The sequence below is a fragment of the Trichosurus vulpecula genome, chromosome 5 (assembly GCF_011100635.1).
Source record: "Trichosurus vulpecula isolate mTriVul1 chromosome 5, mTriVul1.pri, whole genome shotgun sequence".
Classification (NCBI taxonomy): Eukaryota; Metazoa; Chordata; class Mammalia; order Diprotodontia; family Phalangeridae; genus Trichosurus; species Trichosurus vulpecula.
In genome coordinates this window covers 190,816,899-190,961,077 of record NC_050577.1, presented here as the reverse complement: position 1 = coordinate 190,961,077, position 144,179 = coordinate 190,816,899, and the positions used below count along the sequence as shown (strand labels likewise).

The 144,179-nt window shown below is 38.2% G+C and overlaps 2 protein-coding genes, 1 long non-coding RNA gene and 1 pseudogene across 3 annotated transcripts; all 4 read left to right on the top strand.

The window, feature by feature from the left end:
- Window positions 1-13,469: 13,469 nt before the first annotated feature.
- Window positions 13,470-13,570, top strand: LOC118852452 (annotated as a pseudogene).
- A 20,935-nt stretch (window positions 13,571-34,505) lies between these two features.
- Window positions 34,506-100,924, top strand: RIMKLB (ribosomal modification protein rimK like family member B). Its single transcript, XM_036760425.1, has 5 exons — window positions 34,506-34,680; window positions 80,945-81,175; window positions 87,821-87,907; window positions 93,356-93,559; window positions 100,436-100,924. The coding sequence occupies exons 1-5, from the start codon at window positions 34,506-34,508 to the stop codon at window positions 100,897-100,899; spliced, it is 1,161 nt and encodes a 386-aa protein (XP_036616320.1). The 3' UTR covers window positions 100,900-100,924.
- A 4,069-nt stretch (window positions 100,925-104,993) lies between these two features.
- Window positions 104,994-116,581, top strand: LOC118850781. The gene is made up of 3 exons (XR_005010488.1): window positions 104,994-105,180; window positions 107,974-108,143; window positions 116,427-116,581. It is a non-coding gene; the product is annotated as an uncharacterized LOC118850781 (long non-coding RNA).
- A 17,228-nt stretch (window positions 116,582-133,809) lies between these two features.
- On the top strand, window positions 133,810-134,139 carry LOC118849988 (40S ribosomal protein S26-like). The gene has a single exon (XM_036759136.1). The coding sequence runs from the start codon at window positions 133,810-133,812 to the stop codon at window positions 134,137-134,139; it is 330 nt and encodes a 109-aa protein (XP_036615031.1).
- The last annotated feature ends 10,040 nt before the right edge of the window (window positions 134,140-144,179 follow it).

Below are 144,179 nucleotides of genomic sequence, written 5' to 3'. Positions count from 1 at the left end.
ATTTTAAACCTTGCCCTATCTGCTTCTATAATTATATTTCCACTAGTATAAAATGTTAGGCTTAAGTCCAAAAGAAAGAGACTGTGAGAAAACTTTATGGCATTGTTTGAACCCAGCTCTACATAGCCAAGAAACCAGATCTGTTGCTTAGAAACCAGATTTGTTTAAAGCTTAACTCAGGACCTAGGTTATGCTGACCAGAAACCCAATTAGATCCAAGATTAATGTGAGGACTTTTCTCCCATTATACATCTCAAGCAAACCAGATGTCCTATCTGAAAACTGCCCCTCTCCTGGCCAATCATCTATTGTTTCCTTGCTCCTTTGTTTGAATCCTATATGATATGTAACTTGGGGGAAGTGGTCCATCCTTTTTTCAGCTCTCCCCTCTGCTGGATGACTTAATAAACTTCTTCCTAAATTATTTCAGTCGAGGGTTTTGTTCTCAGCTAACAGTTAAACAAAACAGGATCTCACCATGGCAAGACAGTATTTTTATACTTCTCTAATTGACTCATTCTCCTACTCACCAGAGCAGCTTTTTCAAACATTTTCATCTATCTTCAAACCTCCCATATTTCCTCGTTCCTCGTCCTTTCAACTGAGAATCTTGCCTCATTTTTCATTGAAAAAAATTGAGGATTTCCACCAAGGCCATTCACTTCTCCACTTTTCCTCAGCTCACATCATTCAGTCAGTGTTTCCTATTAAAAGAAAGCTAAGTTAGGGCATTGGCAGCTATGTGGTACAATGGTAAGAGCATTGGGCCCGGAGTCAGGAAGACTTGAGTTCAAATTTGACTTCCTAGCTGTGTGAACCTGGACAAGTCCCTTAACCTAAGTCTCAGTTTCCCCAACTATAAAATGGGTATCATACTAGCACCTATCTCCCAGGGTTGTTGTGAGGATCAAATGAGGTGTTATCTATGAAGCGTTCAGCACAGTGTTTGGCACATAGTAGGCACTTAATAAAAGTTTGTTTTCATCAGCTGTCCTTCATACTTGGAGTCCTCTCCTTCCTCCTTTCTGCCTCCTGGCACCTCTGGCTTCCTTCAAATCTCAGGTAAAGTTCCAGTTTCTATCAGAAGCCTTTTCTGATCTCCCTTAATACTAATGCCTGCCTCTGTGGATTATCACCAATATATCCTATATATTATTTGTACATGGTGGTTTTCATGTTGTTTCCTCCTTAGAATCTGAGGTCTTTGAGAATACAAATTTCTGTCTTTTGCCTTTCTTTGTATCCTCAGTGTTTGGCACACATTAGTCGCTTAATAAATACTTGCTGACTAACAATACAGAGATGAAATGTGAAGTAGCTCATCAAAGGCCTTGTAAAAATGTTTCTATATCCCATTGAGCTGGAGTTTTCACTATGTCTTCCCCATTAGAATGTGAGCTCCTTGAGGACAGGGAGCATATTTTTCCCTTTCTTTGTACCCCTAGTTTTTAGCACAGTGCCTGGAACATAATAAATTGCTTGTTGACTGACTAAATATTGGCTTTCCAATTGACTATGCTAATAGTAGTATATGAGCACTGAATCTTATTCTAATCATTTTGTAATACGTGCTATTGTCTTATGCTTATCAAGGTCTCATTTCAGCGTTATCCAAAAAGGCCTGTCAGCTTCAGCCTTCTGATCTTTGACTTATCTCCTACATCTTCTTGTAACCAACAATGTTGCCAGCAGCTGTTGTGGAGGTGTAAGACCAACAACACTGGCGCACAGGAGGGCTGCTAGCACTAGTTCTTTGATCTGCTTTTCTAAGGAAAGCAACTTTTTAAGGGGTTTACAATCTCACTTTAATTAAACATACATATATCATTCACTTAGTTCAGGGGAAAAAGTCAGTACCCTGGACGTCAGAGAAAACATAAACAGAAATTACAAGCAGAAATTATATAAACAGAGCAAATAAAACAAATCAGCAGACAGGACTTCTCTCTGTCTATAGCAATACATACATAGTTACCAGAAAGAGAAGCACCAACATCTAGGTTTTCAAAGCTGGGGGGCTCCTTAACGGCTACCCAGAGTCTCATCTGGTGAAATCACAGGAACACTCTTCCAATGAGTGAGCCCCCAAAGCAAAATGCTAACTTTAGAGTATATATGCACTTCTTCAGGGTCAGTGCATAGAGGGCATCACAACCATGTGACTCGAACTCATGTGACTTAGGTTTTCTTATGACGTAAGCAGGTCATCAAAGACTCTTGATTAATCAAAGACTCTTGATTCAAACAAAGGCAAGTCTCAATCAAAGGTATTTGATTACCTTAGTACTGAGAAGAACTAGAAGTCAAAAAGAACAAAACAAAAAGTCTCACTTTGCTTGCCATTACACTTCTGTAGCCCATCAAAGAACCCCTCATCTTCACATGATGGTAATTGAATGAGTTAAGGAATATCCATGCATTCTCCAGTCTCTCCAAGGCACATCCCTTACACATCATCATGACTGCCAGAAGTTAGGTCCCTAGTATCCTCCTCATGGCAAGATACTATCTGAGGTAGTCTGTCCATATGCCAGACTATAGTTATATGAATATAAGATAATTTACAGAAGAAAGCTTTAACAACTTGGGGCAGGGGTAATTAAGGAAGGTTTCACAAAGGAGCTGACATCCCAAAGAGATCATAAAAAAGAGAAAAGGACCTACACATGCAATTATATTTATAGCAGTCCTTTTTTCATGCTGGCAAAGTATTGGAAATTGAACGGATGCCCATCATTTGGGGGATGGTTGAACAAGCTATGGTATATGAATGTAATGAATACTGTTGTGTAATGAGAAATGATGAACAGGAAGATTTCAGAAAAACCTGGAAAGATTTGTACAAACTGATGCAAAGTGAAATGAGTAGAATCAGGGAAACACTGTACACAGAATCGGCAACATTGTGTGATGATCAATTATGAATGACTCAACTCCTTTCAGCAACACAATGATCTAAGACAAGTACAAAGGACTCACAAAGGGAAATGCTCTCCACATCCAGATAAAGAACTGATGATTCTGAACGTAGGTAGAAGCATATTTTTTCACTTACTTTATTCTTTTTCATGGTTTTTTCCTTTTGATCTGTTTCTTCTTTCACAATTGTGACTTATATGGAAAAATGTTTTACATAATAGCACAAATATAACCTATATCAAATTGCCTGCCATTTTAGGAAGGGGGAAGGACAAAAATTTAGAACTCAAAATCTTGTAAAAATGAATGCTAAAAATTATCTTGATGTGTAATTAGGGGAAAAAATAAAGTACTATTAAAAAAAGAGAAAGAAACAAAAGGAATGATGTCCCCCCCCCAAAAAAAAGCCCCCAAAGGAACTGACATCTAACCTGATCCTAGGAGAAAGAAAAACACGGATGGTACTAGGTTTGGAGAATTTCTATATGTCTGTCTGGCACTGACTTCTATCATTATTTAAATTGGGCCCTGGGTACAAGCCCAGGAGTTAATTTGTGTGTCTCCGATGGAGGGTAGAGGCTGATGGAGTAGGAGTACTGAGTCCTTTAAGTATCAGAGTTCTCTGGTGTTAAATCATAAGACCTCCCTTCTTTGTTTTGCAGATTCAGCTGTAATTGTTTATCTGGCACATAATTCCTCTTTTTTAGAGGCTTCCACAGTGAGTTCTGGAAAAAGTATCCATGTTGTTTGTCTTATGACCCAGAAGTCCCTCAAATAGGTTTTATATTTGTAAAGGCTAAAAGAGTATTGGACAAGTATCCTAAGACTGGATTCCCAGTGCGTAGAGACTAAGTTCTGAACACTGGCAGTTGTAGTTTTAAAAACTGGAAGAGACTAGATGATTAAGGAGTGGAGGGCAGGATGGGGAGAAGAGGAACTTCTGCAGTAGTGAGAGCTTTGAACTGTTCTCTAACAGAGCAGAACAAGTCATCCTGCATCCATTTGTGACCATGGAAAGAGAAAACTGGTCTGGGGGCTGAGTTGTGCCAGGGAAAAACAGCAACGATGCTACTGCCCTGGAATCTCTGAGGACGACTTGAAGTATGTGCTCTGGGATTGGGAGCTAAGAATAGAAAGCTGACTTCAGCAGCCAGCCTCTGCTTTGTGGAACAAAGCACTCTGAGACTCTCTTTAAGAACTAAACAGGCTGTAGAAAGCTTTTACTCTTTCCAACTTTCCTTTATCCCAAGTCTCTCTAGTAACAGGCACTCATAGGATTTTTTTTCTCACTACTCCATTGTAATTTTTTCTCTTGATTTTTGTTGTATATACAAATCAACAGTCAGTGCTTTTATCTTAAAACCTTTTCCTTTCTCCCTTCTTCCCTCTTCTGGCACACACTGAGACCTGGTTCCTTTGTGATGACAATGCATCACTGGCCACTATTTCCAATACTAGTTACACTCTTACTCATATGTCTCTATTCACTGGTCATAGTTGGGGAGTTGGAATGCTCCTTGCTCCTCACTGCCACTCTGCCACCATCATTAAGCAACCCTGCCTCCTGGAAAGTTCATGATATCCAAATTCATTACTTCATCCAGTTATGGTCATTATTATCTATAGAACACATTCGTCAATGAGTTTAGCATCTGATTCAGTCTTTCTCTCCACCTCAGCACCTGCCCTCCTACTAGGTGTTTCAACAATTCAGCCAGCAGCTGCTATGGGGGTAGAAGACCAACACAAGCCCAACAACAAGGATGCTGCCAGCACAGATTCTTTTGATCTGCTTTACTAAGGAAAGCAATGTTAAGCAGTTAACAATCTTATTTCTATCCAACATACAAATATCATTCACTTAGTTCAGGGGAAAAAGCCAGCACCCTGAACTTCAGAGCAAATACAAACAAATTACAAACAGACCCAATACAATTCATAGTTACCAAGAAAACATCTGGGTTGACAAGCTGGAGGGCTCAACTACAGCTGCCCAGAGTCTCCACATCAACACTCCTCCATGAGTGAGCCCCAACAAATAGCTCTGTTCTCTCTTTTTATACATTCTTTAGCCATCATCAAAAGTCATCTAAGCTACCAGAACTTAGGCGCATACTATTGGCTCTGGTCTTAGCAACTCCCCTTAGGACCCTGAGGGCTTCACGCCCACATAGGCTTAGCTCCTAGTAGATAAGGGTTTGAGGCTGGGGCTTTGCACCTAGTAAGGCTCAATCAGAGACACTTAATTAATTTATCATTCTAAAACAGTAAAAAAGAAGTCCCAACTTATTTGATATTACACTAGGGGACTTCAACATACATATTAATAAGCCTTCATATATTCTAATTTCCCAGTTCTTCAATCTACTCAATCTTCAATCTACTTCCTATGATCTACTCTTCTACACCACCCTCAGTTACACATAGAGATCTTGATCTTGCCATGACTCACAAGCACTCTGCTTCCTTGTCCATGAACTCTGAAATTGCTTCATCTATTCATAATCTTTTATCATTCCACTTTTCCCTTTGTCTTATGACCTCTGATCCTATTCTTCATTCTCACTGTGATCTCCAATCCTTCTACACTCAGTTCATTCCTAGGCCATTACCCCTGCATTAGATATATTCTCCTCCCTTCACTATATCAACCCCTAGTGAATCAATTCAACTCTTAACTTGAATCACTTGTCCTCTGGACCTTTTTCTAATCACGATTACTCCCACCATCCACTTCCTTCTTGAAACTCTGCTAAGTGGGACCACTACAAATTTGTGTTACATAATCTCAATGGAGCCCTCACTGCATCAAGGCAATACTTTTACACATCTTTAATTGATTCACTCCCTCACTCACCACAGTAGCTATTGAAATTCTTTTCACTCCTCCCATGACACTGCCTGTCCGTACTTTTTCACCTGAGGACTTCAACTTGTACTCCAATTGAAAAAATTGAGGGTATTCCTCTTTCACATAACTCTGATGTCTTCCTCGCCTACGTCCTTCTTCACCCCATCTCACATGAAGAGTTGACATTCTCCTTTACAATGCACCCTTAACACTAACCCATTACATCTTCCTTAGCTTCTAACATCTCCACTATCTCTCTAATCTTCACTCTCTCCCTATCCACAGTCTCCTTCCCAGCTGCCTACAAACAAAACTCCCTCATCTTTAAAAAATGCTGTCTAGATCCTACCAGCTATTGTCCTACCTAAATCTTTCCTCTTCTTTAGCGTAAAGTCCTGGAGAAACCATTTATATTCACTGCCTCCACTTCTTCTTCCCACTGGCTTCTAAATATCTTCTTCATTCTGGCCTCCAGTTTTATCATTAATTTGAAACTGATCTCTCCAAGTCACTAGTGATCTCTTAGTTGTCAAATCTTTTTCTTTTCTTAGTCCTCATCCTTCCTGACCTGTCTGTAGCCTTTTACACTGTCAATAATACTCTTCTGACCAATGGAATGAATCATGAGAAAGAAGCAAAGCTATATGTAGAAGATGTATTGGATTCCATGCTCTCTTGGGGGGCAGAGGGGAGGGAGGGGAAGAAAATCTGGAACTCAAAAGCGTGTGGAACTGAGTGTTGTAAACTAAAAACTAAAAAAAAAATCTTAATAAACAATGGAGATAATAAAAAATAATAATAATACTCTTCTGAATATTCTCTCCTCTCTAGGTTTTTGGAACTCTGCCTTCTCCAGGTACTCCTCCTACCTGTTCTGCCACTCCTCTCTACCATCTCCTTTGCTGGCCCTTCATCCAGGTCATTCCCCTTAACTGTGAATATCCCTTAAGAGGGATGTCCTGGGTCCTCTTCCTTCTCCATCTATACCATCTTCCCTGGTGACCTCATCTGCTGTCCTGGGTTTGATGGGGTGCTTGTGCTTGAACCCCAGCCTTAGGACCATATCCCCAGCCCAAATACCCTGTCTCTGGCAATAACTCATATATAACTACGTGGTAGGCTAAGGGTTTTCACCAACGTAGTATGCAACCACTGGGCAAGTTTAATGTCCCAACTCACACTTGCCAGTGCCTGCCAAACTCTCCTTGCATACTTCTCCACAGCAATTCACTGCAGCACAGGCTCATTGCAAACCTGTTCATTGGCTAGCCAAGCCAGTCAGTCAGACTGCAAGGCTTTGAGAACCTTGTTGAATAGTTTGTTCTGGGCAACTGTCCAACCAATCCTGTTGACATACTCCTCCCAGTCCCCAGGTGGGGGTGGAACATCCGCATCCCTCTGGGCAAAGATAACATGGTGTTCATACTCATACTTCATGCCTTCTGGTTGTCACAGAGTAGCAGTGGGGTAGACGTGACAGTCTCCACATAGATAGGGATGTCTCTCTCAATGATATTGTCCTGGTGACACCTGGGGGTGACAAAGAACATGCAGGTTGGGCAGGCATCTCGGTGAGCACTCCATGACTTAGCACAGCTATGATCCAAAAACACCCAATCCAGCTCCCATTCATGTACTAAAAGCTAGAAAAGCAGAGAGGTGCCCATGCTGAAGTCTGGAAGTCTTGCTCACCACCCTGGTGTGACATCTCTATAGAAGCCGTAAGTGTCTCGGAGCCTAGGAGTCAGCATGCTGTCAGTCTCCCAGAGGTACTACTCAGGCTGGTCCCCGGCACTTCCCAGGTCCCTCAGACACCAGCCCACAGTGTCATCCCCACCCACTAGATGGTGATGTGGTTTAGGAGTACAGGGACCCCAAAACTGTGCCATTTCCTTCTCTAACCCATTTTACAGATGAGGAAATGAGGGAAACAGGGTTAAGTGATTTGGCCAGGGTCACACAACTAGTAAGTGTCTGAACCCAGACTTGAACTCAGGAAGATGAAGCTGACATTCTATCTACTGCACCATACCACCTAGGTACCTTGTCACTTCACATCTCTATTGTCAAATCTTACCATTTTGACCTTCATAATATCTCTCATATATGTTCCTTTCTCTCCATTTACATAGCTGATACACTGTTGTAAGCTCTAATCCCCTCATACCTGGACTACTGCTATAATCTTCTTTCTCTCTTCCCCTTTCATCACCAATCCTCTATTCAGCTGCCAAAGTTATTTTTCTAAAATGCAGGCCAGCCCCCTGACTCAACCACAGCGATACCCTATTAACTCCAAGATCAAACATAAAATCCTTTGTTTGGCATTTAAAGCCCTTTTCTACCTGGCCCCTTCCTAACTTTCCAGGCTTTTGACCTTTTAAATCCCCTTGACCCACTCTATATGCCAACAATACTGGACTTCCTTCTGTTCTTTTCACATGATATGCCACCTCCCAATTCCCCTATTCCTGGAATGCTCTCTCTCACCCAGTTTGCCTCCTGGCTTCCCTGGTTTCTTTTAAGACAGCTCAATTTCTACTTTCTGCAGGCTGGTCTTTTCCTGGTTGCTCCTCCTCCCAACCCTTTCCTCTGAGATTACCTTCCACTTGCACCTATATTCCTTACTCTATATGAGAGTAAGAATGGATTGGATCTGCATAGCCTTCTGAGATTCTGACTTTTTTGTTCAGCTTCGGAGGCAAGGAAATATTGCATGGTTTGAGACTTGGATGGTTCTAAAAGCAGAAGGGGAGACACACCAAGATGAGAAGATGACAACGTTTTCCTTCCTAGCCATGTGAAAAAGCCACAGGCCCACTTGCTCAAATATCTGGAGCACTGAGGGGGAGAAAAAAGATACACATCCTATTTCTCTGCTTTACTTTTAGATGAATATTACTGGAACTGGTTTTAAAGCATGTTCTTTTATTCTGTTAACATATCAGACTGATCTCATCTTACTTCTCATAAACACCTATGGCTAACTCTGTTCTTTGCATTTCTTTGAGTCTCTCTCATGGGAGCTACACAGAGAAGTGGGACATTTCCTGGTCTAGGGCTATGATCCCAATTCCTCAGCCCATTTTAGAGAGTTTTCTCTAACTATAACCACAAGCTATTTATATGCTTTGTAACTAAACTGCTAAGGGCTAAGAATTACTAAGAATTTGGGCTTTTAAGCCTGCCCCATCACACCAAAAACCTGACAATGACTCCTAGGGTTACACATTGTACATATTTTGTACAGTTATTAATTTCTTGAAAACAGGAACTGTTTTTTGTATCCCCAGTGTTTTGCACATTACCTAACACACAGTAAGTATTTAATAAAAGCTTACATACTGACACCTACCCTCTGTTTTTCTATTGGTAGCATATGGAAGGAGCCAATGGAAGATGAAAGTAGCTATCTGGGAATACTCAAAACTAAAAATTAGGCCAGGGAACTAAGCTCTCTAACTAGGCTAAAAAGTATTCTGATTGGGCATTTGTCAGCTATGAATGTAAAAAGATTGTATGGTGATGGTTAACTTGTATCTATAAGCTTCCTTAAAGAACAGAGAGATCCAGGTAGATGCAAGCCAGTTTGCCCGTAGGCAAAAGCCTCTGGAGTCATTTGTAGTAACCAGAGTCAGGTTGCTAGGATCTCGGGCAACAAGCCAGCCTCATAACCATTGAGGATGGAAGAGTTAGAACTGGGAATCAGAAGGAAGGTCACCCCACACACTCCAGTAGGAGGAAAAAGATGTAGTTTAAGATGTATTGAGCTCCTCCCTTTTTCTAAGGGAGAGGGTAGTAAAATCAGTAAGTACCAGTCCAAAACTTTGCCTCCACAGCAACATCTGCTGGCTACAAAAATACATGCAACATATCAAACGTAGGCTTTCTGTGGTTCTGTATGGTTTCTGTAGTGTAGCTGTATTTACTTTTCTGTGTCTCAGATACCAAATCTGTGCATCTATCCCTTGGCAGAATAGCCAAACAAATGTCAAATGCTTCCTCTCCTTACAGGATAATAATATTTCCTGAGAATGATAGCAGTAGCTCCCCAGACTAAAAGTGCTTTCTCTTGATTTGTGCATTCACTGCAGTGCAGCAGCTCTCTAACAACTGAGAAGTCATTTCTGCAGCTCAGCCTTATACCACAATGCATAGTAGTACAATGCCCACCAGACTTTAGTATTTGAAGAGGTATTATAGAGGCTCAGTTAATTGTCAATGTAGAATACATGTGATTCATCAGATAATCCTGATTGAATCCCCAAAATGCAACCCCTGTGTTATTCTCTAATGACCTGAAGCATCTGGGTACATTCAGGGGATTTTCTCATTCTCTTAGCTCATGGTCCCCATCCATGGAATCTGAGTCAATGTACGCATGATATTCCCCAGTAAATTAAACCAACTTGACTGGTGGAAGTGTGAGGGAATTCCTGAACTCAGACAGAAGTCCTAAGAATCTCCTGGAGAAATTCCTCCTACCTAGGTCCATTTGACTGGAGATCAATAAATCAAGAGACAAGGCTAGAAGATGAAAAGTTTAATTAGCATCAGCTAGAGGGCAGTTGCCAAATGGATAGCAATTCTAAGGTACAAAGGGAGATATACACACACACGCACGCACGCGCGCACACACACACACACACACACGTATGATTTTACACAGGTTTAGGGTTGCATTACTGGTGGCAAAAGAAGACCATCAGATGAGGCCACTCAGCCACTTCCCTTATTTGGGAAGTTGAGTAATAGCAACAGGGTATCAAGTGATTTGGAAGAGAATGGGTTAATTTTGGGTCTCAGGAGTTGCCAAAGATCAGGTTTGTTCCATTGTGGATGGTTTCTCTACAGTTAATTCTATGAGAACCTCCAGGTGGAGCTTGAGGTTTCTATTTATCCCATCAGAATATCCTGGTGGGCTCCTGGTAGAACTCCTCTCTAAGATATCTCCTTCAAGACAGGATCAGTAGGCTTATCCTTTATCGAATAAAATATAGACCAAAGTTTTTTCTCTATTTAAACGACCCTGTAGCTCTGTTTCTTCTTCCAAGGTTACTTTTTTCCTAGATGGAAAAACATTTTCCCCTAATCACAGTATTTCTTCCACAGAAGCATCTGGGTTTTTATATTGCAGAATATATTTATTTTTTCAGAAGAAAGAAAACAAACCAGAAACCTTAAATGAGCAACCATTATATATGTGTATGAGTGTCTCTGTGTGTATGTCTGTATGTATATATAAATGCACAATCATTTACAATCCCAACTATGATAACTTCTCTAGTGACAGTAAGTCAGGTGAAAATTGAATTGGAGACATCAGAGGGAAGAGTAGTTCAAGGAACAGATGTCACCTTAGTCTGGGCACTCCCTATGTTCTGTAGGCTAAAAGCCATTGGCTGAGAGAACTCCTTGAGAGCTTTAGCCTTCCCCTTCATGGAATAGATTTAATAATGATACCCTCCCCACTCCCCTTTCTTGGCCCCCAATGGACAAAGTATCAGGGTACATTGAAAATAGATAACTAAATACCAATTGAAGCTGAGATGTGACAACCATCAAGAAGCAGCAGAGACATGATGACATTACATAAGAAGTCTGAGCAGATAGAAATACATCATCACCAAAAGACATAGGCGATTTTCCAGCATCAGAGGCATGAGTTTTACTTCAATATGTGTGCCTTAACCATACATGGTCCTTGTATGTATGCTCCTCCATGTAGGTGACCTGGCCCTATGTATTTTCTACATGTAATCTCCTATTTACTCTTTACATAGTAGTGTTATGTAGGATCATAGGATTAGAGTATCATAGATCTAGAGCTGGAAGGGTCTTAAGAACCATCCCGTCCAACCCCCTAGTTTTATAGATGAGGAAACTGAGGAACAAGGAGATTAAATTACTTGCACAAGGACACACAGGTAATGAATGTTAGAGGCAGGATTTCAACTCTGGTCTATATGAGTCTAGAATTGATACTCTTTCTACTTGTGGGAGAGTGAGCTCAAGATTTACAAGGCAGAATGCTCTGTTATTACTTTATATTACTATGCTATTTTATCAAATATTCCACTAAGTCCTACTCTATTGTCTCTTCATAGTATGGAAACGATCTTGGGTTCTCCAAGCCTTTACCAGTGAACACAATAGGTTGTACCATGCAGGGAAAGCTTTGAATATGGTCACTAAATACAGAAAGGCTAATCACCAGTAGGCTGGCCACTAGGAGACAAATTCTCTGGCCATGGCAAGCCATAAAAGAAAACAGAATAAAAAATGATATTCAGTCCTTCGAGACCTCCTTGTACTTCTGTAGTGAAGGAGTCAGAGTGGCAAAAAATTAGTATAGAGGGTAGAAAAAAAAGTAGAGAGAGGGTACTAAAAAGACAATTTTTTAGATTGTCTATGAACTTAACTTGGCTCTAAATGCAAGATCCTCATCCAGTGACTAATAGATACACTACTGGAAGAGCTAAATCTTATTATGACTCTTGATATTCTTGCTATAACCCAAACCAAATGAATAAAAGAGGAAGTTGCAACTAAATGGAAGGATGGCTCATAGTTTCTCCACAGAGAAGCAAATAAAGGAATTGGCAAAATTGATTTTATCATGTGCCCAAAGGCAACAAGAAATGTTATTTCATGGGACATTTGGTCATCTTTCATTTCTGTGCTCATGATAGGCATTTGCAAAAAGACAAACACACACGCACAATGAAAAATATGTGGTTTATGAGAACAGGTGGAAAAATTCTACAAAGAACTTGACAAAGCCATTCAAATTAAATCAACAAATTCTTTGATACTTGGTGACATCAATATGAAGGTGTGAATAGGTGAGGGTGGTGAAATATACAGCAGAAAACATGGATCAGGAAAATAGGAATGAGAGGCCAAAGACTTATACATTACACAGAAATCTCATGGCTATACATTGTAAATATTTTCCTTAAAAAAAAATTGAGTAGAAGCTGAAAATGATGAGCAAAAATTAAAAACATAGTATTTTAACAGGTAGGATATAATTTGTTCCTGATGTAGATACCGATGATAAAAGATTAGGAATAGAATCACTTCTTAAAAGAGAGAAGTAGTGTAGAGTAAAATCAGTTTAAAGAAAGTTTGGCCAGGGATCCAATTAAGCAAAGTAATAAATATCAAGGCCATTTAAATATGAAAATGGAAGAACAAATAGAAGAAAAATGGAAGAGATCTATGGGGATTTGTATTAGAAACTTTCTCACCATCAAGGATATTAGAGCCTCCACATTCGAACTCAACATCACAGATTCAGATATGCTCAGATGATGGAGTGGAAATGGCATTAAAGAGATCAAAGACAGGAAAAGCAATTGGATTAAACCAAGTGCTTTGGCCAACACAATTGTGAATATGTGAAAGGATGAATTCATAAGGATTCTGAAAGAGGAAGATACCAAAGGTGTGAGAAAAAATCTTGGATCTTTCCAATAAAATAAATAAATAAATAAAGCCAGATAAGGGAATGTGTGTGTGTATGTGTGTATACATATATGTGTACATATATCAATACATATATCAATAACCACACTTACATACCTATTTTTCAATCTATGTAAAAATTTTATGAAGATCATCTATACATGCATCAAGGACTTTGTCAAAGAGGACTTTAGTAGAGAACACACAGCTTTTCAGAAGTGATATTTCAGTGCTCACTTTGGCAACATATATACTAAAATTGGAACTATCAGAATAGATTAGCATGGCCCCTGCAATGACATGCAAATTCATGAAGCATTCCACATTTTTATGGAACTTTCTTTAAAATGATAAGTAGTTTCTATGTGAAACCAAGAATAAGCATTAGGAATGGGAATAAGATGAAGCAGAAGCCTTTCCAGTAAGATAAAGGGTGAAACAAAGATCTCCATTATTCCTATTATTATTTCAATATTGTGCCAAAAATGTTAGCTATAGTAATCAGACAAGAAAAAGAAATTGAAGGAATAAGTAAAATAAGAAGCAAAATTATGATTTACAGAATACTAGAATCAATTTAAAAATTAATCAAAACAATTGACAACTTCAGCAAACAACTTCAGCAAAGCTGAAGGACATATAAAATAAATCTATACCAATCATCAACATTTCTGTATACTACAAAAAAAAAACAGCTGAAAAGAGAAAGAAAGAGAAATTCCATTTGAAATAACTATGGACGGTATAAAATACTTGGGAATTTGTTTGCCAAGACACACTCAGGAACTATATGAACACAATTACAAAAAAATTCTTCACACAAATAAAGACAGATATAAATAACTGGAGAAATATTAATTGCTCTTAAGTAGTCCAAAGCAATATAATAAAAATAATGATGTTACCTAAATTAATTTATTCAGTGCTACATCAATCAAACTGCCAAAGAACTACTTTATAGAACAAGAAAAAATAATAAAATGTATCTGGAGGAACAATGTCAAGAATATCAAGGAAATTAATAAAAAAAAAGGGGGAAAGAAAGGGGACCTGGAAGTATATACAGCAAAGACGTAATCATTGAGCAATTTGGGAGTGAATAAGAAATAGGTTGATCAGTGGAATAGATCAGGTACATAATATACAGAAGCAAACGAGCACAGTATAGATTAGGTACAAAACATACAAAAGAAAGTGAGCAAGCCAGCACAAGCCTAGTGTTTGATAAACCCTAAGAGCCTGGCTGTGTGGTACAGTGGAGATGAAGAGGTAAAATGTTGAGGGGTGCTCAGCACCCCGAAATATTGACGCACCGGGTCCTTGTGACGCCTGTTTCCACAAGCGGGCCAGATTCAACCTACTGAATTAGATTGAATCTGAGCCCCTTCATGGAGGCAAGATGGAGATTATATACACAAAGATTGTAGGAGGGATTGAGGGGTGGTCTGGGGTGACTAGAGGAGGGGTTTAGGGAGGGTCTTGAGGGGAAGTCCAAGGAGGGCAAGGTGAGGTAATGGGATTAAGGGTGGGAAGTAGCTGAACAACAAAGGGCGAGGCTAGGTAGAGATTTGGGCCTAATGATAATGTGAGGCTTGTGGCCTTAGGGGAAGGCCAGATCTAATTGGAAGATTCAAGGACAGTTCAAGGGGGCTCCCAGAGACTGTATTCCAGATTCAAGGGGGTTCCCAGAGACTGGGCCCTCATCATTACCCCCCTCAAACAAATAGGACCCAAATTCTTTTGGGGTCAGGGACGAAGATCTCAGCTTCTGAAACTGCTTCCTGCTGGCAAGGGGTGTAGATCTGTTCCCGGCTCGATGGGTCCAGTTCAAGGGGTGCACAGTCATCTGGAAGTTGATGGCTTGGAGCCTGGAGAAGACAAACCTGGCAAGGAGGTTAAGCAAACAACCAAACAGACAGTATAGGAGTATAGATAAAGGACAATTTCCCTGGAGGTTATTAAAGATGATTATTTCATACCTAGCTCCCCTAATCACTTGTTCTGTGTACCATACTGCTTCAGGGTTCAGGAGTGTGTAGCACATCCAAATTAGGTCGGGGGTATCTAAGAGCAAGGTTTGATATGTGGTGAGCCTGTGGTTAGCCAGCCACTGGTGGCCATCTGCTTCCAGGGTGCTTTGAACTTGATGGGGAGTCAGAGCTTCTAAGGGCTGGTCTGCTAGAGGTTTAGAAGCTTCCTCAATTACAGTGGCTGTAGCAGCTACGGTCCTGAGGCATGCAGGCCATCCAGTAGCCACAGAGTCTAACTGCTTTGAAAAATAGGCAACAGGTCTGAGGTCTGGTCCTAAAGCCTGGGTTAGGACTCCCAAGGCCTGTTCTCTCCTTTCATCAACATAGAGAGTGAAAGGTTTTTCTAGATTAGGTAGAGCTAATGCTGGAGTGATGGTCAGTTTAGTTTTCAAAGTCCCAGAAGCTTGTGCTGGGTAGGGGCCCCACTCTAGAGGGAGTGAGTCAGGGCCTTGAGTGCCAATTAATGGTTGCAGTCCCTCCCAAGCCTTGGGCTTAATTAGATATTGAAGGCTATGGAGGGGAACTATGGCTGGGGTGGCAGAAGTAGCTTGCCCAGGAATTCCCTCATCCCAAATAATTGGCTCAACCTTCTCCCACACCTCTGAGGGAACATGGGGAGGTCTGGTAAACGGAGGGAAAAGGGAGTTATGAGGTTTAACTAGAGAAAATTGGCTTCCCAATTTCACCATCAGGTCCCTTCCCAAGGGAGCAGGGCCAGAGAAGGAGTGTTCAGACAACAGATCCTTGATGCCCATGACCTGATGGGTCGAGGGGCATGTGGGGCCAGAGCCACTAGTTAAAACAAGAGAACAATCCAGAGGTCACACTACCACCACATCAGAACTATGTCCAAAAAACTATTAAACTGGGTATACTTTTTGACCCAGCAACACCACGAAAAGGTCTATAACCCAAAGAAATTTTTTTAAAAAGTACCCATATTTACAAAAATATAGCAATGTGGAAAATTTGTAAACAGACAGGACCCCCTCAATTGTGGTATGACTAAATAAGTTATGATATATGAATGTGATGGGATACTATTGTGCTGCTATTGTGCTATAAAAATGTGGAAAGTGATTTCTTATATACTACACACACACACACACACACACACACACACGAGACAATACAAATGTACAATGAAATCAGTCTAATAATAAATGGATAAGAATGTGTTGTATTTCCTTTGGGAAATTACAAGGCTCCTCAATACCCCCCAAACGTCTTACAGAAACAGAGGCCCTTCGTTTTAATACCAGTATTCTACCAGTGGTTTTGTATGGCATCAAGTTAAAGAAAACTACCATCTCAGAAGATTTAAAAATTATTCTCAGAGCATACCCACGGTTATGGTGAGTATGAGCGGACTGCAACATATAACATACAAGGAACTTGGAAGAATTGGAATAAAATTTTCAGGAGGGAAACATATCAGTGATAAAGGTGATTTGGTTTACATGGTAAGAGCAAGGGAGATTTCAGGATAAAAAGGCAAAAGATCTTAGTTTGCCATTGGTATCCTCACAATGTCAAGAGAAAGCAGAGAATATTCCTCATACCTGTGGCGAGTTTATCGGACATGGGCAAGAGTTGCAAAGGATGGTTAAGTACGAGTTGGTTGTGATTGGCATCACCAGTTCAGTTCTACTTTGTCATCTACTCTCAAATTCCTCTCCCTACTGTCCTAATCCTACTCATCCCTTGCCAAACCCCAGGCCTAGACAGTTCCAACTATCTGCTTTCTCCACTCCTACTCACAGATTGCCAAATATAGCTGGAGGAAACTAACTGGTGACATATATTCCCATTATCCGACTTCAACTGGGTCCGCATTGTAGTAAAACAATCCTTTTATTACTCCTTAATTCATATCCTATCTCATTCCTCACAGACACTGTTCCAAACCTCTTCTCTCCTCAGGCGTCCCACATGTCCTCCTCCCTGTACTCTCAGCTAAGGACCTCATTTTATACTTTGTTGAAAAAGCTGAAGCCATTTGCCATCTCCTCCCCTTTTTTTCTTCTCAAAACCCCCTTGACATCAACCCCCACCAAATTCTTTTCCCCTTCAATCTCTAATAGCCTTTCTACTTGCCAAAGTCAATCCTACATGTGTCCTTGATCACATTCCCTCCCATCTTCTCCAGCAAATTGCAACCTCAATCATTTAACCACCTCCTTTCTATCTTTAATTGCTCTTCATCTATTGATTAGGCAGCTAGGTGGTGAAGTGAACTCATCATCATGAGTTCAAATCTGTCCTCAAAACACTTCTTAGCTGTGTGACTCTGGGCAAGTCATTTCATTCTGCCTCAGTTTCCTTATCTATAAAATGATCTGGAGAAGGAAATGGCAAACCACTCTAGTATCTCTGCTATGAAAACCCCAAAGAGGGTCACTAAGATTTAAATGTGACTGAAAAACAACTGAACAAAAGCTGTCGATTTGTTTCTATTGTCTTCAAACGCACCCTGGATATCTCCCATGCTTGAGAAAAACCTTCACTAGACCCTGCTATCCTCTCAAGCTTTCATGCTGTATTTCTCTTCCCTTTCTCATCTAAACTAGAAAAAGTTGTTTTCTAATACTGATTACCTCCATTTCCTTTTCTTTCACTCATTCTTTTGAACTTTACAGTCTGGCTTCTGACCTTACCACTCAACTGAAACTACTGTCTCCAACTCTTAATTACTAAATCTGACACTTTTCTCAATCCTCATGTTTCTTGATGTGATGCATTGGACACCATTGACCACCTTTTTCTCTTGGACACTCTTTCTTCTCTCTGTTTTCATGGTGTTATTTCTCCTTCTACCTCATTACTCTTCAGTCACCATTTTTTTTGGGCTCATCATCCATATCATGCCCCCTAATTATGGGCATTCCCCAAAGCTCTGTCCTGGATCTTCTCTTTTTATCACTCCCTGTAATATCAATTACGTTGGGACTTCTTTTTTTACTGTTTTAGAATGATAAATTAATTAAGTGTCTTTGATCGAGCCTTACTGGGTTCAAAGCCCCAGGCCCAAACCCCTATCTACTAGGAGCTAAGCCTATGTGGGCTTGAAGCCCTCAGGGTCCTCAGGGGAGTTGCTAACACCAGAGCCAATAGTATGCACCTAAGTTCTAGTAGCTCAGATGACTTTTAATGATGGAGAGACAGTATAAAAAGAGAGAACAGAACTTTTTGATGGAGGCTCTCACTTACCGGAAGCCTATTGGCTTGGGACTCCGGACAGCCAGCCACTGTGAGAGCCTCAAGGCTTGTCAACCCAGATGTTTTCTTGGTAACTATGAATTGTATTTGGTCTGTTTATAATGTATGTTTGTAATTTGTTTGTATTTGCTCTGAAGTTCAAGGTGCTGGCTTTTTCCCCTGAACTAAGTGCATTCACCAAGTGCATACATTTGTATGTCAGATTGAAATAAGATTGTTAACCCCCTAACTCTACTTTCCTTAATAAAACAGATCAAAAGAATCTGTGCTGACAGCGTCCTCATTGTTAGACTTATGTTGGTCTTTCACCCCCACAGCAGCTGCTAGCCAAATTGTTGTAACACTCCCTCTCTTGATCTCTTCATCAGCTCCCATAAGTTTAGCTACCATCTCTATGTAGATAACTCGAAGATTATATACACAGCTCCAGTTTATCTCCTGATTTCCCGTTCTAAATTTTCAAATGCTTATTGAAGTTTTCACATTGCATCTCAAAGACATCTCAAACTCAACATTCCCCAAAATGGAACTTATTTTCCACCTAAATCCATCCTTACTACCCAGTTCCTTATTTCTCTGGAGGGTACCACCATTCCTCCCTATTCCTAGGTTTGTAACATCGGGTATTATCCTTGACTCTTCACTCTGCCTCACCTTAACTAGCCAGTCAGTTGTCAAACCTTGCTTTTTCTACCCCCACAGCATCACTTCTATCTGACTCTTTCCTTGTACTCACATTTCTTCCACTTCAGTTCAGGTCCTTGTTATCTTTTGCCTGAGATCACTACAATTGCCTCCTACCTCTCTCCCTACTTTAGTCCATAACCCTACACAGCTGGCTGCTGACATGATATTCATCAAATGCAGATCCGAGCATGTCATTCCCTGGCTCAATAAATTCCAATGGTTACCTACTGCCTCTAGGATAACATACAAACTTGTCCATTTAGCTTTCTAAAGCTCTTTTCAATCTGGGTCCAACCTGCCTAACTGCTTTGTACGTTACTCCCCTTCTCACACTCAGCAATCTAGTAAATTTAGACTTCTGGTTTTTTTTACACATTATTCCTCATTTGCTTGCATTTGCACTGGCCAACTCCTGTGCCTGAAATGCACTTCCTCTTTATATCCATTTCATAGAATTGCTCTCCTCATTCAAGACACAACTCAAACACTAACTTCTACATCAAGTCTTTCTTTATGCCCCCAAATACCAGTGTCTTCCATCCTTAACTACCTTATATTTATCTACATTGTATGTATTTTTATTTATCCTCTTTATATTTCTAAGTGATGTGGTGCCCACTCCCTTCTTCATCAAGAGGTTCCTCCTTTGCTCAGGTATTATGTAGGCAATCTGGACCAGGTTCAGAGCCTGTACTCTCATGAGAAGGGAGCTCATTGAATCCCATCCTGGGATCCTAAGGAAAAATATTTATAGCTTAGGTTATGGCTCAAATCTCAAGTTTTCCCCAAAAGAAGAGGTATCCAATGTACAATGTGAAGCAGGTATGGAATAGGTAATTTATTCCTACACACAAAAGAAATACTAAACCTAAAAGATTCACAAGTGCTTATGTGACAAAAACAAACTTAAAACAATTTAATAACTTGTAATTATAATTACAATCTGCTGGGAAGCTAAGCTTCTATGCAAGCATAAATTGATTTATTGCTTAAAAGTAATTTGTTAGATAAGAAAACTTTTAATTCAGTCAGGCTTTGAATCAAAACCACTGTTTAAGTGACAGAGGCAACTATAAAAGTAAACCAGTTCAAAACAGGACAGAGATTCTATGTGCTGGAAGCATCAAGGACCGAGCAAGCCTGGGGTTTCGGTACTCCTTTGGGAAGGCTGACTGAGCTGAAAAGCGAGCTATAGAAAGACTCACTGGTGGCACAAGCCTCAGCCTCTCCCATCCCCTGGCTGAGAGAAGAAAAAAAGTCAGTCAGCACTTTCCCCAACTTTTCTTCCTCATTCCTCTCCATCCCCAGATACTATGATGTGATCTGCTATTTTGTTATCCAAATGTTTCCGGTAAATTGAATTTTACCTCAACCACAAAGAGGCCGGGGATTTACTAGAAATAGATATAAATGTAGAGGTAGGCAGAAGGCCCAACTTCTGCCTGAATGTTAAATTTTTTTTTTTTTTTTTTTTGCTAAACAGGGCTCAGTGCTTTTGATTGAACATAGAACTTCTTTTAAAATCTAAAATAAACTTCTTAAACCCGAAGAGGAGGGACACCTCCTTTGGGGGCCATTACTGCTACCCCTAATACTTAAAATGAACTAACTATTGTAGGAGTGTGTTATAGTACATTGCACTTTTTAGATAATAAGCGGTTTGTTGCCTAGATTTGTATTTTTTTTTAATAAGGTCAAGAACTATACTTGCTTGGGATACTGCAGCATTAAAGATGAGAGCACTAGTTTTGTTTCTGTCTAGGCCTTTAATTTTTTCAATGGAGGGAGCTCTTTCCTGGGTGGACAGACTATCAGGAATTCAAATCTAGAGGTTTCTGGGGCGCTGATCACGAGTGACTGGCACAAATTTACACAACGATTAAGCTCTGGAGGCTGGTTTTGAACCCAGGTCATCTATTACGGGCAGCTGAGCTTCTCCAGGCAAGCCTTTCGGGTTATGTGAGGAACAAGGGGCTGCAGAACTTTAGGTGACTTGCCCAAGGTAAATACAGAGCTAGTAAAAAGGGGGCAGAATTTGAACCCAGATCTTTTCAAACCCCAAGGCCGGCCCTCGCTCCACGACACCACGCAGCCAGCCCCAAACCCCTTTTCTAGTGGGCAGGACCATGATGTCATGCTTTCTGCTTAGGGATAAAGATGGAGGGGAGTGGGAGGAAAACCATTCCGTAGGAGATGCACGAGTGTATTGTGGAGGTGTACGTGGAGATTCGGGACAGTGGGGCACTGGGGCGGCCAAGCTCTGTGTCTGCGTGGGGGGAGGGATGAAGAGGTGGAAGAGGGGGTGGGAGTGGTAGAGCAAGCAGAGGCCCTGGGTCTCTCCTGCGCCCCCTCCCACCCAGCTCCCCGGAGGGGGCGGCGGGCGCTTCCCCCCTTCCCTCGCTGCCTTTCTAGGGAGGACGGTTTGGGGGCGGAGAGAGATGCTCGCTCTCGGAGGACTCTCGAGCTCCCTTTCTCTCCCTCCCGGGGCGCGCGCTCCTTCCCTCCTCCTCCACTGGGGGCGGTGGGAGGGGGGCGGCGCGCGGAAGGCTCGACGCCGGCAGGGCAGAGACCGGAAGGAGGGGTCTCGAGGGCGCGGGGACGATCCTGTCTGCACCGCCCCCCTACCCGCTGGCCTCGGTTCGGTTTGCTAATCCTCCCGCCGCCTCTGGCCCTCCGAAACCCGTCCTCCCCGTACAGCACCGACACACACAAATACACACGCGGCGCGCGGGGGGTGGGGAGGTGTGGGGCGCGCAAAAACGAGCAGGCCTCCGCCAGCGTCGCGAGCTCCGCGTGTGAGGAAGGCTGCGCGCGCCTGTGTGCGAGTGTGTGTGTGTGTGTGTGTGTGTGTGTGTGTGTACGCGCGCGTGCGTGTCGGGGGGTTGTCAGGGAGGAGGGCGTGAGACAGAAGAATGCGCGGGTGTGAAAGGGGGAGGGACCGTGTGTGAAAGGGGGAGGGGATCTTGCGAGTGAAAGGAGGTGCTGGAGGCTGTGTGTGTGAAAGGGGGAGGGCGGAATTTCTGGTGTGTGAGTGTGTGAGTGTGAGGGACCTCGTGTGAGAGCCGGACCGACTGTGAGTGTGTGTGAGCGGGAGCGCGCGCGCGCGCGCAGCGCCGGAGTGTGTGTGAGAGGGCAGGGGACTGTGGCTGTCGGAGCCGCCGTTGCGGGAGGAGAAGGAGGCGGCTCCCCCTGCGTCCAGCATCCCAAGATCCCCCTCCTTCCTCCCTTCAGTTCCCTTCCCTCCTACTTCCCTTCCCTTTCCCCTTCCCTTTCCCGGTCCTTCCCCGACATACTGCCTGCCCGATCGTCCGCGCCCCTCGAAGTGCGGTGACCCCCCCAGGCCCGGCCCCGGCCCGGCCCCCGCTGGCTGGGAAGGGAGGGAGGAGCTGCCCGAGCCAGGTGGGTGATCCCCGCCACCCCATCCCACCCCCACCCCGAAAGGTGTGTAAGGGAGAGAGGGGGCACGAGCAAACAACTGCTGGCCCGGGTGAATGAAAGGGTGGGGGAGAAGATGCCGACCCCCCGTGTTCGTGGGCACATGTGAGGGGGTTTGATACGCCCGGCTCTGATAAAGAGGGGGCCGGCTGGTAACCTTGAGTGGGGAAGGCGACGGGTCACCATCCTCCCTTCCTGTATGTGTAAGGGGGTGTGGTAACGCGGTGTGTAAGGGAAGATGTGGATTTATCGCTGCCGCCCCTACGCGATGGTGGACCATTCTCAACTGCTCCCGGCCCCTTTTATAAAGTGTGGCTCCGGGATTCGGATAACGTGCCGGGCTCCCCGCGGTTACCTTCCAGACCCCGTGTTGGCCGTGGTTTTAGAATCTCTTCCTTGTCTAGCGATGAACTAACCCTTGTGAGCCCCTCTTCCCCTCCCCCCCCCCCAAACAGAAGTAAAGGGTGTTAGGAAACACTCCCTTTTCCAGCATTTTCCTGTAATTTCTCTCACTCTGCCCGTGTGTAAAATGCTTTGGTGTGGAGTAGTCGATATTTTCTTCCATTTGTGTATGTGAATACAAATGAGGTTATTTTCCCTTTGTAAGAGTATCTTTGGGGATATGCTCCTCTTCCTGCCGTGTTTATAACTTTGATGTGAATTCCTGTGCATTCTCTCTAAATTTCACAAAGTATTCCCACTTTTCGAGGAGTTGGGCTTTCCACGAGATTGTCCTCATTTGGAGGCTTGGATGGCTTTCTTGTGTTTCTGTTGGATTTTTATTGTAAAAACTGGCTCAAAGGATACATTTAAGACTTAAATCACACAGAAACACTGTGATGCTATATACATTGCTTTGTCATGACTTTAAAAGGCGCAAAGGCCTTCTGTTGGATTTAAACACGACTTGAGTCATTCAGTGGCATTCCATTTAATCGCTCTGGGCCCCAGTTTCCTTATCTACAAAATTATGAAGCAGCTGGACTAGACTTTGAGGTACTTTCCACCTTGAAATCTAAATCTGGTATCTTGCTTCGCATGTCACATATTTTGTAAACCTACAATTAAATAAATAGGCATAATTAACACCCTTGATCTCTAATGGGAGCTGCTTGTAAACGTATTAAATGGAAAATGACGAGTTGAGTTTTGGGGGTCACGTATATATGTTTATTTCTTTTACTTTGATTAGTTCAGTGAATATCTTCTTTCATTGATGCAGTAGTTGGTCTAAGCAACATGGCTGTTGATGTTTTTATCTTTCTCTGTTTCTTTCATCTTTTTTTTTTTGGCCCCCTCCCCATCAGGTATTGAACTCTGCTTGTTTTGGGAGGGGGCAGATTTGATTCCGAGGAGGGGACCAACAAGGGGAACTGCATAGTCAGCCCCTCACAAATGTGCACACACAATCTGTCCAGAACCTCATTTCCCTTTCAGCTGTTCCCCCTGCAGGAAGGGAGGAGCCGAGTCTGTAACTACTAGGTTGTGGGGTGCCTGGCTAGCATCCACGCATTTTAATTTCTAAGTGGACAGTATCATGTTTCTCTCCTGCCCGCTCTGGGGTACTTACCTCTGTGGGAACTTAAGGGTGTGAGCATGAAGAATCCATCCCTTTTTTTCTTTTCCTTTGCCAGTTTTTTTTTTCCTTTCCAGAGGGGATTTATCAGCTGACTCTCTCAGTTTTTTACACCTTCACAGTCTCATTGTAGAAAGAGACACAAGAGCTGGTTATTATCTTTTCCCTTGTCCTACGAACACCTAAAGCAAGGCACTAAGTTATGGGGTACTCTAGGAAATAATGGCCATTTAAAATTCTCTCCCTTCCCCCTTTTCTCTAGCTCACATCCCTCTGGAACTTGCTGCTGGGTTAAGTCACTAGATTCATTCATCTAAATATTTCCCCTCCCCCCTGAGCTGAAAGACCGAAAGACTGGCATACAAGAAAGGGATGGGGGAGGGGAACAGAATGGAACAGAACTGAGAGTTGTCACACCCTTTGGGAAGCTTGCGAGTAGATTATATCGTTTGCCCCTAGGGATCAAGCATAAAGATCTAATCTGTGAAAATAGGTGGAGGTGGAACTTCTGAATACACAATGTGAAGTGTGAGAAAGAAGCATAAAGTAAGGAGGGTATATTATATTCTTTGTTACTTACTGATAACTCTTCCTGGGAAACTTTAGTGATGAGAATTTAGAAAGGTACTTTGTCATTTTACAAAAAGATTTCGAAAGACCGTCGGAATACTAGAAGAGAATTGCTGAAATTGTATTATCATCTGAGATCTAATCAGAGGGGATTAATAGGAACAATTGTAGTATTTTGGGGTTTTTTTCTTAACAGGTGAACAGGAAGGCAAAGAACTGGTTTTAATCTATATATGGCTTTTTTACCCAATACATTAAAACAACTAAGTTTACTTCCTTCTTAGATTTAGAGTTGGCAGGGAGCTTAGAGCCCCATGGAGGTTAAGTGACTTGTCTAAAGTCATCTCTGTAGTAAGTAGCAGAGTTGGAATTTGAAGCCGAGTCCTCTGACTCCAAATACAGGGTTTTTTTCACTAATTATTTAAGAAAAATGGAGGAGACAGATTGGTTATGGGTTTTTGAGATTAGAGGCCTATTTTGTAATTGTGAATTTTCTTATTAAGATTATTAAAGAAAAAATATTTGTTAAATCGTTTTTCAGTCATGTCCAACTCTTTGTGACTCCATGTGGGTCTTTCTTGGCAAAAATACTGGAGTGGTTTCCCATTTTCTTCTCGGATCATTTTACAGATGAGGAACTGAGGCAAACAGGATTAACTGACTTGCCCTGGGTCACACAACTAGTAAGATTTGAATTCAAGAACACGAGTCTTCCAGACTCTGGCCTAGTACTCTATCAGCTGCAACACCTAGCTGCCCAAGAAAGAATATAGGACATCTCAAATATATATTACCCCTCTTAAACTTAATTTATAGGCCATAGCATTAGCCAGGTCTGCTCAGAACCTAATGTTTATATATATTTTTTCCTCACCAGAATTATGGCTATTTTCTTCTTTCATTTTATAGGATTGTCATTTGATGTAGTTTCCTCTGACCTTAAAAGAGAAATTAAGGGACAAAAAAAAAAAACCCTTAGATGCCAGTGATAATTGGCAAAGCCATATACAGACGTTAAGGGAATATACATTTATTTTCCTGGTTTCAAAATTTTGGGATAGCTTTTAAAAAAAAAAGATTGCTACTTATAATTAATGCATTTTTTTTTCTTAACTGATCCCATTACCCTGTACCTTTTATTCAACCAGAGTTGGAGAATTCTACCCCATTCTCATGTAACTTGTCACAATATGTGATTTGATGTCACAGTTGAGTACCCTATCCTTATTGACTCTTGTTCACAACATAAAGATCTATTAAAGTACGTGTTTATTTGTTAGACTATAGTACTTTTCTCCCCAAAATATCCCATATTTCACCTAGACATGTTGACAGAAATACAGTTTTAACCCAAAATTATCATCTTTGCAAAATTGTTAGTATTTTTCTTTTTCCTATATATTTTGTTCTTCAGTTTCATTCCTGAAATCTTCCTCCCTAAGAAGTAAATATCCGCTCATTTATTTTATGACTTAAACAATATTATCTTCAAAATAGCTATTAAGATATTATCTACAAGGCCCAGCTCAAGTGCTACTTCTCATTCCTCAAGTTATGGAAATTACTTTATATATACTTTGTATTTCCTTAGTTGGATACAGCCTTTTCTGTCCCCACCCCCAACACAAGCTTTTTGAGAGCATGGCCTTTAAATTTTTGTCTTTGTTATCTCCAGGGTTTAGCATATTGCCTTGCACGTTCTTCATGGGGGTAGAGTTTAGATCTGTGATTTCATTGGTGTCTTGAACTACAAATTAGGACACTCCTTTTACCTATCCAGAATGACAGCAACTCTTCTGAAGTTTATAGTCTTAGAGACATAGCTGGCTTGTTTAAAGTCAGAACTTGAACCTAGATCTTTCTACATATGAAGTTGGCTTTTTTATCCACTATGCAATACTACCTTTCTTATAATTTTTCTGTTAAAGATTCATTGGGATTGTTTAGAAAGAATATAGCACTTTATATTTGCATAATAAATTCGTGCTTATGAATTTTCTGTACCTGTGTATATTGCTGTATTACCTAGAGTCTCCATGTTGGCTGTCATTATTTAATATGTTGTTTAACATTTTTTTTAAAGTATTTTGAGCATAGTAGAATGTGTGGAATGGAATTGAAAATGGGGATGTGGGTGTTGCTACACCAAATCAAACTACATGTGTTTTTGTTACACTGGCATTTCACCTTTGGCAGCATTTCAGATTTTGATACTTTATTGGAAAGCCAAACTGTATTTTGCAGAATTGTTCATTTGCCCACAGCAGCCTTGGATTTCTTTCCTTGCGGTTCCTTAGTAGTCAGCTTATTTCTTTGACATGTGATTAAGTTAGTAGTATTCTATAAAGCCCTGGGCACCAGTAACAGAATAGCTATCCAGCTTAAAGGGTAGGGACATGTATAGTGTAATTTTTATGGTGCACTTCCAGTTAGGTATTTACAACTCTAGGAACATGTTTCCAACTTTACCATATACCAGTTCTTTGCACCAAACCTTCATCACTAAGTGGTTGAAAACATCTTAAATTTTAGTCAGTATGTAGAGGCAGAAAGTGCTTTAGTTGATTTGTTTTATGCAATCCTGCCCTTTGGGGGGATTTTCAGTTACTGAGTTCCTGCTTATTCCTCAAATGGGAATATGTAAGAAGTTTTTGGTCCATGAATGATGTTCTTGTATCCTTAGACCATTTCTTAATTTTCTATAATAATATCAAAAGTCTGCTCTGGGAGTGCAGAAATAAAAATAAATGAATGTCTATACTCAACAAACTTACATTATATTTCATTTTTCCCTTGCTTTTGTACTTCAAACTATTTTGAGGGTTAGTTGTCCTACATTCTTAGTCCTCTTTCTGTGAGTAGATTTGGACTTTGAAAATGCTGCTTGACCATCTATGTAAAGATCAAGTATTTGCTGTTGATCTTCCTAGGGGTTAATGGGTTGTGTTATGAAAGCAGTATATTGTAAAAAGCACCTATTAATAAATTATGCAGAAGAGGAGAACTCATGTTAATCAGTATTTCCTAAGTGTGTTGATATTCTTAATGTCAAAGTAGTTATAGTAATAATAAAAATATTGTTAAAGAGAATGTTTTTTTAAAAAAAACTTCTAAGATCCCTGTTGTAAAATCTCACTTCTCTACTTCTAGAACTTGTAAGCATGGGTGTCAGTAGTTTTCTCTGATTTGGCTTACCCTTGATGTTATCTTTGTCTTCCTGTTTTCTACCTTGGCCTCCTGTTGTGAACCTAGGCCTAGTTTTGTGAATTAAATTAAAGAACCTTTTTAAAAAATGTTATATTGATGCCATTGGTCCCACTTATTTCACACTTCCCTGAAGACCATAGAGATACACACACACACACACACCTTTTAGGAAAATCTGTTATTGGGCAATCATATATTCCAACCAGAATGCACCATAAAGATCTAGGCCAAGCTCTTCATTTTGGAATGTTAGGCCCCCAAAGGTTAACTGATTTAACACAAGGAATAAGCAAGCAGAGGCCATCTTTAAATCTGAGTTTTTGTCTTCAAATCTAGAACTCTTCCCATTGTTCACTGCTACTTGGGCTTGTTTCTGGCCTAGGAAACTGTACTCTCTGGCTTTCATGGTGCCAATTATGAAAAGAGAAAAAACATCTACAGCCATGTTGCTTAGACCATGGTGGTGTACACACACACACACAGAACTCCTTGAGACAAAGAAGAACAATTAAGCAGTACCATTCAATGTATCAACTGCCTTCTGACAAACAGTACATCATGGTCTATCCTAGTACTTTCCCACCTCTATCAAGGTGGAAGTGTGACAGTGTGATGTGGTTATTCTTTTGGTTCTGCTTATTTCTTCTGTTACCAGTTCATACACCTCTTACCATATTTCTCAGAGTTTCTTAATTCCTCAATTTGTCATTTCTTCCTCCCCAATAATGTTTCATTATATTCGTATATGTAACAACAATGTGGCTTGCAGCTGTTGCTGAGGTGTAAGACCCAACAAGACCAACGACAAGAGGTGCTACTTTAAGGGGTTAGCAGTCTCACTTTAATTAAACATACATATATCGTTCACTTATTTCAGGGGGAAAAGCCAGAACCCTGAACTTCAGAGCAAATACAAACAGACAATATAAACAGATCGAATTACAATACGTAGTTACCAAAAAGAGAAGCATCAACACCTGGGTTTTCTTCAAAGCCGAGGGGCTCCAGCCCTTACCCAGAGTCTCCACACCAACACTCTTCCAGTGAGTGAGAGCCCCAAAGGTAAAATGCCAACCTCTGAGTTTATATACCCTGTTCAGAGTCAAAGGGCACCCCAACACGAGACTCAAACCCATATGCCCTAAAAGCATGTCACAAACATGGGACTCAAACCCATGTAAACTAGGCTTTCCCTTGAAGTCAGCAAGTCATCAAAGACTGATTTAATCAAAGAAACAAAGGCTGGACTCATCAGGGCACTTGATTAAATAAGTGCTCCAAAAGAGAAAACAGTAAAAAAAAAAAGTTCCACCTTAATTACCGACACAACAAATTACTGGTTTTTAAAAACATTCCCCATTTGACAGACACTGTCATGTTTTTAGTTCTTTGTTACGTGTTATAGTGGTTCTATGGAGATTTTGGTATGTATGAAATCTGTTTTCATCTTTGATTTCCATGAGTTATATTCTCAATAATGGTATTGTCAGGTCAAAAGTGTGAATAAATTAATCACTTTTCTTGCATAATTTATATTAATATCAAGCGTCACTATTATAATCACTTAAAAGTTCCACCAGCAGGAACATATCAGCGTCTTTATTCCCACCATCCGTCCAACGTTTTTCATTTTTAATGGAATGAGGTAAAAACTCATTTGTAATGTGAATTTCTCAGACTGTTAGTGCTTTGGATCATGTTTTCATGTAGTCATTTAGAGTTTGCAGTTCTTTTAAAGACTGCTTTATATGCTTTGACCACTTATAAACCAGGAAGTAATTCTTGGTACCATGTATTTGTCACTTCCCTGTATATTTTGGATAGTAAACATCCATAATGTTCGATGCAAATATTTTATTACCATACTACTGTTTTTCTAATTCTGTTATAACTAGCCTTATTTTTAAAAAGATTTTCAAATTTTATGCAGTCTCAATTGTCATTTTCATCTTTTGTGATCTCACTGTTTTCTTGGAAGTCAAAATAGAAGGTATCAGATAGCAAGGTTGTGCTTGTAGTATAAGGTTCTTTTGTGAGGGTTGGGTTGGGTCTACTAGAGAAAAGTATCCCACAAGGAATTTTTTTTTAAAACATTAGCAATTTGACTCCTATCAGAATACCCAGAGGTTTGAGAAGAATTGAACTTCATGAAGCCCTCTTTGCACAGTAGCCCTCATCCCTACTCCTATGTCATCTTCTCACTCACAATTCTGAGACCATGTCTCAGAGGTTTAACTTTTTTTATTTCCTCAACTTCTGCCTTGGACGAGTTCCCCTTTTCCTTTCCCTGGTCTCTGATTTCAAAATCATGACCAAATCAACCTTTCTATTGCTGTGAGAGGACATTGTCAGTCTTTACTGGCTTATGCCCCCACTAACAACCCTTGTAACTCTCCAGACCAAAGTGCCCCTCACTGACCACTGCTCTCCTGTGTTTGTGATTTCTTGGTATTGAAATCTAATCTCTTTTAAGGTCATGGTCTGCCTTTACATTTGTATTTGTATTCCCAGAGCTTATGTTTGACAGATATCGAGACAAATGCTTTTTCATGCATTCATTCTTGTCCCTTAGCAAATATTTTTATTAAGTGCCTACTATGTCAGGCACCTTAGTAAGTGTAGGGAATACAAAGGAAAGCAAAAATAGTTACTGCCCTCAAGGAGCTTACATTTTAATGTGGAAATATACCCAAAGTTGTGTGAAGTAAATATGAGCTAACTTCTTGGAGAGCAGAGTACTAGCTATTGGAAAGACCTCATGTAGGAGATTGCATTTGAAGGAAGCTAAGCATTTTAAGAGGCATAAGTAACACTACAGGCATGGAGAAAGTTCAAAGGCATGGAGAGGGGGATAGAATTTGTATGAGGAACAACAAGAAAGCCAGTTTATCTAGACACATTGTATGAAAGGGACTAATGTGAGTTAAGGCTGGAAAGGTAGGCTAGAACTTTTAACTCCAAATAGAGGAGTTTGTATTTGTACAGAGACAATAAGGAGGCACTGAAGTTTATTGAGTAGTAGAGTGACAAGACCAGACCCCTGCTTTAGGGATATAATAACTTTGGCAGCTGTGTAGAGAGTGAATTGAAAAGGTGGGAACTTAAGGCAGAGGAACCAATTAAGAGGCTATTGTAATAATCTATGTGAGAGGTGATGAAGGCTTTAACTATGGTGGTAGTTGTGTGAGTGGAAGAAAAGGGACAGATGATAAAGATTTTGTTGAGGTAGAATTGACAAGACTTGGTTGCTCAGTGTTTGTGTGAGTTGAAAATTTAAGAATGACTAAAGTTGGAATGAATTTTGGGAAGATGATGACTTCTGTCTTGAACATGTTGAATTTGAGATGCCTATGAGATGTCTAGCTTGACATAACCAATAGACTTTTTGGTGGTGTGGAGCTCAGGAGAAAGACTAGACTTGGATATATAGATCTATGAGTCATCTGAATAGAGATAGTAATTGAATCCATGGCAACCAGTGAGGTCACTAAGAGAGTATATAGAGAGAAGAGGGCTCAGGACAGAGACTTCCCAATACATCCACAGTTAGGGGGTGGGATATGGATCATGATCCAGCAAAGGAACAGTGAGACAGGTAGGAGGAGAGCCAAGAGAGAGCAGTATCACAAAAACCCAGAGAGGAGAGGGTATTCAAGAGGAAAGGGTAGTCAACAGAGAGTTCATGAAGGATGAGGATTGAAAAAAAGAAAAAGCCATTGGTTTTTTCTGTGGTTAATTCTCCTTTTAGCCACAATTGTGAAAGGTACCTGATCTTGTTCTCTCCTAAAAATTTTATGGTATGAATTTTTATATTCAGGTCATATATCCATTTTAAACTTACTGTGGCATATTAAGATGATAGTCTAATCCTAATTTCTACCAAAGTGCTTTCCGGTTTTCCCAGCAGTTCTTGTCAGAAAGAGAGCATATCATATCATAAATCTAAAACAGGAAAGGATCTCTTTTACAATTGAAAAAAGTCCCAGGAAGAGTAAATGAGTTGACTAGGGACATCTACCACTAATTGTTAACTCTCAGTTTTCATTTATTTCTGTTTGTTTCTTGTTTATCCAGTCTGTTCAATTGATTTACTTTTGTATTTTTAAACAGTACCGAATAGTTTTGATGACTATTGCTTTATAATAAAATTTGAAATCTGGTAATCTGAAGTGTTTACCTTCTCTTCCTCATACTCCCTTAACCTCCAATAATCTGTTGATAGTATAGAGTATGTCTTCTCTTTTGTTCTAGCTTCTTTGGTATCTATCTGGTTAGACTTGTTGATTTCTTCCTTAAGAATGCTACCTTCTTTTATGTCTTCCCTAATTTCTTTGATTGTTCTGCACCATTCTAGAGATTCTTGGAGTTGCTTCTTTTTCATTTCAGGTGGTTTCACAGAATTTACAGAATGCTTTCTTAACTCTTCCCCAGGAGATTCTGATTAATTTTCCTTTGTTGCAAAGTAGCTGGCCACTGAGATGGATTTTTTTAAAAATGCTTTCTCATTTCTCCTCAGTAAGCTTTCGTTTGTCTTAGTCGTTCTGTTATATTTTTCTGTGGTAACTTTGATGAAAATATACTTATTGTCAATCTCTTTATCTCAGGATCACCCTAACTCTATTGATGTGTTGTGCTCTTCTCCCAAACTTTAAAGTCTATTTTGTGTTCTCCCTGGGATTGGCTGAATCTGTTTCCCTCAGAAGTAACATCCCACAGGGGTGGGATGGGATTGGGAATATTTCTTCTGAGCATCATGGATCATAGGATCACATATTTAGACCTAGAAGGGACCTCTGAGACATCTAGTTCAACCTTCTCATTTTATAGGTGAGGAAACTGACCTCTCCTTGGCTTTTCTTTCAGATTAGTTTTTTTAATATCAGATATTTTACATTTCTTTTTTTCATAATTTTGATTTTTTTTCCATTATTTCTTGCTGTCTCACAGGGTATTGATTTCTCTTTAGTCTATCATAATTTTCAGAGATTTCCTATTTGGGGTAAGGTTTAGCACTTTCTCTTCCAAACTATTTTTTCTCCTTTCACTAATTATCTCCTAATTTGTTACTTTATTTTTATCTCTTGCTTCATTTCTTAAGTATTCATCTAGTTTTCATCAAAACTATTTTTTACTTTTTGTTTCTGTTTGCAGTTACTGTGAAATTACTTTCCCCTTCTAGGCTGAATTTTTGAGTATCACTAGAGCAACATCTCTCCAACTTTAGTTCCTGAATTGGGGCTTTGTGCATCTAGGCACCACTTTGTGTTGCTCTTTTGGATGGGATGGTGCCTTTATTCACAAGAACCTGGGTTCCTGTGTTCACCTTCAGTTCCTGGAGTTAGTCCTTCTATGAGGTCCAGAGTAGGTTTTTAGGACCCTCTGTGACATCTCAGGCCAGAGCACTAGGGACCTTGGAGCCCTGTTACCTGGACTTTCCTGGTCAAGGATATATATTCTATTCTATAGATATTCTATACTGGTTGTTGTCATTCCTGATAGCTTTCAAAGGTTGCCATTGTGGGTTTCTGACCACCCTGGAATTTATTTAGGTGAATCCTCTGCTCTTGGTGCTTCCAAATATAGACCCTTACAGGCTTCACATCTCTAGCCTGACTGTTTTTACTGGGAGGCTGCTGACATATTTTCTGTCCTCATGTTGGCTATACTATTGTCCTTGGGCTTATAGCTAACTTTTTTTTTTTGGTAGTTCTGGGTGGAAGAGGTCACATACTACATTTTTTCCCATTGGATTTCAATATCATTATTTTGCCTAATGCCAATTCAGACTTTTTCTTATGAATATGTGGGATCTGGGCAGTTTATTTCTCTTCAGGAAGCCGTATTAGCCAGGATTTCTCATTTAATTCAATTTAGCAAATATTCTCCCTTTGATTTTCTAACTTTGCTTTTACTACTATTCCTCCTATTTGCCTGATTACTACTTTATTTGCTTTGATAGTTCATCACGCACCTTTGTCATTTTTTTGGTAGATATTTGTTATCTATTCTCTGTGGACCCTTGTTCACTTCCTTTTTTTTTATTGACTCTATCACATCCCTTTAGTAATTTAGTAAATTTAGTAATTTTTCCCCAAACTTCTCTTGAGGCTCTATCATTGACCTTTCATCTTTCTTGACTGAATAAATTCTGAGTTCTTTAATTTCATCAAATATATGCCTTAAAACCCTTTCACATCTTCACTTGATGTCCTTTCTTTTCTCTCATCCCTGATGATAAGGTGTGTCTTGTTTGTCAGTTACCCCTCTTATACTCTTGATGGGCCTCCCAGCCATGAATGAATAATTAGTAGTAGTTCTTAAGAAGACATTGCCAGTTGCTGTTAGTATTTCTCATCTTTCTGGTGATAGAAAAGTTTTCTTAACTATTTGTATAGCTGTGGTCATTAAAACACTATATATTTGTATATATAAAGAGAAACTCCCATTAAAGTTCTTGACTTGTTTATATATTTTTTTTCTTCCTTTAGGTAGAGCATAATTTAAAGAGAAAATAATTCAGAAGGAGGAAGACCAAATCAAGATGTGTAGCTCTGTTGCTGCCAGATTGTGGTTCTTGACAGATCGTCGAATCAGAGAAGATTACCCCCAACAGGAGATACTGCGAGCTCTAAAGGCCAAATGTTGTGAGGAGGAACTAGACTTTAGAGCTGTGGTGATGGATGAAGTTGTGTTAACAGTCGAACAAGGGAATTTGGGTAAGAATATGCCTAAGGCAAGGAAGTGATATGATTTTAGTTTCTTTGTGGTAGAGTAAGACTTCAGGATTATTCAACATTTTCAATAACTAATGGGACAGGAAAACTTTTAAAAAAAGACTTTAAAGTTTCAAGTCTCTTTGACATTTGAAACAGACCTTTAAAGGGATTAGTGAAAGTCTATTTAATGGAGATGTCAAAATTAAATACATCTGATAATTTCAGAGGGAAATCTAAAATAATATACTAGTTTCTTTTAATTTCTGCTGTGTTTTCCTTTAGTGAATATTCTGCAGGGTGTTTTTGATTATCTCCATTTGATAAAATTGTCAGATAGTTCCAGGGCTGAATAAAATCTGCTTGTGTGTTCATGTGTGGAGATATCTTTTAATACTGTCACATTTATTTCCATGAGTAGAAATGAATGCCTTGAGTTGACTCATAAGCATGCCTTGCTAGATAACCCTTATCTTTGCTCCACATAAGGAGAAGCCATACAGGACAGATTTCACACTCTTATGCTTTACCCCATAAGGCAATCCTTACCAATCTCTGCTTTACCAAGATGTGTCTTCTTCTTTGGCCTTATTACTAACTTGGAGGGTTTCACTTGGGGTAGGGAGTACTGTGTGGTGACCAAATGGATTTGGAATTTCTAATTGGTTTTTACAAAAACCCTAGTTTAGTGGCTAGGACATTGAATAAGGACTTAGGAGACAAGATATTTTCCAGGCCACTTATTTGCTTTATGATTTTAGACTCACAATGGGAATTTATGATTGATTTCCCACTTCTGTAAAATGGGAAGAGACACACTATTGAGAATTTAATGATATGCAAATGAACATTTTTCTATTTTTGAGAATACTTTTAAAACATAGGTGTTAATTTACTTTTCTTTGGAAACTTGCATTTAAATAACTCACTGTCATACAACAACACTGGTATTAGTATTAAAAAAGGTAGACTTTTGCTTCCATGGAAAGTTTATATCATCAAAAGAACTTTGCAGTTATCTTTCACAAGAGATATTCAACAATGGAACAAATGGTTACCATTTCACAATTAATTGAAAGATCTCAAGAATGCAAGATCCCACGGTGCTTATTGTATGTTGATTATGAAGAACTTTTGATTTGGTGTAGCAAAGAGCAACTTTACTGGCTCTTTTTCAACAATACCTCTTATTCATATAGAAATTATCTAGGATTCCTTAAAGAATATAAACAAGCTTTTCTCTAACTTAAAAAAAACCCTTTATTCTCACTGTCTTATGAAGTGCTCCTGCTCACAATTTTCTGTCATCCTCCTCATAAGATTTTGTAAGTTAGTTCTTTAAATGTTTTTATTTTTATTGATACATTTTAACATTGATTACATCCCAGTAAACAGTTCCTATGGTGCCTTGCCTTTAGAAAAAGTTAAGCAAAACCATTTGCTCTGTTGTGTATATGTGTTTGTTTATATTTTATGTATTGTGTATATGTGTATATACATATATATAATATGCATCTATATGTATGCATGTATTTATTACTTTCTGTCTTTATATAACTTACCATTTTTTAAATGAAAGGAAATGTGTTTTAAGCCCAGTCATTTGGAACCAACATCAACAATTTTATTTGACCTGTATTTTATTTTCTAGTGTTGTCTTCATTTATACCATTATAGCCATGTACTTTGTTTTTTTGGTCAGCTTTTTTTCCTTTCTGCATCAGATTATACAGGTCTTGGCCATATTTTTTATAACTCTTTGTATTTGTTATCTCATGGCACAAAAACCTATTAAATTCATCTAGCACAATTTGTTCAGCCATTTCCAAATTGATAAGCACATAATTGATTTCCAGTTTTTTGTTCTTGCAAATAGTACTGATAATCAATATTTTTGTGTATATAGGAATTTTAAGTCACTGACCTCCTTGGCGTATAAACTCAGACTTGGGATTGTAGGATCAAAGAGTATAAACCGTTCGTTAGCTTTTTTTAAAATAATTTCAGGTTGTTTTCCAAAAAGACTGGACGAGTAGCTAGCGTGCCCACTCTTATGTTCTCTTCAATGTCTATTTCTATCTTTAACAGGTTAGAGCACATATTACATTACATCAAGAATGATTTTTTTTATTAGTAATTTGGAGAATTTTTTCTTATGATTATTAATGGTTTGAATGTCTTTTTTTTTTTAAATGCAATTTATTTATTTAACATATTTGGTTTTCAGCATTGATTTTCACAACAGTTTGAATTACAGATTTTCTCCCCATTTCTACCCTCCCCCCCCACTCCAAGATGGCTTATATTCTGGTTGCCCTGTTCCCCAGTCAGCCCTCCCCTCTATCACCCCCTTCCCCTCTCATCCCCTTTTCCCTTCCTTTCTTGTAGGGCAAGATAAATTTCTACGCCCCATTGCCTGTGTATCTTATTTTTTAGTTGCATACAAAAACTTTTTGTTTTTGAACATCTGATTTTAAAACTTTGAGTTCCAAATTCCCTTCCCTCTTCCCTTCCCACCCACCCTCCCTAAGAAGTTGAGCAATTCAACCTAGGCCACACATGTATTATTATGTATAACCCTTCCACAATACTCATGTTGTGAAAGGCTAACTACATTTTGCTCCTTCCCAACCCATCCCGCTTTATTGAATTTTCTCCCTTGACCCTGTCCCCTTTCCAAAGTGTTTGTTTTGATTACCTCCACCCCCATCTGCCCTCCACTCCATCATCCCCCCCCCCCAGCCTTTTATTTTTTTTTTTTATCTTCCTCCCTCTTCTTTCCTGTGGGGTAAGATACCCAACTGACTATGTATGGTATTCCCCCTCAGGCCAAATCTGATGAGAGCAAGGTTCACTCATTCCCCCCTCACCTGCCCTCTCCCCTCCTCCCATAGAACTGCTTCCTCTTGCCACCTTTATGCGAGATAATCCACCCCATTCTATCTCTCCCTATCTCCCTCTCTCAGTATGTTCCTCTCTCATCCCTTAATTTCATTTTATTTCTTTTAGCTATCTTCCCTTCATCCTCAACTCACCCTGTGTCTGCTCTCTCTCTTTTACATATATATATATATACAAACACATATATATATATACACATACATACACATACATACATATACACATAGATATATACATACATACACATTCACATATATATACATAAACATATATATATATACATATATATACACATATATGCATATTCCCTTCAACTACCCTAATACTGAGGTCTCATGAATCATACTCATCATCTTTCCATGTAGGAATGTAAACAAAACAGTTCAACTTTAGTAAGTCCCTTGCAATTTCCGTTTCTTGATTACCTTTTCATGCTTCTCTTGATTCTTGTGTTTGAAAGTCAAATTTTCTATTCAGTTCTGGTCTTTTCACTGAGAAAGCTTGAAAGTCCTCTATTTTATTGAAACTCCATATTTTGCCTTGGAACATGATACTCAGTTTTGCTGGGTAGGTGATTCTAGGTTTTAATCCTAGCTCCATTGACCTCCGGAATATCACATTCCAAGCCCTTCGATCTCTTAATGTAGAAGCTGCCAGATCTTGGGTTATTCTGATTGGGTTTCCACAGTACTCAAATTGTTTCTTTCTGGCTGCTTGCAGTATTTTCTCCTTGATCTGGGAGCTCTGGAATTTGGCAACAATATTCCTAGGAGATTTCTTTTTGGGATCTATTTGAGGAGGCGATCGATGGATTCTTTCAATTTCTATTTTGCCCTGTGGCTTTAGAATATCAGGGCAGTTCTCCTTGATAATTTCCTGAAAGATGGTATCTAGGCTCTTTTTTTGATCATGGCTTTCAGGTAGTCCAATAATTTTTAAATTATCTCTCCTGGATCTATTTTCCAGGTCAGTGGTTTTTCCAAGGAGATATTTCACATTGTCTTCCATTTTTTCATTCCTCTGGTTGTGTTTTATAATATCCTGATTTCTCATAAAGTCACTAGCTTCCACTTGCTCCAATCTAATTTTTAAAGTAGTATTTTCTTCAGTGGTCTTTTGGACCTCCTTTTCCATTTGGCTAATTCTGCCTTTCAAAGCATTCTTCTCCTCATTGGCTTTTTGGAGCTCTTTTGCCATTTGAGTTAGTCTATTTTTTAAGGTGTTGTTTTCTTCAGTGTATTTTTCAGTATTTTTTTGGGTCTCCTTTAGCAAGTCATTGACTTGTTTTTCATGGTTTTCTCGCATCCTTCTCATTTCTCTTCCCAATTTTTCCTCTACTTCTCTAACTTGCTTTTCCAAATCCTTTTTGAGTTCTTCTATGGCCTGGGGCCAGTTCATGTTTTTCTTGGAAGCTTTTGTTGTAGGCTCTATGACTTTGTTGTCTTCTTTAGGCTGTATGTTTTGGTCTTCTTTGTCACCAAAGAAAGAATCCAAAGTCTGAGACTGAATCTGGGCGCGTTTTCGCTGCCTGGCCATATTCCCAACCAACTAACTTGACCCTTGAGTTTTTCGGTGGGGTATGACTGCTTGTAGACTAACGAGTTCTATGTTCTACGTTTGGGGGGGAGGTGCCAGCTCTGTCAGAGCCGCATTCCTCCTTCCCCAAGGACCCCCAGTCCAGACTGGGCTTAGATCTTCAGCAGGCTGTTGCACTCCTGCTGTGATCCGCCACTTAATTCCTCCCACCAGGTGGGCCTGGAGCCGGAAGTAACAACAGCTGTAGCTGCCCCACCTCCTCTGCCCCCGGGGCTGGAAGCCAAACCGTGAACTCCTTCCACTCCTGCAGCTTTTCCCACTAACCTTCTCCGCAGTCTTTGGTGTTTGTGGGTCGAGGGGTCTGGTAACTGCCACAGCTCACTGAATCAGGGCGCTAGGGCCCCCTCCGCCCGGCTTCTGGTCTGGATGGTCCACGCCGCTCAGGCTGGGCTCTGCTCCACTCCGTTCCCAGCTCCCAGCTCCGTGTGGAATAGACCTCACCCAGAGACCATCCAGGCTGTCCTGGGCTGGAGCCCTGCTTCCCTCTGCTGTTCTGTGGGTTCTGCCATTCTAGAATTGGTTCAGAGCCATTTTTATAGGTTTTTGGAGGGACTCGGGTACAGAGCTCACTCTAGTCCGTGCTTACCAGCCGCCATCTTGGCTCCGCCCCCCGGTTTGAATGTCTTTTAAAAATGGTTCATGTCCTTTTGCTAATTACTTGTTGAAGAATAACTTAGTCTTTTTAAATATATATCAATTCCTTATACAGATTTTAGATGTTTTGATGCAAAGTTTTTTTCCCTATTCATATTTATCTAGTTTCATTGATTCTATTTGTGTAAAAGTCTTTTAATTTTTTATAATGAAAATTGTATGTTATCTCTAGTTGTGGATTCTTATCCAACTATAGGAAACAACTTTTTTTTCCCCTAATTTTTTTAAATAATGTGGCCTATTATGTTTAATTCATTTAACAAATCAGTTTATGTTGTAAACCAGTGTTGCTATTGACTGCCATTGCATCCTTTGGCAAGGAGAGCACATGTTTGTTGACAGAAGTGGTTTCTTGATTCTTTTGTTCTCCTTTTTGTGGGGATTCATTTATGGTGATTAAACTTCTTAGGAAATGGTTGTAACCTGTCAGTATTTTAAAAAATCTATTTACCCCATTTTGGGTATTGACATATTGTTTAATTAGGTCAGAATGGAGTTGTCTCAAAATTAAGCAATATCTTTTTCTCAATTTTATTCTGGTTAGGTATTGGTTTTAATTTTTACTCAAAAAAGTTGATGATCGAACCACATGTGTACAACAAATTCAGAAATGGCTCCTGTACAAGTAACTATTTTTTTCTTCTCTGTTAGAATATAGATCATGATTCCTTTGTTGGTGACCTAAGTTTTCCTCTTTTGTTTATCCTATTGTTTCTAGAACTCTAGAGCTTGACAATCCTGTGCCTCTCTCCCCCCACCCCCCCCAACAAGTCTAATTTTTCTGCAAAATAGACATTCAGATATTTGAAATTGACTCTTTTGTCCAATTCTTCCCCCTGTACCCTCCATCATTACTTTTTTAGGCTAAACATCTCCAGTTTCTTTACTGATCCTTATGATGTAATCTCATCCTCCACGATCCTGATTTCACATCTCTAGATGCTTCCAGTTAATCAACATCCTTGCTAAAATGTGGTTCTACCTTCTCCCGTATTCTTCAGCAAATTGTTCCCATAAACATCCCTTCTTTCAATCTTTCCCCATCGAATGGTTCTTTCCTTTTGCCTACAAACATGTTCATCTCTCCGCTGTCTCTAAGAAACCCTTACTAAACCCTACCATCTGCCTCAGACTTTTGTTCCATATCTCTACTCTTTTTCATAGTGAACATCCAGAAGAAGCTTTTATGGTCAAATAAAAACTTCTCTAGCTTTTTATATCCTTTACAACATGGCCCCAATCTACTTTTTCAAGCTTATACATTACTTTTATTTTTGTACTTTGTGGTTCATTCATAGTGATCTTTTTGCTCTTCTTCACTCCACTTTTCATCTTATGCTATATACTTTGCACATTTGCTTTATGTTTTGTTCCCTGTACCTGTGATACACTTCCTCAGTTGTACCTTTAGAGCAAATACCTTGTTTCCTTCAAAACAAAGCTCTAGTTACCTTTACATGAAAACTTTGTTGATCCTCACAGCTGCCTCATGCCCTGTCCTCTAGTTACCTTTCATATTTTTTATGTACTTAATATAGTACATGTAGTCTTCCTTAGTAAAATGTAAGCTTCTTAGAGGCACTGACCGTTTTATTTTTTGTCTTTGTTTTTCCCTTGCTCCTACCACATAGTTGGTATTTGTTGACTGATTGATTTGATTCAGTGGTTCTTCCCATCTTTCTACTTTTTGTGACATTCTTCTATCCTTTATTCTTTTTGACACAAGTCAGGATTCTTCAGTCCCTTTTCAGATCTTTTTTTCTTTGTTTTTATCCTCATCTCTCCTCTTTTAAATAAACTCTTCATTTTCCAAATAAGCTAGAGATCAGGACATGTTCCTTTATTCTCTTTATCTTTCTTTCTAGGAGGGAGATTTCTAGGAGTTCTTTAAGCATTGATAAGATTTACTTAGCAGAGTCAGAAATCAAAACATGGTATATTCTTTTTTTTTTTTTGAGATGGATGTGCTTGTTTATTTTTGCGAAAAGAACTAAATCTTGATAAAACATTTGATACTGCAGGACACAGAAGATCTTCAACTTGACTGATGTTTTGGTTTTATTATCGTCAGTACTGAGGATGCCACTTCACATAAATATACAGCACAAAATGGTGGAAGTATGTTGAGGGCCATTTCAGAAATTGTTGGAAAATCTGTCCTAATCCCAAACCAAAATCCATTGAATGATTTTTTCTGTGCTGTAAAAAAGACTGCAGTTCCTAACATATAATAGACTGGATTGGGAGCCGAGGTGTTTCTGGCAGCATTCAGTGGCGTCGTGTAGTGTGACGGCACGTGCAGTGCAAAGTGGGCAAGCTGGGTGTTCAGAAGGAAGGCTGAAGCAAGGTTTCACGATGCAACTCGGGCAGTCGCTGCCAGAAACACCTTGGATTCATCACCTGTTTGATTTTTTTTCTTTTTTAAAATTTATTCATTTAACATATTTAGTTTTCAGCATTGATTTTCACAACAGTCAGAATTATAAATTTTCTCCCCATTTCTACCCCCACCCCGACTCCAAGATGGCATATACTCTGGTTGCCCTGTTCCCCAGTCAGCCCTCCCCTCTATCACCCCCCTCCCCTCTCATCCCCATTTCCCTTCCTTTCTTGTAGGGCAAGATAAATTTCTACGCCCCATTGCCTGTGTATCTTATTTTTCAGTTGCATGCAAAAACTTTTTTTTTTGTTTTTTGTTTTTGAACATCTGTTTTTAAAACCCTGAGTTCCAAATTCTCTCCCCTCTTCCCTTCCCACCCACCCTCCCTAAGAAGTCAAGCAATTCAACCTAGGCCACATGTGTATCATTATGTATAACCCTTCCACAGTACTCATGTTGTGAAAGACTAACTACATTTTGCTCCTTCCCAACCCATCCCGCTTTATTGAATTTTCTCCCTTGACCCTGTCCCCTTTCCAAAGTGTTTGTTTTGATTACCTCCACCCCCATCTGCCCTCCTCTCCATCATCCCCCCCCCTTTTATTTTATTTTTTTTTATCTTCCTCCCTCTTCTTTCCTGTGTGGTAAGATACCCAACTGAGTATGTATGGTATTCGCTCCTCAGGCCAAATCTGATGAGAGCAAGGTTCACTCATTCCCCCCTCACCTGCCCTCTCCCCTCCTCCCACAGAACTGCTTCCTCTTGCCACCTTTATGCGAGATAATCCACCCCATTCTATCTCTCCTTATCTCCCTCTCTCAGTATGTTCCTCTCTCATCCCTTAATTTCATTTTATTTCTTTTAGATATCTTCCCTTCATCTTCAACTTACCCTGTGTCTGCTCTGTCTCTTTTACATATACATATATATATTTATATTTATATATATGTATATACACACACATATATATACATACATACACATACATACATATACACAAAACATGGTATATTCTAAGCACTGCTTTTAATAATTGCTAGATTCAGTGTTATGAGACTTGTCTTGTTCTTCCTAGTATCTACCTGGGAATAATTGTAATGACAAACTGCCTGTGCATTCTTCAGCTCTGGAATTATCACTGTCCTCAACACTATGCCTTGACAGCCACACCTACCTCTTGTCTTACCAATTTCCTTCTGAAATCTTCTTAATTTGCTTTTTTTTAAAAAAAGGATACTTTTCTTCTCTGGTCTTCAGCTTGAGTCCCTCTCTTCATCTCATCCATTTGGACCCTTTTTCTCCTCTTTAGGTTCTTTTCCAGTCGTACTCTTCCTGCAGGACTATCTCTTTTCTTCCTTTAGCTTTAACCCCATTTCATCCTTCATCTCTAGTTTTTCTCCTCCTTCAATTTATCAAATTTCCCCTCCTCACATTTAGTCCTTGTACTCCTTCACAATTCCAAACCTTCTCAGTTTCATGTTCTTTCCTCATGCAACCTTCTCATATAAAAATTTGTAAATACTATAGTTTTCAGACAAAATGGCTCATATTAATATTGATCAAGAAAAGACTAGATTTGTCTTAGGTGTCCTATTCTTGGCGAAGGAAAAAGAAGTAAAATTAATGAGCAAGATGAAGAAAGAACAGTTAGAGAAAGAGGAAGATGAGGAGAGACTATATTACAGAAGACAAGAGAAAGTGTCAAGTAGGAGGAGTAGCAGTTCACAACTCTTATCAACAGTGCACTAATGTGTCTGTTTTCCCATAGCGCCTCCAATATTTGCCATTTTCCTTTTTTTTTTTTTTTTGGTCACCTTTGCCAATCTCATGAGTATGAGGTAGAGTTTCAGATTTGCATTAATTTGAAATTCTCTGAGTGATTTGGAGCACTTTTTCATAATGATTGTTGATAGCTTGGATATCTTTTAGTATTGTCTATTCATGTCCTTTGGCCAGTTATATCATGACTCTTATTCTTATGATTATAGATAATAAAGGAATAAAGGAAGCTGATAAGGTTGACAAGAGTATGTGGAAAAGAGTAGGGAACCTAGGAGTAGACATGACATAGATAATTTATCAAATAAGACTAAGAATTGGTGAAGTAGGTAGGAAGAGAATTGATAGAGAGTAGTGTCCCTAAAGCTCAGAGGAAAGATATTCCAAAAGGAGGTGGTCACTTGTCCATTACAGCAGATAGATTGCAAAGGATGATGCCTGAAAAAAACCTCATTAAATGTGACATTTAAGAGATGACTGGTAATTTTGGAGAGAGCCATTTTAGTTAAGTTATGTAGTCAGAAACCAGATTGCAAAGGATTGGAGAGTGAATGAGAGGAGAGAAAGTGGAGGTAAATTTTTCTAGGAGTTAGGCTAAGTAACAGAGGAAAGATATAATATAGTTATCCCTTCCATATTACTACTTTCCCTGTCATGGTTCAAATATATCATGAGTTGGCATAAGAAATTAAGTGGGAATTTTGGAGGAGTTTTGCAGAAGCCACAGGTGATATGTGAAGGCCAACAGATGACACAAAAAAGTTTAGAAACTCAAAAATGCATAAAATATATGTATAGTATTATATAATATTAACCCAAATTTTACAGTAAGGTACTGTTAATACCCCATGAAGAAAAAAAGAAAAAATTCCTACTTCTCTGGTATGAAGGGAGGGACAAAATATTTTACGTGGATTTTCCAGATCACAGAGATGCTGTACCCCAACCCCTATGATGTGGAAGGAATAAATGTATAGGATGATAGCTTCAGGGGATGATAGAGTCAAGTGAACACTTTTTAAGCTTGAGGGAGACTTATTTATGTACAAACCAGGTTTAAGATTTGATAAAGAGAGGGGGTGAGTAAGGATGCAGTCTGTTGAAGAGGATGGTCTGTATGGGATCAAGGACACATGTACAGGGGTTGGCCTTGGGCAAGGCACAGGGCCCCTGTCTACCTTTTTGGATTCTGGTAGAAAGTTGAGGGGTGAGTGGAAATGTTTTGAGATGAAGAGAAGGGGAGAAGAGGGAGCTTCTTATGGCCTCAACTTTTCTAAGTGCTGCATATGTTGTTGTCCTACTCTTTGTGACCCCGTGGACCATATCACCCCAGTACTGTGCAGGAGTTTTCTTGGCAAAGATGCTGGAGCGCTTTGCCATTTCCTTCTCCAATGGAGTAAGGCAAATAGAGGTTAAGTGACTTGCCCAGGATTGTACAGCTAGTAAGTGTCTAAGGCCAGATTTATGCTCAGGTCTTCCTTACTCTAGGCCTAACGCTTTATCTGCTGAGCCACCTAGCTTAGCTCTCCATAGCTAGGTGGCACAGTGAATAGAGCACCAGGCCTGGAGTCAGGAAGACACATCTTCCTGAGTTCAAATCTGGCCTTAAGTCACTCACTAGCTCTGTGACCCTGGGCAAGTCACTTGATCCTGTTTGCCTCAGTTTACTCATCTGTAAAATGAGCTAGAGAAGGAAATGGCAAACCACTCCAAGAAAACTCCAAAAATGGAGTCACAAAGAGTTGGACATAACTGAAGAAAAGGTGCTGCACATACTAAACACTTAGTTAATAAATGCTTTTTGGTTGCTTGATAATAAAGGAAGTTGTAAGGTCCTTAGTTAAGAGAGGAGAGAGGCTCAAGGAGAGAAGTAAAAATTTGGAAAAGTTTCTGTGGAGAGTGAGATAGGGAAGCAGTTAGATAAGAAGAATAAGGTAGGGTAAGAGTAAAGTAAGATAAGAATAGGTAAGAACAAAAGGATTGCCTTACTGCAGTGAGGGCCCAGTTGACGTGGGATGACATGAAATTACAATGTTCCTATTTAGCATAGTTGTATAAGTTACTCAATATTGCCATTCCATTCAGTAGCTTGTGACTAGGAAAAGGGAATATCATGGAAGTAATCCAGGGCTCAGGTTTGTCAAGGGTTGGGTCAGCAGTAGGACATAAGGGCAAGGGATTTGAGAATAGAGGACAGTTATAGAGTTGAATTGGCTAACTAAAGGAACGTGATTCCAGAGGGATAGAAATGAAGTCAGCAGAGGCCTGAGAAAGTATTGGAAAGGTAGGGAGATTAGAGGTCTTGATGAAGGTGAACACTGGAGGCTTAGAGCATGGGGGGAGATGACATGGTAGGATACTATGATTCACAGAAATACGATAAGATCTTTTTGTGGCTACAATAATGTAAATAAAAGGTAAAGAACAACAACAAAACCCTAAATATTATCATTATGATGACCAAGCATTGCCCCCAAAGAAAAAATGAGAAAGTGCACCATAACAATAAAAATAATGATGTTGATGATGATAATGAAAGCTAACATTTATGGAATGCTTACTGTGTGCCACATGCTGTGCTAAGTGCTTTAAAATTATTATCTTATCTGATAGCAACCCTAGAAGGTGTCCGCATTTTACAGATGAGGATACTGAGGCAGGCAAAAGAGTAAATGACTTTACCAAGGTAAGTGTCTGAGGCCAAATTTGAACTCAGGTGTGTGGAGCATTGCATATCTTCTTGGAATCGGTTGCTGCATTGGTTAGTTTTGCTAAACTGCCTTTTTTCTGTAGATTTGCTTATTTTTCTTTTCACTTCTTTGTTATAAGAGATGGTTCTCTTGGGAGAGGTGAAGAAAGGTTGCATTGTTGTAAATTGAAGGCGATATAAAACAAAAGGTCAGTAAGAATTTTTAAAATTTAAAAAACAAAACAATCATTGATTACTTTGGAGAGAGCATTTTCATTTGAGGAATCAGGTTGGAAGACATATTGTAAGGAACTGTATTGAAGTGTCAGGACAAAGTGTAAGAAATTAGTTAAAATAGCTTTTTTCTAGGAGTATATTTTGTTTAAGAGAAACAACAGGATAGTAGTATGCTGTTGCATTTGCACATAATGTAAATAGCTGTTATAGCACTTTAATTTTACAAAGCACTTTACGTACATTGTCTTATTTTATCCTCAGACTGTGAAGTAAGTACTACAGATGTTATTCTCATTTTGCAAATTAGCAGTTTAGGAAATAAAGTACTTTCTCATGATTATACAATTTACAGGTATCTGAAGCACGATTTTGAATTAAGACTTCCTCTGATTTCAAGTTCAGCCTTTTTTTTTAACCCTTTCTCATTTCATCTTCAGTTAATAAATAAACATTAATTAAGCACTTCTGCACTTCTATGTGCCCAGGTGCTAGGCACTGGGGATACCAAAAAAAGGCCAAAAGACAGCCCCTGCCTTCAAGGAGCTTACAATTTAATGAGGGAGACAACATGCAAACTGTATACAGGATAAATAGCAAATAATTAAAAGAGGCAAGGCATTCAGGCATTGGAATAAAGAAGAGTTAGAGAAGGCTTCCTGTAGAAGGTGAAATTTGAGTTGGTACTTAAAGGAAGCCAGGGAGGTCAGTAGTCAAGCAGAGGAAGAAGAGTATTCTAGATAGACATGGAGGATAGTCAAAGAAAATATCTGGAGCCAGGAGATGGAGTATCTTGTTTGTGGAACATCCAGGAAGTCAGTGGCACTAGATTGTACTTGTTGGAGAATAAGGGGTAAGAAGACTGGGTAGGAGGAGGCTAGGTTCTGGAGGGACAAAGAGATGCCAAGATCATTTTGGATTTGTTCCTGGAAGCAATAGGAAGCCAGTGTTTATTGAGTCTTTAGGAAAATCACTTTATTGGCTGAATGGAGGATGGATTGGAGAGGAGGGAGTCTTGGGGCAGGCATACTCAGCATCAGGCTATTGTGATAATCTAGACATGAGGTGATGAGGGCCTATGCTAGAGTGCTGGCCATCAGAGAAGAGAAGGGGGTTTGAGAGATGTTTGCAGAGGTAAAATCAACAGGCCTTGGCAGAAGCTTGAATGGGGGTGGGGAGGGGTGCAGAGTGAGAGGTAGTAAGGAATCCAGGATGATTCCCAAGTTGAGAGACCCAGGAGGATGGTGTTGCTCTCTACAGTAGTAGGGAAGGGAAGAGGTTTAGGAGAAAAGATGAGTCCTGTTTTGGACATGTAGACATTCAGTCAATAAGTGTTTATTAAAAACTACTGTGTGTCAGGCATTGTGCATAGGGGATAGAAGAAACAAAAAATCCCTAATCTGAGGGAAATTACATTCTTTTGGGGAAAACAGTTCATACATATACACAAACATTCAGGAAACAACTCTCCAGACTTTTCATTCTCATTCTGACCAACTGCCTTCCCGAGGCCCCACACTCCTGAATAGTTACACACTTCCTGACAGGAGTATTAAGAAGGATTTCAGCCGTGATTCACTTCATTCACGAGTAGACCATCTGGCTTTCTTCTCCTCTTACTTCTCCTTGCCAGCCACCTTGCCTTTCTTGCTTATGTATCCTCTCCTTCCATACTTTCTTTCCCCTGTTAGCATAAATTCCTTGAGGGTAGGGGCTTTTGATTGCTTATATTTGTATTATTTCTAGTGCTTAGCACAGAGCCTGGCACATAGTAAGTGCTTAATAAATGTGCTATCAAAGGTAGTTTGTGCTATAAGGTAGTTAGGGGGGGTGCTAGCAGTTGGGAGAATCAGGAATGGTATTTGGAAGGTGGTGCTTGAGATACATCTTGAAAGATATAAGGATTTCTATGAAGTGAATGCAAGAGGGGAAGTGCATTCTAGGAATGAGGGACAGTCACATAAAGATGTGGGGCCATGGAGAGAGAATGTTATATGTGGAAACAGCTGAAGATTCGTCTGTCTGGATTACAGAGTTCAGAAAGTAGACTGTTTGTTGAGGCTGGGAATATGGGTTTGGACCAAGTTGTGAAGGAGTTTAAAAGTCAAATAGAGGAGTTCATATTTTATCTGAGAAGCCATAGGGAGCCACTGAAGTATACTGAGTAGGGCAGTCATGTGGTCAGATTTGTGCTCAAGGAAAATCCCTTTGGCAGTTGTGTGACAAATAGATTGAAGTGGATGGATGTGAGTCAGGGAGACCTATCAGAAACCAATGGAGAAAAGCCTAATGAGAGGTTTGAACCAGGACAGCTAGCTGTGAGAGTTAGAGAGAAGGTGTCAGATGTGAGAGACGTTGTGGACATAAAAATGGCAAGATCTGGCAGCTGATCCAGCTATGTGGAATGTGGTAGAGATAGAAAGGCATTGAGGGTAATACCAAGATTATGAACTTGGAAGATTAAAGAATGATAGTGCCTATATCAGAAATAGAAAAATTCAGTAAAGGAATAATGAGTTCATAAAATCATAGAATTTAAATTTTAGAAGGGACTATCTAGCTCATCCCATGCGCAGAAGTAAACCCATTGTAGGATACAGGGCAAGTGGTTTTCCATCTTCTACTTGAAGATCTCTCCAGGGAGATTTTTCTCTCTTTTTTGGACATGTCGAAATGATCAGTAGGCGGTTGATGAAGTGAAACTGGCTCTGCAGAGAGAGTAGGGCTGGGTAGATCTGAGTGATCTGTTGGTGGTTGTTCTGTTTTCCTCAAAGAGGACCAAAGTGACATCATCTTGTTGGGGATTGGGGGGGGGGGTGTCAAGGTACAGAAGACTGGCTAATCAGACCAAAATGAACTCAGAAGGCTCTACCACAGGTCAAGCACAAATGGTCCATATGAATATTTGAAGTGAAGATGTCTCTGAATTTTGCAGATGTTTCTTTTGAGCTACTGTAATTTTGCTTTGCTCATAGAGAGCACAGCACCTTCTTTGATGTGGGCATGCCATGCTGAGAGGTCCTATGCGACTGTCTCCCATGTCTCACAATTGATTCCAAAGTTCTTCAGGTATGGGTTGGAGTAGTTGGCTAATAAGAGCTCTTAAAACTTTATTTTGTGATTCTTTGAAATTGCTTTTGTGACTGAGTAAATTATTTTACATCTCTGAACTTCATTTTTTTCTCATGTGTAAAGTGATGGCATCTATCTATCTGATGAGCTCTAAAGTCTCTTCCTCTCTGAATCCTGTGATCCTATAGTTTGCATGTGTTAATATATAATTTTCATAAATTATTGTGGCCAAAAGAACATCTGGTAGCTAGGTTTGGTGAATGAGCCATGGTCTATGGCCAAAAAAACAAGTTCTTCATAACAGGCTAAAGCCTTTCCAGTGTGATAGCGCCATTACCTGCCAAATCTTATGTTCCACTATGACAGTCTTTGAGCAATACAGAGTCGTTCTATACCAAAATGAGATGGTAGATTTGAACTTTATTGAATTACAGTATGTCCTGTTTTTTCGTCTCCAGTCACCTCTCACTTCTTCCTGTCCATGCACTATTTCTTGTCATTGGTTACCTTATTTTTATACAGTTTTCTAAGTGTGAGGATTGCATGTTTCCTAGGAGCAAAGGACTTTTTATAGAAAATGTTAAGCAGCTCTTTTTTGCTTACTTCTAGGTTCACCCCAGTTGTTTGAGATACCAAATTAAAATAACATGTTGTGTTACTGTCATAGGATTCTACTTAAAACTCCTATGGTTGAGTTGTGAGGCCTCATTAAGAACCTGAGAAGCTTGAGGCTGTAACTATTGACAGTTGCAGCCCTTCAGGGAGTGAAATTAGGTACATAAAATTTGCCCAAAACTTTTACGCCTGCTTTTTAAAAGTGTGTGGAATCAGGGAGTTTTATGAATGTGCTAAGCAGCAGAATGTCATAGTGATCCCAAAAAATCTTTAACCTTAGATTCATTTTCAGTCTTATATTTGTGTAATTTGTTTTAGTCTGCTCTTTTTGGGGGGGGGCAGGGCAGTTGGGGTTAAGCGACTTGCCTGAGGTCACACAGCTAGTGCATGTATCAAGTGTCTGAGGTCAGATTTGAACTCAGGTCCTCCTGGCTCCGGAGCTGGTGCTGTACTCACTTAGCTGCCCCGTTTGCTTTATTTTTTAACCTGAAAAGATTTCATCTAGTCTGACCCCTTCATTTTATAGATGACAAAACTTAAACATTGAGAAATTAAATGATTTGTGCATCATGCTGCTATGTAGCAGCAGAGTTCATTACATCCTAGGTCTCCTAGCTACTAATTCTGAGTTCTTTTTATAATTCCATTGGCTTTGTCCTTGTTTCTCATGTGTCACTTCTTTGAGGTTACAAAGTTGCTCCCAACTCTTTTCCTGTCTTCTGAACTGTTGGTAACTTTGTTTAGCTTTTCGTCTAGTACTGATGCTTTTAAATTAATTCTACATTTTATTGGGAAAAAAACAAATATTAGGAATGTACTGCTTATAAAGGCATTGATTTTATGTGAGGTTTTCCCTTTGAGCTAGAATAACTGGATATTACAGATGTTTCATTTTATTCAGGATGTTAGGATTTGAGAGAAAGAGTATGACCTAGTGAATTTGGGCTACTAGGTGGTACGATGGATAGAGTGATAGACTGAATGTTAATTCAAAATAGTACTACCTAGTGAATTTGGGCAGTTAGGTGGCACAGTGGATAGAGTGCTGGGCCTGGAGTCAGAAGGACTCAAGTTCAAATGCAGCTTCAAACGCTTATTGTGATCCTGTGCAAGTCACTTAACTCTGTTTGCTTCAGTTTCCTCAAAAATCTATGCAATGCCCTGGAGAAGGAAACGGCAAACTTCTCCAATATCTTTGCCAAGAAAGCCCCAAATGGGGTCACAAAGAATTGGACACAACTGAATAACATTACCTGGTGAATTACATTTTTTAAAATTTTGTATAAATAATCAAACTATCATTGGAGATTTGTTATTATTGGATAGATCAGATTGACTAGAATTAGTTATGTTTTTTTAAAGACTCTATTTTTTCTAATAGTAGTATAACAGTGTTTGACCCATACTATAGACCCACACTGTAATTGTAAACATACTGAGATATCCTCACCAAGTTGAACCAGCTACAAGCTGGCTGTAGGACTTTTAGTTAACCATTTCAGTTAAGAACACTTACGAAGGACTTAAGTTTGACTTGGAATGATTTAAAGACATAACAGATAATGCTCAGATGTTGAATTTTTTTTCTTTAGTCAGAGCTGCAGAATTTGAAAATAATTTAGTCTGTTGCTCGCCATAAAGACTGCCTGCTATCTGTGCTTATTTATTAATTAGGTTAAAATAATAACTAGCCTTTGATGGATTATGTGAAAAAAACAATGTTGTTACCAATATTTTTCCCTAAATAATTATTGTAAACATTATTTCTACCCATCATAACATTCTACACCAATCTACAAATCTTCCCTTTACTCCTCACATTTTAGCTTGTTTTAAAAGAAAAATGATGCAAGGAAGAGTTATTGTTATAACCATTCTATTAATGATACTACAACAGTTCTAGTTAGTATAAAATGACAGATTTCCATGTAACTGAATTTTTTTTTTGACATGAATGGCATTATTTTCTTCTTTGGGAGATGGAAACGTGAAGCTCATTTTCTTTTTTGATTTTGGGTTGACTTTAAGGTCTTATCTATAAGATTGCTAATACCACTCAGGAAGAGGAAAGGAGCAAGTGCATATTACAGCCTTGATTAGACTAATAACATGTGTTTTTCTGGAGTATTGTAGGAAGCGTATAAAACCAGGGAAAGACTGGGTCTCTGGGTTGGTCTTTAGAAACTGGTAATTGTACTATGTTAGAACTGAGTATGGAAGAGAATCGGGTAAGTCTTGAGATTTTTTCTATCTAGTAGCTTCCTGTGTGTATCTTTGTTATTGTTCTCCTTTGGGGTGTGTGTTTTATGTAAATTTTGTGATAGGTTGCCTCTTAGGTAAAGAGTATAGTAGAGGGTTTTGTCATAACTGTCACAAGGTCAGTGACAGCTACATCCTTAATAACATCTCTGGAACTCTCCTCTGTTGGAGTTCCAGGAGACAGTTGTCTTAGAATCTTGACAGTATGTATACTTGCTGAACTGCTGGGATCCTAGAATATATGGGTATGAAGTAAATATTTTTTCTCTCTCACAAACAAGAGGTTTCTGCTACCATTGTCTTTTAAAATAAGATGTTTTAAGGCTTATTTTCCTTCTAACCAATGTGGTTTACAGGCTCCTGCTGGTCCCCTAGACCCTTTCAGTAGGTCATTTAGGTCAGAAGTGTTGCATAATAATACCAAGAAGTTATTTGCTTATGAAATATTTTTCCCTTTTCCAACTAAATATTTGTGTGAGGCTGGATTTTCTTCATATTCTTCAACCAAAAATATTGCAACAGATTGAATGCAGAAGCAGATATAAGAATCCAGATGTCTTATATTAAGCCAGACATTAAAGAGATTTGCAGAAATATGTAAACCAATGCCATTCTTCTTACTATTTTTTATTTTTGGAAATTAGTTTTTTTCATAAAAATTTCATTTATGTTAACATATAATTAATTATGTCAAAATAAATAAATATTTTTAAAATCCATTTTAATTTAGAATGTGGTAAATATCAATAGGTGTAATATACATAAACATAAGCTATTTGGGATCTTTAGTAATTTTTGAGAATATAAAGGAATCTTGACAAAAGTTTTAGAACTACTGTACTGACCCAACTTATTAGGGTTGGTGGGCCCTGTTGTGTTTGGGGTGGGGTAATATATTAGGAAGGCAGAATTTGTGATTTCAAAGAGAATCTCATACGTGCCTGAAAGGTTCAGAACCGCAGGATATAAGGAATTCTCTAGGCAGAAGGCAGGAGAACTAAAGCATGTATTTATACTCCACAGTAACTGGCCCACAAACCAGCGTCCCCATTTTGATATTTTGATCAAAAGCTTCCAGGCCCAATAAGTCCGCCTCACAAGAGTAACCAGGAGGCCACAGAGAAGCGAGATGGTATAAGGCAGAATCGTATACATGCTTCCCTTCTACGGTAAGAAGATTACCCACTGGCCTCCAGTCCTTACTCAGCACTCCTCACTCCACGTGGGTCAGCTCTGCTACCAGCAGCTCACCTTCGGCTGTAGGCTCTCTGGCTCCAACCAGAAAAGGAAAAGGGGTCTTCAAGCTGTCCTCTCCCCTCTTATAGAGTTGTCGATATCCTCAAGCGCCACCTGAATGACCAGGGCCAATTGGTTCTTGACTTGGCCCCTCCCCCTAGCGTAGACCAGGTTAACACCCAATAGGGCATGGCTCTGGAGTTAACACCTCCCCTCAGCCAGCCCCATGACTCATCACACAGGAAGTTCTCTGCTTCCCGGAAGAGAAGCAGCAGCAACCAGCAGGCTCAATGAGGTAAGCTGAGTCACTCAAGGAAAACAAAGGCCACTCGGGCCACAGGTAAGCATTTATTAGCACCCGTAATGTGCTAGGCACTATGCTGAGTGTTGCACTGTTATTATCTTACTCTGTCTTCACTACAACCATGGGAGGTGGGTGCTATTATAATCCCCATTTTACTGAGGAGGAAACTGAGGCAGATAGAAATTAAGTGACTTGTCCAGGGTCACACAGCTAGTAAGCATCTGAAGATGGATTTTAACTCTGGTCTTTCTTGTTCCAGGCTTAGCACTCTATCCTCTGTGCTACCTAACTGCCATATAAAGTCCATATAGGTCCCCAAAGCCAAACAACCTGTGATTAAAATTCTTCTAGCCTCAATATTACTGCATTTTTTAGTTTTTCTTATGAAAGTATTTAATTTTGAGAGCACTGGCTTTTTCTTCAGTGCAAATCTTTTTCAACTGCCTAATCATGGCACGGATGTGACTTTAGGTTCTGAGAAGCTGTCAACAGAGTGCAGACTCTGGCCCGGTGATAGGCTGAATTTGTTGTACAAAAACCAGTCTAGTTAAGCAAGCACAGTGAGGCTTATCAACAGATTGATCACCAAGTGATTTTTTTTTAAATTTTAGTTTTTTGGCTAGGATGGCTCCTGTACCATACAAAAATCCAAAAAGCCCTTACTCCCATGCAACTTCTTTTGGCTTCCACAGTGTCAATAGTAGAAAAAAGGAACAGTCATGGGATCATAGATTTATAGCTAGAAGGAAACTTAGAGGTCATTGATTCCAAGCCTTCATTTGAGGAAACTGAGAAGCAGAAATGTTAAGTGAATTGATAAAGTTATACTGGTAGTAAATAGAGCAGTAATTTGAACCTAATTCTTTCTACTATTCTGTGCTACAACTCATTCAACAGAGGAATTGTAATTGCACACACTGAACCCCTGAATTCTAGGTAATTTGAGCCCATCATGGAACCATTTGGGAACTTTTTTTGTTCAGTAGTTTCAGTCGTGTCTGACTCTTCGTGACCCCATTTGAGGTTTTCTTGGCAAAGAAACTGGAGTGGTTTGTCATTTCCTTCTTCAGCTCATTTTACGGATGAGGAAGCAGGCATACCAGGCTAAGTGACTTGCCCAGAGTCACGCAGTTATAAGTGTCTGAGGCCAGATATGAACTTGGAAGGTAAGGCTTCCTGATTCTAGGCCTGGCACTCTGTATCCACTGCACCACTTAGCTGCCCCATTTAGGAACTACCATTCTCAAAATATTCTGGATTCCAGATGACTGAGGTCCATGGTAGTACCAAACTGAGCCTGACAGCTGCCTCCCCGTCCACTGCCCCCTAAATCTGTCTGTATCTTTGCCTTGGCGTTTGTGCCTATACCTTCCCTCCTCTGCTTGCTCCTTGTTGATTAGAATTACACATTTCTTAGCTTTTAAACACTTATAATGTGCCATTTTTGTGCTTCTAAGACCAATGAGTTGATGTCAAACAGCATCCATATTAATGTTTTTGCTGTGATAAAATAGGAACACAGAACAGAACTTAAAGGGGCAGGTTGTGTGTTCTTCATGGAGAGCTACAAGAAACATAATTTCAGGGGCAGCTTGGTAGCATAATGAATAGAGCACTAGTCCTGGAGTGAGGAGGACCTGAGTTCAAATTTGGCCTCAAACACTTGACACACTTATTTGCTGTGTGACCTTGGGCAAGTCACTTAATCTCAATTGCCCTTCCTTCCCTCCTCAAAAAAAAACCCATAATTTGATTATCTCATTTCAGAGTGTTCATGATGAGCAAGCAGAATACTATCAATGTAATGGTAGCTTAAATGCTATCATCTTTTGCAGAAAATAGAGAAATTGTATGAAGAATTTCTAAGATTCCACATGGCTAATGAAGTCTTGACACTCAGTGACTTCAATGAAAGGCACATGTGGGAAGACAATGAAAACCATGCCGGAAAATGTGGTTTGGGGTTAAGAAATGAAAGAGGCCAAATGCTTATAGATTCTTCAAAAGCGTCCTTAATGATGACTTTACTTAGAAAAAAGATTTAGAAGATGTTATGTGTGGCAAGCAATGAAAGACATACTAGAAAATGAAGTTGACACTTTCTTATGAAAAAGGAAATGGCAGACTATAGAAGTTATTTCACAATCGGCTGTTTTTGTGCAATCTGATCATTAATTGGTTAGAGCAAAGGTCAAAGCAAGTACCAATTGGAACAAAGCATAAAGACAATATGTGAGATAATCCTGTGTCAGTATAACCTCTTTAAGTAAGCTGTTGACTCAGAAAAAAATGGTAATTTGACAGAAGTAAAGACAAGGATTCTATTATTTCTTAAAGAAATTCAATCCTAACAAGCATAGAGAATGCAAGAACCTGTGTTTGTTGTCTGTTGATTTTTAAAATGTTTTATTAGTATTTTAGCTTTTATTTCTATCTTTTTTTCACACCATAGACCTTTCTCTTATAATACCTCTCAAGCCCCGCACTGAACCTTCCCCTGTATCAAAAGCAATCATTTAAAGAGAAACATCTAACAAAGTAACCAGATCTGTTGGTCCTGATTGCATATACGATGTTCCATAGCCATATTCCTCCATCTCTATACGTGAAGGAGAGAAGCGTTTCATCCTAAGTTTTACAGGGCCAAGACCGGGCATTAGAATGAATCAATTTCATTGCCTTCTAGTGTTGTTTTTATCTGCAATGTTGAAGTTGTATGTCGTTTTCCTGGGTCTGCTTATTTAGTCCTGTGTCATTTTGTACAGGTCTTTCCAGGTGTCTCATATTTGTTGTTTCCTAAGATACTAATAGCCGGGTGCTTTGCTAAGCATTTTACAAGTATCATCTCATTTGATACTCAGCCCAACCCTGCGAGCTAGGTACTGTTATTATCCCTATTTTACAATTAAGGAAACTGAGGCAAAGAGGTTAAGTGACTTGCCCTTGCTTAAGGGTCACACAGCTGGCAAAAGTGTCTGAGGCTAGATTTGAATCTGGGTCTTCTTGACTCCAGGCCCACCATTCTTTTCACTGTACCACCTAGCCGTCTACTTGTCTAAAAAAAGGAGGGCGGCAAAAAGAACATGATAGTTTAGTTAGTGTGTAATGAGTATCTGTTGAATTGAACCGGCATATTGAGGTAATTTAAACAAAAGCAGAGAGCTGAACATTTCCCAGAAATGGAAGTGTGGGACCAAGAACAGATCCTTGTTTTCCTTCCTTAAGTAAAAAATAGTGATAATAACATCTACTTCTGTAATGTTGTGTGGCAGACGCTGTGCTAATAAGCACTCTACAGCTATTACCTCATGTGATTCTCACAACTCTGGGAGGTAGGTGCTATTGTTGTCCTCATTTTGCAAATTTGTAAAATGGAAATAATCATATCATCTGCCTCCCAGAGTTGTGAGGATCACAACAGTGAAATGGTATTTGTAAAGCATGTAGCATAGTACTTGGCACATAGTAGGCATTGGATCCTTGCTATCTGTTGTTACTGTTGATATTATTATTATAAAATTTTTCTTATTTTTCATGATTTGGAGCATCTTTCTATGTAATTATTGATCATTTATAATTCTTTTAAAAAACTTCATCTCCTTTAACCACTTGTCTATGACTCTTGGTCTTATATTTGTGTCTTTATATTTTAGACATCAGGCTCTTTAATGACATTTAATGCAGAGATTTTTTTTTTCCCTTCACCGTGCTGTTGTATTTATTAATTCTAGCTGTGTTGATTTTGTCAGCTTTTCAGTTTTATGTATTTATATATTCAATTATATATGTTCAATTTTATGTATTATATATCAAATTTATATATATATATATATAATACACATAATATATATTCAAATTTATATATATTAAGATAGTTTTTTTTTGTCCCTTACAATATTCTTTATTTCGTGCTTGGTTGTAAATTTTTACCCTAACCATGGTTATTCTTTCTTCCATTTACCTATATTTTTTCCCTCATTATTACCGGTTATATTTTAGTTCATTTAGAGCATAATGTGATATGAGTATAATTTTATTTTCTTTTTGTCATTGCTTATATGTTTAATTCCTCTCTTATCTTATTAGTAGCATTTTGAAAACTGTTAAACAGTAATGAGAAGAGAGTATCCTTTGCTTTACTCTTATGCCTCATACATAAGGGGAAAATATCTAATTTTTAAAAACCATTTCAGTTAGTACTAGCCTTTCGTTATAGACCAAAGGAATTTAGATGCCATTGAGTTCAATCTCCTAATTTCACAGATGAGAAAACCGAGGCTTAAAAAGGTTAAGTGACTTGCCCAGGGCCATACAAGCTGGTAAAAAAAAGTTTGAGACAGGGATTTATACTCAGGTCTTCTTGACTCCAGGTCCAACATTCTATCCACTAAGTCATATAGCTGCCACTTAGCTCCTGTAGTAACAGTAGAAGGCTGAGAAAAGAACCCATTCCCACTCTAACCAGTCCCTTTATGCCACAATACTGACCCCATATGTCTTTGTTTTGAGTTTTGGCTGGTGGCTGAGAAGTGATCCGGTATGACCTTCTCTCTGGCTCACCCTTTGACAAGAAAATATCACACTCATCCAAATCCATGACTGAAGAAGGTAGACAACTATAGGAGAGGAAACACATCAGTGTAGAACCTCTGCCCTTCCATCTACCCATCCCCACTTTAGAAAAACAAAAACCTCTAAATCTATGATCCTTCTTTGGAGGTGTTTCCTGTATTCCCTTGCTGCGATTTTACTTACTTTATATTTGACATGTTCTTTTTTGATTCATGTTGGTAGAGTTTGATAATTATGCTTTAAGCCAGTTTATTCCATTATGTCCTAGTCATTTTTGGATTTTTTTTTAAGTATTTGACTCGGTAGAACAAAATACAACCTCAAAAGTTCCATTCTAGTCTCATTTCTCTCCCCATTGTATATCTATTTCTTTCATTCCTGCCAAACTGACGTTTGTACATTTTAGCATGTGGGCAATTATTCTGAAGATGGCCAAGCACACTGCCTATGGTAACTAGACATGCTTACCAGCATCATTCAAGGCAACAGGTCTCTTTCTTATCACGAGCTTTGTGAAGTTTTCAAATTTGGCCAATAAAGGGGCTTTCTGCAGGCGTGTTGAAGGATGGTTGTGTCCTAACATGTGACTCTGCCTCTAAACTTTGAAACACATTCTGGGCTTATTTGATGAAAAATCCTGGTGTGGTAGATGAGGTTCACTCTTGCATCAGGCATTTCATTTGGCACATCCTTCCATGAAGAAAGTTAGTTACCATATTTGCTCAACTTCTCTTCTTTTAAGGTTTGATGTGCCCAGTTCCTTCAGCTAATCCTTATATGAGTTGGAATAAAGGGCTGGTTGGTTTCTTTTCTTTTGAAAATTCAAGCTTGTTGTTGAGATATACCAGGGTTGGGAGGGAAGGGAAGAAGGTGATAATAAATACAGAATGATAAAGTGGCATTGTCTGGAGGTTATTTATACTTCATTATTTCAGACAATTTGATCAGACCACGACATGTTATTGGACATGCAACCCACTGACATAATCTCTTATGTGTTTAGATGTGTGTATATACGTAGAGTGTATTGAGTCAATGTTTTTGGTGAACATTGAACCAGTCACTGCTATAAATGTCTATCTCTTTAACACCAATCTTCTCCTGGTGTTGGCATTCAGTTTTGTTTTGTTTTTTTGAGGCAATCAGGGTTAAGTGACTTACCCAGGATCACACAGCTAGTAAATGTCTGAGGCAATATTTGAACTCAAGTCTTCCTGACTCCAGGGCCAATCCAGCGTGCCACCTAGTTGCCCCAGCATACTGTTTTGAGTCACAGAACGCCATTTAGGCAAATCAAAATTGCAAGTGACACAAAGGTTAATGGAAAAACATGTGGAAAGATCTAAGTCACTTGAGGGCAAGAGCTGTTCTTGTGTTCTTGTGTTTGTGTCTCTAGCATCTAATAGTTTGCCCATAGGAGACACTTCAAGTTTTGTTGAATTGAATAGTGGATGTATGAAGACTGAAGCTTTTTGCCCATGATAATGTGCAAGAATTGTGGTATTAAGACATTAAAAACATTTGTTAGAAAAGAAAGGGGATCAGTGAGTGACAGACTTTTTAAAAGCTTGTGTCTAATTCTGTGATCACAAATTTTACTTAGGCTCTATAGAACTAAAGAATGAATTTTTTATAGTTTTCAGTAATTTTTAGATTAGTTTGAATGGTCATTTAGAGATGGCAAATCAAAATGAGGTAAACCAACATATGGGAATCACTGATATATATGTTTGATTTTTGCTGTCTTCAGTGTTTAAGATTAGACACAGTACTAGAAAATATGCTTCTAGACATGATTCATTAGAATATATCTTAATTCTAAGATTTCTTGCTTTAACCTCATCCCTTTGATCTTATTGAAGTGGAAAGAGTGATTCCTTCCTCCTCCCCCCAGTTCTCTTCTTTTTTTGAATGATCGCGTTAGAAAGCGAATTGGATGATAAACCAAAAGAACTTGATTCAAGTCCTGGCTCTGCTACTCTTCAGGCCTCAGTTAACTTTTTTTTTTAAGCCATCCGATTAGTATGATCTCTAAGGTTCCTAGATGGAACCTTAGATTGTCCCATCTAGGACAAAATCTCATAATCCTGGGATAGTGAATAATGTATGGGTTAAGATCAGTGCCTTAGGGCTTAGGAGAAACTGACTTCTCTATTATGTGGGATTAGGTATTATTAAGCATCTGAATCTTGAATTCTTTCTTGGTTTTCAAGTAATTGGACCTTCTGATCTAGTTGTTGTTTTAAAGAATTGATGTAATTGAATTCATCAACTGAACTCTTGAGTGCCCCTACCCTGATAAAGGCCCTTATCACCTCACATTTGGGCTCTCCTGACTATAGTCCATTCTCTACTCAGCTTTCCAAGTGACCTTCATAAAGTACTAATCTGGCCATACCACCATCCGATTACCCTCTCCTTACCCTCCCTTCCTCAATTGCGCTGTAGTAGTTCCTTGTTACCTCAAGGATCAAATATAAAATCCTCTGTCTTCTTTTAAAGTCCTTTATAACCTGTTCCCTTCCAACCTTTTCAGTCTCTTGGTGATCCAATCCTTGCTGTTCCTTGCACAAGACACTCCATCACTCAATTCCAAGTCATTTTTACTGGCTCTCCCCCATCCCTGGAATGTTCTCATTCCTTATCTCTACCTCCCAGCTTTCTTGCCTTCCTGCTAGACTCAGATAAAATCCTACCTTCTGCAGGAAGCTTTTCCTGGTCCACTTTAATGCCAGTGCCTTCCTTGGAGATTACCTCTAATTTTCATGTTATCTTCCACTGTAGATGCCCTTTGAGGTCAGTGACTGGTTTTGCCTTTCTTTATACCACAGAGTTAGCATAGTGCCTTACATGGAGTAAGTGCTCAATAAATGCTTCTTCATTTCAACTTTCCTTGCCTGCTATCCAAGTTGCATTGTTAAGTACTGGTGAGCCAAAAGAATTGTAAGACTTGGACTTTCAGCTTAAGGAGCTTATTAAACTTTAGCTGGACAGATAAGATATAAATAGTGCACAACAATAATAGGTTCATTTACATAGCACTTTATGCTTTGCAAAAAATGTTTATCATAGATTTGTGAAGTTTGCGGATAAGAAATGTACTCAAGTTAATTGATTTCCCTGGTGTCACTCAACTAGTCAGTAAGAAAATCTTTGCAGGAGCCTAGATTAGCTCTTTACCCAAATTTGGTATGTTTTTCCATTTGTATAATAGAATAAATAACAGTATCAAGCAAGATGTTCTAAGTACTAAATGAATGACATAGATCAGTGGTCTCAATGGGTTGCGTATATAGAGGGGTAGTGCGCAAGAAGATCCATTGGGTGTTGTTATAAGAAACTATTATAACTTTTACTTTTTTATCCAAAAACCAAGAAATATATTAAACTTTACTGATATTTGATTTATGTGTTGACACTTTCCACATTTCGAAGTATCCTGAGAAGGTAGAGGGAATTCTGCATTTTAGAGAGATTGACAGTAAGTGCCCTTGTTCCTTTATTTTCTTTCAGCCTATTGCAGTTTATGCAAGCCTATTGAAGTAGATTTATGGATGGATATATTACTCAATTTTAACCCTCACAAAATGGGCAACTGACTTAATTCCTGTAAAATCCATAGGTTGAGGATAATGATAATAATGTAAGAACAAGTAAGTAACAAGAAAATGACTTACCTAATACTTCTAGGTCTCCTTCAGCCACAATAGGAGGTAAAAACAGTGATCATCTAAATGAGATCTGGCAAGAATTCCCCCCCTCCCGCCCCCAATGGATACCTTCATCAAGAAGATTATTTGCAACATAGATTTATATGCACCGTAATTAAGGATTAAACTTTGACAAAGTGTGTATTGTGCCTTGAAGTATTAGAACTAAGCTTTTATTGCTGAAAATTATGCGTCTATTAAAAAAAACCCTTATCTACACTTTAAAATATTTGGAAATAATTTTCTAACCTATTTAAAATCTTCCAAAGAATTTCAGTGGATTTTGGAACCATTTGATAAAAACATCAAAAAGTAGCATCTTCTGATTATTTGCAAGAACATTAGGGAGGATGGAAATTTGCTGACTGAATTTCAACAAAAATTTTTGCATAATTGGTGGATGGAATTGAAAGATTTGTATTATGATTTTTTAAAAATAATTTTTTCCCAATTACATGTAAAAACAATTTTTAACATTCTTTTTAAAAATTTTTGTGTTCCATATTCTTCCCTCTCTCCCCTTCCCCCTCCCTGAGGCTGGTCCTTTTTGCAACTACCTGTATTTAATTTGACATCATAAAAGCTTTGTTCAGAGAGCAGGACGACCACTATTCTCCGTCTCCAAAAGATTCCTAAGCACTAATGCCAAGTTCATATATGAGAAAGGTGTACACTGCCCCATTTAACACACTTCAGGAAATAGCCAGACTTCTCATTTTCTTCATAACATGCCTCAAAAAAATCTCTCTGAGCTAGGCAGATGATCCAATCACCTTTAGCTTTTACCAGCTGTACCTGAGGTGGGGGTGAAGGGTAAAGTATACTATACTCAAACATTTTCCAATTCCTCTTTCACATGCTCCTTTATGGAACTTGACTTACTAATACAGGAGCAGGTCAGGAAGTAGAAACAATGACCATAGACTGGCTATACTTCTTCCTAGTCAAAAAATGTGTAATACCTACAAATTATACCAGATAGCCTATGTGATCTTCACATAAAATACATTCACACTTAGTACATGATAATTCACTGTTTGTACACAATAAATTAATGGACTAAATCTTAATGTACTATGTCCATCACCATCTTCCATAGACTATAGTATATTGCCCAATTACCTCTGTATTGCTTGGATGACTTTATTCAGGGTAATCATTAGGCTAGCCACTGACTAGATAATCTGGGTATTAACTGCTCTGTGTCTTTATGCCATTTCTGAATGCTAAGTCTTGCCATTAAAAAGCATATTAACTAGCAGCTTAATTTCTGCACCCATAGGCAATTGAGGACTGTCTGTTACCTCTGGATTGGCAGGCACCGCATATAGCAATTACATCTCTGAGACCTCTCCTGGGGGTGTATCAGGTGTGAAATCTCAGGGTTTAGGTTCTCTTCTCTGCCAGTGCAGTTGTTTTCCATAGGGTGAATTAACCTTGATGGTATTACAAATTTGATCTCATTTTCATCCAAATGCCTGAACTATCTCCATATTATTTCTCCTGAAGATATCTCCGGTACAAGTAACACTAACACTATGAGATGATCAACTGTGAATGACTTAGCTCTTCTCAGCAATATAATCATCCAAGACAATTCCAAAAGACTCATGATGGAAAATGCTATCCACATCCAGAGAAAGAATTGACAGAGTCTGAATGCAGTTCAAAGCATATTATTTTCACTTCTTTTGTTTTTTGTCTTTCATGGGTTTTTCCTTTTGTTCTGTTTATTTTTTCACAGCATGACTAATGTGGAAGTAAAGTTTTACATTCTTGGATGTATATAACTTATATCAGATTGTTTGCTGCCCTGGGGAGGGGAGAAAGAAAGGATAAAAATTTGCAACTCAAAATCTTTCAAAAAAATGAATGTTGAAAATTGTCTTTACATGTAACTGGAAAAAATAAAATATGGCTAATTAAAAAAAAAAAAGATTTTTGGCACAAACTGTGAATGGGGCCTTTAGAAGGCATGGTTCCTTGACTGCTATATTATTAAGCTCTTGTTCACTGGATTATACAACCAGTTCCCCTAAAGGCAGCCAGTGATTGTAATGACTTTTTTTTGCAGACCCTGTCACTTTTATAGTAATAGATGCCCTGGTCTTTCACTTCTTTGATAGGATATGACTATTATCAAGCTATATTGTAGCAGGTATCTCACAGGTAGAATTTCTGGCAGGTTGAGCAGTATTAACACTCACTTGCTTTGAATAGTCTTCTGTGTTAAAGCCAAAGCTAAAATGTATGCCTCTCTTAATTACATGACATACTAGTCATTGGTCTCCTTTTCATCCTCTGAAACACCTAAGCACTAGTCAGTAGGCAGCTAAGATTATTTTCCAAATACCAACATATCCAAGCAAACATTATGGCATCAGATATAGATCCACAGAATCATAAAGCGCCTTGCTGGCCACTTAGTCTAACCAGTACATGGAAGGAGCCCTTACTACTTGAGAAGTGATCACCCACCACTTCTTGAGGAATCCCTTTCTTTAATAAACATGAATAAATATCCTTTTTTTTTCTGACATCAAGACTAAGTTGGCCTCATCGCAGCTGTCCTCTATTGCTTTTGGTTTCACCCTTTGGGGCCAAACAGAAGTAGTCCAATTCCTCTTTCATATGACAGCCTTTCAGGTACTTGAAGAGAGCCGTCATGTTTCCACTGAGCTTTCTCTCTAAGCTAAACATCATATATTCAACCAATCATCATATGTTAGGGATTCAAGGCCATTCTGGTTGCCCTTCTTTTGGTCATTCTCCAGTTTATCAATGTCCATCTTAAACTGAACACAGACTTTTGATAAAATCTGATGAAGACAGAGTAGAGTGGGATTAGCATTTCCCTGTTTTTGGAAGCTGTGTCCTCCTAATGAAACCCAAGCTCACCTCAGCTTTTTTTGATGGTGCATCACAATACTTACTCATTGAGTTTGCAGTCCACTAAAGCTTCTAGATCTTTTCCAGAACAGTTGCTGTCTAATCATATATAACTCCCCACTCCAGTACTTGTGAAGTAGGTTTTTTGTATGTAAGTATAAGACTTTAAATTTATCTCTATTGAATTTCATCTTATTGAATTCAACACATTGCTCTAGTCTGTCAAAATCTCTTTGTACATATGTGCTAGAAATGTCACATGCTATCTCCAGTAACCCTTTTGCTTTGGCCCAAGTGTTCCCAACATTTAATCATGTATGATTGAAACATTGTGGCTGGGAATTTCCTTGAGAGTGGTCAAGCATGGTTCTAGATTTCTTACATATTGTCTCCCCCAATTAAAGCACAGGCTCCTTGAGAATAGTAATTATCTTGCATTTTCTGTTTGAATTCTAAGTTCTTAGAATAGTGCTAGCTAGGCACATAGTAAGCTCTTAATAAAATGTTTTTTTCCATTTATTCAGGCAAATAATTATCTGAAAAGCTTGCTTTCGGAATCTCATTTTTAACCAAAGTGGATCCTAGCAGGGAAGCCAATTGTTGAGAAAATCATTTTCCCAACAGACTTAGGTAATTCGAAGGTTCCCTGATTTTGGATTGGTTGATATGCATATCAATTTATATGGTTACTCCTTACTAGGAAGGAAGGGAAGAGGAGAGGGAGAGAAGGGGGGAGGGGATTACTTTGAGGTTATTGCTCCTTTTGGCAACTTTTGTCATAATGACTCATATGGGAACTCTATTATGGGAAGATGTTGTAACTTGAAGCCATTGTGGTTTTTTTTTTCACTTTTTTCATTACTTATAATACTATATTCCTTTAATAGTTGCAACATGATGTAACACAGTGCTTGAGAGAGAGTCATTGAGTCCTTGGTTCCAGTACTTATTCCAGTCACTTAACTTTTCTCAGGTTCATCATCTGTAAAATGGAGATGATGCATGTAGTACCTGATTGTTTTTAAGCTCAAATCGGATAAGATATGCAAAGTGCTTTGCAGCATTTAATGAAATATATATAAACATCATTTATTATTATAATGGAGAGTTTGACATTCCACACTTCCATTCATTTAACAAACATTTAGTAAGCCCATACTGTGAGTAAAGCACTGTTTGTCACTAGGAGAAATGCAAAATTTATATAAAATATGTTCACAGCAAAATTTTTTAAAAATTACTATTTGTATTGTTTTTGGTTACTTTTATATTGCCTTTCTTTCTGAATACATTCCTCTATTTTTCTTATTGAGTCATACCATGTAAGAATTTTTTAGGAGAGAAAAAAATTGACCCTAATCAAACAATGTATCAACTGAATCTGACAATCTGTGTGGTATTCCATATCCATAATCCCCCTACCTCTGTAAAGAAGGGAGGTACAAATATTTTCTGCACTCTTTTCTCAGGCAGAATTTGGTTATTGTAGCTTCATAGCATTCTGTTTTGTTGTTGTTCTTTCCACTAATATTGGTATCATCATTGTATATATTGTTTTCTTGGTTTCATTTCATTCTGCATCATTTTATGTAAGCCTTTTCAAACTTCTTTGAATTCTTTATATTCATTTTATCTTATGACATAGCAATATTCCATCATACCCATGTATCACAACTTGCTTAGTCATGTCCCAGTGATATCTCTCTTGTTCTGATTCTTCTCTACCAAAAGAAAAATTGCTGCTATGAATATTTTGTTGTATATAAGATCCTTTTTAAAAAAATCTTTGAGCTCCATGGAGTATGTGCTTAGTAGTGAAATCTCTGGGTTGAAGGATTTAATTTTGATTTTAATCTAAGTTTAGACCTTCCCAATCTGTAAATTTGAGTAAACATCTTTTTGTTGGCAAAGCTGTTTGTGAGCTATAATTGATGGTAACTTGGGGTTGCTATTATATGAAAACTTAGCCCTTTTCAAAATGGTCAGGAGTTAACATTTCTTTGCTTATGTTAATAGAGATGGCTTTCCTTCTCTTTCCCTCTCTGCTGTACCCTGTTGCTGGGAGACTGCTGCTAATTTTCGTGACTTACTTTAGAAGCAGAGTCTTAAATTATACATTTCAGCATTCTTCCCTTTGTGGCCTTTGAAAATTTCTTTTTAGAAGAAGTACTATCTCAATGAAAAATGCTCTGGTATTGGGTGGGGTAGAGAGGAAACAGTCAATTGTTTTTCAATATCTCCTGTCTAATAATCAAATAGAAATAATTTTATTTTTTAAAAATATAAAAGCTTTTTTCCCCCTTTACAACCTAGTTCATACTTCAGGTACTATTGTTGTTCATTTGTTTCAGTTGTTATGACTCTTTGTGACTCCATTTGAGGTTTTCTTGGCAAAACTAAGGGAGCACTTTGCCATTTCCCTCTCCAGCTCAATTTACAGATGAGAAAACTGAGGTAAACAGTTAAATCACTTGCCACATAGCTAGTAAGTGTCTAAGGTCAGATTTGTACTCAGGTCTTTCTGACAACAAACTCAATACTTTATCCACTGTACTCCTTAGCTGCCCCACTCCAAGTATTAATAAACAAATATTCCCTCATTCAAGTCCTTACATATTTGATATATTAAATTTATATATCAAATAGATTTTACCTTTTGATAAAACTAGTTCCTGTGTTAGCTGTTACCAAGACTAGTGTACCACATCTCCTTAGGAATATTTTGACAATTTTTCTGGTTACTAGAGAAGATTAATATTCATGATTAAGCTCTGGCTTACTTATCATATGTCTTAGTGCCTCACCTCCATTGACAAATATACAGGACAGATATATTATTTAGGGTAAAGAGCTTTAACTGAGTTGTTACTTGGCTAGGGATTTTGCATTTTTCCTCATTGGATTTGTTTTATCTGACCCGCTGCCAATCATTGGTTTGGAGGTGGAGTATATCTGGGACATAGCATATGCATTCTTTTTATTTTAGTAATAGCTAGCCTGTCACATTACTTTGACCTCAACTCTGATTTTAAAATGGAGCAGCAGTTGTCTGCTTGCTTTTTTTCCCAGACACATGACTGTGTCAGCTGCAATGCGGCAGAGCTTCATGATAATGAGGTGAGCTGCCAGAGCAGCCTCCCTCTAGTCCCTGAATTATGAACAGGAATCAGTGAAATGAATGAATTTTAGATTACTCTTCATTATCAACTATGCATACTTTGGAAAATAAAATTTGGCTATGGGTGATGGAATTAAAAGTAGAGGAAACGTGGAAATAAGATATTAGGAAATTAAGGAGGAAGAATTAGGAGAGATATACAGAGGCATATTATATAAAGATATAGTAGTAGACAACAAAATATTTTTCCCAAGAGTTAGAACATGGACTTAAAAAGTATATTTTTCCTTTAAAAAAAACTCTAGTTCTCATTATTTAGTGATACATGTCAATTAAATCCTAAACCAACTTTCATAAACTCAATATTATAATGACTGAGTTATCACTTGAGAGAGTCATCTGAACTTTTGTTCCACTTCTCAATATTACTTGTCCTGTTCAAGAGTGACCACCATTGTTTGGGGCCTAGTATTGAAAGATGGTGATTTGAAAGTCTGGGAAACAATCTTGGTGGGCAAGATATAACTACCTAGAATGGCAGATAAGAGTTCAATGTGATTTAAAGTTTCTTGTTGAAATCTTAAAGCAACTAACATCTTTCAGTGATTGGAAAGCATTCTTAGAAGTTTTTGCATGTCTAAAATTCAGAAATTACTTGGTAATTTTTCTGATTTGACATTTGAAAATGTACATGTAAAAAGTCCCCATTTAATGGTGACTTAAAAAACTTTTAAAATGTTGGATAATTTTCTGCATTATTTACCTAAATAATAGAAATACTTCTAGTTGTCTAAATTCAGGTGACTAAATGGTATTTTATTTTTTCCAAATTAATGGAATGACAATTTTTAACATTTTTAAATAAAATTTCCGGTTCCAAATCCTCTCTCCCCTTCCTTTCTCCCTCTCTAAGAAGATAAGCAACTTGATATAGATTATACATGTGCAGTGATGTAAAACATGTCCATATTAATCATGTTATGAAAGAAGAAATGGAACAAAAGGAAAAAACTATGGAAAAATAAGGTAAAAATAGTACGCTTCAATCTGCATTCAAACCCCATCAATTATCTCTCTGGATGTGGATAGCATTTTCTGTCATGAGTCTTTTGGGATTGTCTTGGATCGTTGTATTGCTGAGAAGAACGAAGTCATTCAGAGTTCATCATCACATAATGTTTGCTGTGTTCTCCTGGTTCTGTTCACTTCACTTTGCATCAGTTCACGTAAGTCCAGGTTTTTCTGAAATCAGCCTGCTTGTCATTTCTTATAGCACAATAGTATTCCATTATATTCATATACCACAACTTGTTTAGCCATTCCCCAATTGATGGGCATCCCCTCAATTTCCAATTCTTTTGCCACCACAAAAAGAGGTGCTATAAATATATTTGTACATGTGGGTCTTTTTCCCTTTTTTATGATCTCTTTGGGAGGCAGACCTAGTAGTGTTATTGAATTCAGCTGACTTTTGAGCTGTCTAAATTATTTTTCTAGTTAGGCGTTGTAGTCTTAAGAAGAAGACTGATAGTGAGTATGTTTTCTTCTAATTTCTGGTTGTGCACCAATATTTCAGAATTGAAACTGTTAAAGTAGGAAAGGAACTCAGATACGCTATAGTACAACCTATGCTTGAACAGGAATCCCTTCTATAACATCTGGAAAGGCAGGCTTATCTTCCCCTTGCATAACTCCATTGATGGGGACTCCACTAACCACAATAACTCACGTAATTTGAAAGTGTTTCTTTACATTGAGTCTCAATATGTTTCTCTTCAATTTCTACTTACTCTTCCTCGCTCTGCCTTTTGATATGAAGTAGTACAAGTTTATTGCCCTTCCCTGTGGAAATACAGGTCAGTCCTCCTATGAAAAGGTCTTTAGTTCCTTTATCTTGCTTGCGCTGCACCTAAACCAGTGTGTTGACCCCCGGAATTAAATATAAATGCAGGTATGATCTGGCAAGTAGAGTACAATGGAACTGTCACCTTTCTTGTTCTGTGCATTTTGTCTCTTTGAATGCAGATTAAAATTACTAAATAATTTTGTTGTTGTAATGTTGCACTTGACTCTTATTGAGTTTGGAGTTTACCTAACACCCCAGGCCTTTTCCACACAAACGTTTGTGTAACAATTACCTTATTCTGTATTTATATAATTATTTTATTCCAATTCTAGGATTTTACATTTATCCCTATTATTAGTAGTATTTATTAGCTTTCATCTATTGTTATTCTAGCTTGTTAAGATCTTTTTGGATACTGACTCTTGATGTCTAGTATGTTGGCTTGCCCAGGTTGTGTCATCTGCAGATTTGATAAGCATTCCTGAAAAGAAAGTGGGGTTCAGCTAATATTTTGGGTGGCAGAATTGGGATCTCAATATATGAATAGGCTGAAATAGTAGAATGAAGTTTAACAAGATGAAATTTGATAAAGATTAATGTAAAGTACTATATTAAGGTTAAAAAAACCGAAACCAACTACATATCAGGCTGGGGGAGAAAATGATTGAAAACAATCAGAATATTATAACTTAAAAGTGATCCACAGCCTCAATATGAGTCAGCAATATACTGTCGTATACCAAAGAACTCATAGACTAGATGCCCTGCTTATCCAATATCATAGGAGAAATTCAGTGTGAATTTTAAAGATAACTGAAACTTACCTCCTTTAAGATCATTTTAAAAAATTTTAACCATGGGAAATTTTCCAAAATATAAGTTATCTCCCAAGACACTTCATGCATTCAGAAAAATATTGTTTTCTCCAGAAGATACCATATCTATTGGCCACCTCCTCCAGTGATTGTTGTACCTTCTTTTGTTGCCCCCTAGCACTGAGTTCAGGGGAAGAATCAGCCTATGCCTTGCTTCCCATTTATAACTTGTAGGCCTGCTATCTACCACCATCATTTAACAATATCTCCTCCTTTGAGGTTCATTCCATATATTTATTTCACCTAGTCTAGATTTACATAACTATAACTAATGAGATTCTAAGTCGTTCTCCCTCTCTATGTAGGATTCCAGCATTTAACTCACTGTGTACCTCTCCATCTGAAACTCTGCCCTCCGACCTGGAGATTTCAGTGTACACATCTGTGTCCCTTAAAATACCCTGACAGCAATCTTACCTCTCAGGAACTACATCTTTACTCATCTAGGTAGTTTACATAGATGGTCATAACCTTGTATTTCATCATCTCCTGTAGCTCTTTTCATGTTCATTGTCTTAAAATTCCCTTTTCCCATCATAATCTCATCTTTTCTCTTCTTCTACCTTATTCCTTTCCAGTCCTTACTGCAGTTCTCTACACCTTTCTTTGTTCTAGTCCATTATCCTTACTCCAGCTTGTTTCACTTTCCTCCTTTTTCATAGTCTTGACCTTGAATTAATCAGTTAATTCAACTATACTGTCTTCCACCTTTGAATTCTTTGTCCTTTTGTTCTGTTGTCTGATGCCTTTCACAGTCTTCAACCTTGGATTATCCTTCTTCAAGCCATGGTGCAAAATGTAGCTAGAGAAATTCACGTGCCTCTGCTGTGTGCCTTAGAAAATTTTATTTCAGTGGAGCTTTCTCTGATGCACTGAAATGCTTTATTCATCTATGATTGACTTTTTCAGGCTCCTCAGGTACTCTTTTCCTTACCTCTTTCAAATTTCCTATATACACTACTTTCAACCTCTTTATTAGCAAATAACTTCATCTCCTAGAAAATTGAGATTATCCATCATGAAGTTCCTCCTATGTCCTACTATATATCTCAGAATTATACATCTCTTCCCATTTTCAGATCTTTATATCCAATACTATTCTATCCCTGAATGCCAACACATTTAGTTAAAAAGCCACTATTTCAGTAGACTTTCCCTGATTCTTCCTACCTCCAATTATTAGTGCATTCTCCTTCTTGAAATTACTTTTTGTAATTTTGTGTATATTCTGTATACATGTGGTATCCCTACTGCTCTTTGAGAGCAGTAACGATTTTGTATTTTTAATATTCCCAGTGCCTAGTACATTGACTTGTCTAGCAAACTGGCCTAAAATCCCTACTCTTTCATTTATCTTCAATCTGTGCTTCACTAGTGGCTACAAATACCCCTATGTTTTCCCCCATCTTCAAAAAACCTCACTTGATCCTTCCATCCATGCTGGCTATTGTCCTATATCTGGACTCTTTTATGTATGGCTAAACTCCTAAAAGAATGCCATCTACAATAAGTGCTTTCATTTCTTTTCCTCTTCTTTACTCTCTGTAGACTAGTTTCTGATCTAATCATTCTCCTCTTGGATGGTCTCTTCTCTCTAGGTTTTTGTAGCACTGCTCTCTGCTGGTTCTCCTTATCTGTTCAACTTTTCCTTTGCTAGACCTTTAACAAAGTCACTCTCACTAATAGTGAGTGTCTTTCAAGACTCTGTCCTACTCCCTCTTCTCCCTCTATACTATTTGCTTGGTTTTATCAGTCCTCACTAGATTCAGTTATATCATCTTTATGCAGAGCCCTAACCTCATCTCCAGCTTCTTATTGGACATCCTAAACTGGATGTCCCCTATCTACCTTAAGCTTAACATGTCCAAAACTGAACTTGCCTTTTCCCCTAAACCGTCCTCTCTTCCTAACATCACTGTCAGGGGCACCACTCTCCTCCCAGTCACCCAGGCTTACAAACCAGATGTCATCCTTAACTCCTCACTCTCTCTCACCCCCCCATATCCAGTCAGTTGTCAAATCTTGTTTCTACCTTTGTATCATGTCTTATATGCACTCCCTTCTCTCCTAAAACTGCCAGCACCTTGGTGCAGGCCTCACTCAAGTCCATTCTCATTCTAGTCCAACCAGCTGTCAAATTGAGCTTCCTAAAGCACATCTCTCCATATCATTCTCTCTTCCCCTCCCTTGCCACCTTTAGTAAACTCCATTAATTCCCTATTACCTCCAGGAGTAAATATAAAATCTTCTGTTTGGCTTTTAAAGCTGTTCCTAATCTGAGCCCTTCCTACCTTTACAGCCTTTGTACTGGAGTTACGTCTTCCTCCTCCCCCCAAAGTCCCATCCTCTCAGGGAGTATTTCCTGATCTCCTTTGATGCGAATGCCTTCCTTCTGAGATTATCTCCAGTTCATCCTCCTTTATACCTTTTTTGTACATAGCTGTTTGCATGTTGCCTTCTCCAAGCAGGTACCTTTGTTTGCCTTTCTTTTGGTGTTGGTTTTTTTCTCCCAATATTCCAGTGAGATTTATTGAATGATAGATGTTCTTATAAAGATAAATTACAGCTTGCCAGATCTTTGAATAACAAGTGCTGGGAGTATGCCCATGGTCCTGGACCTTGAGTACTTCTTAAAGGAAGGGCACATACTTCTGGGCTATAAAGGTTTTTTTGGTCTCCAGATGGCCTCCGTGTGATGTAAATGCCAATATGAATTTAAGAATTGAAGGATGAATCTTTGGAAATAATGGGATTTGAGCCTGGATTGTTTATGCATTTATATAATGAAAAAGCTCCACTTGTAACTGTGGACTTAAACCAGTAAAGGCCCATGCTATACAAGCTTTCTTGAAGAATTTTTAAGAGCACCTATTGGTCAGATGATTAGCTTGAGTACAGTTTGACCAGGACACATGAGCCTAGTTCATAGGAACTCTTTTCCACACTTATGATGGTAATTATGAAGGTAATTCAACCTTTGCACATATTCAAGACTCTCAGTTCTTAGATGTAGTTGCCTGTTGTCTGGGGGTGGGGAGAATGAAAGGGAGAATTGATGGACTGGTATTCATAATTTACCTGAAGATATACCAAGCCTGTACAACCTGCAGGCCATGGGTCACTTATGGAAAACTTCCTGTACTTTGTTCACGGGCCTCCCGAAATCCTTTGGCATGCTGCAAGTGGCCCACAGGCAGTAAGCAGTGGGCCGCAGGTTGTACAGGCCTGTATTTATACAGTCTGTGTTACTGGGAGGTAGCAGTTATCTCAGGATACAGGCAGTCTCCTCAGCTTGGATACTGATATCCTGAATACGACCTTGACAGAAGCTTCCTTGATTTTAGAATGAGTGTGACAACAAGAGTACATCTTTTACAGAAGTTAAAAAAAAACAGTTGAAATTTGAAAAAGCAAGTTGATAAGACTAAAATGACTGTGCTTCAAGGAAAACTTAATTCTTGATACATAGAATCAAGGATTACAATAAACCATATTTAATTCAAAAGTTTCTATGTAGAAAGTGTCTCAAAATGATGGTTCAGCATGCAGTTACAGTTAACAATAACAACAGTAACAATAACCGACTCGATCTATTAGTTAGCCTCACTCGTACAGGTAGAAATTGAAAAATTAGTAGCATCTCAAATTTTGGTCTGGGTTACAGTAATCAGCATAAGAGAACTAATGAAAAGGGCTGCTCAAAACATTAATTCAGTCTTCTTTTCAACTCTAACTCTTATCCCCCCACCACACACATACCGCCCCACCCTCACCCCCACAAAGGAAGGAAAGCCATTCACCATGGCTTCTTCTTGTCCTTAACTCCTACTCACGTGATATCATCCCTCAGTATCCTTTGTTACTTCAGTTTCTGATGAAGAGTTTGGCTTTTTTCTAGCCAAGGTCAGCCCCTCTACATGTACTCTTGATCCTATCCTCTTCCATTTTCTCCAGAAGATTACTCCCACCAACATGCTTTACTTATCTAATAATATTCAGTCTCTATGTACTAGCTCCTTCCCTACATCCTAGAGATACACTTAAGTTATCCACATCTTTAAAAAACAAAAACCTCTAGATCCTACCATCCCCACCCTTTGTCATGTATTTCTCTCCTTCTCAACTAAACTCCCTGAAAAAGTAATATCCAGTTATCCCTTCCACATGGTGGGGATTAGGGGTGTGGCGCCCCCACCATCTGGAAAATCCACTTAAAATTTTTTGGCGCTCCATTCGTACCAGAGAAGTAGTCTGAATTATGGTATTAAAAAATAAAACATGTTGATTATTATACAGTATTAAACACATTTTATGCATTTCTGAGTTTCTAAACTTTTTCTTTGTCATCTGTTGGCCTTCGCATGTTACCTGCAGCTTCTGCAAAACTCCCAAAAAATTCCCATTAAATTTTCTTATGCCAACCTGCCAAACCTCAGAAGTGCGATGGGGAAAGTTACAATGTGGAAGGAATAACTGCATTGCACAATGCCTCCACTTCTAGTCGTTTCACTTGTCTTCTAAAGCTTCTAAAATCTGGCTTCTGGTCTCAGTCAATTGAAACTGTTCTCTCCAAAGTTACCAATGATCTCTTAATTGCAATCTCTAAGGGTCTTTTCTCAATCTTTATTTTTCCTTTTTTTTTTTAAAGGTTTTTGACAGGGCAGTTGGGGTTAAGTGACTTGCCCAAGGTCACGCAGCTAGTACATGTGTCAAGTGTCTGAAGCCGGATTTGAACTCAGGTCCTCCTGGCTCCAGGGCTGGTGCTCTACTCACTGCGCCACCTAGCTGCCCCAATCTTTATTTTTCTTGACCTCTCAGCAGCATTTAGTACTGTTGACCACTCTTTCTCTTCAGATATTTTGTCCTCTCCAATTTAAAATAAACACCTTTTTATTCATGTGTTTTGTTTTTACTTTAGTTATGTTTATTTATGTATCACCCACCCCCACTCCATGAGAACTGTCTTGTAACTAAGTAAAATGATTAAATAAAACTTAACAATAAAATAACCTCATCTGAAAGTGTACTGAACGTTTCACTTTGTTTTGTTTTGTCTTTTTTTTTTTTTAACAGAATACCTTTTCCTTGTAGGGCAACTAGGTGGAGCAGTGGATAGAGTGCCAGGCCTGCAGTCAGGAAGACTCATCTTCCTGAGTTCAAATTTGGCCTCATACACTTACTAGTTGTGTGACTCTGGGCAAGTCACTTAACCCTGTTTGCCTCAGTTTCCTCATTTACAAAAAGAGCTGGAGAAGAAAATGGCAAACCACTCCACTATATTTGCCAAAACACCCCAAATGGGGCCATGAAGAGTCGGACGCAACTGAAAAATGACTGAACAGTAACCAAACAATAGGTTTTCTGATGCCCTAAAGTTGTCTAGAGTGTTGCCCAAAACTGCTGTGAAGTGACTCAACAGCAACAAAAAATTTCTTTGTAACAAAGCAAAATTTCTTTGTAGTCAAGCAAAACAAATTCCCTCATTATCTATATGCAAAATACATGTGTCTCATTCTGCACCTTACATCTCTCTCATCTCTGTTAGGATCTGGATAGTATTTTTCATTTCTGATTCCTTTGGAATTAATGGATGATCCTTGTATCCATCATAGTGCTTATACCTTTCAAAGTTGTTTTTATTTATGGTATAGTTATTGTATAAATTTTTCTTCTAGCTCTGGTCATTTCATTCTTCATGAACTATTATCTATATGTCTTCAGATTTGTTCATTTTTAGAATATTTATGTTGTATAAACTATTCTTTTAATTCTGCTTACTTTACCCCATAATAGTTCATGTAAGTCTTTACATGTCTCTTTGAAATCATCTATTTCCTCATTTCTTCTAGCACAATAGCATTCTATCACATTCCTATACCACATCTTATCCTTTTCATTCTTCAGTTGATGAAAATCCCTTTAGTTTCCAGTTTTTGCCTTTGTTTGTATTCCTGGCTCTTAGCAAGCACAGTGTCTGGCACTTAATAAATGCTTGTTGATTTGACTTGACTTGTGCATAATTGGCAGTTAATAAGCATCGATTTAATGGATTTGTAGCATCTCCTCTTGGCTGTCCTGTCAGCTTCTTAGAGTCACACAATCTCAGAATTGGAGGAGACTTCAGAGGATATCTAATCTACCCTATACCTGGAAAAAAAAAATCTGCTTTTACATCCTACCCCCTCAGCAGTATAAGTTACTATGCTTTTGCGTAAAGACCATTAGTGAAATGAAATCCACTTAGTCCCAAGAAATGGGAGTTGATTCTTTCTCTTCTCAAACTTGGCATGTCAGAAATGGAACTAATTATCTTACCTAAACCCTTAAACCGCCTCCTTTCCAAATGTTGCTATTTCTGTTGAGGGCACCCCCATTTCTCCTATAACTACCTCAGTTCACAATTTTGGAGTTATCCTGGAGTCTTTTCTCTTCTTCGCTTCTATGTTGTCAGTTGCCAAGCCTTAGTGATTTGACCTTGACAACCAATATCTTTGGCGTCTGTCCCTTACCCTTCACTTGTTCTGCTTTTGTTCCATATACAACCGCCCTTGTTCAGATGTTCCCCCTTCCTAATTCACTCCCTACAAAGTTGCCTAACTAATCTTCCTAAGATGTTGGTCTTATCATGTTATTCTCCTCAAAAGCCTTATTTTGAGCTCCTCATTGCCTGTAGGATAAATTACATGTTTTTCAGCCTGGCTTGAAAAGACCCTCCATGATCTGAATCTGCTTTCCTTTCTAGCCTCATTTCACACCACTTCCAGAGATCATACGAACACACACTACATTCCAAGCCAAAGTATACTGCATACTAGCTTTTCTCTGAATCCATACATTTGCAAGATCTATCTGCTGTGCCTACCATGAAACCTCTTCTCATGTCTTTCTCTTCCCTCAATCCTCAGCTTAAAGTTTTCTGGGTGATTTTCTCTTTATTTCTTTTGCCTCACCATACCCTATCTTACATACACTTAATTTTTTATAGTTTTATTAGTTTTACATATTGTATCCCTCATCATTCCTCCCCCAAAATAAATCTTTGTGATTAGAGATTAGCATTTTAAAACCTTTGTATCTACACTAGCACAGACCTAGGAGTATTGAAGGTACTTCAGAAATGTTTGTTGTGGTTTCTTATGCATACTGTAGATCTGCTCATGCCAAGTGAAAACAATAGTGAAATTGGTCCAGTTCTGCAGGCCACACTGTATTAGAAAACGAGTTAATTTAAAATTCCTTCCTACCATTTTCTTCTATGACAGAAATTTGGCAAGTGATCACAGTGGGAGGGTGGAGATGGTACTAGAACAGAATATTTTATACATTGTTAGACAAGATTTCTGTATCAAATGTTTTTGTCTCAAGGGAAGGTTTTGGTGGGGGGGTTGAATTTATGTGACTATGATGTAAAAATCATATTTTTAATTAATATAAAAACATGTATATAGGAGATTTTTTTCCCCTCTAGCTTAACGAACACATATTTAAGCACCTGTTATGGGCAGGACATAGTGCAGGGGATACTAAAACAAAAATGGAACTTTCTCTGAAGGATTTATAGTAGGGGCTACATATACACAAGTAAATACAAAGTTCATACAAAATTATTTCAAGAGGAAGAGTGTCCTAATAACTGGAAAGATCAGGAAAGGACTGGTGAAGAACTTGACCCTGGTTGTGCTTTAAAGAAAGTAAAGACTCTGTAACATGAAGGTGAAGAAAAGGAGTGCATTCTAGGCATGGGTAACAACCTCTACAAAAACATGGGCAAGTAAGGAAAATTGTGAACAGAGAAGAGCTAGCAAACTAGCATCACTGGAATGGAAAGTTATTTACAGGGAGAGTATTATGAAATTAGACCAGGAAGGTGAAAGAGGTGAAAGAGGACTTTGTGTTTTATCCTAAAGGAAAATGAAACCCATTAAAGATTTTGAAATGGGGATAACATGTTCCAGTCTGTGTTTCTGGACTGTCAGTTTGGTAGCTATGTGGAGAATGGTTTGGAAGAGCCAAAGACCAGAGGCAAGGAGATCAATTAGGAAACTATTGTAATAATCTAGATGAGAGTAATGAGGATTTGGACTATGATGGTAACTGAATGGAGAGGAGTATACAGACAGTTCTCACTTTACATAAATTCGCATTATTCATTCAACTTTACCCAAAATAATTCTGAAAGAAAATCACATTCCCCAGAATATGTTAATTTTACTGTACAGTTCTATGATCTCTCTTTCAGCTCCTTCTCCTCAGTTCCCCACCAAGAAAAAAAAGTAACCTTCCAAGTGAAAGCAGAGAGACCACTGCCCCCACCAAATTGGGAATTTGGTTTGAAACCTCCAGAGCTGAGAGAGACCTTTGCCCCACTCTACCCACCTGCCCATGTATCTAGCCTGTACCTGTCTTCAGTCCACCCATGCCTGGGTACAGGCTGTCTGTCCCTGCACCCCACCTATCACCCATCCTCTCCTATTGTGTCTACATGTTCTGCCTTTCAGTTCCAGCCAGCCCCCAACATGTCCTTGTCCTGTTCTCACTTCTCTGTCCCTGGCCCCCCACATGTTCTTGAACTGTGTGCCTCTCCCTTTGCCATGTCCACGGGCAAATCCACATCAGTAAAGTGAGAACTGTTTGAACATGGCAGTAGATGCTATGGAAGAAAAATCAGCAATTGACAACCATTTCTATAGGTTCAATTACTATCTCTATGAAGATGACTCCAAAATCTCTAGGACTGTATAACAATTGTTTATAAGACTCCTACTAGATAACCCACAAATAGATTGGGTTCAAATTGTTTAAAATAGAACTCATCATATTTAACCTCAAGGACATCACTCCTTTCCAAAGTTCCCCATTTGTATCGATGGTACCACCATCCCTCCAGTCTTTAAAGATCTCAGCCTTGGAGTCATCCTTGATTCTTTCCCTTCCTCAAATCTCATATCTAAATGGTTGTCAATTGCTGATTTTTCTTCCATAGCATCTACAGTTCAAGAAACTGTTTTATTTATTTTTCTTTATATGCCTAACACATCTCTTCATATGGTAAACACTTAACAAATGGTCAGTGAATTAAATTTAATTGGGTCAACAAAATTAGATTGGTTGATCTCAAGAATTCTTTCTGACTTCAGAGTATGTATAATGACCTACACAAGTAGAGCTATGTTCATTAAAGGAGCCACCTTGAAGAAAACCATTCAGGATAGTAGTTTGGGGACTTTGATAATGAAGTTAGTGGTTTCTTTTAAAAAAATACAGTGTTAAGAAAATATCCCTCTCCATTCCAGTATAATAAACCTTTGGTCTTGTCTGTTGGAGAGAAAATATGGATTTGTGAAAGTATGGATATTGCCATAGTTTTGAAGTGTCCACTGTTAGGTCATCATGAGTCTGAATGATGAATAACAATGCAAGGTATTACATGAACTGTGATGTGGAATATATGTATTATTGTGCTTTGTTGTGTCTTTTCTTCCATCTCCTTTGAACCTTTTAAATTAATCCACTCACTTTTCTTCCCTCTGTTTGCAGGTCTCCGAATCAATGGGGAGTTGATCACTGCCTATCCCCAGGTGGTGGTGGTAAGGGTGCCAACACCTTGGGTGCAAAGTGATAGTGATATTACTGTATTACGTCACCTAGAGAAGATGGGATGCCGGCTGATGAACCGGCCCCAAGCTATCCTGAATTGCGTCAATAAGTTCTGGACTTTCCAAGAGCTAGCTGGCCATGGTGTTCCTCTTCCAGATACCTTCTCTTATGGTGAGGTCATCACTAGAAAAATATAGCATAAGTCTAGAATCAGTGACAGTTTTCACGGGAATGAACAAATGCTTAAGGAAAATCCAGTAATGGGGGACTTCATACAGATATAAGTTAAACACTTTGGGTTTTTAACGATTTGAGTAGGGTAATTAGGGAATCCTGACTTCTCATTTGACTCCATCATGTAAGACAGGAAATAATGAGATTTCATTACCATTCTATTCAACAAACTTTTATTAAAAGCACCCACCAAATTCAAGGCACTATGCTGGGATTTGGAGATAGAAAGACTGAAAGGCAGAAAGCCCCTGCTTTCAAGGAACTTCTATTCTGCTGGAGGATAAAAATATTTTTTGTTCAATTATTTCAGTCATTTCTGACTCTCCTTGACTCTATTTGGGGTTTTCTTGGCAAAGGTACTGGAGTGGTTTGCCATTTCCTTTTCCAGATCATTTTACAGTTGAGGAAACTGAGGCAAACATGGTTAAGTGAATTGCTCAGGGTCATACAGTGTGTGAAGCCAGGATTGGACTCATAAAGGTGAGTCTTCCTGATTCTAAACCCAGAGGTCTGTGTGCTGTGCCACTTAGCTGTCCTCAAAATGTTTTTTTTTTTTTAAAATAAATGCAAGATAGAGGTGCAAGGAAAGTTTTCCTATAAGCATAGCACCTAAGTTGAGCCTGCAAGGAAGCTGAGAATGCTAAAAGGTACAGTTGAAGAGAGAATATATTCCAGGTATAAGGAAACAACTTGTTCAAAGTCACGGAGACAGAAATTGGGTTGTTAAGTTCTGGTCATGGCACATAGGCCAGTCTGGCTATAGAGTTCCAGTGTGAAATGAGTCTTAAAAAATCAGAACTCTGTCATGCAAGCTCCAAATACCAAGCTGAGGAATTTTATCTATTTTATCTTAAAGCACTAGAGAACCAGTGGATGTTTTAAGCCAGGACGTTTAGACTTGTTTTTCAGGAAAATTATTTTGGCAGGTATGTAGAGGATTGAAAAAGGTGACCAAAAGTGTTGAGGTATTAAACTAGAGTAGTATTCCTGTGAGCAAAGAGAAGTAGATGGATATGAGCTGTTAGAGGTAAACTTAACAAAACTCGTGCACCAGATTGGATACAGAGAATAGGAGATAGGGAATAGTTGAGAATGGCCGAGGTTATGCATGGTGGTGCCTGGAAGGTTGATTTTTGCCCTCAACAATAACAGGGGAATTGGGAAATTCAGGGAGAAGACAATGAATTTTATGTGACTTCAATGCTACATGTTCCACTGAGAGTTGGTGTTTCAGGATTATAGAGGTCAGAATAGAGATTAAGGATGGATAGATTGAGAGACATCTGCAAAGATCAGACCTCATGGAATGGTGTAATATTTCCTATTTAGCCCAAGTCAGACATACTCATTCCGTTGCCTTTCAGAGTTTCAGTAATAGCAGGAAGATACCTTTAAACATTGGTATACATCAGTAAGGCACTTTAATCCTTTAAAGAGAGTGCAACAGAAATACTTGGGATTCAGTTAAGACAGATGACTGTATTCTTACTTCCTCTGATTATCTTCATTTTGTTAAGATTATAAAGCCAAAAGAAGGTGGTGTTGCATGTAGATTTGCCATTGAGCAGCTATTAATGAGATACAGTTGTGCAGTAATCTGCCCCCTTTGCACACCTGTAATGAAAAAAAATAACTTGCATTTAAGTTTTTTAAATTTTATTTTGTTTGAATTTCAAATTCTCTCCCTCTCTTCTCTTTTCCTGAAACAGTAAGCAATTTGATAAAGGATATTTATGTGCAATCCAAGACATATTTCCATATTAGTCATGTTGTGAAAGAAAATACAAACAAACAAGATGCAAAAAAATAAAGTGAAAAATATTATGCTTTGATATGCATTCAGACTCCTTTAGTTTCTTCCCTGACTGTGGATAGCACTTTATATCATGAGTCTTTTGGAATTGTCTGGGATCATTGTATTGCTTAGAAGAGCTAAGTCATTCATAATTCATCATCATACAGTGTTGCTGTTACTATGTACAGTGTTCTCCTGGTTCTGCTCACTTCAATTTGTGTTAATTCACGTAAGTCTAATCAGGTTTTTCTGTTCGTCATTTCTTATAGCATAATAGTATTCCATTACAGTCGTATCCTACAACTTGTTCAGACATTCCCCAATTGATAGGCATCCCCTCAATTTCCAATTCTTTGTTGCCACAAAAAGAGCTGCTATCAATATTTTTGTACATGTGGGTCCTTTTCCCTTTTTTTTAAATCTCTTTGGGATACAGACCTAGTAATGGTATTGCTGGATCGAGGGTACGCACAGTTTGATAGCGCTTTGGACATAGTTCCATATTGCTTTCCAGAATGGTTGGATCACTTCACAACTCCACCAGCAGTGCATTAGTATCCCAGCTTTCCCACAACCACTCCCACATTTAATTATTTTCCTTTTCTGTCATATTAGCCAATCTTAGGTGTGAAGTGGTAACTCAGAGTTGTTTTAATTTGCATTTCAGTAGTCAATAGTGAAAATCGTACATTTAAGAATAGATTTTCCTTACAAATATCAAGAATTCTGCAGTTCTAGCCCTGTCAAAAAGATGTTTGTATCTTGAAGTCTATTTTACCATCCTGAGCCATCTTTTGACATGATGTCTGAAGGACCCAGAGAATGGGAAAACAGATAAATGCTACATTTTTTTCTTTATTTTTTTAATTATATATTTTTAGCTTTCAACATTCACTTTAAGATTTTGAGTTCTGCATTTTCCTCCTTCCTTCTCCTCCCTCCCTTCCCAAGATGGCATGCAATCTGATGTAGACTATACATATACAATCATATGTTAGTATGTTTATATGTTATTTGTGCTGATTTCTGTTGGTGCACTTTAGTTGGGGTCAAATCTCACTACTGTTGGCTCTGGTTCATAGAAACATATGAAACATATACATATTTAATATATGTATATTGTGTAATATATAATATGTATGTATAATGTATAAACATACATATTTAAATATATAATTCATGTTGTGAAAGAGGAATCAGAACAAAAGGGAAAAATCACAAGAAACAAAGAACAAAAAAGAGAGAGAGAAAAATAGTGCTTCAATTTGCATTCAGACTCCATAGTTCTTTCTCTGGATGTGGATAGTTTTTCCATCATGAGTGTTTTAGAATTGTCTTAGATCATTGCACTGCTCATAAGAGCTAAGTTTACCAAAGTCGGTCATCACACAGTGTTGCTGTTACTATGTACAGTGTTCTCTTGGTTCTGCTCACTTCACTCAGTGTCAGTTCATACAAGTCTTTCCCGGTTTTTCTGAAGTCTGCCTGTTTGTTCATCATTTCTTATGGAACAATAGTATTCCATTACATTCATAAAACCACAACTTGTTCAGCCATTCCTCAATTGATGAGTATCCCCTCTAAATGCTGCATTGTTGAAGCTACATAATTTAATACTTCTACTTTTAAAAAAAATTAAGTAGGATACTTCCTCTTTAATTCTGAATACAGACATCTTATCAAGATAAGCAGGATGGGTCACAACATCCAGGTTCATTTGCAAACTTTTCTTGGCTTCAGCTTATCAGCAAGATTTGTGCTGATCTCTGCAGGCGTAGTTTGGTTTTGGTCTAATCTCACTACTATTAGCTCTGACTTGTAAGATAATGAGAAAAAAAGTATTATATATGTTAAGTAGTCTCTATATAGTAAGAAATAGGATTTTTTTAATATTTAGGGTAGAGAAAGTAAATGAAAACATGTATTTATAAAAAGGAAAAGGAGTGATTTTTTGAATAGGCATATTACTACTTAGCATCTTAGTTTCTACTAAAACTCAAATTAGTTCTCCTTCTTTTACTTACTCTCTTAATCTGATGAGAGAAGTAGCAAATCTAGGTAGATTTCTTCAGGGTTTCTGGTATGCAGGGTGCCCAAGAAAATAGGAGGCTGAAAAGTGAAAGAATTGCTAACCTTTTCAGTCTCTGAGAAAGGTTAGTTTTCTTTGTTAAAGGAAAGGATTCAGTTCAACAAATTTATTACATTTAAGTACCTATTTGCTAAATGCTTCTTATGTACAGGCAAGTTAGGTGGCATAGTGAATAGAATTCTGGGTCTGAAGTCCAGAAGAACTGAATTCAAATTCAGCGTCAGACATTTATTAGTTGTGTGACCCTATGCAAAGCACTTTACTTATGTTTGCATAAGTTTCTTCATTTGTAAAATAGGGATAATAGCACCTAGGGTTGTGAGGATCAAATGAGATAGTAATTGCTCTATAAATGTTAGTTACTGTCGTTGTTGTTGTTAAAATATTGGAGGTACTAAGACAAAAAGGAAGCAGTACCTGGCCTCAATGAGCTTAAATCTCTAATGGTGTTTATAGTTAAGAAGATTAAAAATTATTTCAGGAGAACTAGCCATAGGTAAAGATCAGGGCTTTCAAGAAGGATAAAGATTCTCCAGTGTAGATTTGAAGAGGAAATGCATCTAGGACAAGTTCTTAGATTTAGAGTTATGAGAGATCTTAGAAGTCATCAGGTTAATGTCTTGCCCAAGATCATACAAGTAATAAATTATAGTTAGGATTTAAAGTCAAGTCCTCTGACTCAAAAACTCCCTTCTGTTGTACCACATTACTGCCTAAGTGATGGTTTGTGCAAATACATAGAAGTAGATTTTGGCATATCCAGTTGGGGAAGCATTCAGTTGATTTATGGCTAGAACCTAGACTCTATGAAGAATAGTAGTTTGAAATAAGGCTAGAAAGGTTGGTTGGAGCCAGATTGTAGAGAGTCTTTACTGACAGGTTTGTATCTTATTTTAGAAAGAATATGGAGGCCTTTAGAGATATTTTACCAGAGAAATTATGTATTTGTACCAATGTTTTTGGAAGACTATTTTCATAGCTTTATAGAGGATGTATATGGGGGGAGCAGAGACTGGTGTCAGAAAGACTAGTTAAGAGGTTATTACAGTAAGTGAAGTAGAAGATTAGGGACTGAACTAGAGTGGTGGCTATGTGAATGAGGAAAAGGAGACAGATTCTAGAGCTATCTTAGATATGGTGTCAATGGATTTAGCATATGGAGAATGAGGAAGAGGAAATTGTCAAGGATGACAAGGTTATGAACCTGAGTTCTTAGGAGGATGTAAACAGAAATGGGGAATATGGAGTATGGTAGATGTCAGGTTAGTAGAAGATTATCAATTTTGTTTCAGTCTTTCTGAGTTGAAGTTGCTATAAGCAAAAATGCCCAATAGGAAGTTGATAATGTGATCTGGCCGGTAAGGAAGAGATGAGAGCGTCAAAGGTAAGAATATGGGCCTAGGGTCGAACCCCAAAGTACACCATTGGTTTTAGGAGCAGATAAATCAACATTTGTTAAGTGTATACTTTGTGCCAGACACTGTGCTAGACACCAGGGATATGGAGACAGAAATGAAACAGTCTCTGCACTCAGTGAGCTTACATTCTGTCATTTAAATCACCCTTTGTGAAAGTAGTTATAATTTACAATTGAGTGCTGGCCAAAGAAGCAGAATTACCAAGGGTTGAGAAGTGAGCAGTGGGGAAGTCGACGAAGCAATGAGTATAGATGACTGAAAAGATGCCCTATAGTATGGTAGGTAATGGCGAATAGAGGGGCATTAGTAGAACCAGTGTAGGTTTTGTTGTTGTTGTTGTTGTTTAAAGTGTTAGGAAGAACAAGGCATGTATGTTTAGGGAACTGGGAACCAAGAGGTAGAGAATGAATTTGTCTGTCAGTTTTCATTTGTAAAAGGAGGAGGTTGAACTAAATGATATTTAAATTTATTCTAGCTCTGACATTCTTTGGTTCTAGGGTAGAACTAACCTTTAGCAAAACCTTCCTGGTCTACATCCAGACACCACCAATTGCCTTGTTATTGGGAGGGCCCATTTGAAATGAGATAACATGAATTTGTAATGGACATAGTTAACACAGTTGATAATCATTTCTTCCTATATATTCAGCAGGAAAGAAGGATGATAGTTGGGGGGCAGGGAGGTAATCCTGCATTATAGATTGACAGAGCTGGATAGTAGCATAACAAGGGAGCAAAAAATTCATGGATAGAATAAAGTATATAATTGATTTGGTTAACTATAAGGTCAAGACTGTGAAGGGCGGAAAGTGAGGCTAGAATAGAGTTGGTGGTCTGGGGAAAGAGGGAAGAATGGAAATAAATTTAGGAAGGAGTGAGGAAGAAATGAAAGGACAGGAGGTTATGATAATGATTTTCAGAGTTGAAGATGTTGGAAGTGGCACAGTTATGGATGATGATGAAATTTTGAAAGTATGACTAGTCCTATGGATACCTGAGTTAGAGTGAAGATATAAACTGTGGATTTTGAGAAGTTTGGATATATGATGATAAGTATTTAGAGATTTAAGATTTCTCATATATATTCTAAAACTGACAAGTAGTTTGGAACTAAAATTAATCTTTACTCCTCCAGAGTTTGTTTTCATCCTAAAAATTTATTCTAGGTCTTTGAGCATCAAAGTAGGCTTCCCCTTTGACCTTTTTTTTTTCCAATAGTTCAGAAGAGGACAATCATGAAATATTTCTTTTTATGTTTCCTTTTTCTTTTCTTTAAACAGGTGGTCATGAAAATTTTGCTAAAATGATTGATGAAGCAGAAGTATTGGAATTCCCAATGGTGGTGAAGAATACACGGGGTCATAGAGGTGTGTATAACTGGGACACACACACAGACACACACACGGTTCATCCAGGAGAAGTAATGAGGGGGAGTTTATGGAGAATTTATTTTTTTCTTGATCAGATGAAAGCAGTTATTTTCTTTTGTCTGTATCCCAGACAATGACTAGATCATAGTAGTAAGAAATAATCTTTTAATCAAGTCAAGAAGGGAACAGTTTCTGAAACAGGGATTCTGAAAGACATATAAGGGAATAAGAAAACCCATTAGATAGCCATAATAGCAATAGCTAATATTTATAAAGTATAGTTGATAATGAATACAAATTAACATGGAACTACTTTGAAACAGGAGTAAGAGGTATAGAGAGCTCAGGACTAGAGGAAGAGGAAAGATTCATTTGTCCTAGGACTTTGCGTGCCAATATTAAAATCAGAGTCTAAGAATAAAAAATTAGATGAGAGAAAGTATTTATTAAGCCTTTACTGTATGTCAGGCGCTGTGCTAAAGCACTAGAGATACAAATCCCTACCTTCAAGCTACTTATACTTTCTAAAAGGGAAAACAACACATCAAGCGAACCTGGAAACTGGGGGGTGGGTTGGGAATAAGCAAGGTGGTATGGTGTGGAGAAGCCCCATATGCAGCCACTTCATTTCCTCTCTTTTTGTTTCCAGTGCTGCTACCCTAATTCAGACCACATTGCCTTTCCTGGTCTATTTTGGTAGCCTTCTGACTGATCTACCTCCTTGTACTCTATCTTTCCCTGCTTCTGTCTCTCTCACACAGGAGTAGTCTTTCCTAGTGCACAGCTCTGATGACAAAAATCTCATATCTCAGAAATCTTCAGTGACAGTAAATGCCAGACTGCTTAGTCTAGAGCTCCCCAATCTGGTTCCAACTTGTAGTCATATTATCTCATTTGATCCTCACAACCACCCTGGGAGGTAGGTGCTATTATTATCCCCTCTTTACAATTGAGGAAACTGAGACAGCCAATGTTCAGTGACTTGCCCAAGGTTATACAACTAGTAAGTGTCAGAGATGGGATTTGAACCCAGGTCTCCCTGTCTCCAGGTCTGGTACTTTATCCACTGATCCACCTGGCTGCTTCTGGCTATCATATCAAATCATCTCTACTAGACTACAAGCTCTTCATATTCCCAAAATCTGGCATACTGCCTGTCACATAGTAGACCCTTAATAAAGTTCATTAGAATTGAGTTACACTTAAATTTACCTTTAAAAAATTTAGCTGGTAACACATGCATACTCCCCCTAAAGTTAATTGGTTCTGGGAAAATATAATGTTAAGAAAAAATAGTGTTAATGGACAGTTAGGTTCTCGAGAGCTTTACTTGTGCTATAAGCGATACATGTAGTAGTGTTTAACTGAAGGAAGTTTAGGTATGCCTCTGGAGCTACCACACTTAATTTAAATCATCTCAGACAATCCAGTTTGGGTCTTGGATGACTGACTAAATAATGTTGCAGTGAAGCTTGCTTACACTTAATAAAGTCCTTGCAAAACGTCATTGATCAGAACAAAATTTTATAGGATATGCCTATGATAAAAATTAACAGTATAGCCATTTCTTTTTATTTTTACTTGTTAAATCATTTGATAAAAGAAATTGTTAAGAACAGACTTGTTTTGTTATAGAAAGTCTATCTGTACGCAGAATCTAAAATAATCTTAAGTATAACCTTATTTATCTCCCTGCTTAGGAACTTTCAGTGGCACCCTGTTACCTTTAAGCTAAAATTTTAAAACTCTTAAGCTTGGCACCTAAAATCCTTCACAGTGTGGCCCCCTCCATTCTTACTTCATATTCTTACCTTTTACATAGGTACTGATGTCAGAGTCCATTCATTCCTAATTTGGCGGGGTAATGTTCCAATGTCCCAGTGTTGCCCTTTAACAAAAGTAAAAAATATTGTGAAATCTCAGTGTAATTAATTATGATGTTCATATTTTTAAAATTTATTCATTATATGCTTATAATAACTACAGTGAAAGCTTTTGCCCCAGCCTCCAAAATGTTCCAAATTTAAATTTACATTATATAATTTTATAATTTTACAATATAATATATAATTTTACAATATAAAATTATATATATAATATATATATAATTTTACAATATAAAATTTTATAACTATAAAACCAAAAAATTTAAAACTCAACATAATAATTATGAATATTTTATTGCAGCATTGTGGAAGAATTAAAAGAAATAATCTAGCAAGACCTTATATGCTTACTTCATACTAATTTTTTTTGTCCTACAAATTTTATCAAATATAACAAACATTTTAATGAAATAATTTACATCTTGGAAATGCTTAACATAATATAATAATCATATAGTAACTTAATTTCAGTGTTGGAGTTTTTTATTTGAACAAAGGTTGGCAATGTTTGGCTCAGTACCTGATAAACTTAGTCTTAAATCTAGTTCCATATCAAGTTTTTTTCTATGTTTTGATTTAAAACAAGAAAATGAAAATGCTTGCTCACACAAATATGTGGTGGAATATGATAGGAATCTTTTGTAAGCTCTTCTGAAAATGGGGATATGTACATGCCAGTCATTTTGCACTGATTCCTTTTGGCAGTTTGGAAACAATTTGATGGCAGATTGAGAAACTTAGAGTTTGTGCTTAGTCGAAAGCAGTCAGAGTTTGATTTAATCAAACTAAAGCACTAAAATCATGGTGCTCATGATCATGACATTTTCAAATTGCTATAGAAAAAAACCTGTAATGCTTCAAAAATGAACATGCTTGCTGTGCTAGAGAAAAATATATTTGTAACATAATGGTGCAAATTATTAAGTGCTTGAAGGTGCCATTAAAGAAATTTTAATGTGAATTCCTTGGGCCATTGTTACCCCAAGGGATTCATGAGCCACAAGATAAGAATCATTGTTCCAGTCAAATTAGTTACAAGATTCAGAATTTAACATTCCATCTCCTGCCTTCAGGTCTTTGTATGAGTTGTCCCCCATACCTAGAATGGCCTCCTTTCTTCCTTCTTTTAGAATCTTTAGTTTTCTTCAAAGCTTGTCATGTACCATCGTCCCCCAATATAAAGAATATAAAAAAGGTCTCAGAAACCCAGCCACTTCTTCATTTCTTGCAAGCTACTCTACTTTGATTTGTATTCCCTATTATGGTGGCTTCACCCCCACACCCTCACTCCCGCTTTCACTTTTCTCTTGTGTGTTGTCTTCTCCTTAGATTGTATCTCCTTGGGGTAAAGGGCTATCTTTCTTATTTGTATCCACAGTACTTAGCACAGTACCAGTCACATAGTAGTTACTTAAATGTTTATTGTATTATAGTATATAACATTTTCTCACATAAAGCTGTTAAATGTTTATCAGAACACAATCAAATAAATTGATAAAGCCCTTAATTCTGTTTCTTGTCAACCAACAAGTTTTATTTTCTGTATAGTTTTAGAAAGAGATATATGCATTATATTCAGCTTCCATTTTGTTTCTTCCTTTGCATTTGTTTAAGAATAGGACAGAATTCCTGATTTCACAAAGATAAGTTATTATAAATAGAATTTTCGCAAAAATAAGTTGTTATAAATGGAATCAAGCCACATTTAGTAAGAATGGGATGTTTCTTCAGTAGTAAGTACACCAAAGATTTTATAACTTCACTGTTTGGAAATAATTCAGTTTCTGGTTATTACAGTGATAGTTAGCGTGTCCTTCACTGAGTCTTTGTCACTGATTTTTTTTTTTTCTACTTAGGTATAGAAAGTATTTTGTGTCCAAAATTCATTCATTTGGTTTCATTCAGTAGGGAATTATTCCTTCCATTGCCTCTTCCAGAATGTTTATATATATTATAACACTCCCATTTTTTCCCATTCCACCCTGTTCTCTCTCCATTGCACAATTTTCTTTTTTCACAACTACTACTTTTGTAATATTTTGATAGGATAATAAATTGTATTTGCCATATATTCCCCTACAAAGAAGCTTGTCCCCTTGACAAGCTTGGAAAACCCTAACCCAAAGGAAACCTATTCTGATTCTCCATTATCATGTATATTATCTATTTACTTAATATAAACGCAGTGCTTTTTGTCAGTATCCTCAGTGCCTTGCTTATAGTAGGTGCTTCAAAAATGCTCATTGGATTGGATTGTACTGCTTTTCATAATAATAATTACCAGTCTTTATGCAAACGGAACCCTTTACAAATGCTTTTAAGTTATCTTTAGAATGTCAAAGAATTTAAATGGTGAAAATATTAAGCCAAAAGAATTGGAATTTAAATCTTGTGAAGAGAAGAGCCATTGTCTTGACTGTTCATGGACTCTAATATAAGTAATTTGATTGTGTTTTTGGTTAGGTTAAATAAAGCCTGTCTTAGAGTTGATATACCTTGTCAGCCCAGCTGTTTACATGGAAACTGAGGCGGCTCTTCTATTTTATGGTGCCACAAGCTCAATGGATTACATGTTTCATAAGTAAACCTAGAAATCTGTTCACCATTTATTCACATTGCTTCTATGGGAAATTGTGTTAGTAGTTCCAAATAGCCATTTTGTAAATGAACTTTTGGAGCACAACCTTTTTGTAACTTAGGAACTGGAAATATGGAATTAGAGCAAGGGAGATAGCTATAGAAACAAACCTGCCCAAGCTAATCAGGTATTATTGTTAGCTGGACTATACATCCTTCTCTCTAAAGGCCAAGTTTCTCTCCCAGCTTTCCCCTTTTCACTGCTAAAAGCTGTGTTGAAGGAATCAAAATGCTCCTTTTTGAGTGATTGTGTTATTCCTGATTGTTTTTAGTAAAGAAGGCTATGCCTCTGCCTACCAGAGATACCAAAGAATGTGAAATGAAGGTTGTTGTGACAGAAATTCTTTCAGATGGCTTTGGAGCAGTAGTGGAGGAGGAAAGGGTAGGATCCCAAAATAGAAGCCTGGGGTAGGAAGAGTCTTGTGGTCTATTTTTAGAAGTTAGGTTTCAAAGAAGGCAAATTCTGCAAGATCATCTGGAATCCTGAGGTGATTTTTTAAAACTACGACTTTGATGATAGTTAATAACAGTTAGAGGTCAAACGATAATGATGTATATCAAGTGTTTTGCATACCTTAAAAGTGACATATAAATGTAAGTCATTTTTATTATCACCACTTTATTATCACCACTACTCTCAGGAAACATTTTAATATAGTTAAAGTGAAATGCAAATGTATCCTTTAATCTTCTCCTGTTCCCATTTTCCTGTTAAGCAGAGTATTACTTAATATCAGATTTTAACCCTTCACTGAATGATCATGACAATTCATTGTGAAAAACTAAAATATTATTGATATAAATATCATGGTGTTTTAAAACATAAGTATTGGGGAGGAGGGTGCCAAAAGAGACAGAAGTAATTACCAATTGTCCATAGTACAATTACTTTTAGCATCCTTTTTTTTTCTTCTTACTTAAGGTAAAGCTGTTTTCCTGGCTCGAGATAAGCACCACTTGGCTGACCTAAGCCATCTTATTCGCCATGAAGCTCCATACCTATTCCAGAAGTATATAAAGGAATCCCATGGCCGGGATGTGCGTGTCATTGTGGTGGGAGGCCGCGTAGTCGGCACTATGCTGCGCTGTTCAACTGATGGAAGGATGCAAAGCAACTGCTCCCTAGGTATAAACAGTGCATTGTCACATTACATAAATGGATAGCATAGCTGTTCCAGTGGGCACTTATCCAAAGCAAATAAAATTATTTATTTTCTAAGTTATAAATAATAATGTTGTACACCTATATAGAGCAACATAATGTGGAAAGAGTACAGGATATGGATTCAGAGGACCTGCATTCAGTTCCTGACTTAATAGCTATGTGACCTTGGACAAGTCACTCAATCCTATTGAGTCTCAGTTTCTTCATTTGTAAGTAAGGAGATTGGACTAGATGATCCCTACAATTTTTTACCTACAGATTCCAGGATCTAGAATCCTAAATATGAAGATAATACTATAAACCTGCTTTTAATAAAGTAGGGTGTATCTTTTGAGTTATTTTTGCAGCAGTGGAAATGTTCACTGAACTCTCAGTTCTCTGTTTCCATTCCTAATTTGTAAACAGTATCATGAGTATTTGAACTGGACTTTTTCCTTCAGTCAGGAACCTGGTACAGATGTTGTAATGTAGCTGACAAGGATGTTTTCAGTCTCTCTTCCTTAGTCCCAATCTCCTACACCTCTATAAGGCTCCCCAGACCCTATATTGTCTTGTGGTTTGGTAGGAAGGAGGACGAGTAAGGGGAGGCAAAAGTAACTCCTCCATTGGAAATTCTGCAGCTATCGCCCTGGCCAATAGCATTTGGGGGAAAGGCATTTTTTCACTCCGTTATTTTTGTGCCATATATGTAGTGAGTGCATTGCTTACATAAGGATATAGGATTTATAGCTCAAAGAGACCCTAGAGATCATATAATCAGAACCCTTCATTTTTTACAAATCAGGAAATTGGGTTCCAGAGGAGTGCCATGATGTATCCAAGTTAACACAGGCAGTGAAATGCTGAATTGGGATTTGAACCCAGTTCCTCAGGTTCCAAATTCAGAGTTCTTTCTACCATACAGGTCTGCTAATGTGTATGTAAATTATCCTCAAGTAGAATGCATTCAATTTTAATGTCAGTACTGTATGTTCACTACAAAAAACATACAGTATTAAAATTAGATTGTGACTAAAAATTATTTGCAAACTAAAAACCCTAATCCTAAAGAATGAGTGGTTCAAAACAACAAATCATAGAAACAATCAATATCTTCACCCAGGAGAATGACAATAATGAGACTGCATACCAAAACTTATGGGATGCAGCCAAAACAGTTCTATGGAGAAGTTTTATATCTCTAAATGCTTACTTGAATAAAATAGAGAAAGAAGAGATCAATGAATTGGGCATGTAACTAAAAAAGCTAGAGAAAGAACAAATTAAAAATTTCCAATTAAATACCAAATTAGAAATTCTAAAAATTAAAGGAGAGATTAATAAAATTGAAATTAAGAAAACTTTTGAGCTAATAAATAAAACTAAGTAATGGTTTTATGAAAAAAAAATAACATAGATAAACCTTTGGTTAATTTGATTAAAAAAAAGAAAACCAAATTACCAATATCAAAAATGAAAAGGGTGAATTTACTAACAATGAAGAGGAAATTAAAACAATAATTAGGAGCTATTTTGCCCAACTCTATGCCAATAAATCTGACAATCTAAGTGAAATGGACGAATATTTACAAAAATATAAATTGCCCAGATTAACAGAAGAGGAAATAAAATACTTAAATAACCCCATTTCAGAAAAAAAAAAATTGAAAAAGTCATCAATGAATTCCCTAAGAAGAAATCTCCAGGGCCAGGTGGATTTACAAGTAAATTCTACCAAACATTTAAAGAACAATTGATTCCAATACTCTATAAACTATTTGGAAAAATAGGCGAAGGAGTCCTGCCAAATTATTTTTATGACGTAGTTATGGTGTTGAGCCAAAACAGAGAAAGAAAATTATAGGCCAATTTCTCTAATGAACATAGATGTAAAAATGTTAAATAAAATATTAGCCAAGAGGTTACAGCAAGTTATCACAAGGATAATACACTCTGACCCAGGTGGGATTTATACCAGGAATGCAGGGCTGGTTTAATATTAGGAAAACTATCAGCATAATTGACCATATTAATAACAAAATTAACAGAAATCATATGATTATCTCAATAGATGCAGAAAAAGCTTTTGACAAAATGCAATATCCATTTCTGTTAAAAACACTGGAAAACATAGGAATCAATGGAGTTTTCCTTAAAATGACAAGTAGCATCTATCCAGAACCATCAACAAGCATTACATGTAATGGAAATGAGCTAGAAGCATTTCCAGTAAGATCAGGGGCGAAGCAAAGATGTCAGTTATCACCCGTGTTATTCAATATTGTACAAGAAATGTTAGCTTCAGCTATGGGAGAGGAAAAAGAAATTGAAGGAATCAGAATAGGCAATGAGGAAACATTACAGGTGATATGATGATATACTTAGAGAACTCTAGAGAATCAACTAAAAAACTACTTGAAATAATTAACAATTTTAGCAAAGTTACAGATTATAAAATAAACATACATAAGTCATCTTCCTTTCTGTATGTTACTAACAAAATCCAGCAGTAAGCAATAGAAAGAGAAATTGCATTTAAAGTAACTGTAGACAGTATAAAATATTTGAGAGTCTACCTGCCAAGACAAACCCAAGAACTATATGTGCACACAATTACAAAACACTTTTCACACAAATAAAGTCAGATCTAAATAATTCAGTTGCTTATGGGTATGCCTAGCTAATATAATAAAAATGACAATTCTACCTAAATTAATTTACTTATTAAGTGCCATACCAATCAAATCACCAAAAAACTAGAAAAAAAATGATAACAAAATTCATCTAGAAGAACAAAAGAATATCAAGAGAAGTAATAAAAAAAATTGCATCTAAAATGATATTATAAAGTTGCAATCATCAAAACTACTTGGTACTGGCTAAGAAATAAGAGTGGTGGATCAGTGCAATTGGCTAGGTACACAAGACACAGTAGTCAGTGACTAGTAATGTATTGTTTGATAAACCCAAAGACTCCAGCTTCTAGGACGAGAACTCACTATTTGACAAAAACTGCTGGGAAAACTGGAAAACAGTATGGCAGAAACTAGGCATGGACCAACATCTTTCACTGTATACCAAGCTAAGGTCAAAATGGGTACCTGATTTAAACATGAAGGGTGAGACTATAAGCAAATTAGGAGAGCAATGAATAGTTTACCTGTCAGACCTATGGAGAAAGGAAGAATTTATGACCAAACGAGATAGAGAAATTTATGAAATGCAAAATGGATAATTTTGATTACATTAAATTAAAAAGTGTTTGCACAAATAAAGTCAATGCAACCAAGATTAGGAGGGAAGCAGAAAACTGGGAAGCAATTTTTATAGCCAGTATCTCTGATAAAGGCCTCATTTCTAGAATACATAGAGAACTGAGTCAAATTTATAAGAATACAAGTCATTCCCCAACTGACAAATGGTCAAACGAAATCAATAGGCAGTTTTCAGATGAAGAAATTAAAGCCATCTATAGTCATATGAAAAAATGGTCTAAATCACTATTGATTAGAGAAATGCAAATTAAAACAACTCCGTTGTACCACATGACAAAACAGGAAAATGATAAATGTTGGAGAAGATGTGGGAAGATTCGAACACTAATGTATTGTTGGTGGAGTTTTGAACTGAACCAACCATTCAGGAGAGCAATTTGGAACTATGCCCAAAGGGCTATCAAACTACATACCCTTTGATCCAGCAATACCACTGCTAGGTCTGTGTTCCAAAGAGATCATGAAAAAGGGAAAAGGACCCATACATACAAAAGTATTTATAGCTGCTCTTTTTGTGGTGGCAGAGAATTAGAAATTGAGGGGGTGCCCATCAATTGGGAAATGGCTGAACAAGTTGTGGTATATGAATGTAATGGAATACTATTGTTCCACAAGAGATGATGAACAGGCAGACGTCAGAAAAAGCTGGAAAAACTTGCATGAACTGATGCTAAGGGAAGTGAGCAGAACCAGGAGAACACTGTACACAATGACAGCAACATCATGTGATGACTGACTTTGGTAGACTTAGCTCTTCTGAGCAGTGCAATAATCTAAGACAACTCCGAAACACTCCTGATGCAAAATACTATTTACATCCACAAAAAGAACTATGGAGTCTGAATGCATATTGAAGCATATTATTTTATCTTTGGTTGTTTTTTGGTTTTTTTCCTTTGTGGTTTTTCCCTTTTGTTCTGATTCTTCTTTCACAACATGACTAATGTGGAAATGTGTTTAATTATGATCAAATATGTATAGCCAAAAAAAAATTAGATTGTGAGCTCCTTGAGGGCAGGGACTGTTTTTTGTCTCTTTTTGTATCCCTAGCACTAAGCTTAATACCTGGCATATAGTAGGTGCTTCATAAGTGTTTATCGACTGACTAGAGAATTTGTCTCAGAGCCAGGAAGACCTGAGTTCGAGTCCTGTCTATGATACATGCTTGTTATGTGTGACTCTGGACTATAATCGAACCTCTTAGTACCCTCTCCAGTTCTCTAAAATTATGAGTTCCAAAGCAATACATTCCTACACTGGACTATAATCGAACCTCTTAGTACCCTCTCCAGTTCTCTAAAATTATGAGTTCCAAAGCAATACATTCCTACATTGGTAGGAATTTCCTCAAAGGGAGGTATCCACACCAGTAAAATCACAGCTCTGGGCGTAAATTTAAATTATGTCTGGGTGATTTCTGCATGAAAACTATATTTGGTGAACACTATATATGCATGCCAATCATGGCTAGGTTAAGATTTGTTTGGAATAGCATCATAGGCTTTAGATTTGGAAGTAACTTAAGTAGGTATTTAGCTCACCCTCCTTATTTTACAGATGAAGAAGCTGACTGTCGAATCTAAGTACGTACCTTTCTTTCTCTGGGGTTATAGCCAAATATCACCATCTTTCTGCTGCTATACATTTCCACTTAGATATTTTGTAAACATTTCAAACTGAACATATCCAAAATGGACCCCATTATCTTTTTCAATTTAACTTTTTTTAATTAGGAAAAATTTATTTTCTCTACCTCATACCTTCCACCAACCTATTAAAAAATAGAAAAACAAAAACAATACTTCTGTAACAAATGTGCATAGTCAAGCCAAATGAATTCTTACATTGGCGACATCCACAACATATGTATTCCACCTTCTACGCCCTGAGTCCATCACCTCTCTTTCAGGAGGGTGAGTAGCTTACTTCATTATCAGTCCTCTAAAATGATGGTTGTTTATGATGTCAATCAGTTTTTAAGTCTTTCAAAGTTGTTTGTCTTTACAATGTTGTGGTATTATATGAATTGTTCTCCTGATTCTGCTCACTTTACTCTGCATCAGTTCACACAAATCTTTCAGGTTTCTCTGAAGTAGCCCTGTTCATTCTTTTTTTTTTTTTGGAGGGGAGAAGGCAGGGCCATTGGGGTTAAGTGACTTGCCCAAGATCACACAGCCAGTAAGTGTGTCAAGTGTCTGAGGCCAGATTTGAACTCAGGGCCTCCTGACTCCAGGGCCGGTGCTCTACTCACTGCGCTACCCAGCAGCCCCCTGTTCCCACACAGTAATATTCTATTTACATTCATATATTGTAATTTGTTCAGCCTTCCTCAACTGAGAGTATCCCCTTGGTTTCTAGTTCTTTGTTTCCACCAAGAACTACTATAACTATTTTAGTTACTATAACTATTTTTAGAATGTGGAATAGTGGGCAGCTAGGTGGTGCAGTCAGTAGAGCACCGGCCCTAGAGTCAGGAGGACCTGAGTTCAAATCCAGCCTCAGACACTTGACACATGTACTAGCTGTGTGACCTTAGGCAAGTCACTTAACCCCAATTGCCCTGCCAAAAAAGCAAAAAAAAAAAAAAAAGAATGTGGAATAGTGTGTCTCACACTGCATGATCTGGTTCTGGCTTTGGTCACAACATTTTTCTGTTTTACAACACTTCATCTAATCAAAACAGCCTATTTATTCTTCCCCATACGTGACTTTCCATCTCTGAGGCAGCTAGGTGGTGCAATAGATAGTGTCAGAAAATTCTGACTTCAAATCCATCCTTAAGATATTTACTAGCTGTGCGACACATCACTTGACCTCTGTCTGCCTCAGTTTCTTCATCTATAAAATGGGGGTAACAACAGCACTTATCTCCCAGGGTTGTTGTGAAGATCAAATGAGATAATTGTAAAGGGCTTAGCATATAGTAAACATTAGATGAATGTTAGCTGTTATTATGATCTTTATTATAGTACTTACATGAACAAAAGCATAGGTATTTTCAGAATGTTTAGAATGGTGGTTCCTTCCTCTATCATTCCGCAAAATTAGATATCCATGATAGGACCAAAGACAGTAAGACAGTCTTCAGAAAATGTAGATATCAATAGAGTTTCCAACCAAGCTATCAAGTACGACTTCCTACATGGTAAAAGGAAGGTCTTAAATGAATAGAATACAATGTGACTTTTTTGGGCTTCACTCCTTAGTTCTAGAAAATTGGATTAGGGGATCATTCATGAATAAATGGCTTGAATTTAGGATCCCAGTTTTATGTCTTTAAAAGATAGAAAAGGGGGAGCTAGGTGGCATGATAGATAAAGCACCAGCCCTGGAGTCAGGAGGATCTGAGTTCAAACTCAGCCTCAGGCACTTGACACAACACTAGCTGTGTGACCCTGGGCAAGTCACTTTTAAAAAAAGATAGAATGGGAGCTAGGACCCATTTGGCTTAATTTGACTCGGGAGAGTCTAAGAAGACTCTAGCAATGTCAAGATATGTAGAGTTTTTGTATGTATTCTGTTCCATTCATTTGAGAAAATTCAGTAATGTTTATATCTACCCATGTGGCTTTGCCTTTCTTAGGTGGTGTGGGAATGATGTGCTCACTGAGTGAACAAGGAAAACAGCTTGCCATCCAAGTGTCAAACATCTTGGGAATGGATGTGTGCGGCATTGACCTGCTGATGAAAGATGACGGTTCATTCTGCGTCTGCGAGGCCAATGCAAATGTAGGTTTCATCGCCTTTGATAAGGCTTGTAATCTAGACGTAGCTGGTATGATAGCGGACTATGCCACCTCCCTTCTGCCCCCTGGCCGGCTCACACGGCGCATGTCCCTGCTCTCCGTGGTGTCCACGGCCAGCGAGACTAGTGAGCCAGAGCTGGGCCCCCCAGCCAGCACTGCTGTCGACAACATGAGCGCAAGCTCCAGCTCTGTCGACAGCGACCCTGAAACCACGGAGAGGGAGCTACTCACCAAGCTCCCAGGGGGCCTGTTCAACATGAACCAGCTGCTAGCCAATGAAATCAAACTCCTGGTGGAGTGACTCCACCTGTAAATAATTAACGAACAAAGCCCTTGTAAATCTTTCTCTCTCTCTCTTTTTTTTTCCTTTTTTTCCTTCCTTTTTTGAAGCCAACTTGCAATGCTGTTTATGAGAGAAGCTCAGGGAGCTGGAGGGGAAACTGAGCCAAGTTAGATAAGAGAATAAAGAGAGAAAAGGAAAAACCTATGTTTTTCAGTCACTGCTATCCTCCATTTTTTAATACTGCAGAACCATTCAATGGAATTTTACCATCTGAATTAATAAGGCAGAAAAGTGGGTATAAGGTCTTCAGGCTCAAGTAGATAATTCCTTCACTGTTGTTACCTTTTAAAATAACCTTCAAAATGAATTTTGCTTATATTACAAAGGGCCAGAGAAGAGGGGATGTAAAATTCTTGCACAACTCCTTATATCTTCTGTGTTTGGAAAGTCAACACTTTACTGTAAACCATAATTCCTCTCTCTTGAGATCATTTATTAGAAATGGGTCAGAAGAAGTATCTAAAATTAAAGAAGCCTTTTAATATACAAAACTGAAATTTCTGCCATTTCAGTATCCAATTATATGTCCATATGTCTTTACCAATTTTCTAGAACAGTTTTAATATGAATGCTTCATATTTTACAGTTGGATTTTGTTTTTCATATTAGATGGGAGGGCAAGATAGATGTGATCTGTAAAAACATTCCTTAATAATGATAGAAGTGGCATGTTTGCATAATGGAAGAGAGTTGAACAGCGTTGCAACGTTTGGTGTACAAAGTAACATTTAATCGAATGTGGAAAAACTTACACTAGTTTAAAAATATGTGCATTGCCTTGTATTTGTTAGTGTTTTAGTCTTTTGGAAGCTATATACTATGTTAATGTTGCATTTTTTTAATACATGCTAGTCCAATATTCCCTGCTCTATGCCTGCATCTTTAACAATGGCCAAAGTGAAGAAAACGCTACCTTTTGTTAACAAGACACTGAATTGAAGCCTGTGCATCTTTATTATCCTTTTTTCCTTTCCTTTTTTTCCCTTTGTTTTGTCTTTCAATGGTGGTTGGGTGTATTAAGATGAGGATAGAAAAATAATTTATATTTGGGAAATTTAGAGCTGCTTTTAAGCTCTTGAATCCATTTTGATGCCAGTATTATGTACTTGCATTCACATTTTAGAAAGGGGTGTGTGTGTGTGTCTGTGTGTGTGTATGTGTATGTGTGTGTGTTTGAGGGAGGGTGGCTAGTGGGGTTTGTTTTCTTTTACCTTGATGTTAAGTGAGATAAAAGAATAGATCAAGTCAATGGGATCTGAAAGGAAATAGATTGATTTTGACTTCAAGGAACAGAACATGAGTTATTTGAAGAGCCAGACTTCACGAGGGGGTTGGTGGGAAGGGATCACTGGAAGCCACAGTGAGGAATAGAGGTTTCCCAGTTCTGTGTGTATGTATGTTGTTTTTTGTCAGTTGATTTCTTTCCTTAGTTATTGACTTTTCATGGTATGTTTATTCAAGGCCACGTGCTTTTTGTCCACTCTCTTGGCCAGGCATTTTCCCCCTTCTACTCATGGGGTTTGGAGGGAAGGGTGGGAGGAAAGAAGAAAAATGAAGACAGCAGTATTGGGTCAGTTATAATTGGGTCTCATCATATCATCATCAGGTTTCCCTACTATTTTTTTCTCCCTTGCCCGCTAAATCTGTAAAGCCCTGAAACTAAAAGTGGTATCAGCACACATGTGCACACACATACACACAAACAGCAGCAACAACAATAATGAACAGGGATAAAGGTATCCCAAAGAGGTGCTGGAGTATATATGAGAGAGAAACGGAAATGCTGCCAACCTCCGCAGGATTCTTAAAAGAGCAAGTACCACCTCCCCTACAATCCTCTGCAGTTTTTCTTTGAGCTACTTCTTTGCTTCTCCAGTACTATTTACCTTCATGTGGACCTTAAACATAACCTCATGGATACTACTAGAGAGACTTCAAGGCAATAAAAAGAAAGACCAGTATTAACCTGTTGTAACAGAAGTTTGATCATGCTTATTTGTATAGGATTTTTTCTTTCATTTTAAAAAGGAATGTAACAAATGGATTTAAATAGAATTAAATAATATTTTAAAATTCAGTAGAAGGTTAATTGTTGATAAATAGAATAGTAACTCTAACTGTGCCAGTGTCTGACTTCATAGTAGAAGGTGATATTTTTAGGAGTTTATTATGAAACTTAGGATACTCTAAATCACATTCAGATAATTTGGCTTATAAGCAGAGTACTTAGTGTATATCTTCATACACTTGTGAGCCATAAACAGAAAATGATCAAATGTGAGATGGTACTTTAATTGAATTCTGTTACTTTGATGGTTCCAGTACATTGTTTGGTCACAAAAAGTAAAAAATCAAGAAAGGAGGAAGCATGTGCTTAAGTTGCATTTACCACAAATGTTTTCTCTATATGACAGATACACCTGGAATGTGTTTATATGCATGTGTGTATGGGTGTGTGTGTGTGTGTACACAAGTAAACCTTTTTTTCCCTTTGACAATAAAGGGAAAGAACCTTAGGGTTTGTGGTGTTGGAAAGGGAGGGAATAGGGGAAATTAATTTAATGTCATTTACACTTATAGCAGGTTATCCACATGCAAAGTAAGAGGAGAGATATCTGAAGTCATTCCATCACTAGTTTATTCATACTTTGATAAACTATTTTTACAAAATCACACTGTTCTAAACTATAGATTCACCAGCGTTGTTATGATTTGGAAGTTCACATGTTAGAGTGAAAAAGAGCAGTAAAGCCTAGCTATTTTCCTCTATTCCTTCATTAGAGGTAAGAGAAAAGTTAAGTCTTCCTAAAAGAGCCAAATGAGACTTTTACAAATATTTATGTTTAAGTTACAACTAAATTTATTTTTGTATTTGTAATAACTTTTGTATAAACCTTGTTACTGTTTGGAGAGGTAGAAATGTATCTGTCATTATATGTGTAACTATAATCATGTCAAAGTTTGAATTGTTTGTACAGCTTTGTAGCATGTCACACTTGTACTTTTTTCATACTGTATTTTTTTAAAAAATTATTTTCTGGATCGTTTCCTCATCTTGCACATGATGGAAGTTGGACTTTACACATGCACACATGCTATGGACGATTCCATTTTATTTTTTCCCCATTTTTAAAAAATTTTTTGATGCTAACGAGCTGCTTAATCATTTCTGCTGGCTTTTCCTCCACCCAACTTTGAAATATTTGTGTGCATGCTATCTGCTCAAGAAACGGCTTTGGAACATTTGAGTCTTTGGGGAAAAAAATCCACAGAGACATGCTTTCATCAAGCACTCCATCAGACTTTGAGAAGGCATCGTGTGAAATCACTGACTTTCCAAATCAACTCCCCTACTCTTCCCAGTGAAAAAAAAAAAGGAAAAAAAAAGGGTAAACAAAAAGTTGTTTTACTCAATTAAGAGTAAAACCCCAGTTTGGGGCTATGGGAGGGCTTAGGGAGACTGTAAAATCAAATCTCGTGTTACATTATTTTTTTCCTGGCTCACTCTTTTTGAGAAGGTTTATGGGCTATGTGGCTGGTGAGACACGATCCCCTCCTCCCTAAGGAAATGTAGGTGCTCAGACAGGTAACCTCTGCTGCTACTGTTTTTTATTTTATTTAAAATTTGTTTTCATTGTTCTAGGATTTTAAGAAGTAATATATTGCAGGATTTATAACCAAATTCACTCCTTTTTCTTTCTTTTAAAAAATAAATGTTTTATTTAAAGTATGTTAAGCGTCTTTGAAGCTTGGATTTTGGAGTGTCTCAGTAGTAGACAAAAATCTGCTGTTGGAATCTCCTAGTCCTCTTCCAGATTTGACTTGAAATGCTTTTATTTTGTTTTGGGCTTTTTTGTGTGGTATTTTATTTCTTTTACCAAAGTCCTGTTGGTATACTGTTTTGGGGAGGGTGCCTAACTTTAGTGCTAAACCTTCTTATATTAATGAAAACATGGCTTTTTATTTCTTTAATGGTTTCTTTTTTGTTTTTTGTTTTGTTTTAAAAGAAACATTCTAACTGTTTCCACTGTTACTGTTCTTTGCCAGCCTTTTCCGGAGCCAAAAAAAAAAAAACCCAGAGAAAAAAATTTCCTTCTTCCCCCTTCCTGATGATGAGTGAGAAGTTTTGAGAACTTTCGGGGTCAATGCCTTTTTAAACTTCCCTTCCCCCAATAATGCAGCTCGTATAATGGTAAATGCAGCAGCCTGGATCCATGCAGAGCCCCAGCCTGCTGGCAGGTAATTTGACTCTTTCTGCTTGCTTCTGATCACCAGCCTATATTCTAACTTGCCCTTTCCCCTCATCCCTCTCTTCCCTTCCCCATTTCATTTTAAGAGAAAGTATTGGTTTATAGAGACTCTGACTCTGATTTAGAAAAAAAAATGCATAAACATACCCATAAAGTTTCTTATTTAATTTCCCCATTTGGATGAGCTTTAGAACTGGTTGGGCACATAACGCTCTTGGGGGAGGCTGTTTAGAGGCATAGATATATTTCCATTCTTTGCAAAATATGTGTCTGTATTGGGGTATTTTAGAATGTGGGGGGATTTTTTGGATTTGTTTTTGTTTTGGGTTTGTTTGTTTCTTCCATTGTGCTACTCTGGCTTAAGCTTTTACAGGGGTTGGTGTTCCAAGTACACAGTGAGCTCACAGTATAAAGACATCAATTAAGAGTTGACAGGTATGGAAAACTAGAGTTTTGAAAAGGTAAAATTAGGAATTAGGCTAAATGTTACACATTTTACCATGATAGCATTTAGTTAGTCTTTGTAGCACTTTGATTTTTATGACATTATTACAAAGTTAAGCAGGGATATTGAGAAATAGAAAGTAGTTACAAAGTAATTTAAGTACTAATCTGTCAGTACCAAGCATTTCTCTGGCACTCATGTTAACAGGGGAAGAATTGTAATTTCCTATCTTCAAATGATTCTATAAAGTTAAAGATGAAAAATCACAGGATTTGGGGGAGGTAGCATGGGAAAGTGGGAGGTGGGATGGGACAGAGGAATATAGTGGTTAAGAAGTTTGGCTTAGTTTATGCTTGCTGCTAAGAGGCAAAATCAGGAACACAACTATTATATTCTGTTAGACCACTCCCTAGTTTATTGATTTGTATTACCCTCTATTTTTCTTTTTAAGCTGAATCTGATGAACCTTGTATTCCATAACTGCTTTTCAAGATTTTTTTACTTACATGATTTCACCTTACCCCACAACCAGAAAGGCAGTGGTTTTAGTAAGCATCAGTCAGGGAAAAGGTCATTTAGCCCTGCCTCTGCATTTTATTGCATGTGTGTAGTCATTAATCCTGTGCTTCACCTTTCTCTTATAAAATAGAGGTCATTCCTACCAAGAATTGTGAGGCAATGATATCTTTCCTAGTTCATTGAAATTCTTAAATGAAGGAATCCCAAATTCAGGGTACTGCACTCCTTGAAGTATTATGAGGTACCTTAAGAAGGAATGAGCCCAGAGGATCTTGGTCTGTAGCTGACTGTGCTGATCAGCAGCTGATGATATGAAGTAGATACCCTTAAGGGGCATAGAGAGAGAGTTTCAGAGACTTTCCACTCAGTGTCCCATTTATAATGACCCAAGTGTATTTGGTAGGTGTTGTGGTAATTTAAGAGGCCTTGGATACATTATTCTCAAGTAGATTGCTCCATACTTACATACAATTGGTACAGTTGATCTGGATATATGACATTTAAACCCGCTGACTACCATTGAGATCTGAGATGAGGGATGGGGATGTGGGTGGTCAAAATGTTGTTTTAGATTTCAGTCAGAAAGACTTCCCTGTGCCCCACTTCCCAGAAGCTCAGCAGGCCTCTGAGAGCAGCCATGGGAATGGCGAAGCCCTGATGTCACCAACTCTTCTGCTCAGGCTCACTCTGCATACTGAGGTCAAAGGATGGGGGTTGAGAGTTGGGGAAATAAATGAGGAGGAAAATGGAACTAACATCAGTTCACTCCCTCTGTTAAAGTAGAGTTCAGTGCTTAGAACAGCATTCATCTTTAAATGTTGGCAGATGGCTTCTCTTTTTATTTGTTTGTTTTTGTTGGGGGGTGGGGGGGGCAAAGGGGGAAAATGATCCTTAACGACCATCATTTGGTTATTGAATTAAATACCTTGGTAGCTAGTGTAACAACTACAACAACAAAAATAATAATGTTCCTAAATGGTGGTGGTGGAAAGATATTAATTAATATTGAATTGTAAAAACAAAACTTTTTATAGGCTTGTTAAAACTGTTTTCTTATCTCTTTTACACGTGTATTCTTTTTCCCTCTTTTCATTCTGTGGTATGTGTGTATGTGTGTGTGTGTGTGTGTCTGTCTGTCTGTCTGTCTGTCGGTATCTGTGTGTAAATAATGTACACATTATTTGGGTAACTGTGTATTAATAATTTTATCCAGTAGAAAAACAGTGTTGTAGAATTTCTAAATAAAGCAATTAGCAGTTTTCAAGTAAATCATATTACATATGCAGATGTCTCGTTTCAAATGTAGCTGGGGTTTATATGTGTATGTTTGTGATTTTAAGTAGTCCAAAACATTGAAAAATCAGGAAGATGTAGCCCCATTAGGTTCTAGAAAAACCTAATAAAAATTAAATTTCTACTCATTCTACTGCTATTTTGGTGATCTCTGAAATGCAATTCTGCAAGGCTTTGGGGCTACCAAATTCAGGTTTTTAAAGTGTGTGTATCTAAAGTGAACCTTGATATAGCTCTTAGCAGTGGAATTAGGAAAGTAACCAATTATTTTAAAAAAGAAAGAAAAGTGTCTCCTGGGATTCTATTTGCTGAGTGGCTCAAGCTTCTCATTTTGGAATTTACCAATGTAGCATCAGTCTTTCTTAAAAGTTAACCATAACCTTACTGTGTGTGATATGTATATTTGGTAGCAGGGGCCATAAAAATAGTAGGAAGGCACAAACACGGTATGTTGGACAAAGGAACCCTGTTTGGTTAGTGATCTGGTACTGAACAGAACCTCTTCTATATACCCTTCTGGTGCAGCAGAGTAATAAACTGGTAGGTGGCTGCAGTAGAAGAAGGACTTCTTCAGACTGGTGATTGTGACCTGAAAATTCTGCAGAGGGGGAAATGGAACATGAAATAGATGATGGAAACAAAGGGGAAAGAGGATGGAAGAGAGATTACGGCTCCTGGGATTTACACTCTGGGTGGTAAGTCTTCTTTTCTTAGTTTTTGGCTCTTAGCCAATAAGACAATTATCTATATGTATGTGTGTACTTAGACACACACGCGTACAAACACACATGGGTATTGTACTCATTAATATGTTGATAAAACTTCGTTAGCCAGTGAAGTTTCACCCTTTAAAATGAACAGACTAAGGAAAGGTATGCCTGAAGTGGTAGTGTTGTGAAATGGAATGGGGGCTAGATTTGGAATCAGAACCTGGCTTTGCCATTTACTCTCCTTTCTGGGATCTCAGTCTCCTCATCAATAAAATGAAGAGTTCAGACTGGCTGGCGCTTCAGGTCCCTAAATCTGTGGTCATATGTGGAATAGATTTCTTAACTGTGCTGTGCAGTTTAACACATTTAATGTTGGAATGCAATAACTTATCTGCTACCTAGCTAGACTTTTTTTTAACAAGTACTTTCTTTTATTTTTTTAATATAATTAATTTATTTTAAGTTTTCAGCATTCACTTCCGTAAGATTTTGAGTTTTGAATTTTCTCCCCCACCGTCTCCTCCCTCCTCCTCAAGATGATGTGCAATCTGATAGAGGCTGTACTTATACATTGTATTAACATATTTCCACATTAGTCGTGATGTAAAGAAGAATTAGAACTAATGGGAGGCACCACAAGAAAGAAGAAACAAAACAACAAAAGAAAAGGAGAGCAAATAGTGTGCTTCTATCTGCATTCAGACTCCAGAGATCTTTCTCTGGACATGGATAGCATTTTCCATCTTGAGTCTTTTGGAGTTATCTTAGAACCTACCTAGATTTTTGAAAATCTGGGTGAAGAATAAACTAAAGCAGGTTTTAATTAGTTTCTAAAAAATAAAAGGATCACCTTACCCCTCATCTTTGCCCTCTTCCCACTCCAGCCCTTATTGCTGCTGTTGTCAGGTGGGTGCAGACAGGGAATTGAGAACACATTCAGGAAAGGGACAGCAAAATTAATTTCTTTTGAGATTATTATGCAAATGCGAGTTAGAAGGAAGTACTAGTGACAAAGTGAATCAAAACTTATAAAAAATACTTTATGCAAAAATGTGCTACCTTCAAATTAGACTAAAAAGGTGACCTCTCTCCCTCTGTACTTTTTTGGCTGCCACTGAGCCTATCCTTTCTCTCTCCCTCCCTCTGTATTTCTAACCCTGTGACTCAGTCTCTCAATGTCTCTGTGTCTCTCACTGTATCCATTTCTCAGTCTTTGGTTACCTGTTTCCCCCTGTTTTTTCTCCTAGCTTACTTTTGTGTGTTTCCATGTGTATATCTCGACCACCTTGGCTCTTGCCTTTGTTTTTTTTTCTTTGTATGCCTGTGTAATAGAGCAAATACCCCTTAGGAAGGAAGGAAACAAACTTGGATACCATGTACCAGGCACTGTGCTGATATACTTTACAAATATCTACAAGCTCACTATAGTCAGTGTGACAGTATGACAGCCAAGAAAATTAATTCTGTCTTTGGTTTTTTCAAGAGAGGTATAGTATCCGGAAATGAGAAGGTGACACTTCCCCCCTATAGTCTGCCTTGGTCAATCACATCTGGAATATTGTGTTCTGTTCTCAGTGTCATATTTTAGAAAAGGTCATTTATAAATGAGCTCATTTATTAATGAACTGAAAAGAATTCAGAGGAAGGCAATTCATTCTATGTAAAAATGAGTTGAAAGACCTGAGGAGCTTTAGCCTGGAATAAAGTCCAAAGGTGGTTATGATAGCTTTCTTCAAATACTTGAAAGGCTTTTGCATGAAAGAGGAATTCTGCTTGTTCTGTTTGCTCTCAAAGGACAGAATTGGGAATCATACCCAAAAGTTGCAAATGCAAATTAAGTTTAATATAAAGAAAAACTGCCCTAGCAATTAGAAAAATGTAAAAGTAAAATAGAATGCTCTAGGAAGTAATGGATTTCCCCTAACTTGAGGTCTTTATAGACTAGATAGCTTTAGAACTTCGTTTGGGGGGGGGGGCAGGGCAATTGGTTAAGTGACTTGCCCAAGGTCACACAGCTAGTATAGGTGTCAAGTGTCTGAGGTCAGATTTGAACTCAGGTCCTCCTGACTCCAGGGCCAGTGCTCCAGAACTTCTGAACTCTGAAATGTGATTTCCCCTGTGTACGATAGTTACACTATCATAGGATTTAAACCCACAAAGAACCTGAAGGATCATCTAGTCAAATTCACTCATTTTAGAAATGAGCAATCTAAGACCCAGAGAAGTTGTGTGTGTCTTACCCCAAGATCACAGAGTAAAAAGTGGCAGAGCTGTAATTTGAACCTGGTCCTCTTAGTCCGATTTTACTTCTCTTTCCACTGTAACACATTGCTTTTTAAGTTAGGGATGATTTCATAAAGCTTCTACAGTTAATCTTTATAAATCTAATAAAAGTCTTTCTGGGAAGGCTATACAAATAGATCTGCTTATTAAGACAGGATAGAGGGTTGCCTTTTTCAATGTCATATCTTTTGATAAGAAAAAACTTTGGTGTACTTGAGTGTACTCCATTTTCCTGTTTACTGGTTTTTGTAAATACGTTAAATGTGTCAGAACATTCACTGCAATGGTCACCAAGTGGATGTCTTTTCCTAAGAACAAACTCCAAAGGACACATTGTATTCCTTTTTTCAGACTTTTGGGGTGGGGGTAGGGGTTGGAATGAGATTTTATGGAAAACGGTATTTGGTTCAATTGGGTTTCTTACTCAAGTAACCCTGAGACTCCTGCACTCCCAAACTGAAGTGTGTGTGTGTGTGTGTGTGTGTGTGTGTGTACTTGTATATATACTATAACAAAGAAAAACAATTACCTTGCACTAAAATAAGAGTTTAGAGTGTTTATCTCCATTTCCTTTTACTCTTTTAAAAAATTGTCCTTGGGGGTCAGAGGGAGATTTTTAGGTTAAAAAGAAGAAAGGAGGACAGGGGAAAGACAATGTGTCCTTGGAACAAGCAGGGTCCTCAGAAGTGTACAGAGCTAAAACAGCTGATAACCCTTATGCTCAAGGAGGGAACCAATAATAAACTCTCAAAGTTGAAAAGGACCTTGGAGGCCCTTGGGTCCAATTGGTGTATTCCTGGAAATTCTCTTTCTAGGATCTATAGGGCCATTACTTCTTTTTTCTATTATAAGTATTGAAGAAAGTTCACAATTAAAATGTTTAAAGTTATATTTATATAACCATGATAAGAGGGCAGGAGGTATACTCTACAAGAACAATGCCAGAACTTTTTTCATATCCAACCCTATTCATAAAAAGTAAAATTTTCTATGTGCCCTCAGAGGTGTTTTTCTCAGGGAGTAGAATTAGTTCTTTTCTAAGAGACACCACACACAGTCCATCTGCTATGTTTTTATTCAGTGCACAGAAGGTACTTAAGAGAGTTAATTCCCATATCATACAGAAAATGTTATTTCTTATAAAAGATAAGTGACTTGTATCTTGAGGTTGTCTATTGTTTGGAGTAATTTTAGACTCTTCTCTTTTACTTATTTCACACAATCACACATGGGCTAATTCTGTCTTTGAATCATCTTTTGTATTTGGCATCTCCTTTTTACTCCCACCATAACCACCGCAATTCAGATTTTCATTTTCTTCTACTTAGGCTATGGTACCAGCCTCCTAATTGATCTTTCTGTTTCTACTCTACTCTCCTCTCCAATCAGTTATCTATCTACACTGCTACCTGAGTAATCTTCCTAACACATCACTGATCATTTCACTTCCCTACTTAGACACCCTCAGTGACTCCTCATTGCCTACAAAATAAAATATAAATGACTGCCAGTGGTATTTAGAGCCCTCCAGAAGCTGGCTAAAACTGCCTATTTAGCTTTATGTCATTACTCCTCTTCCCATATTCTATGTTCTGGTTAAAATTGGGCTGCTTTCACTTCTCACTTTCAGTCTTTATTTGCCTATCTTTCTGTGTTTACTCATGGCATGGCCATACCTGGAATGAATTCCCTCTCTACAACTCCCATCTGTTGAAGTTCCTTCAAGGTGCAACTTAGATGTTTCTTCCTCCATTTTATGTGTCCCCTTCTTCACTCAGCAACTTCTCCTTCCCAAGGTAAAAGGAACCTCCTACTCCTAGGATTTCTCATAACATTTTGCTTGGATTTCTCCTTTGTTCTCATCTTTTGTATCAGTTATTTGTGTACTTGTTCTCCTTCCCCACCCCCCAACCCCCACCCCCACCATTGTAAGGTCCTTTAGAGTAGAACTTAGTTCTCTTTTCACAGTGACATAGTAGGGTCTTTTTTTAATTTGGAGGAATTAAATCTTTTGCCTTTCAATGCTGACAAGCTACCTAGATTATATGGTCAAGATTTCTAGATTAAGCCAAGTTTCTCTTAGGTAGATGTCTATCTAGAACCTTTTAATGCTTAGCCCTGGGGTAGACCCCAAATGGAAGGAGAGCACCAGCTTGAATCTAGAGCCATTTTTCTTTGCCAAGATGCAATAGTAAATCCTGAATCCAAAATCCAAATTTTGCTTATGGTATGATTGGCTTTTTAGTGTCTCTCCAGGATGGCATTTTCCAATCTTAATTGGTCCTAGAATAGTTCATAGGATCATAGAATTGGAACTGGAAGGAACCTTAGAGGTAACGAAGCTCAGCCCACTTGTTGTATAGAGGAAGAAACTGAGGTCTAGGTCGTCAACAAGCATTTATTAAGCTCTTGGTATGTGCCAAACAACTCTGGTGTGTTCTGGAGATACAAAGACAAAAACAGGGTCTCTGTCTTCAAGGAGCTTCTAATGGGAAGAAAACCTACAGACAACTCTGTATGTACAAGTATGTACAGTGTTAAGTTGAAGGCAATCTCAGAGGGAAGGCACTAGTGAGGGAGTTCAGAAAGGCTTCTTCATAAAGTGGGATTTGAACTGAGTCTAGAAGGAAGCCAGGAGACTGAAGTGAGGAGGGATAAAATTCTAGGCATGGGGGACAACTCCAGTTAGGAGATGGAATGTTGTGTGGGAAGAACAGTAAGGTGGCACTGTCACTAGATTGTACAGTATAAGGAGAGTGAAATGTAAGAAGACTGAAATATAGGAAGGAACTAGGTTGAAACAAGAAAACTTGGCAACATATTGGATATGTGCATAGAATAGGGGAGTTGAGAATGACATTGAATATGGGAACCTGGGTAACTGGGAGAATAGGATTGGTGGTGCCATCATCAAGCTGGGAAAAGAGGAAGATTTGAGGTAAAGATAATGGATTCTGTTGAGTTTGAGGTATCTCTCGGATATTCAGTTTGATATGTCCAAGCAATTGATGTTGTGAAACTGGAGCTCAGGAGAGAGGTTAAGGCTATGCAGTGATGATAATTGAACCCATGGAAGTAGATGAGATCACATAGTATAGACGGAGAAGAGGGCCCAAGACAGAGTCCCCTGGGAAACCCACAGTTAGTGGATATAACATGGATTAAGATCCAGCAAAGACTGAGAGCGGTCACATAGCCGAAGAACCAGATGACTGTGTCATGAAAACCTAGAGGAAAGACAGTATCAAGGAGAAGCGAATGATCAACAACAGCATCAGAAGTTAGAGAGGTCAAGATGGATGAAGATTGAGAAAAGACCACCGAATTTGGCATTTAAGATACCATTGATGACTTTGTAAAGAGCATATTTGAGTGATGAAGCATTGGAAGTCATATTGCAGAGTGTTTAGAAGAGAGGGAGTGGAGGGTGGAGGCAGTGATTGTAGATAACTTTCTCAAAGAACTTAGCTAAAAAGGAGAAGAAAGATAGAAGGCAATAGCTAGCAAGGATAGTAGTATCAAGTAAAGGATTTTTAAGGATGGAGGAGATGTGAGCGTTTACGTAAATGGAAAGGAAGGAAATGGTAGATGGGAGATACTGATGATTATGGAGATAGTGGGAATGATAATAGAGGGGGCAGTCTGCTGGAGAAAGACCGTCTCTTCAAAGGAGGTAGTAGGTTGTGAGATGAGGAGGAAAGAAGAGCTTGCGCAGGGACACAGGTCTCATAAGTGTTCAAGGCGGTGTTTGAACCTAGTTCTTTTTTACTTCAGGTCCAACATTATCCATTACTCCATGCTGCCCCTCAACATTTTGCAGCATATTGATATAAACTATACATGTTTATCTGAGGTTGTACACTATTTACTCAGAGAAGCTAGGTAGTCCAGTGTACTGGCCCTGGAGTCAGGGAGACCTGAGTTCAAATGTGACCTTAGACACTAGCTGTGTGACCCTGGGCAAGTCACTTAACCGTGTTTGCCTCTTCTGTAAAATGAGCTGGAGAATGGAATGGCAAACTACTCCATTATTTTTGCTAAGAATACCCCAAATGGAGTCACAAAGAGTCAGACAGAAATGAAGACAACTGAAATACTATGTATGCAAATGAGAGAAGTTTGGGAGCAAATTAGAAGAAATTAACTTATTTTCATTCCAAATAATTACCACACACATTTTTATGCCTACATAATTTCACATTTGATATTTTAGAGGGAAATGTCACCAATATCAAAATCATCATTCCAAACATACTTTAGGGAATCTTCACGTATGGCACTATAGTAAGATCAAAGAGTTGGTTGTTTTACCCCTTTAAGTCCTCTAAGTACTAACTTGTATGATTTTTATGAAAGTCCATAAACTTATCCTGCCTCTGTTTCTTTTTTGTTCTGTCCATTTCCCTAATAGTAAGATGGAGTAAAAAGGTAGCCTGTGGCACCAGATTTGAGAAGTAATCATTCTGAGTCTTGTTACACTGATTAATTTCTAAATCCACTGCTCCTCCCACTAAACCTTGCCACCCCTTACCATTTAAAATTGTGTTGGTTCGTGTTAGAAATTATGTTTCTGAAAACTGAAAAGGGTCCTCCTCAGAGACCATAGATATCTCTTTCATTTTACTGGCTAACAAGAAACTTTGGAAACAAGTGTAACCTTGAGCTGGAAAAAATGGATAGGGTAGGGGATGTCAGGCTGGAACGCTGTACTCATGTATTCAAAAGCATGTTTTAGTGGAAAAAATAAGACAATTCAAGTCGAGGAGACCTGAGATTGAATCCTGACTCTTTAACTTACCAACTGAGTGACCTTCAGTTCCATTTTCTGGTAAAACTTAAAGCGTACCCACCTTATAGTTGATATGAGCTAAGTGCTTTGGGATCATAAGACTCTTTATTATATTGAGTAGTTGTTTTGCAATAAATTCAAATTCCACTCCAAATGTTCATATGGATTATTTGTGCCCAGCCTATGGTAAAGCCTTTCTGAGCTCATATTGTTGTGATCAGCTACATACCATACCTTGACCCCAACATAGTGATGTCACTTTGGTGGTGAGGAGGCTCAACAACTAGGGACAACAACCCCCACCAGCCACTATGTGGGAGGCACATGTGGAGGTACATTTCTAGATGAAACGCATAAAAGTATTAGAGAAGATCAAATGAAAGGATCCTAAATCACATATTTAATCTGATCCCCAGATAGGCATTTTTCTTCTATTCTTGAAACAACTTTAATTCTTTATCCCAACTTCTTCTGTAATATAAAGATAGTAATGCTGATTGATATTCCTTACATGGTGTCATGTCTACTAGCCACCGTCATTTTCAAAACCTTTTATTAAAATCACACTCAGAAATTTAAAAGGGGAATCGTTGACCAAGAATCTTCATTTTGAGGTGTATTTCATTAAAAATTATGAATTTTACCGGTTATCCAAATAAAAAGATTTTAGGTCCAACTGTAAATCTCAGATATTGAAAAAAAGAAAAGTGTCAAGAAACACTAATGCAATAATAGAAAATATTGTATAACTCAGAGTAAGTCTAATGTGTCCTACCTTATCTAAGCACAGAAAGTCCTATGCTAGCAAGTCCTCATTCTAGGTCTAATTGTACATTATCTCAGTTTTCAATTTACATTTTTAAATACATAGGATTACAAAGGAAACCAGTTGTCAAGTATAGCTGAGGAAAAGTCACAGACACCAGATTGAGAACCTCTTACCTAAAAAGAATTTTACTATGGGTTAGCTTTTCAGTTCTGGTTGTTGATGACAAACCCCTTTACGGTTATATTCAGACTACTTTTCCCAATTGCAGTGTCTAAAACATGCTGTTATTTCTGTAAAGGAATAACTTCTAGATCCACTGGAGCATGGTAACTTAAATTGTGGCATTTTTTAAAACTGCTGTCCTTTTGTTTTTCTGTTCCTTTTCTCACCCTCATAATTAAGACTAATTTTAATTTGTGATTTTAAGTTTTCTTTCAGGTTTTTGAAGTAGAAAGTGATCGTCCTCCCTTCTTTACTCTGTGACCATTTTGGATGAAGATAGATTTGACCAGATGGACCTCAGCTGGGGCAAAATGCCGAAGAAAGAAGTAACAGCCTCAATTAATTTGACTGTAATCATATTTTCATAATAAAACACCATGAAACTAGAACCTCAGTATTTTTGAAGAATGTCTTATTTTGTTGCAAGTTATAGACAGTCCCCTCTCTTTCACACTTACCTTTGCTCTTATCCAGAAGTCTGAACTTGAAGTCTAGCTACATATGAACTAATCTGTCTGTCCTTTGCCTCCTTTTTCCCTTTTGTTACTTCCTATCTATGTACCCACCCCTGGAATTCTTCAGTGAGATGCTGGGTGCTGGAGTCCTGATCCCCTGATTTCTTCTGTGGCACTTACTTGATTTGTCTACTCTTTCCCTTTTCCTCAATAGGCAGCTAGATGGCATGATGGTAGAGCACTGGACCTGGAGTCAAAAAGACCCCGCTTCAAATTTGACCTCAGAAACTTACTAGCTATGAAACCCTGGGCGAGACATTTGACCTCTATTTGCCTCAGTTTCCTCATTTGTCAGATGGAGATAATAATAGAACCTGCCTCCCAGGGTGATTGTGGGGCTCAAATGAGACTATTTATAAAGCACTTAAGCACAGTGTCTGGCACATACTAAGTGCTTAATAAATGATTTCCTTCTTTCCCAGTATAGATAACTTACTGCCCTTCCATCATACATGCCCTCTCTCAATTGAATATATGATGCTATGATGTTTTTTTTCCTAAAGAAACAAAAAGCCTCTGCCAATTTCTTTTCTTTCCCTATAATCTCTCACAAAGCCTGTTAACATGCTCTTTCTCATACCTTTCATTTTTAGTATCATTACTTAGTGTCCCTAAATAAGTAAATTTAGGGTCTTAGGCGTTACCCATTTGAAGGAACTTTACTAAGCTCTAAAATAATTTAGAAGCATTTATTATGCACCCTCAGGTAGCTCTGTCCCTGCCCTGAAACCAGACTAGTGTCCTTTGTGTCAGAAGTACTAGGGGATGTAGCCTAGGAAGTAGAAGTGACAAATTTAACATCCAAATGTGTTGGGAAATTTTTATTCCTCATCCAACCCCACAGGACATATAAAGAATTCCAATCTTCTGATACTTTAACATGAATCTCCTCAGCCATTATGTTCACTGATCCTATTTGGAAAAAAAAAAAGATTAAAAAAAGTTCCGATTCAAGGCTGAGTGGCCGTCAGTCTCCATTGGGCATCTCTGCTAGACAGTCTACAATACAGTGACATACCGTTCCCAGTCTAGATTAAGGAAACCTAGACTGTCAAAGATTATGAAATATATAATTCTCCAGAACATCCAAAGCTTTCCTAAGTATTTGGAAATCAGTCAACAAACTATATGAGGTATATAATAATGCTGTTGAAAAGTACTGGGTCTTCATCATTATAACCTATTTTTTTAACAAGCATATATTGAATACCTGCTATGTGCATTAGAGGCACTAAGAAGGATATCAAAAAAAGCAAGACCGCCCCTATTCTCAAATAGCTTACGGTCTACTTGTATATCAAAGCATACGTGTGAAACGGTTAAGCAGCATTGTAATGTAAATATTAAAATATCAAGATGAGTTGTATATAAAATAATGCTTTGGGAATTTGAAGAAATGGTTGATTGATGTGGCCCTGTCCGGGAAAGACTTAACTAAACATTGAGTTGAACCTTAGAGGGCAGAGGGGAGGGAAAAGGGTAATTCCAGTTGGGTCACAACACACATAATAAGATGAAAAGATGAAATCGTGACATGTTTGGAAAATACTAGGAGATAACAGTTGGAAGTGTTGGGTAAGGCCAGACTATGGAGTCTTATGTCCAATAGAGAATAGAGAGTTATTGGAGGTTTCTGAGCAGCAGTGAGGCAGGGATGACATAAAACTGGTGCAGCGGAAATCGGTCATGAACAGTGAGGACAGTTTAGGAGACTATTACAGTAGATGGATGAAAGCTCAGACTAAAGTCAAAGCAATAAGGAACATAATAGGTCACGTTTATGTAGTACTCTAAGTTTGTAAAGGATCACTATAATCTTCCAAGGTGGAGAACTGGTGATAACCTGTCTTGCAGATAAAAGAGGCCTAGAAATGTCTCATCAGTCAGGATTTAAACACAAGTCTTCCTGATACTAGCTGTAGCATACTATCTCTTGACCGGTTTGTTGGTTGTCTTGGGTTTTTTGGATGACATTATATAGGTGATACAGGAGAAGGGAAAAGTTGAAGCTGACTCCAAGTCTCTACCTCAGGAAAATTGAAGGAGTGATCTCATATAGACAAGAATACATAATTAGAGCTGTTGGAGAGGTCAGGGCTAGAGATAAAGGTTTTATCATCTTCAGTATTGAGGTTTTTGTTCAAGCCATGAGATAGGCTACACTTAAAGCATAAAGAAAAACAGAGGGTCAAAGGACAAAACCTTGGGAACACCTGAAGTTAAAGGGCCAGAGGAGGAAATGGTGTCAGAAGAGTGATTGGGGACATAAAGGGAAAATGAAGCAAGGAGCTGTGAGGATGGAAATACCTAGACAATGTTTTGTAGAAAGCCCAGCTTATTCCATATCTTCTACAGCTCCTCTCAAGATGATGATAAGGAACTGCCGTCGTAGCCATAACTGAGAAAGAACTTGATCTAGAGAAGGAGGAGGACGGCAGTTTGAATCCCTCGTCTGATACTTAACTACCTGCGTGTTAATTACCGAGTCACTTCCTGCCTTTGGCCTAAATTTCCTCACCTGTAACACAAGTGGATTGGACTAGATGACTCAGTTCTAAATATTTTTTTCTGTGTGGCATGCCCCTAGTTTTCTTCATACGCTTATCAATTTATCTCCCATATTTGAACACAAATTGGGACTTGCCTCAGGTGCTAGCCATATGAAGTTGCAGATTGTCTTCCAGAGACCAATATTGTCTTTCAATCTTCAACAGAAATATACCTCTCCCAATTACAATTTGTGTCATACTTTAGGACCTTCACCAGATCTTTAAGTTGTGCCAAAATGAATATAAACATTTGCAAGCATGCCTATGAAATGAAAAGTTTGGAAAACATTGGGTTAGAACCCAAATTTTTCTCCTTTACTACAGCCTGGAGAAAACAGCTTAAGTTAAAGAGCATTGCTTCTAATTAGCCCAGCCCTTAGTTATATGGAATAGCATTTTCCTCTGTTCTTTCCTCCATTACCCCTTTCCCTGCCTCTCTGGCCCCTCCCACCCAACACATACACACAGTTTCTGGGTAGGTGGCCCAGGACCGACTGACCACCACATGGCTGAATCTGTCTGCTGGCCAGAAAACCAATAGCATACTGCCACACACAGACCATAGTCTCCTAGAACTATGGAGTGATAATAGGGAGCAGTAGATGGAGTATGGACCTGATAGTAACTAGCTCCAACTGGATTTTGTGAAGTCTATGATATCTTTTTTTTAAGCTTCTTTTCTAACTGTCAATGTGGGATAAGGAGATACAGTCCTTTGTAAGTGATAGTACTACATGCAAACATGTTTGATCAGAGAGGCAGTGCATCTTAGAAGCCTGTAGGCTCTAGACTAGCTCCTCAAACATCCTTTGTATATGTCACAGAGGTACTTAATCAGTTATCCGAGTTCCTCCTTCCCTTAAGGTAACAGCTAATATTTATTCTCCCTTTAGTTCCACGTTCCTCTTTAGATCTTCTATAATAAGTTCTTGAGCAACTTAGATTTTTACAAAAATGCATCAGCTGTGAGTAAGATGTGGTAAGCATGTATGTGAAGCAGAGATAGATATTTAAGATGGGTTAGTATGGTGGCTATGAAATTATACTCTGATCTCATTAGAACATGGTGACTGAATACGTAAGAATCAAGTTAGATGAAAGTATAAAAATGTGATATTAAATGATCAGGTTTGGAAAGTGTATGTGATTACAGGGGGTAAGAAGCAACAAGGTTTCTGCCTTTAGGAGTAGCTGATGAATGAGTGGAAGGTCAGGACTAGAAGGAGAGATTTTGTGATCATATTTGTTCAGTTGAAATGTGATAAATACACAACCAGACTAAACCTCATACTTCTAGTTAAAGAGCAGCAAAAAAATCAAACATCCCTTTAGAATCCTAATGTCTTCAGGGGTCATAGAAGGAACTGAGTAAGACAGAGGGTCTGGGGGTAATTTTCTTCTGTTCTAATGGTCTTAAGAAAGAAAAGGCAAGAGGGGAGCAAAAAGAGGAAGTAGTAAGGAAATGACCCAAACAGATTTAATAAACAGGCCACTGGGTGACATGGATATAGTGCTAGACTTAGGAGTCAGGAGAAGTGAATTCAAATACTGCCTCAGACGGTGTGTGAATCTGCAGGTCACAGCCTCTAGGGCTCAGTTTTGACTCCTGTAAAATGCATGTATTTCACAGATTATGAGAAACAAATGACATAATGTGTAAAATGTTTTTGGAAAAACCTTATAACACCTAACTTTATAACAACATAAGTGCTACAAATAAATGTTATAAGTACAAAATCTGCCTTCACATAACAGCTTTGAATACAGTCACTGTTTCTCCCAAGTCTTCTCCAGACTAAACTTCCCCATTTTCTTCAGTCCAAGGACACAAAGCCTTTCATCATCATTGCTCTCCTCTAAACACTCAGCTTATCATGTCCTTCAAAAGATAGCGTCCAAAACTTTGTCAGGGCAGAGTATACAGCTGGACTATCACTTCATTCCTAGAAGAAATAGGCCTTTCAAGATGGCAGTAGCTTTTTTACCTGCCGCATCAAACAGTTACTAACTCATATCATGACCACCAAAATACCCGGATTTTTTTTTTAAGAACTACTGTCTCATCATGCCTCTATTGCATTACATTTGTGAAGTTGATTGTACCTAAGTGTGAGACTTTACATTTATTCAGCTCATTGCTCCAGCTTGTCAAGATCCCTTTAGATCTTGACTCTGTAATCCAGTGATAAGTGATGAATCCATTTGATAAGCATGTTATCCAAGCCCTTATCCAAATCATTGATAACAATGTTAAACAATAAAGGGCCAAGCTCAATCCACTGGAGACCTCCTGCCACGTTAACGTTGAATTATTAACAACTACTTTTTTAGTCTTAACATCCAACCAGTTCTGAAACTATCTAATTGTTGTATTATCTAATTCATATCTCCATTTTCTCTGCCAGAATATTGATGCTTCATCAAAAGCTTTGCCAAAGTATCAGCTATATCCGCTGGTCATTTACTAGCTTAGTAATCCTATCCAAAAAAAAATGAGGTTAGTCTGGCATGACCTGTTCTTGATATAATGATGCTGGCTCTTTGTAACAAACACTTCCTTTTCTAGATATTAAACTATAATGATCTATTATATTACTTTCCTAGGAACTGAAGTCACGCTCACTATCTGATAGTTTGCAGGCACTCTTCCCTTTTTTGAAAACTGGGACATTTGCCCTAGTCCAGTCTTGTGGTAACTCAACCATTTTTTGTGATCTTTAAACTATAAATGACAGTATTGCTCTGTAATCATACCTGCCATTTCTTTCAGTATCTGAGGTTTAATTCCTCTTGATCAAGTGTCTTGAATTCATCAAGGGTAGGTAGGTGCTTTCTTACTCTCTCACTTTGGGTATAGTTTCCATCAGTCATTTTGTTTGTCATTTCCAGTAGAAAGAACATCTTAAAATAAAAATTGAACTTGAGCTGTACTTTTTCTCCCTTGCTAGTCTTTATCATCATCTCACCCACCTCAAGTAAGTTCCTATCACTTCCTTGATCTCTATATTCTTCTAATATAACTACTCCATTTTCTCCCTGAACTCACCTTGCCAGTCTTAACTCATTATGAGGTTTGCAATTCCTGACATTTCTCACAAGACCGTGTCGCGCTCTTATATTTACTTGGTCTTCTGTACATGTGCATCTGTACATTTTTTGGAGGCAGTCAGGGTTAAGTGACTTGCCCAGGGTCACTTAGCTAGTATACATTTCTTTTATAAACCAGACTTGGTTGGTGAGTTCCCTGTGCATTCACATTGGTCTCTCTAGACAAATCTTTTTCCTCCCAATTGGAATTATTTTCCTGATTCAGAATTTAATTCTTCAGAGTGTAATCATCTAAGGTGACTTCACCTGTAATATTTTAGTCTTTAGGAACTTATCTGTCATTCCTCAGCACACTTACTTGTTTAGGTGGATTCAGTGCTCATTGGCTCAACCAGATTTACAGTGTTGATTAATGGATTGATGTCAACCCGGAGTAAGTCTCCAGTAAAATACTTCAGGGTTCCATCTTTGGCCCTGTACTAACATTTTTTATTAATGACTTGCGTGACGTATTGATGATACTCATCAAAATCATAGATAAAATGAAACTGGAATAGAGATAGTAACTTGACCCATGTTTTCACTGATGCAGGTATCACCCAGGCAAGGAAACTCCTATCAGTGTAGGTTAGGACTTTGCCCACAATTTAGAGAGATGTCTCTGAGGTTCTGATTTGCTGAGGATCCTATGACCAGTATGTGTCAGAGGCAGAACTTGAGCTCAGGTTTTCCTGGCTTTGAGGCCAGCTTTCTATCCAGCACTGTCATGTTATCTTTCATGAAGCTGGGAGGGAAGCTAATAAAGAATCAGGAGCCAAAGTAACTTTGACAGGTTAGAATAACAGGATAAAACAAATATAAGCCTAGCTAAATTAACTACATAGGTATAGAGTGGAGGTGGTATAGCTAGAAATACTGAGTAAACACCCCTTAACATTCTCTCCCTCAATCCATTTCTCACAATGTGTTCAAGCAACCATAGGCTTATGACTAGGGATCCAGTGGTTGATATTTATGCCTGTTTCCGCTGTGGCAGTGAATTGCTCTGACCCACCACCACTGCACAAGTGTGTGTTGGTAACCAAAAATGGGCTCCTTAGCACTTAGTCAACAAGTGCCCTTGACTAGTTTGGCTTTTTCCCCTGAACTGAATGCTGTTTGTATGTTGGATTGGAGTAAGCTTGTGGGCCCCTTCACCTTGCTTCCCTTGCTTAAGCTGATCGAAAGAACCTGTGCTTTCCCGGTCAACCCCTTCACCTTGCTTAAGCAGATTGAAAGAACCTGTGCTTTCCCCAGCGTACCTTACACCCCCACAGAAGCCAGATGGTTAAAAACAGCTTCTGCTGGAGCCAGAGGCTGCTATATCTACAGCCACAGCCGAAGCTGAAGCAGGAGCTGTCGGTAGCAGAGCTGACCTACGGGAGGAAGCTGAACAAAGACTAGAGGCCAGTGGGTAATTGTTTTACCATAGAGGGGAAGCATGTATATGATTTTGCTGTACACCATCATGCTTCTCTGTGGCCTCCTGGTTACTCTTGTGTGGCGTACTTATTGGGCCTGGAAGCTTTTGATCAATATGTCAAAATGGGGATGCTGGTTCATGGGTTGGTTACTGTGGAGCCTAAATATATGCTTTGATTCTTCTGCCTCTTATCTTGAGAATTTCTTATATCCAGCAGTTCCGAACCTTTCAGACACATATATGATCCTCTTTGAGATTATAAACTCTGCCCTCCTAATACAAAGTGGTAGCAGATGTTGATTCTTCCTAGCCCAGTTAAGAAAGTGAAAAGTGACATTGGGAAAGGAGAGAGAGAGACATGCAGGGTACAATGCAGGCTCGGGGGAGGGAAGATCAGTATACAACAAAAATGGAGTTAAAAACCCAGCTGGGGCAAATCTTCAACCTAAGACCTAAGAAATGGCCCTTGCCATTCTCCATATTCCCCAACATGAGGAGAGGATATTCAGTAGAGAAAGCCTAGCTTACAAGCACAAACCAACATAAAGCATCAAAAAAATGGAAATAGAAGTAAAACCTCCAAGAGAAGGTAGAGCTCACTGAACAAGTATAACATGAAGACTTTACAGGACTTGAATTAAAATCCTGCCTTAGACACTTAATAGCTATGGAACTGTGGGCAAGTCACTTACATTCTCTTTATCTGTTTCCTCATGTAAAATAGCCTCTGAGATCCCTTCTAACACTAAGCTTGCGATCCTATAATAAGTCTGTGAAGAAAAATTAACAAAAATTACCCAGCTCAAAAGAATATCCTGCAGAACCCGAGATTATGGAATAGCAGCATTAAACTCCAGAGTGGGTCAAAAGAAAAAATAATAAAGAATAAAAAGAATAAATTAGGGAATAATTAAGGTTAGATATTGGAGCCCACTACAAACAGCAACAACAAAAAACCCCAACCTGTAAACGATAGCATTGACACACAAACTATGTGAATACACACATGCACAAAAACACTTTACACAAAGATCCCAATAATTAGAGTAATAGTCGATTGTTCATGGGTAAACTATGCCAATATATTAAAAATGGCAATGCTACCTAAATTAATTTACTTGTTCTTTGCCATACCAACCAAACTGCCAAAGAATTAGTTTATAGAGCTAAAAATAAAATTCATTGGAGAAACAAAAAGATCAAGACTATGAAGGGAATTAATGAAAAAAAGGGGGAAGGGAGCCAAACTGCCATATTTCAAACTATATTATAAAGCCATAATTATCAACAATTTAGTATTGGTTAAGAAATGAAGTTGATTGATGAAACAGATTTGGCACACAATATATAAAAAAGCAAATTACCACAGTAGTCTAGAACCCACTATTCAGAGAGAAAAAAATTATTAGTAAAAATGGAAAACAGTCTGACAAACCAGGTGCAGACTAACATCTCACACCTGGATGGTCGCTGGATAAGGTCTATCATGCATGGAGTGGAGGAGAGCAGAGCCCAGTATGGGCAGCGGCAGGACCAACCAGATCAGGAGTCGGGCAGAACAGGCTCTAGCGCTCTGAATCAGTGAGCTGTGGCAGTTATCAGACTTGTCAACCCACAAACACCAAAGACAACAGAGAAGGTTAGTGGGAAAAGCTGCGGGGGACAGAGTGAAAAGAGTTTGCAGTTCAGCCACCACCCAGGGGCCAGCAGGGGTGGTGCAGCTACAAAACTACAGCTGCAGTTACTTCCGGCCCCAGGCCCACCTGGTGGGAGGAATTAAGTGGCAGATCAGAGCAGGAGTGCAGAGCCTGCTTAAAATTTGCATCAGGTCCGGGTTGGCGGTTCTTGGGGAAGGAGCAGTGCTGGTGTGGCAGAGTTGGCTGTATAGAAATAGCTCTGAAATCAACGGCGCATCCCCTCAAGCTTGGAACAAAGTACTCTTTACTCTACAAGCAGTCATACCCTGCTGAAAAACTCAAGGGTCAAGTAGGTTGGCGGGGAACATGGCCAGGCAGTGAAAACAGACTCAGATTCAGTCTCAGACTTCGGAATCTTTCTTTGGTGACAAAGAAGACCAAAACATACAGCCAGAAGAAGTCAACAAAGTCAAAGAGCCTACATCAAAAGCCTCCAAGAAAAACATGAACTGGTCTCAGGCCATTGAAGAGCTCAAAAAGGATTTGGAAAAGCAAGTTAGAGAAGTAGAGGAAAAATTGGGCCGAGAAATGAGAATGATGCAAGAAAACCATGAAAAACAAGTCAATGAATTGCTAAAGGGGACCCAAAAAAATACTGGAAAAAAATATTGAAGAAAACAACACCTTAGAAAACAGACTAACTCAAATGGCAAAAGAGCTCCAAAAAGCCAATGAGGAGAAGAATGCCTTGAAAGGCAGAATTACCCAAATGGAAAAGGAATTCCAAAAGATCACTGAAGAAAATACTACCTTAAAAATTAGATTGGAGCAAGTGGAAGCTAGTGACTTTATGAGAAATCAAGATATTATAAAACAGAACCAAAGGAATGAAAAAATGGAAGACAATGTGAAATATCTCATTGGAAAAAACCACTGATCTGGAAAGTAGATCCAGGAGAGATAATTTAAAAATTATTGGACTACCTGAAAGCCATGATCAAAAAAAGAGCCTAGACATCATCTTTCAAGAAATTATCAAGGAGAATTGCCCTGATACTCTAGAGCCAGAGGGTAAAATAGAAATTGAAGAATCCACCTATCACTTTCTCAAAAAGATCCCAAAAAGAAATCTCCTAGGAATATTGCTGCCAAATTCCAGAGCTCCCAGATCAAGGAGAAAATACTGCAAGTGGCCAGAAAGAAACAATTTGAGTATTGTGGGAACACAATCAGAATAATACAAGATCTAGCAGCTTCTACATTAAGGGATCAAAGGGCTTGGAATATGATATTCCAGAGATCAATGGAGCTAGGATTAAAACCAAGAATCACCTACCCAGCAAAACTGAGTATAATGCTCCAAGGCAAAATATGGATTTTCAAGAAAATAGAGGACTTTTAAGCTTTCTCAGTGAAAAGACCAGAGCTGAACAGAGAATTTGACTTTCAAACACAAGAATCAAGAGAGGCATGAAAAGATAAACAAGAAAGAGAAATCATAAGGGACTTATTAAAGCTGAACTGTTTTGTTTACATTCCTACATGGAAAGATGACGTGTGTAATTCATGAGACCTCAGTATTAGGGTAGCTGAAGGAAATACATACACACACACACACACACACACACACACACACATAGAGGGCACAGGGTGAGTTGAATATGAAGGGATGATATCTAAAATAAAATCAAATTAAGGGATGAGAGAGGACTATACTAAGAGAGGGAGAAAGGGAGAGATAGAATGGGGTAAATTATCTCATAAAAGTGGCAAGAAAAAACATTTCTGTAGGAAGAGAGGGCAGGTGAGGGGGAATGAGTGAATCTTGCTCTCATCAGATTTGACCTGAGGAGAGAATAACATACACGCTCAGTTGGGTATCTTACCCCACAGGAAAGAAGGAGGAAGGAGAAAAAGAGGGGGGACGATAGAAGGGACGGCAGATGGGGGAGGAGGTAATCAAAAGCAAACACTTTTGAAAAGGGACAGGGTCAAGGGAGAAAATTGAATAAAGGGGGACAGGATAGGAAGGAGCAAAATACAGTCTTTCACAACATGAATATTGTGGAAGGGTTTTGCATAATGATACACATGTGGCCTATGTTGAATTGCTTGCCTTCTTAGGGAGGGTGGGTGGGGAGGGAAGAGGGGAGAGAATTTGGAACTCAAAGTTTTAAAAGCAGATGTTCAAAGAAAAAAAGAAATGATGAAGGGAATGATTTCAGGTAAATCTTGGAAGATTTGTATGAAGTAATGCAAAATGAAGTAAGCAAAACCAGGAGGGAAAAAATTATATAATAACACTGTTAAGTCAAGACAACTTTGAAAGTCTTAACTCTGAACCACAGTCCCAGATGACCAGTGATGAATTGTGATACCTACTACCTGACAGAGAGATGATGGAGTTAAGGTTCAGAATGAAATATATGCAGGTTGTCTCAAACGTCTTACTGTTGTTTTAAACTCTACATTTAAAACCACACTAAGACGTTTGGGACCTCCTGTATTTTGAGGCCATGGGCAATGTGAGAATTTGTTTTATTTGACTGGCACATTTGTTGCAAGAGTTTTATTTTCCCCAAAAGAGTGGGGGTGAGAGATGAGAAAGTTTGTTTTTAAATGAAAAAAAAAGTTTTGATTTAAAAAACCTGCTAAAATGCAATATATAGAAATAGATTCCAGGGTTGAAGTAAGGAAGGCATTACCAGCTGGTATTATTGAGAAAGGTATCTTGTAGAGGTAGATCTTGTGCTGAATCTTGAGGAAAACTAAGTATTCTAAGAGGTGAAAGTGAGGAAGAAATACATTTCAGGCATATGGGACTGCCATTACAAAGATACAGACAAAAGAGCTGGATTGTTATGTGTAAGGAAAAGTGAAAAGGCTAATATACATTCGACCAAATGAAATGAAAGGAAGGTAAGTGTTAGCCTAGCAAGGAAGGCAAGGGTATCTGATGAAGCATACCTACCTCCTGAAAAAAAAGGTGAAGGACTCCAGGTGCAGCATGAGCCTGACCTTTTGGACATGGTCAATATGGGAATTTGTTTTGTTTGTGTATTATGAGGTCTTTTTTTCTTCTTTCTTCTAATAAGAGACAAGAAGGAGGGAAGGAGAGAAAATATATTTTTCTTAATTAAGGAATAAAAATTTACATGACCAACAAGATGAAGAACTGTAAACCTCCAGTCCTCCCAATTTCTAAAATCTCTCCAAAACAGGAATTATGTACAAGAGATAAAGCAATTTCAGCTGTCCCCATAGTCTAAGATACCAAGAACTCTAAGGAGGTAAAAAACAAAACATAGAGAAGGTAAATCCTAAACTCACAATGCACTCAGCATCCCCTCCCCCACCAGCTACCAAACTATGGCAGCAAAACACAAGCCAACCTATGAGCTGCAACAGAAGTCAACTCTACTCCTCTTTCCCTGCACCAATGAAAACCAGAAGGCAGAAGTTTGCTCTGGCTGGGACTTCAGAGTGGAAGAGCTCTATCCTCTATTCAGAGAACTGAAGAAGAGAAGGAACTGAAGCAGGTTTCCAGCTAGACCTAAAACAAAAGGGATGGGCATACAGCTGGGCCAAAAATCAAAGCCAGTGAATGTGAATTACCCAGCGGATACTAAAAGAGCTTTGAGGTCCAGCCTCCGGGGTAATAGACATCAAACGGAAAGGAGTAAGAAAGTAAGTGAAGGGGAAATATAAAGGGAGAAGACTGAAATTAGCAAAGATCTCAGGAGCAAGAATATTCAGTTAAAATGCCCTAACCATATAAGCTCATAAACCAACAGGGAAGGTATTAATGATAGAAGGGAATATGGATTCCAGATGTGTTAAATGAATCCAATCCCTGAGAGAGCATAGAACCACAAAAGGAAGCTCCAGAATTGTAAAAGAGAAATAAGAATTATGAAAACAGAACTTATAGCCTTCATAGCAGAAATAATGGGCAAAATAGGAAAAAAAAACTGAAATCCACTGGTACCAAATCTGACATAATTAATCTTGAAGACAAGGATGCACAGAGACAAGTTAAGGATTCTAGGGCTCCCAGAAGGAGAGGATAAGTCAAAAAACCTGAACACCACAATGCAAGAAATAATTCAGGACAAGGCAGAGCCAAGATGGTGGATTGGGGTAGCTACCTGGCTGAACGCTCTCCACATTCCTCTCCAAACAACTTTAAATAATGCCTTAAATCAAATTTTAGAGCAGTAGAGCCAAAAAAAGGTTGGGGTGAGACATTTTTCTGGCCTAAAAAAATTAAGAAAGCAGAAAAAGTCTGTGACTCTAGACTGGAGGCCTGTCTGAAGCCCATGTACAGTGGCAGTGGCAGCAGCAGAAGCATCTTTAGGAGCTTTCAGCCCAGAGGCAGTAAGGAGTGAGTACTGGTCAGAAAGCGATTACAGGGAACCTTTTGCTACCACTGGGTACATTTGGCAATTTATTGCCCATACTCAGTTCTGGGTGCAGTTCCAGGGCAGAGAGGAATGGTGGTGGTTGGTCACAAGGGAGTAGGGGTCCTGGTCACAGTTCCAAAGCAAAGAGGCACGCTAACTCTAGTGTTTATGGATGCAGGGGACCTGGGGCCCTTCCTGGGTAAAGACCAGAGTACAGATCAGGATTACCTTGAAAGCACCAAAAACTTGCAGACCCCTACAACTAGCTCAAAAAAGCCTGAAGGAAAAACCCAGAAAGATTTACATGAATGGATACAAAGTAAAGTAAGCAGAACCAGGAGAACATTGTACACAGTAACAGTAATATTCTATAATGATCAACTGTTCTCAGCAATACAATGAACCAAGAGAATTCAAAGGACTTGTGATGAAAAATGCTATCTCCCCAGATGGAGTAGGAATGCAGATTATTATTTGTCACTTTATTCTTTTCACTTATTAAGTGTTTATTTACTGTGTTCCAAGAGACACTATAACAAGAAGTGAAGGCAACCAATAATTTATTTCAGTTGTATTTTTTTTTAATTTTATTTTAGACTCAAGGGCCAGAACATGAATACAGAATAGAGAAAAGAAACAAAACACATCATAAACTTAAATACAAAATAAGAAAGAAAAAAAAGCATGTCATGTGCGTAAAGTGAAGGTGACCAAGAACTTATTTCAGTTTGTATTTTTTTTTAATTTTATTTTAGACTCAAGGGCCAGAACACGAATACAGAATAGAGAAAAGAAACAAAACATATCATAAACTTAAATATTGAAACCTAAATACAAAATAAGAAAGAAAAGCATGTCATGTGCATAACAGAACATAAGAGAGGATTAAAAATATATAACAATAGATTTTCATTTCAAGAAAGCATATATGATAAATAATACATGTTGTTTTGAGAATTGTCCATCTTTTCTTTGCTTCCTTGTGAGTTTTCTTTTGTTCTCTGCTGTGCACTTTTTTACTTTGCTCTTTTCCTCCCTCCCCCATTCCCACCCCCAAAGGCTACAATAAAGTTTAGATATGTTTCTGGATAGCTATAGATACATGCACATATATATATACATACATATATAGACATATACTTTCCCAAACATACTCTACTCTTAATCTTTATTTTTATATTTGTGCATATATCATCTACCCAGCAAAACTGAGGGGGTGGAAATGAGTATCTAATGAAACAAAGGACTTTCAAGCATCCTGATGAAAAGACAAGAGCTCAATAGAAAATTTGACATTCAAACACAAGACTCAAGAAGCATAAAAAGGTAAATACAAAAGACTAATTATAAGGGACTCCTAAAGTCAAAACTGCTTAATTCCTCTATAGGAATATGATATATGTAACTCCTGTGAACTTTGTCATTATTAGGGCAGTTAAAAGGAGTTTACATAGAGAGCATAGGTATAAGAATGAAAGGTGAGAAAGGGATGCACTGGAAGAAGGATGAAGAGAGAGGGAGAATGGGGAAGTTTTTCTCACATAAAAGAGGTGTGCAAGAAAGAGTTTTTACAATGGAGGGGGATATGGAGGAGGGTGGGCAATGGCTTGAACCTTACTCATCAGAATTGGTTCAAAGAGGGAAGAACACACACACACACACTCAGTTGTGCTGGAGATGTAATTTACTCAACAGGAAAATAGGAGGGGAAGAAGATAAGAGAAAGGAAAGAAGGACAAAAGGGAAGGTGGATTAAGGGAGGCAGTGGCTAAAAGCAAAATAGACTTCTGAGGAAGGAGAGGATAAAAAGAGAGAGAGAGGAAGGAACAGAAGAAATGGGATGGGGCAGGGGATACACAGTAATCATAACTGTGAATGTAAAAGGGACGAGCTCACCCATAAAATGGAAGCAGATAGCAGAATTGATTAGAAACCAGAATCCAGCGATATGTTGTATACAAGACATACATTTGGGACAGAAAGATACACACAGAGTTAAAATAAAAGGCTAGAGCAGAATCTAATACACTTCCGCTGAAGTAAAAAAGATGGGTAGTAATCATGATCTCAGACAAAGCAAATGCAACAATAGACTTAATTGAAAGAGATGATTAGGGAAACAACATTATTCTAAAGGTATGAAATAAAAAAAAATTTTCAGAAAGTTTCTCTGAGAAAGGCCTCATTTCTCAAATATATACTGAATATAGAAATTAATCAAATTTGTGAAAAATAAGAGCAACTCCCAAATTGATAGTCAAAGGATAGAAAAAGGCAGTTTTCAGAAAAAGAAATCAAAGCTATCTATAGTCATATAAAAACATGCTCTAAATCACTATTGATAAAGAGAAATGCAAATTAAGACAACTCTGATGGAACACCTCACACCTATCAGAAATGATAAATGCTGGAGGGAATAAAAGAAAAATAGATACACTAATGAATTTTTGGTGAGTGAACTACCATTCTGGAAGACAATTTGGAACTATGCCCAAAGGGCTATAAAACTGTGCATACCCTTTGACCCAGAAATACTACCACTAGGTCTGTATCCCAAAGAGATCAAAGAAAAAGGAAAAAGACCTATATGTACAAAAATATTTATAGCAGCTCTTTTTTGTTGTGGCAAAGAAGTGGAAATCAAGGGAATAATCATCAACTGAGGAATGACTGAACAAGTTGTGGCACTATTGTGCTGATGAGGGATATGGTTTCAGAAAAACATAGCAAAACCACTGTGTACAACAGCAATGTGTATTGATGACCAGCTATGAATGACTTGGCTATATAGTTCAATACAATAATCCAAGCCAATTCTAAAAGACTCAGGATGAAGAAATGTTATCCACCTCCAGAGAGCAAACTGATGAATTCTGAGTGCAAATTGAAGTCTATTTTTTTACTTTCTTTATTTTTCTTGTTTTTAAAAAAATATGGCTAATATAGAAATATGTTTTGCATTATTTCACATGTATAATTGATATCATATTGCTTGCCTTCTCAGTGGATGGTGGAGGGAATTTGGAAATCAAAATTTAAAATGAAAATAATGTTAAAAATTAGTAAATAATGACTGAACATGTATAGCCTATATCAAATTGCTTAATGTCTCAAGGAATGGAGAGGTGAAAGACGGAGAGAGAAAATTTGGAACTCAAATTTTTAAATAAATGAATGTTTAAAATGGTCTTCACATGAGGAAAAATAAAATATTTTTAAATGAATAAATAAATTGAAATGTTTAAAAAAAAAAAAGAGGGACAGCTAGGTAGCACAGTGAATAGAACACTGGCCATGGAGTCAGGAGGACCTGAGTTCAAATCTGGTCTCAGACACTTGACACACTTACTAGCTGTGTGACCTTGGGCAAGTCACTTAACCCCAATTGCCCTGCCTTCCCCCCTCCAAAAAAAAAAATAAAGAAAGAATACATGAAAAATCCTCCAGGAAAAAAACCTACACTACAAACTCTAAGACATATGGTGGTTAAATTTAATGATTCGAATGACAACAAATTCTGCAAATGAAAGAGGAAAAGACTGTCTACAAGAGACAGACTTTTGGATATAAAGAAAATGAAATTCAAATAAACATGAGACTATTTCCCAGCTATCAGAAACTTGAGGAAGGAACGAAAATATGTTCTAAAGATCAAAAGAGGTGAAGATGCAAACCAGTGACATGTCTTGCAAACCTGAGTCTAGCCATTAATAAAAAAATTTGAAAAGATAGATTTTCAACAGAAAAGAAGTATTCTAAGTATTTCAGGGGCACGGGGGCTGGGAAGTAGACCTACCCAAACAAATCCCAACAACAGCAATATGAGAAAAACATACAAATATAGCAACTAAGCAAGAGATAGATAAATAAATTACCCCAGGACAAAGGAGGGAAAAGCTAAGAAGACAGTCATCTGTGGGGTTAACAATGACTATAACAATAACCATAGCCTTTTTCGGTTCCTGGCTTCCAAGATGACCAACAAGAACAGGAACAACGGGCACGCCAAGAAGGGCCGCCGACACATGCAGCCCATCCGCTGTGTGCCCAAGGACAAGGCCATCAAGAAGTTCGTCACCAGCAACATCGTGGAAGCCGCGGCCGTCAGGGACATCTATGAGGCCAGCGTCTTCGACCCCTACGTGCTCCCCAAACTGTATGTGAAACTACATTACTGTGTGAGCTGCTCGATCCGCAGCAAGGTAGTGAGGAATCGCTCCAGTGAGGCTCGGGAGGGATCGGACGCCCCGCCCCGATTCAGACCTGCAGGGGCTGCCCCCAGACCCTCTCCAAAGCCCATGTAAAGAGCTATCTGCCCATCAGCGTTCCTGAACCGATCAGAGGAAAATAAAATGGTTGATCTACCTTTAAAAAAAATAACAATAACCACACAAGGGGGCAAGGGTGAAAGCAGACGTGAAGTAGAAGTGGTAGTGAGGAAACAGGCTTGAAACATCACGAACTAAACTTCACGACACTCTGCCTACAAGGGAAACAAATTTTATAAGGGAATGAATTGAGGTGTGGAAGCACACATAAAAGGGGATGAAGGAGAAAAAAGACAGAGAATATATGATATACCCTAATCAAGTCAAGGGGAAAAGCATTAAACTCCTCTAAACAGACAGAAAATGCACCGGACCGAATCCTGATAGAAAATAAGAGAAAAAGTCACAGTGAGTCCTTTGGCCCAGCTCAGCATGGGAGGCAGACAGGGAGGTTCATGGGCGCTGGGGACATGCTGCCAGTAAGAATGCTCAGCCAGGGGAGAGGCTGTGTAGTAGCAGATCCCAGACCTGTCGTGGGGCACCCATAGACCCGTAACAGCAGCTTCGTTGCCCTTGACCCATTTCTGGGTCACAGAACCAGGGCAGACCGAGGAGAGGATCTGTGCCTAGGAATGATTCTTAGCTGGGAGGTCCTGGAAGGTGTACTGAGAAAGAAAGAATTTCAGAAGCAAGCAGCAGTGGTGTGGCTCGAAGCCAGGCGCAGACTGGGATCTAGTGTACCCCGAGGGGCACATGGAATGCTTTTTTTTTTTCTCTGCCGTCGACTTGAGCCCTCACAAGCTATGCTCCCCACCAGTTGTTAGGAGACCACTGACTAGCACTTGAGTTACATTTAGCCACAACACCAGGTAGCTTTTACAAAAGTATATTTACTTCGAAGATAAAACAATAACAAATGTACAAGCATTTTCCCCAATACCTCTGGGGTATATTTCATCTATACCACATTGTTATCTGTAAGTGTAAGGCGCTCAATTTAGCTTAGTTCCTACATAGCATTGGTCCCACCAAGTTCACGTCCATAGGCTGCATCACAGCTGAATTCCTCACTTTGGTTTTCACTGGCATAGATCTGAAGATCACTCCTTGCTCCTCAGAACATTAGTGCTGGGTTGGCTGCAATCCTTCAAGCCTGGATTTCAACTCCTGTGGCTTCCTCTTTGAAATACTCTTCACCTAAAATAGTAAAGAATGAATAAAAAAAATCGGCTTTTGTAACACATGGGCTCGTGTGGCTACAAAGGGGGAAGAAGTCTGTAAGGCTTTATCCCTTTACAACTTGGGCTCTCACCACAGGCTGTGAATGAAAGTTATGGAGCTCCTCCAGACACCCCTGTAGGAAATTGGGCCTTTTTTGAAGATACCAAGAGTTCTGGCCACACAGCTAATCAAAAAAAGCTCCTGACACCTAGAACCGATTACAGAACAGCCGCTTGTGCTCCAGTTTTTCTAAGGCATTCATTCCCCTTATAGGTCATAATGATTCTCCTAGTGGCACTCCCTAACATTCTGTATGGAGAAACATGAGAGGAGTAAGTTAGTGGGGCCTACAAATGTACCAGACTCCCATTAGAGTTCCTTCATGGTATCCTCTGAGGGAATCATCATCCTGTTTCTTCCCATTGTGAACATGTTCACCAATGCCATCACCTAGGCCTTTTTTTTTTCTACTCTACGCTGTTGGTGATTTCTTCAGCTTTCATGGGTTTAACTTTCACCACAAGACTAGCAAATCTATCTATTTATTTAGCCTGTACCTCTCTCTTGAATTCATTCACATAGATATTCTGTGCGCATCTCCTACTCAACATGTCAAAAATGGAATTCATTATGTTTCCTCCTAACCCTATCCCCCTTCTCTATCCACTACAGCTGGGTGGAGCAGTAGATAGCACACTGGGCTGGAATTAAGAAGGTCTGAGTTCAAATCTGTCCTCAGATGCTTCCTAGCTATGTGACATTTAACCTCAGTTTCCTTAACTGTAAAATGAAGATAATAATATCACCTACCTCCCAGCGTTGTTGTGAGGACTAAATGAGATAATATTTGTAAAGTGCCTGGCTCTACACAGTAGATACTCAAATAAATGTTTCATTCCTCCCTTTTCAATCCCTATTTCCTTCTTTAAGCAGGCCAGGTTCACAAGCCCGTAGTCATCTCTGAATTTTTCCTCTCCCTCATTCCCATCATATTCCGAGTCTTGTCAACCCTACCTCCACGACATCTCTCTTATCACATAGCTTTGACCCTACTGCCACTCCTCATCACCTCTGATTTGGACTATTTCGATAGGCACCTCATTGGTCTCCCTGTTTCTCTTCCCTCTCTAATCTATCCTCCATAAAGCTTATTACGATATTGCTAAAACACAGGTCTAACCATTTCACTCCTATACTCAAAAGTCTTCAGTGGATCCATACTGACTCTATAATCAAACATAAAATGTTTAATCTTGCATTTAATGCCGCCTATAGTCTGACTCTCATCTCTACCTTTCCACTCTGCTCTCTCATTATTCCACTTCTTGCACTTACTTTTCCCATTAAACTGATGTATCAGCTGTTACCCATTATATGTCAGGATGCCCCCCCATGTTTGGATAGCACTCCCTCCTCACTCCTGCTTTTTAGAATACCTTTGTTCGAAGCACAACTGCGGGACCATCTCCTAAATGGAATTTTTTTTATCCTCCCAGTGTTCTTTGCCTATTAAAATCATTTTGTCCTGCTTTGTGTGTACTTTGCATCACTCAATAGTATGTAAACTCTATTAGAACAGAAACTGTTTAGTTTTTTTCTCAGTAAAAACTATTGAGATAAATTGTATTGTCAGATCCAATTAATGTGTTGGTTAGTTTTGTTAAACGATTTCTCCCTCCCTTTTTCTTTTATTCTTTGTTACAAGAGATGATTCACTGAACAAGGGGGGAAAAGGGATGTAGTAAAAATAAAAGTAATATAATAGCAAAATGTAGCAATAAAATTTTTATTAATTAAAAAATTGAGATAAGTGATAGCTTCATTAAAGTAACAGGATACACAAAAATTCCACAGTGATCATCAGCTTTTCTACTATGAACAAAACTCAAGAGAATTAATTCCCAAGTGTTTGATGCATTTTTGTTATCTTAAATGGAATTTAAGAAATAAGAAAAGAAACTCCATTTAAGGTAACAGAACAGTACATATCGGGGGATTAACCTACCAAGACACAGAAAGGATTGATACAAATTTAACTAAAAAGCAACATTTATAAAAACAAATGACTTTAATTGGAAAGATAGCAGATGTTCTTTTCGGGAGGGGGTAAGTCAGCAACGTTTTAATTATAATTTACATTTATTCCCCTGAATAAATGGGTGCCTCCCCTGAACACAGTACAGGAGAAAGTACAAAGGACTCAGAGGGACGCCAGTCCTTTAATAGACCCTCACCTTGAATCTCCCACCAGGATCTTCATTGGCCACATACAACCCCCTGACTGGCTATGTCATGCCCTCCTCAAATGGCTCATTTAAGCATGCATACAAACCTCTGACCTTTCACCTGACCAACCTGAGGCTTGCTTTCTGCTAAAGCTGGGGTGGAGGAAGGGAGGGGGAAGTACACCTTCAATTCTGTGGAAACAAAACTCCTCCTCCCATTTCTTACAATTTCCCCCCTCTTCTTTTATTCAGATTTTTGTTTCCACATTTTTAATATTCCCTTACTCTCTTTCTCATCTGAATTTTTCACCTTAACCATCACCCCTTTAAGTAAATATGGGAAGGATTGATCGACGCATTGACAAATCAAAGGGAGCAGTCCCCTTTGTAAATACAGATACAGAGACCCTAAAGAAAACGATAATACAATTGTCCCTTTAAGATTCAAAAGTCTCTTCCCATAAGGCTGTCTGGCAGGGAACAACATCAGTGAAGTCTTCTGATTCTCCAGCCATCTCCAGCATCATCTTCTTGCCTTCCCATAGGAACCAGCTTTCTTTCCATTCTCCTACAAAAGTTACCTTAGCACAATTTTAAGTTACCATTTCTAATCCTTATATCCTAATCATTTTTACAAATTCAAAATTGAAACCTTAGCCAATTGTCATGTTTAAGGAATTCACATGAGAACCCAGTTTCTTATACTTTACATTAACTCATTATTAATTTCCTCACCAGGAGGATGATATTTCACTAAGGAATTAACAGGCTCCAGTTCATACATAAACATGTTAGATAACCAACTCTTAACACAGTACATATAACATCATAAACTTTTAGTCATGCCATGTTTCTTTGATGGCATTTACAAAATAAACCACAAGATAGCAGATATTCTTGAATGGCCCATAACAATATAGTAAAAATAAGCATATGGTATACTGCAAAAGATATTCCACATATTTAATGCTATACCAAATTACCAAAGGGATGCTTTATAGAATTAGACAAAATAAAAACAAAATTCATGTGAAACTATAAAAGGTCAAGAAGAATACCAAGTGATATATTTTTTTAAAAGAGGGAACTTGGTTATATGAAGACTTCAAACTATTATATAAAGCAGAAATTATTCAAACTATTTGGTCCTCAATAAAAAAAAAACAAGAAGTAAAATCTGTGGAAAGACTAGATAATGCTGTTAGAAACAAATGTACAAAAGAGCACAGCATTTAACTATCCTAAGTAACAACATACAGGAGGAGGTACTCTTTATTTGACAAGAACTAAGAAAAATCTAAAATAGTTTGGTGAAAATAGGCTTAGATCAGCATCTTGTGCCTTGTACCACAATAAATTTCTAATGAGCAGACAACCTAAATTAAAAAGTAACCATAAATGTGAAAGAAAGTTGAATGTAATATTTTTCATAATTAGGGATAGAAAAAAATCCATAAGTACAGGGGATATAAGAAAGGAGGGGCAGCTGGGTGGCCCAGTGAGTAGAGTACTGGCCCTGGAGTCAGGAGGACCTGAGCACAAACGTGACCTCAGACACTTGACACACTTACTAGTTATGTGACCTTGGGCAAGTCACTTAACCCCAATTGCCCTGCCTTCCCCCCTCCAAAAAAAAAAAAACAAAGAAACCATGGAAAGACAAAATAGACATTCTCATTTATACATGTAGACTCTGCCCCTTTTTGTCCTGTTTACTTCCTCGAATTATTTTCTCCTAAGCTTGGAGAAATGATTTGGGGAAAGAGAGGCTGGAAGCACAATTTTTAACAGTCCTGTCATAAAACACAATCTGAGGTCTCGGTGAGCTCTTGTCTGCAATGAGACAGAAGCTGTATAGAGAGATTAAGGGATACTATTAAGGGATGCCTGTTCTTTCACTTCTTTTCTTCCTACCTCTGGTCTTGCAGCTTAGACTTCCAGAAAAGAAGAGAGATAAGAATGGGCTGAAAGGCAGCAAAGATCACATGAGGAGGCACAGACACTGTGGCCAGTACTATCAGAAACCATACTCCCATGAGGAGTTTAGATTCTGAGCAAAAACTATGACCAGGAATCATGAAGAGGAAAGAGAGTCGGAGCTGCTGAAACTGCCAGCTATTCTAAACCTTATTTGGCTGGAGTAGTCAGGCTGACTCAGGCAGTGAGTATCAAAGCCATGATCAACAGTGCCCAAAAGCAACTGGCAGTCAGCCTAACTCCATTGAGCCTATAGAGCAGTGAGCCAGGGGAAACATCATCTTCCCTGCTTTTCCCTTTTAGTCCTTTGTTCTGAGATAGGGGCAATTATACACCCCTCTTTTCCTTTTTCACCAGCAATGATTTTATGTAGTCAGGATTCCCCCTGTTTGAATTCAAATATCATAGAGAGATTCAAGAGGAGGGGTAGGAGATGATTGGAAGAGAAATTCTTATTTCCTTTTAACTTCTTTCTGTGTACAATAAAGTATGCAGTCATAACACACTTCCTTTCTGGGCTTATGAAAGCAAGGCGAAACGAAATGAGAGTGGGAACCATTATGAGCTAAAGGTTCTGAGCTAAGTATGGTGAGTAAATTTCACATTTTAAAATTTTGAGCAGTGTTCCATTAAATGAACTAAGTTAAATTTGGACCTGGTCAAAGAGGTATTTTAAAGTCATCTCAACATGAGATTGGCAGTGGGGTTCAGCCTACGTGTTGTTGACAGGCTGAGCTCCTCATGGCCAGTGGGGACAATGCAGCCTTTTAGGATGGGTATGCATTGCAGACGTATGATGGTCAGTCAGTCAACAAACATTTATTAAGTGCTTACTATGTGTGAGATACTGTGCTAGGCACTGGAGAGACAAAGAGAGGCAAAAATATTCTCTGCCCTCAAGGAGATTCAAGTAGATGACTGCCAGAGAACTAATCGGACAGTGAACTCAATAATGAACACCAAGGCAGAACTTAAAGCACATAACCAAGCTGGTGTCATCATTTAAAAGCTTTTGTATAACGGTACATCAGTGCAGCTAGAATTAGGAAAAAAAATATTTAAAAATTGGGAAATGTCTTTGCATTAAATAATTCTGAAAAAAGTCTAAAATCCAAAATCTGTAGGGAATTGATGCAAATATATGATTAAGAGCTCTTTTACAACAAAGTAATTAGAAGTATAGGAACATTTTCATAATAAAAAATAGAAATCATCAATAACCATCGAAATAATGTTCTAAATTACTAATAATCAGGAAAGAAGCAAATTAAAACAAGACCACGCTATCACCTCATACCCATAAGGATAGCAAAGAGCTTTTTTAAAAAATGGTAAAATTCATTACTGGAGGAGCTAGAGCTGGAGACAGTCATGTAATTCATGACTGGTAACTGACAGGGAAAAAAAAGCCCCATATGCGCAAAAAAAATGTTCATAGCAGCATTATTTTTTTAGCAGCATTATTTTTGACAATGAAAAGCTGGAAATAAAACTTGTGCCTAGTGAATAGGGAATGGCTAAATAAATTGTTGTAATAGATTACTGTGCCATAAGGAGTGACAAATGTGAATTATTCAGATAAACACGAAAAGTGTGAATTGATGCAGAGTGAAAAAAGCAGACCCAAAAGAACAATATACACAGTGACTACAACAATGTAGATAAAGTCAGCGTGGAGAGAAATTAAACTCTGGTCAATTAAAATGTTCATTCATAGTGCCATACTTTCTAAATTAAAGGATATGAACTTCCTTCCTGCTAACAATAAGGACAAAAGAATTAATGGTTTGAAAAACAGAATAACTAGCTTTATGAATTATTTTAATAGCTAAAACAAATACTGAAAACTATGATTTTACTCTTCTGAATATCATTAAGAACAAAATATCAGGGAAAAATAATATTTAATATTCTTAAAAGTGAATGGCCTGTTTTCCTCCTTTAAAAGATAAAGAATTATAGATTTTGTGAAGAAAACCTACAATATGCTGCCTATAGGAAACATTAATGAAAAAGATATAGCTACATTAAAATTAGTATCTTGGCTTAAAATGTATTATACTATTTGAAAAAAATTTTAAGTAAGATTAGAAGTAATAGCATTTGATTAAATATATTTCAAACTAGAAAAATGCTAAGAGGTCAACAAAAAATCTTGATATTGAATTTCACAGATAAGGATTTGGTATCCAAGATAATTGGATATATATGCACACACATATACAAGAGATATATACACATACCTAGGTATATTTGTGTATCAGCAAACTGATAAAGATGACAAAAGATGGGATTAGTCAGGTGTTGGAGAGGTATGCAAAGATGAGCACACTAGTGCATTGTTGGTGGATCTGGGACTCAGTAAATCATTTTGTAAAGCAATTTGGATTTGTACATGTAAAGTAACTAAGATATCCATACCCATTGATCCAGAGATTCCACTACTAATAAAAAGAAAGTCCTCATACAAATCAAAATATTTATTGTGGCACCTTTTGTGGTAGAAAACAACTTGAAACAAAGTAGATAGCCATCAATTAGGAAATGTCTAAATAGATTGTGATACATGAATGCAACGAAATGTCACTTCTGACAAACGACAAATATAGTGAGTAAGGAAAAGCATGGAAACATTTACATGAACTGATGCAGTGAAGTAAATAGAACTAAGAAAACAATATACAACTAAAGCAACGTAAATAAAACAAACAACAACCGCATACCAATAAAAAAATGAATGTTGCAAAGTTAGAAAAAACAAACCACAAAGAAACCATCTCCACCCACTCCTGTGCAGAGTGGGAGGTTCAGGGGTATAGAACATTTGCATTTATTTTCAGATTTTTTTCAATGTTTTGGTTGGTCTTGTTTTTTCTCTTCTTCCTTTCCATTTTTTCCTTTAAAAATATTCTTTGTTGTATGGGAGCTTTCTGGGAGGTGGGAAGGGGAGGAATACTTGGGAAATTTTAGATGATATAAAAACAAAAGATATCCGTAAAAACTTATTTTTCAAAAAGGCGCTCACAGGGGTATTAGTTCATGGTAAAAAAAAAAGAAGAAGAAGAAGAAGAAGAAGAAGAAGAAGAAGAAGAAGAAGAGGAAGAAGAAGAGAAAGAAGAAGAGAAAGAAGAAGAGGAAGAAGAAGAAGAAGAAGAAGAAGAAGAAGAAGAAGAAGAAGAAGAAGAAGAAGAAGATGAGTTAAAATATGTAACAATTCTTAATGTACCTATCCTGGGCTAGGCCTGACTCAGGCCTATTGGGGGAAAAAATGAAACATTTGTAGTTCCTTTAACATTTGACAAGATTTAACTAACCCTAACCGGAGAAAGCTATCCATCAAGGATACTCACTAAAGTCATGTTAAGAGGGTTCAGTTAAGCAAAGCTGCTTCACCTGCATTACTCATCTTGATCTACCAGAAAGACCTCCAAGAGCCAGGGTGTCCCACCCCACTGCTAGCAACCCTACCCCTCAGGACTTGTTGATTTCCTTGTACTCAGCCAGTGAGGCTGCCAAGTCAGCAGTCTGCCTTTAGTTACCTGAGCCAACCTACTCTCAAGGAATGTCTCAATACATTTTAGGGAAAAAAATTAACCTAATCTGCATGGAGGAAGAGTTAAGGTAGTGCTCCCACTGAAGCATCAAACATTCGTATAATTTAAATCCGTAAAAGTAATTATAAGAATAGATCAGAAAAAAAGTATGAATTGACAAAAAGTGCTGTTCATCCTTAGTTTTTGAAGGGGACCCATAACATCATGGGGTAATGTCTTGACTTGCTCACCAATTAGATTTAAGTGAGGCATAGTTGCACAAAGTCATCAGCCTCACTCTCTCTTCCAGAGTCATTGAAGTCCAGTAGCAAAACAGAAGTCAAGATGCTTGGTGACAGCGTGGGGAGCAGTGGATAACCCTGGTTTTCTTCATCTTCGATGTTATATGGTCACACCAGAGGACTTTAACCCTCCATTAAAAAAAGTGACAGATCAAAGAAAAAGATAGACAATAAATAAATCTTAGGTCTAAATGGCTTAGTAGGTTAGAAATCACATATATGAAGAGAACCAAAGGGAAAACACAGGCAACATTCACTCTTTTCTTTTGATCACACACAAGGTCAAAGAGAAATCCTACCTAAATTCATAAAGGAAGAAACTATACATGCATTATACATATTATTATATACATATATTATACATACATTTCCATGCCCCAGTGCAATAAAATTGGAATTAAAACAATATGAATAAAAAGAGGCAACATGGCAAAGAAAATAGATAACTTTGAAATGAAGACCTAGGCAGCTAGATGGCACAGGACATGAAGAGCTTTGGATTTAGTGTCAGAAGACCTGATTTCAAGTACAGCCTCAGAGGCTTAGCAGCTGTATGACTCTGGGCAAGTCACTTAACCTGTTTGCCTCAGTTTCCTCATTTGTAAGATGGGGATAATAATAGTACCTACCTCCCAGGGTTGTTGTGAAAATTAAATGAGGTGATACTTATAAAATGCTTTATAAACTTTAAAGGAGTATGTAAATGCCAGCAATTATTAAAGTACAGAGAGAGGAGTTCTTTTGGTTAAAATATCAGAATTTTCCTTTAAAATCCCATCACAGAAATTATTCCAGGTTTAAGTGATTTTAGAAATGTA

What these genes read in the sequence shown, in the direction of transcription:
- RIMKLB (XM_036760425.1), top strand. Translation starts at nt 34,506, where the DNA reads ATGTGTAGCTCTGTTGCTGCCAGATTGTGGTTCTTGACAGATCGTCGA. An exon ending in AGTCGAACAAGGGAATTTGG is followed by an intron (nt 34,681 to 80,944) that starts GTAAGAATATGC and finishes CTCTGTTTGCAG; the next exon opens with GTCTCCGAATCAATGGGGAG. An exon ending in GAATACACGGGGTCATAGAG is followed by an intron (nt 87,908 to 93,355) that starts GTGTGTATAACT and finishes TTCTTACTTAAG; the next exon opens with GTAAAGCTGTTTTCCTGGCT.
- LOC118849988 (XM_036759136.1), top strand. Translation starts at nt 133,810, where the DNA reads ATGACCAACAAGAACAGGAACAACGGGCACGCCAAGAAGGGCCGCCGA.